Source organism: Lepus europaeus, chromosome 3 (genome assembly GCF_033115175.1).
Source record: "Lepus europaeus isolate LE1 chromosome 3, mLepTim1.pri, whole genome shotgun sequence".
In the NCBI taxonomy this organism is placed as follows: domain Eukaryota; kingdom Metazoa; phylum Chordata; class Mammalia; order Lagomorpha; family Leporidae; genus Lepus; species Lepus europaeus.
This window is the reverse complement of record NC_084829.1, coordinates 126,962,813-127,106,991: the sequence shown is the minus strand read 5'-3', so window position 1 is coordinate 127,106,991 and position 144,179 is coordinate 126,962,813. Positions and strand designations below refer to the sequence as shown.

The following is a 144,179-nucleotide window of genomic DNA, read 5'->3' as shown; positions in this document are numbered from 1 at the left end:
TTTTTTTTACTTCCTAGAAAACTGAGGCCCAGACCAGAGGCAATAATTTCCCTAAAACTACATGCTGGGTCAGAAATGGAACCAGGCCTACAACCTGGTCATTTCAACCCTTTCATCTGGCACTTTGGTTTACAAGAGTGGTGCTCTATGGTTTTAAAAGCCTGTGACAGTGATCAGGAGGGTGAGCAGGAGTTAGTTCTGGCCCTGTGCCAAAAGAAGTGGCTGCAGGGAGCCTCAGAGCCTTTTCTAGCAGCAGTGGGGGCACACTGGGAAGGCAGCCCTCCGGAAGGTGGCCCGCATGCCTTCTTAAGAAAATCAGCCTGGTTTATTAAAGGATGAAATACGGGCTGGCACTACGGCTCAATAGGCTAATCCTCCGCCTTGTGGCGCCGGCACCCGGGGTTCTAGTCCCGGTCGGGGCACCGGATTCTATCCTGGTTGCCCCTCTTCTAGGCCAGCTCTCTGCTGTGGCCCAGGAGTGAAGTGGAGGATGGCCCAAGTGCTTGGTCTCCTGGGAGACCAGGAGCAGCACCTGGCTCCTGCCATCAGATCAGCGCAGTGCACCGGCCACAGCACACCAGCCACGGCGGCCATTGGAGGGTGAACCAATGGCAAAGGAAGACCTTTCTCTCTGTCTCTCTCTCTCTCACTGTCCACTCTGCCTGTCAAAAAATAAATAAAAAATAAATAAATAAAAATAAAAAAGGATGAAATCAAAAATAACAAAGGATGAAATACAAATGGCCAACAGACACATGCAGAGATGCTCAGGATCATTCACAACCAGGAAAATGCAAATGCAAACCATAATGTGGTTTCACCTCACCCCATTTAGAAAAGTTATCATCAAAAAATAACAAATGTTGGCAAGGATGTGGAGGAAAAGATAATCTAATCCATTGTTAGAGAGAATGTGAACTAGTACAACCATTGTGGAAGGCACTCTAGGGATTCCTCAGAAATCTGAAAATAGATCTACCATGTGACCCAGCCATCATACTCTTGGAAATTTACTCAAAAGAAATGAAATCAACATATGAAAGAGTTATCTGTACCCCCTATTTGTGTGGCAGTTCAGTTCACAAGAACTAAGATATGGAATCAGTCCAGATGTCCATCAGCTGATGATTGGATTGAAACAAATGTGGTGTATATATGTGATGGACTACTACTCAGTCATAAAAAAGAATGAAACGCTGCCTTTTGAGACAAAACAGATACAACTGGAGACCATTATGCTTAGTGGAATAAGCTAGACCCAAAAAGACATACATTTTTTCTGATTAATGGTAACTAATATATAGACTACAAAAAAAAAAAAAAAGAACTCTGAATGTGTAAGAGTAAAAATGACACCTTGTGACTTGATTATTATTTAAAGTCCTTGGCTGAGAGAGGCGCCTTTCTCTGAAGGGAGGAAGGAACCTCCACTGTGACACGGCCTTGACTAAACAAGTTCAGAGTCGGTGAACTCAAGGGACTTCCATAGCCTAGACAGCTCATAGCAAGAGTCTCGGGTGATTGCTGACATCATAACTAAGAGTGCCAATTGTTAAATCAACAACGGGAGTCACTGGGTACATGCTCCCCACGTAGGATCTCTGTCCTTAATGTGTTTTACTATGAAATGTAAAAACACTACTAGTCGAACAATACCCTATACCTTGTGCGGTTGTGTGAGTTCAGCCTGTTGAAATCCTTGCTTAGTATATAGTAAGTTGATCTTCAGTATATGAAGGTAATTGAAAATGAAACTCGATAAAGGGCGGGATGGGAGAGGGAGAGGGGAGGGCCACGGGAGGAAGGGAGGCTGGGGGGGGGGGAAGCCACAACAATACAAAAGTTGCACTTTGTAAACTCACATTTATGAAATAAAAAATAAAAAATAAAGTCCTTGGCTAATTTTCTATTTTTTACTTGTTGAGCACTATATTTAGTGTAGTATTGACCTTGTGATTCTAAAGTAAATTGAAAGTATGTTACCGCGGGGCCGGCGCTGTGGCTCACTTGGTTAATCCTCTGCCTGCAGTGCTGACATCCCATATGGGCACCGGGTTCTAGTTCCAGTTGCTCCTCTTCCAGTCCAGCTCTCTGCTGTGGTCCAGGAGGGCAGTGGAGGATGGCCCAAGTGCTGGGGCCCCTGCACCCGCATGGGAGATCAGGAGGAAGCACCTGGCTCCTGGCTTTGGATCGGCACAGCGCCGGCTGCAGTGGCCATTTGGGGAGTGAACCAATGGAAGGAAGACCTTTCTCTCTGTTGCTCTCTCACTGTATGTAACTCTACCTGTCAAATAAAAAAAAAGAAAAGTATGTTACCTCAAAAATTAAAAGAAAAAAAAATAAAGAAAGGAAAGAGGAGAGAGAGAAGAGGAAAGGAGAGAAGTATTCTTATGTTCTTAGAATTGCCTCCCTGAAATGCATGAAATCTGTTCTCTTCATATTAATAAAACATTTTAAAATAAGTAAATAAAATGTTCCCTAGAAAAGCACATTATGAAAAATGTATGCGTGGATTTCAAAAAATTTTGCACCAAAATAAACTTACTTCTAAATTACATCTTTTCTTTTAAATTATCCTCATATATATTAATATTTTGGTTCTGACATGGAAAAATCACTACTACATAAAAGGAGAATTTAACAAAAATAATTTGAGTAGCAAATTATTATTTTTAATCAAACTAAAAATACATTATCCATCCAAAATATTAAGAAAATCAGTGCGAAAAGTTATCAGGTTGATAAATCTTACCATCCACCCAGTCTGTGTCATTGAACAATATATATCTTTTGGAACTTTGCAGAATTCTGAAATGTTAAATTACTTCAAATTGAAAGTTATAGGAGACAAAGATGATATTTGAAACTTTTCAAATTTCAATAGTACTTTAGTTATATTTCAGCTTAAATATGATTGAAAGTGTGAAAGTCAAGGCTAGTGTTGTAACATGGTGAGTTATTGCCGCCTCTGAAACCCACATCCCGTATGAGTGCTGCTTCTAGCCCTCACTGCCCTTCCAATCCAGCTCCCTACTAATGCATTTGGAAAAGCAGTTGAAGATGGCCCATGTGTTTGGGCCCCTGCCACCCATGTAGGAGAGACCAGGATGAAGTTCCTGGCTCCTAGCTTTGGCCCTATCCATTGTTGCTATTTGGGGATTGAACCAGCAGATGGAAAATTTCTTTCTCTCTCTCTCTCTCTCATGTGCTCTCACTCTCTCTTTTCTTCTCTATAACTCTCCCTTTCAAATAAATAAGTAAATCTTTTATAAAAATAAAGAATAGTATCAGAGTCAGTATAACTGTCCATACTATTCATGGCAGAGATATGCCAAACCAAGTATTCAATTCCTGAAAAATAATACAATCCTTTATGCTGTCATATTTCTTTAAAATTTGTTTATTTATTAGAAAGGCAAAATGAGAGAGAGAGAGAGAGAAAGACAGAGAGAGAGAGAGAGAGAGAGAGAATAGTCTACCCACTGGTTTACTCCCAAAATGACTGTACCAACCAAGGCTGGGCAAGGCTGAAGCCAGGAAACTGGAACTCCAACCAGATCTCCTACATGGGCAGCAAAAGACCAAGCACCCAGGCCATCTTCTGCTGCTTTCCCAGGCATGTTAGCAGGGAGCTGGATCAGAAGCAGAGCAGCCAGGACTTGAACAGGCTCTCATACAGAATGTTGGACGCTGATGTCAAAGCCGGTGCCTTAACCCCTGTGCCACAACTTGAACCCTGCTATCGTATCTTTATCACAGAGTCACAGCAATGAATTAATGCACTTGTAGCACAGAGGAGAAAAGAAAGAACATTGATTGATTTAAAGTGAATTTGATAAATCAGCTTTTACCTTGGAAATCAAGTAATTGGATCAGAGAAATGAGAGAACTAGCTAAACAAAGTAAAATAAGAGAGAGCTGAAGACTGAAATGCTGACAGAACAGTTCAGGGTTGGAGATCAAAGGGCTGCCTGTGATCTAGTGAAGGAATAAAATGAATACACAGGTATGTGAAAGGCAGGATGTAAGAACAAAGGTGGGTACAGTGGTATAGATCAGAGGCAGTATTCAAATAGGCTTCAAATTCTGAACTAATTCTACAAGCGTATGACAACTGAGACCTGGGCTTCCCAGCAAGAGCTCCTTTGCTGCCCGTGACTAACCTAGTTTGATCAACCATGGCAGAATTATGTTAATATCAAATCACAGGCAAGTTTCCTACACACCAAAATAAAAACTAATGCATACACATTACAGATGAATTGTCTCCCTCCTCTCTCTGCCTCCCTTGGTTCTGTTGGAATGCAACAGAATATCATTCTGCCAAAGCCGTGATTCAAACAGTGATGGCATTTTTCTGTTAAAAGGCACAAAGGGCTGGTGCCGCGGCTCAATAGGCTAATCCTCCACCTTGTGGTGCCGGCACACCAGGTTCTAGTCTCGGTCTGGGCGCTAGATTCTGTCCCGTTGCCCCTCTTCCAAGCCAGCTCTCTGCTGTGGCCCGGGAAGGCAGTGGAGGATGGCCCAAGTGCTTGGGCCCTGCACCCATAAGGGAAACCAGGATAAGCACCTGGATCCTGCCTTCGGATCAGCACGGTGCCCTGGCCACAGCATGCTGGCCTCGGCGGCCATTGGAGTGTGAACCAACGGCAAAGGAAGACCATTCTCTCTGTCTCTCTCTCTCTCACTGTCCACTCTGCCTGTAAAAAAAAAAAAAAAAAAAAAAAGGCACAAGGAAACTTACTTTTGCAAAATACAGTTTAGCGTAGCAAATGTTTTTGAAGAATAAGCCATTAATATGCACAAACATACAATGGTCCCACTGGAAGAATATTCGTTATTCACAGAGAGAGAGAGAGTAATAAGAGGAGGGCTTTTTTTTTTCCAAATTAGTATTCAGTGTTGAACTACAACACAATATTGTTCCTGAAGATTATTCTTTGTTAACACAAAAAAGAAAAATAATTCATAGACTAATTTGAATAAGAAGCACTCCTTTGATACATGTGTTTAGTTTTCACTTCTTTGGAAAGGAATGATTTATGCATATTCATATTTCACTTTGGAACCACTGCCCTTAATCTAATGTTAATGAAGGTAAGTAGAATAGCATTTCTAAGGGAACTACCAACATTGCTAATCAGTGGCAACTGAGTTTTAATGTAATGTTTCTAGCTCTTGTTATTGCTTCAGGGAAGATTCGTTAAGGTTTTGACACTTGAGAACTGAAAGTGATAAATTTAATTTTTTTAAAGTTTATTTATTTGAGAGAGTTACAGACAGAGAGAGGGAGAGACAGGAAAAAAAAAAAAAAAAGCCTTCTATCCTCTGGCTCACTCCCCAAATGGCCACAACGGCCAGAACTGGACCAATTTGAAGCCAGGAGCCAGGAGTTTCTTCCAGGTCTCCTACATGGATGCAGGATCCTAAGCACTTAGCCATCTTGCACTGCTTTCCCAGGTCTATTAACAGAGAGCTGGATCAGAAGAGGAGTAGCTGGACACAATTCATTGCCTATATGTGATGCTGGTGCCACAGGCGGAGGCTTAGCCTACTATGCCATAGAGTCAGCCCCAACAAATTTTATTTCTAAAAGAACCTCTCACCATTTCAAATTACTTGATTAAGCTTGTACTTTAGCTGATTCCTATGATATTCAAGGAGGTACTTTCAAAATTTATACCGGGTTTGATGATGAGTAAGGGAAGAGGAAATGGAGTTCTCAACTTTATTATACACACACATTATGGAAGTACATGCCCTTGGGCCAGATCCTATAGCAATTTACTGCCTCATTTTCCACTAGCATAACCAAATACCTGAGGCTCGGTACTTTATAAACTAATGAGTTTATTTAGCTCACAGTGTTGGAGGCTAAGTGTCCATCAATTTGACATCTGGTTAGAGCCTAATGATAGTTTCATGGCAAGAGCACGTGGGAGAGATCCTGTGTTGAAAAAGAAAGCCAAAGAATGAGGAGGGACCCTTCTTAGCTTTGTACACCAACTCTCTCAAAAGAACTGACTGAAGTCCCTCAAAAACTTCAGTAATCCCATCTGGAGGAGCACCCTCAGTGATCTAATTATGTTGCATCAAGCCTTGCTCCTCCCAGATTCTACTATCACACGCTATCACATCATGGATCAAGTTTCCAACACATGGCACCTTGGGAGGCACAATCAAACCATAGGCAAGCCACAGCAACCAGTAAGTGAGTCAAACAGCATATATTATACTTGACTGATAAACAAAAGCAAAACCAAAGTTAGGTATTTGAATTACAATCAGGATGAATAGAATATAAATGACTCTACACCATTAATCATAATTGTTCAGCATTGTCCAGCAAATTTTAACCAAAACAAGGAAGAAAGGAAGAAAGGAAGAAAGGAAGAAAGGAAGAAAGGAAGGAAGGAAGGAAGGACAGATGAAAGGAAGGGGGAGGGTAACAAGGGAGGTTGTGGGTTGTGAAGGAAGGAGAAGAAAACAGAATGGGAAGGGAGGAAGAAGGAGAAAAAGAGAAGGATTGGAGAATAAATGAAAAATATAGAGAGATAGTTGTGTAAATATGGAAAAAGAAGTCAAGTTTGTGATTTCTTGAAAGCAATGATCACTTGCCTAAACATTTCAAAAATTATCAAATGAACTAATAATGCCAATGTGAAGGTTTAGAAAGGCAATTTTTCTAGAAAAAAATCAAAGCTTTCCTATGTCAGGAAAATTTTTAAAGTACAAGTGAAAAAGAAAATACAAATTAAATAATATATTTGGTAATGGTAAAAGAACAAGCAGGTAAAAGGAATAGAAAAAGGTGGGCGAGAAATTGGCCTGTTTGAAATGATTGTGATAAAAATGCTGAGACAAGAAGCTACAAGTCGGGAGGAGCCTCCTTTGTAAAATTCTCACTTTTGGGAAGGGGAATAAAGAAAGAGAGAAAGAGAGAGAGACTGGATTTTCAAACTAGTTTGACTTTTGAATAATGTATTGGTCTAGGTACCTAAAAATCTACATAGAATACTACCTCAAAAATGAATGCTTCAAGAAAGAAAGGAAGGAAAGGATGAGGGAGGAAGGGAGAAAGGAAGGCAGGAAAGAAGTGTAGAAAGGAGATTTTAAAGAGTCATGTAATTACAGAAATAAGAATAAAATGTGGTCCAATAAGAACATATTATGCTGTTCTATTGCACAGTAGGGTAAATATAGATGATAATAAGGTATATTTCTTTAAAAAAAACTAGAAGGAACAATTTTAAACATTTTCACCATAAATTAATGCTAAATATTTGAGAAGATAGATATTTTTACCCTGATTGGACCTTATGCAATATATCAAAATATCACTGGTACCATTAATATGTATAATTTTATGTCAGTTAAAATTTCTTAATTAAATATTGGTGAATAATCCCAGGTTGAGAGAATCCTATCAAGTTATGTCACCAAAATCAGAAACTAATAATTAACTGGTAGGATTATTTTTCATAAAAAAGTATTAAACACAGAAGTGAAATTAATAAAATGAGATATGGAAACCAATTGAAACCCAGAACTTATTGGATGTCCTTAATGTCAGAGTCCTTCCCATTCAGAAACAAATGAATACTTTGGTGTTCTATGGGCGACCTGAACAGATAGAACACTTTCAAGCAGTTCCACTATGGGTCTTCAGATACACATTTCTCAGCTTTGAACCAAATATGGTATTGCTGCAATCAGCCCCAAAACACTTAGACCATGGGTCATTCATGGAATATATTATGTAGACAAACAATGTTAAGTAGGTGTTTCACAAGGTACTACAGAATCTAATATGTTAGCTAACAGAAGAAACCATGCCCTAAAAGACAACAGCAGGAGCTTATGTTGCTTGGTAATTTCTAGATATAAATTTCTGTTCATTTCTTTCTCAGATATTTAATATCTACATTCCTGAGATGTCTGGCTTCAGGAAGATCTGGGCTCAAAAACGACTGGTAAAAGTTAGTAGTAGTGTGCTATGGCAATGCATTAAGGCTGAAGGAATCCTGTTAGAAATGTAGTTGTCCCATTTTCTTTATGATATGCACAGGAGAAACCCAAAACAAAATGGATGGCATGTGATTGATACAGTATTGTATAGATGTAGATGCATAACCTAGTACTGTGCTGATGTAGTCTTCTTTTATTGAATGATTTTTCTTCAACACATCTATGAGTAGGCTAGAAGAATGTACAATTTGACTTGGGCTTAAGTTACATCTTCATTTTATATGCATTTCACAAACAGCAGAGTATCAGTAGGTTTTTTTCTGCTATATACAAATAGTACCCAAATCATCAAAGGGCCTGTGGCTTTACATGTAGGATCTTAGGGCTACCCAACATGGCCACTAACCAAGTGATGTGTAGGCAACAAGAGAACATTCTTTTGAAGTCCCTCTCTCATCTCCTCTCAACTCCATGGGCCATTAATCTCTCCAGTTTCCCCTCTAGGTTCATGCCTCTTCTCCTCAATGTACCTCTGTACAGATTTTCAATGTTTTACATAGTTTCATTCCAGATACCTGGAGTGACAAGTAGAGCAATGGGCAGCAAGTGGGGATCAAGGAGAGCTTTTTCCCTGTGTGTCTCCTAGGAGTCGTCCTCTTTTCCCTCAGATTTACATTACATTCCCCAAAGCTGACTTATTACACAAGATTTTGCTTATATTTGGTCCCAGAAAGAAGGATCTATGTAGAAAACATGGACATTAAGGTTTGTAAAAACTCCAATCTCATAACCCAGTAGTGAGAAAAATGGCTTAACAGCAAAGTTGGTCTCTCCATTGGCAACAAACTCCAGGTGAGGAAAAGTCTCCCACCTCTTGGTAAATAACCCACTTAGAAATCAATCCAGATGTCAAAAATGGGGGAAGTAAGCCAGGGAGTAGTAGAGTGGAATAGAAATTTGTGGTACTGCAGGAAGGTTGGGAAGCAGTATGTCAATGTAGATCTGGAAGTTCTTATGGAGGTATTGGTCCAGCAGAAAAATGATGATGAAGGAAAACTTGAGAACTGTATATAGAGAACAAGGAAATTTGGAGTTGATCCTCATTCAAGTCCAGGAGGTGTAGGTAAGAGAATTCATCAGTAATAGAATCCCTTGTTATTCTAAAGACCATCGACTAGGGTACTTCAAACTGAAATTAAAATGGAATTAACAGGAGTTGGTGTTGTGGCAAAGTTGGTTAAGCTGCCAGCTGCAGTGCTGGCATACCATATGACCAGCAGTTTGAGTCCTGGCTACTCCACTTCTGATCCAGCTCCTGGCTAATGCACATGGGAAAGCAGAGGGAGATGGCCCAAGTCCTTGGGCCCCTGCACCTACATCAGATACCCAGATGAAGCTCCTGGCTCCTGGCTTTGGGCTGTCCCAGGCCTGGCTGTTGCAGCCTTTTGTGGAGTGAGCCATCAGATGAAAAGCCTCTCTCTTCCTCTCTTCTCTCTTTATCTATCTCTCCCCCCTTTCTCTCTCTCTCTCTCTCTTGCTAATTCTGCCTCTCAAATAAATAAACCCTTTTAAAAAATGCAATCAACATGAGGTTTTATTTTGGTGCAAATATTTTTCATATGTGTAAGGTGTACATTATGAAAAAAATCTATGCATGGATTTCAAAATCATTTGACTAAGCACTTTCATATCTGTTTCTAGAAAGAGGTCTTTCATATCATTCTGTTGCAAACCATAGCAAACCATGGCATCTGGTTCATTTTGTATTGACTCCAAGAATAAATGGTCATTTAAGAGAATTTATCCCCAATCTTTTCATTTTTAAGTTTATTGCCCACATCACCACTAAAAAGCTGGGTTTACAAAATATAATTTGGAATAATCCTTTGAGTGTTTTTTTACTGGGTCCATAAAATATTACGTGGCATAATAAACATATTGCCAATTTATGATGCATCTTTAAAGGTTACATTAAGACAAAACTTCCTCAGATATGAAGTTCTCTAGGTCCTCACTAGATGGTGCAATAGAGCTTATTAAATATATTCTAATTCCCCTTGTTTTGCTGTTTTATTTCAGACTCTTTGCTATCTAGTTTCTTAATGATTTCAAGTCTAATTAAAATTTTTATTTATTTAATGAGTTCTACAGATACTGATAAAATAACATTGGTCTAGCTGAGTGACATTGGAGAAACCTTTTTTCTTCCTGGTGCCTCATTTCCCTCATTTATGAAGTGAGCAGAAGCACCTGCTTCTAGTACAGAACCCCACAATGCAGCCTTCTGACTTTGGCTGAATGCACCAATAGTGAGCCTATTATGCAGAAAAAAGTGAGTCAACATTCCTTCCTGGGGCTTTTTAGTTGGACTTGGGGCAAACCAGTTAGTTTCTCTCTGGCAATGGGAGCAGCAAAACATGAAATGCAAAATGCAGTGCTGGAGGAAACAGGGCAGGAAGCTGGCCTGGGTAGGAAAACTGAAGCTGAAAGAGAAGAGCAGAGACGAGAGCCAAGATGCGCTACCATGGTAGTCCTGCCCTTCAGACAAGTGATTATTCATCTTCCTTTAATCACATATGGTAACAATGTGTCCCTCCAATAAATTCCCATTTGGACCTAACTAGTTTGATTTCAGTTACAGTTACTGTAACCAACAGAATTCTTACTAATCCAGGTAGCCACTCCTGTCCATCCAGACGACTAGTTGAGCAGTTTAAATCCTTAACCCTGTAGTTTATTCAAGTGTAACTCTCATTGCATTCAAGAGTACCAAAAGAGGAAAAATGCAAAAGAGAGAAGGGAAAAATAAAGAGACTAAGTCCAAAGTTTATGACTCATGAAGACTAATGAAAATCTTGAAAAATATCCTTCCCAGAAATACCAAGTACTTTGCAAACAGATATTACCTCCTAAATTCATCATTTAAAATCTTCTACTACTGGGGATGTCAGTAGTTTTGGAGGGAAAAGAGTTAGGAATTGATACCACTAATTTATAAAGATCTTAATTCAATAACTGCATGCTAATGATATAAATATATATTTTGCAGGTACTTAAATTCTCATAAATCCAAGATATAGTTAATAACAGAAGATACTAGGGGTTCTAGTCCAGCGCAGAACCTCAAAGCAATAGACAAATTTGTACCTCTTCTCTCTCTCTCTCTCCCCCCTCTCCCCTCAATGCCTTGAGGAAAAACATAGTATCTTAAGAACCTATTAAGTTAATGTTCTAAAATACAGACATATCTAGAGAAGTAGAACCAGACATAACTTGGATACTCATTTGTTAGTTTTATGACTTTTTGAACCTGGCTTAGACATACCCTAAGCTAACATGGTGTTGAACAGAAACCCTCTTCTGCTAACACAGAGGTCAATTATAGCTGTCTAATGCATGGAAGAGTGTTAGAAAGCATAAAAAAAGACAAAATTTGAGAAGCACAGTCTCTTATGACTGTAAAAATATTATCTTCCTTCTCAAAGTCACTGCAATAATGAATAATATGTGTTCAAGCTGATTTTTAAGATAACTATCAATAAACCAGAGCTGTCCATCCCACCCTCAGTGGTGTCATCATGCCCCAAACAGGCTTAACTGCAGCTACTCATACCACCCATAGTCAGTGACATCATCATTTCCTCGCTGGGAACAGCCTGACATTTTCCATTTCTCTAACACCATATTTACATGTCTATGAAACACCACTTCCCGCCACCACGATTAATTCAGCTCATTCACATTTTTTACACTTAAAATTCATAACTTTTCTCCATTTCCATGACTGTTTCATTAAACCACCTCCCTCTTGGATTGAACTTAATCAATCCCTTCTTTAATCTCTTTATGATCCCCCTCAGTTAATCCTACCTTTTTGATTGATGATGATTTTTATTTCTTTCTTCATAGCATAACCTGTTGGATTTCATATCAAAGTCGAACTGTTTCAGCAATTGAAACCTCCACCATTACTAATTGATTCATGCATTCATTTTTTTCAGTCATTCATGCACATATTCCAGTAAATAAAAACATTCTCTAGTGCTTACTGAGGTCCTCTGTCCTGCATTCTAAGGATATAGCAGTGAGTAAAACCAATGTCCATCATCATGGATCTCCTACCATAAAGTGAGGAAGCAGTTAGGAAACAATAATACACAATAAAGAATACATCAGAGAAAGACCTGTGTTATGCAGGAAAAACAAAGCATTGTAGGAAGGGTAGAGATTAATGAATGGGTAGAATTTTCATATAAGGAACTCAGATTATTCCCTGGCATTCAAGGAATGTGACATTTTTTTATTTAAAAAACAGAAGGAAGTATTATAATTCAAACAACTGTTTGGGGGGGGGGGGATTCTTCTTAACAAAAGGGAAACAATGCTTTAAGAAATCCTAAATCCTGAGCATGCTTGTAGGGTTTGAGAAACAGCAGGGAGCCCCATTCTGAAAAGACAAAGTGAAACAGGAGCAGGACAAAGAAAACAAGGAGAGAACATGGAGGACTTCAGGAGCCATGTGTGTATCCCGGGGTTTTTCTTGGAGAGATGTCAAGTCATTTTGAGAACTGACCTAGGAGTGACCTGATTAGCCTCATGACTGAAAACATTAATGTGGTCACTACGAGGATATTTCTAACAGAGGATGTAAGTAGTGAGATCCTTATGGCTTTTCCTGTGGTAGCAGTGATAGTAATGAGAAAGGGGCTTTTTCTAAAAATTCATTCTGTACGTAGGGCTCACAAGATTTCTTGCATGTCTTGGATGGTGTGTGATTAGATAAAGAGGCATCAAAGAGTTTAATAACAGCCAGCGCCGTGGTTCACTAGGCTAATCCTCCACCTTGTGGTGCCGGCACACCAGGTTCTAGTCCCAATTGGGGTGCCGGATTCTGTCCCGGTTGCCCCTCTTCCAGGCCAGCTCTGTGCTGTGGCCAGGGAGTGCAGTGGAGGATGGCCCAAGTGCTTGGGCCCTGCACCCCATACCACATGGGAGACCAGGAGAAGCACCTGGCTCCTGCCATCGGATCAGCGCAGTGCACTGGCCGCAGCATGCCAGCCGCGGTGGCCATTGGAGGGTGAACCAACGGCAAAGGAAGACCTTTCTCTCTGTCTCTCTCTCTCACTATCCACTCTGCCTGTCAAAAAAAAAAAAAAGAGTTTAATAACTAGAAAGATGAAATTTCCACTGGTAATTTCCAATGGTTTCACAAAACTTAGAAGATACCCCATAGAAAGATTATTTGTTTCAATTTGGCCTCCCTCATGGACTTATGCTACATTTCTCATTTCCTTTGCTTAAAGTCATCCCACCTACAAAACTTTCATTCAGTTCAAAGCATTTATGAACCATTAATAATTTGCAAAGCCCTGTAATTAGAAACTGAGGGAAAAAAATCAAATTATATAGCATGTTCTGGTAGCTTTGGGAGCTACAAGGAGGGAAGGCCTATACTTCCAGGGAAGAAAGTCCTTGTCAAGGTCCCTGCGGGTGCCTAAAGGTCAACCAATGAGGATCAGACCCGCCTCAACCTTTAACTCCCATGCCCTGAATCTATAAAAGGAGCTCTCCCAATCTCTGACGTGAGACTTCCCCGGCCCCCGCTCTGTTGGACTGGGGAACCTCGTCCGGGAGCGGAACCCCAATAAAAGCCTGTGAATTAATCGATTAGTCTGCCTGGGAAGATCTGTTACGCGCCGGACACCTTACAGGTTCCACAAGTTTCTAGTGATCTATGTGAGAAAAAAATCTGTACATGTATAATACTGAAATTTAAATATGAAAAATTTTCCGGAGTTAACATATTAGGGACAAAAAAAGGGAAGTGCAAAGATACAGTACAGATGTAGCTGTGAACAAGTTATGATTGCTTGTTAATACTTGCTGAATATTCAATGAATGATATCAATATTCCACAGTTGGGGTAAAAAGTTTTTCAAAATACCTTAAGTGAAAAATATGAAACACCATAATTAAACTGGAAAAAAGATCATTACCAGAGAAATGAAATCAGTGGGTCAAACATGCAGATCTTTTAGTGTAACTTAAGATCTAGCATTCCAGGGCCAGTGCTGTGGCCTGGTGGGTTAACGTCCTGACATAAAGTGCAAGCATCCCATATGGCACTGGTTTGAGACCCGGCTGCTCTACTTCCAATCCATCTCTCTGCTATGGCCTTGGAAAGCAGTAGAAGATGGCCCAAGTCCTTGGGTCCCTGCACCGTGTGGAAGACCCAGAAGAAGCTCCTGGCTCCTGGCTTCTGGCTTCTGGCTCCTGGCTTTGGATCAGTGCAGCTCCAGCCGTTGTGGCCATCTGGAGAGTGAACCATTGGATGGAAGACTTTCTCTCTCTCTCTCTCTCTCTCTCTCTCTCTCTCTCCCTCTCCTCTCTCTATGTAACTCTGACTTTCAAATAAATAAATAAATCTTTAAAAAAAAAAAAAAAGATTTACCATTCCATGATGCTTGCCCTTATTGAATGACCTTCCAGTAAGTTTCCTCAACACCTGTCCATAATCAGCGCCAGACTGATTTGCACTTAAGTTTGCTTGCTCAGAAACATATATTAGTTATATGCTATAAAATAAATTTGAAACCAGGACTTTCATCTTATTTAGTTTCTTTTGAACTTTATAAATACTAAATATTGTGGAAAAATTACAAAATATACTTGAATATTATAAAATGTCTTACATTACTTGAAAGTGCTTTTGGGTAAGGGGTAGGTGAGTAGAGAGTCTTTCCAAAAACCTAGAAAGTGTCCTTCTATTGCAATAAATGAATTTTGCAGCCTAAGATAGAAATCCACTAAATATCCAAGAGAATTAAGTCAAATACTTATTCCTTAATTTTAGATGTTAGGCTTTAAAGGTGGAATGATACTGTTTCCACGTATTTTTCAGTTTCAATCAATCATGAGATTGTGAGGGAAAGATTCCTTTTATCAGTATTGCATGTATTTTAATTTCTTCTGAAATATTGCTGATTTGAATCTCAAGTGAAGAGTGATTTTCTACGACCCTTCAGTGGGTGTGGAAACCATGCTGATGTGCACTCAGGAGATATCAATTTTAAGACTCTGTGGTTTACTGATTGGGAGTGCTTTCGTAACTCAGACTTTAGAAGTCTGCCTTTTCGTCTCTTAAAGCCTGCCCATGGCACATGTTACTAGGTTGGAATGATGGTTTAAATCATCAAAAACAAAGCAAAGCAAAGCAGAAGCTGGCATTGTGGTTTAGCAGGTTAAGCTGTTGCCTGCAATACTGGTATCCAATATGGGTGTTGGTTTGAGTCTAACTAATCCACTTCTGATCCAGCTCCCTGCTAAAGCACTTGGAAAAGGAATGTAAAATGGTCCAAGACCTTGGATCCCTGCATCCAAGTGGGAGACCTTAAAGAAATCCCTGGCTCCTCACTTCAACCTGGTCCAGCCCTGGCCATTGTGGCCCTAAGAGAAGTAAACCAGCAGATGGAAGACCTCTCTATCTCTCTCTCTCTCTCTACATCTCTCCCTCTCTATATATAAATCTGCCTTTCAAGTAAATAAAATAAATATTTAAAGTTAAAAATGGTAATGTATGGAAACACTATCAATTTTAGAGCATTCTACAGAGATGGCATATTTTTAAAATTTTTAATTTATCTTCATCTTATTTTGAAAGCAGAAATACAGAGAAAGAGTCTCTGTGTGTGTGTGAGAGAGAGAGAGAGAGAGAGAGAGAGAGAGAGAATCTTCCATTTGCTGGTTTACTTCCCAAATGCTCACAACAGCCAGAATCGGGCCAGGCTGAAGCCAGGAAATTAGGACTCAATCCGAGTCTCCTACATGAGTGACAGGAAACCAAATACTTGAATCGTCATCTGTTGCCTCCCAAGGTGTGCATTAGCAGGAAGTTGGATCAGAAGCAGAGTAGCTGGGAACTCTGATATGCGATATGGGTGTCCCAAGCAATGACTTAACCATTGCACCAAGCACCCATCCCAAAGGCAGTATATCTTTATTTCCCAATAAAAGTTGCTATAATGCTAGTTATGACCTTCTGGCAAGACACTCTTCTTTAAAATGGGATATTTTGGGGCCAGCACTATGGTGTAGCAAGAAAAGCCATCACCTGCAGTGCTGGCATCCCATATGGAAGCCAGTTTGAGTCCTGGTTGCTCCACTTCCAATCCAGCTCTCTGCTATGGCCTGAGAAAGCAGTAGAAGGCCCAAGTCGTTGGTCCCCTGCACCGGCTTAGGAGACCCAGAAGAGGATCCTGGCTCCAGGCTTTGGATCAGCTCAGCTCCAGCCGTTGTGGCTAGTTGGGGAGTGAACCAGCAGACAGAAGACCTCTCTCTCTCTCCCCCCCGCCCCTTTCTCTGTCTGCCTCTCCTTCTCTCTCTGTGTAACTCTGACTTTCAAATAAATAAATAAATCTTTTTTAAAATAAATAAAATAGATATTTCATCCAATATGGATGATACCAGTGTATTGCTTTACTAATTTCATTTTTCACACTTCAAAGGTGTGTGTGTGTGTGTGCGTGTGTGTGTCTGTGTATGCACATGTATATATTTCAAACAAATATTCTTTAGTTACTAGGATGTCTCAGGACATCAATGACATTCCTAGTGTGAAGTCTTTGCCTTTTAAAAATACTAAAGTTGACAAAACACGATGAAAGAAATCATTATATCGTGCTGATGTTTTCACTTCAAGTCAGGCATTCCTTAGTTAAATCAAACAATATTTAAGGTTGTCATAGTAATATAAATTGACATATCACTTTGTTAATACTTTTTAATGCACAATGAAAACAAAAAGACAAAAAAGCAAGGAAAAATGTCATTCAAATAAAGAAAATTGGCACATAAACACATCACCTAGCTCAAAGCACATAAAATAGTTACTTTAATGGGCAGAATCAGTGAACATTGTACTTATTTGTGTACCAATTTCTGTAATAATTTTATATTTTTCATATGTAAGGAAGATATAACAGAATTTTTATATTTATTTTTTTAAAAAAAGATGTATTTATCTGAAAGGCAGAGTTGGGGGTTGGGGAGAGATAGCTTCCATTGGCTGTAAGAGCAATGGTTGGGCCAAGATGAAGTCAGGAGCCAGGAACTCCATCTGGGTTTCCCACATGGGTGGCAGGGGCCTAAGAATGTTATCCATCTTCTGTTGCATTCCCAGGTGCATTAGCAGGTAGCTTGATCAGAAGTGGAGCAGAACTTGAACATTGGCCCAAATATTCTTCATTTCTAAAAGACATTTAAAGTAATAAATGAAAAAAAGTCAGAATTAGAATTCACAAGTACATTCAGTCACATGGCAGAGAAAAAAATCAACTAATTATAGTTTCTTTACATGGCAATAAGTAATTGGAGTTTATGCTTAAAAACTGTTTTCAATTGAAGCAAATACTTTGAAATACATAGCTATAAGGCCAAAAAAGGTGTCACACTATAACAACAAGTACAATAAAACTGATACTTTATTAAATGATACTTTTTAAAAACTCAAAATCAATGAATGTATCATGTTCTTATGAAAAATTTCATGAAGACGTTAAAACTGTAGTTAATAATAGATAACAACACAACCAAAAAAATTAATAGGTGGCATTTCCATTGATTAAATACCTGGATTTTTACATTTAAAGTAAAATTTCATGTTGAAATCTTTTTCCCCTTCTATTCCTGGACCAGAAACTGGAAAAACAAGAAGTGTATGCTTAGATGGTTTCAGCTGTCTTGCTAGAGCTCAGGTTCCACATTCTGGAAGTCTCCACTTAGGAACCTTCTTATTAGCAACATGTTTTACCCAATAGTTGGTTATATGCTCATTAGGTATTCAACTTTTAGTGGCTACATCAACTACAGATCTCTAAATCCGAAATCATATTTCAAATTTATCCCTTGTAATTCAGTTCTGAGAGCATCCAACTATATCTCCTTTCAGACTACAGTAAAAACTTCATAAATAAGGAGAATTATGGGGCTCTTTTGGATCTTTCCTTAGGGCTGAATTTCCCCAGAAATGATGCAAAGCAAACTGTTCCCATAACTTGCTATAACAACTTAGGTTTTTCAAAGAGTTGTGAGGGCACAGTACCATGACATAGAGAGCAGTCTTTCCTCCCACCTGTTATTTCAGGTGAGAATTCATCTAGGTATCTTAGAGACTCTTCCTATCATCAGCCACTATTCACAGGCTGTTTGGAAATTGGCTCAAAGTTACTGTCTTTGAAACTGGGGTGTAAATCCTTTGTTTTGACATCTCAGCATCAATATTTCATTCTTTTAAAGAACATAGTTTATTTTTCCTTTGGAAGACAATGGAACCATCTTCCTGTCCATGTGCACAGGTGAGATTGATCCTACTGTGTAGTTTAAGCAGCTCACAAATCTAATAGTGATAAAAGTACATCTACACCACCACTACAAGGAATATTCAATGTGTAAAAATTAGAGTGATGTCTAGAATTTTGCTGGAACTACCGGATAAAATGTTGTCTTCTTTTTCTTACAGTTGCCAAGCATCAAGCCTGAGCAACTGATATGACTGAAATACAAAGGATCATAAGAAACTTCTATGAAGAACTGTACGTTAATAAATGGAACAACCTCAAAGAAATGGATTAATTCCTGGGGTTATGTAACCTATCAAGATCAACTTGAGACTATATAGACAACTTAAACTGACCCATAACAAACAATGAGATTGATGCAATAATCAAAAGTCTTCCATCAAGGAAAAGTCTGGGACCTGATGGTTTCACTACTGAATTCTACAATACATTCAAAGAGGAAATAACTCCAATACTCTTCAGACTATTCCAAAATATTGAACAGTGTTAAACTCTGCGAAACTCTTTTTATTAATCCAGTATTAATTTGATACTAAAACCAAAGACACAACACAAAAAGAAAACTACTATAAATATTTTAAACAAAATGCTAGCAAATCAAATCCAAAACCATTTTAAAAAGATCATACACTGGGGTAGGCGCTGTGGCATAGCAAATAAGCCGCTTGCAGTGCTGGCATCCCATATGGGTGCCAGTTCAAGTCCCGGCTGCTCCACTTCTGAACCAGCTCTCTGTTATAGCCTGGGAAAGCAGTAGAAAATGGCCCAAGTGCTTGAGCCCTGCACCTGTGTGGGAGACCTTGAAGAAGCTCCTGGCTCCTGGCTTAGGATCAGTCAGCTCTGGCCATTGTAGCTATTTAGGGAATGTACCAGTTGATGGAAGACTGCCCCCCTCTGCCTCTGCCTCTCTATAGTTCTGCCTTTCAAATAGATAAATAAATCTTTAAAAAAGGAAGATCATACGTAATGATCACGTGGGATTTATCCCAGAAATGAAACATTTGCAAATGTCGGTGGTTCAATATTCACAAATCAATAAATGTCATAAATCACATCAATAAAATGAAAAACAAAAATGAAATGATGGTCTCAATTGAGGCAGAGAAATCATTTGATAACATTCAACACCCCTTCATGATTAAAATCCTCTACAAACTAGGTATAGAAGGAACATTCCTCAAAATTATAAAGGCTATAACAAACTAACAGCCAATAGCATACTGAATGTGGAAAAGCTGAAAATATTTTCCCTCAGATCTGGAAGAAGACAAGGATGTCCATTTTCACCACTTTCATTCAATATAGTACATGAAGTTTTAGCAAGAGCAATTAGAGAGGACAACAAAATAAAGGGCATCAAAATTGGAAATGAGGAAGTCAAATCATCCATGTTTGCAGATGACATGATGTTGCATTTGAAAAAACCTAAACATCCCATCAAGAAACTGTTAGAACTAATAAAACAATTCAGTAAAGTTGTAGGCTACAAAATAAACATGCAAAAAACAGTAGCTTTTTGCATGCTAATGACAAACTCATAGAGAAATCAAGAAAGAAATCTCATTCACAATAACCACACATGAAAAAAAGAACAAATATTTAGGAATAAATTTAACCAAAGAAGTGAAAGATCTCTATAATGAAAATTATCAATCACTGATGAAAGAAATCATCAAAGACACACAAAAAAGAAAAATATTCCTTGCTCATGGGTCAGAAGAATCATCATTAAAATGTCTATCCTACCTGAAGCAATTTTCAGATTCAATGCAGTCCCTATCAGAATACCAATTCTTTACCAATACATTCTTTACAGAATTAGAGAAAGCAACCCTAAAATTTATATGGAATCACAAAAGATCCAGAATAGCCAAAGTGTTCCTGAACAAGAAAAATCAAGCTGGAGGCATCACAATACCGAATACAAAGCTATAGTAATTAAAACAGCATGGTACTGGCATAAAAACTGATATATAGACAAATGGAACAGAATGGAGAGTCCAGAAATTAATCTCATACATACTGCAAACTGATTTTTGACAATAGTACTCAAATCATACAGTGGTATGAGGGTAGTCTCTTCAACAAATGATGCTGGCAAAACTGGACTTAAGTATGTGGAAGAATAAAATTAGATACATATCTTTCAACATATACAAAAATCAACTCAAGGTGGATTAAAGATCTAAATTTGAGACCTGAGATTATGAAGTGGGTGGAAGAAAACATAGAGAAAACATTGCAAGACATTGCACAGGGTACAACTTCTTGGACAAGACCCCCAAAACACAGGCAACAAAGGCAAAAGTAAGTAAATGGGACTATGTCAAACTTAGAAGAAACTTTTGCACAGCAAAGAAAATGATCAAGAGAGTGAAGAGACATCCAAAAGAATAAGAAAAAATATTTACAAACCACCTTAATATCCCAAATATATCAGCAACTTAAAAAACTCAACAACAAAAATCAACCAATCCAGCTGAAAAAAAATGAGCACAGGACCTCAATAGACAGTTCTCAAAAAAGAAATACAAATGGCCAACAAATATATGAAAACACGCTCAACATCACTGGCCATGAGGGAAATGCAAATCAAAACTATAATAAGATATCACCTCACCCCATTCAGAATGCCTAAAATCCAAAACACAGAGAGTAACAAATATAGGCAAGAATGTGGACAAAAGGAACACTTATACATTGTTGGCAAGAATGTAAATTAGTGCAGTCATTGTGGAAACCAGTGTGGAGATTTAAAACAACAACAACAACAACAACTAGAAATAGACTTACCATGTGGTCTAGCAATCCCAGTACTGGGTATATATCTAAAATGTTGAATACAATATATCAAAGAGATACCTGTGCCACTATGTTAATAACAGCACTTTTCACAATAGCAAAAATTTGAAATCAACCAAAATGTTCATCATCAGGTGAATGGATAAATAAAATGTGGTATATTGGCCGGTGCCGTGGCTCACTTGGCTAATCCTCCGCCTGTGGCGCTGGTATCCCAGTTTCTAGTTCCAGTTGGGGCACCGGGTACTAGTCCCAGTTGCTCCTCTTCCAGTCCAGCTCTCTGCTGTGGCCCGGGAGGGCAGTGGAGGATGGCCCAAGTGCTTGGGTCCCTGCACCCGCATGGGTGACTGGGAGGAAGTACCCGGCTCCTGGCTTCGGATTGGTGCAGCGCTGGCCGTAGCAGCCATTAGGGGAGTGAACCAACAGAAGGAAGATCTTTCTCTCTGTCTCTCTCTCACTGTTTATAACTCTCTTTCTGTCTCTCTCTCTCTCTCACTGTCTAACTCTGCCTGGCAAAAAAAAAAAAAGAGAAAGAAAGAAATGGTATATATACAATGAAATATTATTCAGCTATAAAAAAGAATGAAATTTTACCATTTGCAGCAAAATGGGCACAACTAAAGGGCATCAGGTTGAGTGAAATAAACCAGTCCCAGAAAGACAAATACCACATGTTCTCCCTTATATGTAGGGGCTGAAATTTTAAAAACAAACAAAAAGAAGCAACAAACAAAAAGAAATGTTTGTGTGCACCAATATCGCTACAAATATAGTTTTGTAAAACTTTTTCATATACCTCAGTGAAATCAATGATTAATGTTATAATACTGTAGTTGTAATGATCTGTGATTACTTTAAAATTTACTGTATATGAGTAATATGGTCATTTTTCCATTCAATTATTGTTTATAGCTGTTGTCCATATTGCCACTAAACCAGGGTCTTTTTGCTTTTTACTGTTTAAGCTTCTTCTTTGATGAAGTATTAAGTCTTTCTACTGTAATAAAAATTTAAAATATATTATCACAGAAACTAAAGAAAAAGAGGAAAAGAAGGAGGGTGGCAGGGAGAGGGAGGGAGGAGGGAAGGGAGGAAGAGACTATCATTGTGTTCGTAGAATTGTATCTATAAAGCACATTGAATCTATTAAAAACTAATTAAAATTAAAATTTAAAAAAAGGAACCTGAGATTGAAGCCATCACAAAGGAAAGCAGAGATTCAGGAGGAAAAAGACAAATCTGGGATACACAGCTGTTCCTGAAGTCAGTTATATTTCTGAACTATATTTGTCTTGAATTCAGAGTTATCCTCCATTATGAATGTGTCAGTTCCTTATCTTTCATTCTAGTTTTACTTCCACGAGTGCATCCCTAATAATCTTTTGCTAAGTTTTGCTTATTTTAAACTTCCCTGTGTGAATTATTTGTGCATTTTGTAATTTGCCTCTTTTGCCTAGCACTATATTCATGAAAAACATCTATATTGTTTGTGTCTGTGGTTTATTCATTTTCACCATTCTAATGTAACCAACACAATGAATATATTATTACCTTATTATTCATGCACATCCTTGGTTTTGATATTATAAATGTCTCTATAAACACATATCCTCTATATACAAGATATTCTATCCCTATGACTGGAAATCATAGATTGTAAAAGCTGTTGTCTTCACCATTTCTGCATGATATTACAGTAATTTATAATCCTATCAGCCTTACAAAGACACACTACTTCTCCATATCCATTTCAACATCTAGTTTTTTTCAAATTTTTAATATTTTCCAAATATTGTGCAAATTACATGGTAATCTATGTACTTCTATTCATATTGCCTGTTTCACTAATAAGGTTAAGTATATTTTCATTTTATTTTGCTATATTTGATCTCTTGCTAGATTGCTTATTTGCATTTTTTGATCATTTTCTCTTAAGCTATTAGTCTTTTTTAATTGATTCATAGGAACACTGAGATATTCTGGATATTGAACCTTAATTGTTATACATTTGAAACTGCTCTTCCCAGCCTGTGAGTTGTTTTTCATTCTTTTTTCCCATATTATCTTTTGATGGACATGAATTCTCACATTTAATAAAATTAAGTTTAGCATTCTTCTCATTTGCGTCATATAATATTTGAACAGTACTTTTCAAAAATCCTTTCTTATCCAGTACTAAAACTTGCATTCTCCTGGGATAGCAAAGGCTTGCTGGGAAGTAATCTAATGAGTACTATCAGGGAGTGTAGACAAAAGGTTGAAAGACGGCAGTTCCTTGAGCAACAGAGAAGTGTTTCAGTACTTCCTTCCATGTACCCAGGTCTTACGGGAAAAGAATGCCTTCTCCTAATCTTTATTTTAATTATTTTAAAGCTTTGTCTTTTACATTAAGGCACAAATCCGCTGCCAAATGACTTTTTTTAAAAAATTTTTGACAGGCAGAGTGGACAGTGAGAGAGAGAGACAGAGAGAAAGGTCTTCCTTTGCCTTTGGTTCACCCTCTAATGGCCGCCGCAGCCAGGGCACTGCGGCCGGCACACCACGTTGATCTGAAGGCAGGAGCCAGGTGCTTATCCTGGTCTCCCATGGGGTATGGGGTGCAGGGTCCAAGCACTTGGGCCATCCTCCACTGCATTCCCGGGCCACAGCAGAGAGCTGGCCTGGAAGAAGGGCAATCGGGACAGAATCCGACGCCCCGACGGGGACTAGAACCCGGTGTGCCAGCGACGCAAGGCAGAGGATTAGCCTATTGAGCCACAGCGCCGGCCCGCCAAATGACTTTTATAATGTAATATGATGGCCCAATTTCATTTGTTTTCCCATCATTTCACTTCCTGGTGATTTTAATGCCACTCCTGTTACTGAACAAAACTTGTTTCTTTAATTTCTCCATCCTTGAGCCAGTAGCATACTACATGTTATCAATATCTGGTAGCACATGTTAACTCACTTTATTTCATGGGTATTCTTGGCCCTCAACTCCTACTTATAAAACTAAGGACCAAATACTGAATTTTAAAAAATAAACCTATTGGATTCTTTAAGCATATAAATCAATTAAGGAAAAGTTGACCTGCTTACAATACTAAGTCTTCCTATCAACATCTACTAACAACAATCTCTGAATTGACTTAGGTCTTATTTAATTTTTATCAGTAAGAATTTGTTATAGTCTTCTTTTTTATTTATTTTAACATAATTAAATTAATTGAAATTTAATTTAAATCAGAGTTACACAGAAAGGAGAGAGAGAGAGAAAGAGAGAGAGAGAGAGAGAGAGAGGTTTTCCATCTGATGGTTCACTCCCAGATGGCAGCTGTACTGATCCAAAGCCAGGAGCCATGGTCTTCTTCTGGGTCTCCCACGTGGGTTCAGGGGCCCAAGGACTTCAGCAATCCTCTACTGATTTCCCAGGCCATAGCAGAGAGCTGGATTGGGAGTGGAGCAGCTGGATCTTGAACTGGTGCCAATATGGGATGCTGGCACTTCAGGCCAGGGCGTTAAGCTGCTGCGCCACAGTGCCAGTCCCTTGTTATATTCTTCAAAATGGTATTATATTTTTCATTAAATTCACTGATAGATAAATTATATATTTGTATTTATGACAACATGTATATTTTTAAATCATGCTTTCAACTTTTTACTGATTTAATGACATGCTTGATAAGTTACAGCAATATTCCCTAACTCTGCCAATAATTTATCTGAAAATTAATTCTGAATTCTTTGATAAACAGTTATATCAGTGTAATTTATCAAATGTTGACCAATTTTGCTTCCATCACAGACCTTAAACATCTTTTCTTTTATTGCTTCCCTGTAGAACTTTCAGTATAATTTTGAATAAATTTGTGGCAGTAGGCCTCCATGTCTTGATTCTAACTCTAAATTTAATATTTCTAGTTGATTGTCAAGTACATTGCTTTCTGTTATAGATAATTTTTGTAGATATCCTATATTAAAATAAGAAAATTTCCCATTTATTCCTAATTTACTAATTGCCAGTTGTCAGAATTTCTGTTCAATATTGTACTAACCAACACCATAGCATAAGAAAAATAAATTTAAAACAGAAGAATTGGAAAGGAATAAATGAATTTCAACATTTTCACATGACAATTATCTACATTAAAAAAATTTATTTGACATAAAATTATTGGAAATGATAGAAGAATAAAGCAAGATGTATAAACATAAGATTACTGCACAAATTTTCATTACAATTCTCTATAATGGTGACAACTCACAGACATGCATTTTAAGATGTCATCCCTTTAAGAATAGCATAAAAATATTGGATATCTAGTAATAAATCTAATAGAGGAAATGCAAGTTCTATGGGAAAATGTATTGGGGTTCAGAAAGAAAATCTAATTAAATAAAAAGATATATCATGTTAATATATAAGTAAGTTTAATACTATGAAAATGATAAATCTTCTAATGGACCAACAGGCAATTCCAATGCAAATGCCCAAGAAAATTCATTTCTAGTATTGGAACAAATAGCTCAAAATGCATGCTTTTTCTCAAAGTAGAAATTCTGAGACCACCATACATGAAAGAGAAAAATTTGTTACAGTTTTAGTAATTATAAAGTTTTTACAACATTGATACTCTTTATTATACTGGATATCCTACATTTCACTTCTTCAGATCTACTCAAACCAGGAGGCTGGTAAGCATGGGCCATATTAAATGACTGCATAGTCTTCTGGATTTCATTGAATCAGCCAGTAGATCAGCTTTAGAGCAGAGGCAGGGAGGAGAATTGGTGTTATGGAAACTGTCACCTTGATTTCCTCACAGTGAGATCGTCGTGGGATGTCTATAATACCCAATAGGATATCACTGTTCTTCTCAAAGTCGTATGCTCTATGCATATCTTTTCTGGATTGTAGTGCCCACTGTCTCATCTCATATTTTTAGTGTTATTGTCAATGGTGTCTTCTTTTCTGGACAAGTATAATGGCAGGGCCTCCTTATGACATAGCTTCAGTTATCAATTCTGGTTTCTCTTATACCCCATCCACATCTTGTATATGGTCCATTTGGAAATAAACTTACTCAAAATGAAGTTGAGTATGCTGTTAATTTCCTTTGATGACATTAAATACACATTTATAATAAATAATATGGTAAATAATAATGAGGTATATAGCAAATAAATAATAATGATGGTGTATAGTAAATAAATAATGATGGTGTATAGTAAATCCCAATGAGTAAAGAATGAATCATCAAAAAAATCTAGCATGGCCGGCGCCGTGGCTCACTAGGCTAATCCTCCGCCTTGCAGCGCCGGCACACCGGGTTCTAGTCCCAGTCGGGGCACTGATCCTGTCCCGGTTGCCCCTCTTCCAGGCCAGCTCTCTGCTGTGGCCATGGAGTGCAGTGGAGGATGGCTCAAGTCCTTGGGCCCTGCACCCCATGGGAGACTAGGAGAAGCACCTGGCTCCTGCCATCGGATCAGCGCAGTGCACCGGCCGCAGCGCGCCTACCGCGGTGGCCATTGGAGGGTGAACCAACGGCAAAGGAAGACCTTTCTCTCTGTCTCTCTCTCTCACTATCCACTCTGCCTGTCAAAAAAAAAAAAAAAAAAATCTAGCATGGGTTCTGCATTGAGGCATAGTGGGTAAAACCACCACCTGCAGCACCAGCATTCTATATGTGTGGCGGTTCTTGTCCCAGCTGCTCCACTTCTGATCCAGCTCTGCTATCAGCCTGAGAAAAACAGCAGATGATGACCCAAGTACTTGGGCCCCTGCTACCCACAAAGAGATCAGGATGAAGCTCCTGGCTCCTGGTTTCGGCTAGTCCCAGCCCCAGCCATTGTAGCCATCTGGGGAGTAAACTGGCAGATGGAAGATCCGTCTCTCTGTCTTTCCCTTTCTCTCTGTAACTGTGAATTTCAAATAAACAAATAATCTTAAAAAAAAAGAAATCTAATATCCTTTTAGATGAGAGTATCCTGATCTTTGCATAATATATATAATAACAAAAGTCTGTTGCCTTCACATTGAATTAAAATCTTGTTGATTTTTAAAACAAGTAAAGAAAGATATTAATATATAAAATACAGATGGATATTTGCTTATTTTTATATAGCTGGATCAATTGAATATTAAAGTATTACCTTTACAATTTACTTGCCAGATATTTGATATGTGATATATATATATATATATATATATATATGTGAGAAAGTCTATCAGATATATTTATTTTTTTTTTTGACAGGCAGAGTGGACAGAGAGAGAGAGACAGAGAGAAAGGTCTTCCTTTGCCGTTGGTTCACTCTCCAATGGCCGCCGCGGTTGGCGCGCTGCGGCCGGCGCACCGCGCTGTTCCGATGGCAGGAGCCAGGTGCCTATCCTGGTCTCCCATGGGGTGCAGGGCCCAAGCATTTGAGCCATCCTCCACTGCACTCCCTGGCCACAGCAGAGAGCTGGCCTGGAAGAGGGGCAGCCAGGACAGAACCGGCGCCCCGACCGGGACTAGAACCCGGTGTGCCGGCGCCGCAAGGCGGAGGATTAGCCTAGTGAGCCGCGGCGCCGGCCTAGATATATTTCTAGTTACTCAAATCTTTGCTAGGTTATATCTATACATGAAAACCTTAGCCACCTTTTGTTCAGATAGCATAGGAGAATATAGGAACTAGAAATCAAAACCTTGTCTTCCAATTCTACACTGGGGAATAGAAAACTTAGGATGCCAAACTTGTTTGTCAGACATAATGAGAAAGGACCTACTGTGCTTATTTTTAAGGTAGAGTAACTGTTGATGAATGTTGAAACCTTCAGCAAGAAAAAGTAGTTAACGAATTATCAAAATGTTAATACAGCTCTTGTCATGACTGTTGATGTACAATGTAATACTTTATCCATTTTAGTATTTTTTTTGTTCTAGTACTATTGGTTGAACTCTGTAATTAACACACAATTATTCTTAGGTTTTTAAATTTTAACTGAAAAGTAATCCCTCCTAGGAATCTGGAAAACATTATGCTGAGTGAAATAAGCCAGTCCCAAAGGGACAAATATCACATGTTCTCCCTGATTGGTGACAACTAGCCGAACACCAAAAACGAAACCTGTTAAAGTAAAAGGAACACTATGAGAAACAGTGACTTGATCAGCCCTTGCCCTGACTGTTGATGAACAACTTAATACATTATCCCTCTTAGTATTTTTTTTGTTTGTTCTACTTAATACTTTTGGTTGAATTCTGTAATCAATACACAGTTATTCTTAAGTGTTGAAACTTAACTGAAAAGTGATTGCTGTTAAATATAAGAGTGTGAATAAGAGAGGGAAGAGATGTACAATTTGGGACTTGCTCAAGCTGACTTACCCCAAACGGTAGAGTTAGAAACATACTAGGGGATTCCACTTCAATCCCATCAAGGTGGCATGTACCAATGCCATCTCACTAGTCCAAGTGATCAATTTCTGTTCACAATTGATCATAATGACAGGACTAAGAGTCAAAGGGATCACATGAACAAGACTAGTGTCTGCAAATACTAACCAATAGAATAAAAAAGGAAGAGAACGATCCAACATGGGAAGTGAGATACACAGCAGACTCAGAATAGCGGATGTCCTAAACAGCACTCTGGCCTCAGGATCAGCCCTTAAGGCAAGCAGATCCAGCTGAAAAGCCCATGAGAGTATTTCAGGCATGGAAAGCCAAGACACTCTGGCAAAAACAAAAACAAAAACAAAAAAATGAGCTAAATGAAAGATCTCTGTGAGTGAGATCTCAGTGGAAAGAACAGGTCATCAAAGGAGGTACCTTTCTCTGAAGGGAGGAGAGAACTTCCACTTTGACTACGACCTTGTCTAAATATGATCAGAGTCGGTGAACTCAAAAGGCTTCCATAGCCTTGGCAACTCATGACAAGTGCCTAGGGAGATTACTGTTGTCATAAACAAGAGTGTCAATTTGTTAAGTCAACAACAGGAGTCACTGTGCACTTACTCCTCATGTAGGATCTCTGTCCTTAATGTGCTGTACATTGTGATTTAATGCTATAACTAGTACTCAAACAGTATTTTTCACTTTGTGTTGCTATGTGGGGACAAACTGTTGAAATCTTTTTTTTTTAACTTTTATTTAATGAATATAAATTTCCAGTGTACAGCTTATGGATTACAATGGCTTCCCCCCCCCCATAACTTCCCTCCCACCCCCAACCCTCCCCTCTCCCGCTCCCTCTCCCCTTCCATTTGCATCAAGATTCATTTTCAATTCTCTTTATATACAGAAGATCAATTTAGTATAAAGATTTCAACAGCTTGCACCCACATAGAAACACAAAGTGAAACATACTGTTTGAGTACTAGTTATAGCATTAAATCACAATGTACAGCACATTAAGGACAGAGATCCCACATGAGGAGCAAGTGCACAGTGGCTCCTGTTGTTGACCCAACAAATTGACACTCTAGTTTATGGCGCCAGTAACCATCCTAGGCTGTCGTCATGAGTTGCCAAGACTATGGAAGCCTTCCAAGTTTGCCGACTCTGATCATATTTAGACAAGGTCATAAAAGACAGAGTGAGGATAGTAACCAATGATCCTAAGAGTGGCATTTACCAGGTTTGAACAATTATACAGCATTAAGTGGGGAAGAGGACCATCAGGGCACACAGGTTGGGAGTAGAGCCATTGGTGGTAGAGTAGAGGTTATGATTACAAAGGAATGAGGCCCAAGTGCACTAGACAGGGCCTAGAACAAAGGACAGAGTCATTATTAGAGGAGCTAAGAAAGGTGCTGTCTAAGCTACAAGTAATTTTTCTGATTGAGAGGCAAATAGAACCTGATAGAAGGGGCTTGATAATAATCTGGTGGGCTTTAGGCCTTGTAAATTCAGAGGCCCAGACCTATCGATCTCTTCACATGGGGTATATCCTAAGGGAGGTGTGAACCTCCTAGGGGAAGGCACTCTGTTGACTTTCATTACTTGGCTGGCCTGGGAGGAGAGCTGGCCAGGTAAAGGCAGGTGGCATCTCTAACAAGAAATTTACAGTTCTGCCTGCAATGTTGCTGACCCTACTTGACCATCCCCTCAGCTGCAGTGGTCACTTTGGAAGTTGGGCTGAGTGAAGGGCTTTTCAGCTTAGAGCCAATAAGATCTGTGGCTCTGACCTGGGCATCCTTCGACTCCAGGGCAGGTCCATTTCCAGTGATCCAACTCTTGGCAGAGCTGCCAGGGCTCTTCACAAGCTGACTTCTGCTGAAGCCCAGGCTTACCACATTGAAAGCCACTGCAGTGGACTGGCCTGTTGGGTCTCCTTGAGGGCAGATCACTGTACAGATCAGCCATTAATAGGCCTGCCACCCATTGCTTCTGATGCCGAGCTTTCTTTTCCTCCTGGTTTGTGTTAAAGCAGACCAGAGGATGCAAGTCAAGGGAGTGCCCGTTTCCCATCTCTAATCTTCGGTGGCCTGAACTACAAGTCTATAGTCACAGGCATGTTCTGTAGTAGTTTTTCTAAGGTAGACAATGCCCATGAGGAAAATTATATTCTCAGTTTAAAATCTTTACTTAATATATGCTAAACTGATCTTCTTTATATAAAGAGAATTGAAAATGAATCTTGATGTGAGTGGAAGGGGAGAGGGAGCGGGAAAGGGGAGGGTTGTGGGTGGGAGGGAAGTTATGGGGGGGAAGCCATTGTAATCCTTAAGCTGTACTTTGGAAATTTATATTCATTAAATAAAAGTTAAAAAAATGTTAATGCAGGATTTTGATGATTCTGAGTTATTAAACTGGTGATATTAGGAGATTTAATAGTGATATCAAATGTAGATAGCATTCGGATAAAAAGCACCAAATCTTCACTTTGAGGTGGGAGTTGTGGCACAGCAGCTTCCTCCACCTGAGAGGCCTATATCCCATACTAAAGTGCCTGAATCAAGTTCCATCTACTTCATGCTTCTGATCCAGCTTCCAGTTAATGTGCTTAGGAGACAGAGGATGACAGTCCAAGTGGGTTCCTGCTATCCATGTGTGAGACCCAGATGGAGCTCCCGGTCCTTGGCTTTGGCCTAACTCCCTAGTTGTTGCAGACATTTGATGAGTAAATCAGCGGATATCAAGATCTCTCTCTCTCTCTCTCTCTTACTCTGTCTTTCAAATAAGTAAAATCTTTACTATTGTTTCTATTTAGATTAAGTTAAGATTGAAAATGGGGGCAAGTTAAAATCAGGCATACAATAGTATTTTAACAATAATGTGTGGCTAGATGGCTAGATACTGATCTTAATTACCAAGAGTGACTATTCATGATTTACAGAAGTAATGCAATAGAATTTTGATTATCCAAGACCCAACTACAAATTTACATAACAGCAATGACATGAGTAACTACAGTACTTATAGTAGAGAAGCAACTTCTGACATTCACAAAGTAGCCTGAATCCAGTCTATGAATTAAACTGTAAGTTTTGGGCCGTAACATTAACTTGTAAAATGTGTAAAAGTACAATGCAACATTGTAGAAGAGTCTTTATTGAGAAGCCTAATATTACACTAGACCCAATGTAAAATATAGCTTGGGTAACCTTCTTAGAGATGAAAAGAAGAATCATGGTGTTTACAACCTAAGAAATCTGTGATTCATTAGTTATTACCTAAAGTATAATTCAGAGAAAAATGTGATGCATGACTGCATATAAATTGCAGTAAAGGTCACAACAATGGCACAGTTCCAAGCTAAATTACTCGCAAAAACCAGAGGATGGACCCCAAAACATCATGTGTTTTTTTCTGTAAGGACACTACAAATCTATTTGTGTATATTAACCAGCGCATATGTTTCCAACTCTCTGCTGGAAATAATGAGGAGAACAGGAATATTATCTTAAGTTATTTACCATCCAGATGGACCATTGTAAAGTAACCCAAAATTAACCATGTTTCTTTTTAAGATATTTTATTTATTTATTCGAAAGGTAGAGTTACAGAGAGAGAGGGAAAGAGAAAGAAAACCTTCTATCTGCTGTTTTACTCCCTAAATGGTCACAACAGCTGGGGTTAGGCAAGGTCAAAGCAGGGAAACAAGAACTCCATCCAGGTCTTTCACATGGGTAGCAAGGGCCCAAGCACTTGGGCCATCTTTCTCTGCTTTCCAGGCACACTAGAAGGAAGCTGGATCACAGCTGGAGCACCAGAGGCTTGAACCTGTGCTCACATGTGATGCTGGTGTCTGCAGTCAGCAGCTTAACCTGCTGGGCTACAACATTAGCCCCAACCAAGTTTTTCTAATGGTGTAACATTAGTTAGTTTTATAGAAGTTCATGAATGACAAAATTTGGAAAAAAGTAGGCCGGCACTGTGGCTCACTTGGTTAATCCTCAGCCTGCGGCACCAGCATCCCATATAGGCTCCAGGTTCTAGTCCTGGTTGTTCCTCTTCCAGTCCAGCTTTCTGCTGTTGCCCCGGGAAGGCAGTGGAGGATGGCCCAAGTGCTTGGGCCCTGCACCCGTGTGGGAGACCAGGAAGAGGCACCTGGCTTCTGGCTTTGCATGGACGTAGTTCTGGCTGTAGTGGCCATTTGGGGGGTGAACCAACGGAAGGAAGACCTTTTTCTCTGTCTCTCTCTCTCACTGTCTATATCTCTACCTGTCAAAAAAAAAATTGGTAAAATGCAATGAAACAATATTGACAAAGTAGTAATAGTAATAATGACAGATAATGAATAAGTAGCTAGTATTGCCAGGCACATAGTAATCATTGCAGTGCCAGTTACATAGTAATCATTACTTATCATTAGTTACAATTATTGTGTTCCTTTCACTGTGATGATTAGCTACACCATTTCTTAAGGATAATCACATAAATCAAATACTTTAATAATATTAATTTAGCAGTATATTTTATGTGTAGGAATAAATAAAAGAATGGATAAGTGAAGAAAAAAGTTCAACTGACTTGTCTAAGTTCATATGACAAAAACTTTGGGATGCTGGCACTGCAGAAGGTGACCTCTCTTGCCATGCCACAGCAATGGGCCTGATAATTGATTGTTAACTTTTGTTGAGCTTTCTAAAGTTGCCAATTGCATTGAAGTAATACTAACTTAGGAATAAATTGAAATATAAATACTTGAGCAGAGTGCGAGTTCTTAAAAAAGCAGAACCAAGTATGTTTTATGTTTTAGACTACATTTATTTATAGTGGCAAAATTTTATTTGTAAATATTTATCTGAAAAAATATTTTAATCATCTTATCCATTTTTGTTTGAATGAAGCCTTTGAATCTTATCATTTCCTAGGGATATTACAGCTCAAGTTTGGATACATTATGAAAAATTGTCTAATAAAAATTCCAAATGATGTGGTTGTATTTTTTCCTTTGCCTTTTTCCCCTTTATTCTTGGTATGCTAATAAAATTTTGAGTCTTCCATCATATATGTCACAGATTATTTCCCATCTCCCCAAAGTGTTTCAAGGTTGTCTCAATTCTCACCAATATGCTTGAAGCTTCCCAGCCCAGGGGACAATGTCTTGATTTATCTTTGAATCCCCAGCACCTTGGACAGTGCCAAGCATAAGCTAGGCTCTTAATATCCATTTTGGAAGATAAATGATTTTGTTGTGATACCATACTTGTCTATATGTCACTGGAGATATTAATCACCAGGGCTTGAACACATTTTTGCATTGGTACAATGACTGCTTATATGCAAACGACTTCTCAATTGTTTTTACTTTACTATCAACACAAGACTTCCATTAGGAAAGCAAAATCTATTACATCAAAACTTACATTAGCATTGTCCATTATTCTAATTTTGTGATATTTACCTCCTTTTACCTACGAAACTTCCATATTAATGTCAGAGAAATTTATTTTTTTTAAATGTCCTTTCAAAACACTGCTTACTGCTGTTTTCAGTTCTAACACCACCAACAATTCTTTGTGGTTTGAGGGAGCTTCCCTATGTTATTCCACTCCAAAATTTGTAAAGAAAATGAGAAATATCCACTCGATTTTTAAAAATATTATTACTGGAGCAATGCAAATTGTAACGCATATATTCTGAATTCTTCGTCCTCTTTTCTTTAAAATTCATTTTCAAATTGATATTTTATCAACGCATTCTTCCTGTTATCCCAGGCACAATAAACATCAGGGATCCCAGGATCGTTCCCTGTTTTCACAGTGGATACTAGCCCTCAGTAAAAGCAGATATGAAAATGTGCCGGGGGCAACTGGTCTGTAAACGACCTCTTTATGCTGATATTTATTCCGCTTAGGTTGAATTAGTGCAGCTTCGCAAGATTCCTTTGTCTTTGGGATGGTGGGTTTGGCAACCATTATCTATTCGTGGAAACGACGTCTGATGACTCCGCCCGGGCTCCAGACGGGGAGGGAGCACCGCGTGGAGAAAGGGCTCTTCTGAGCATTAAAGTGAGCGAACAAAGAGAACTCCCAGCAGCCGCCCGCCAGCGCCTCGCAGCTGCAACGGAGACGCCAGACACGCCCGGAAGGCGCTCGGAATCAGCCTCCTTGGGAAAAGAACTCCAGTTAATAATTGATGGAGATTGACTGGACCCAAGACAAAGCTTTGCAGAAAACCACGCCATCCGATTTTAAGCGGGTCGGGAATCTTCTGCCAAGTACGGGACATGAGTGTGGAGTAAGGACTTTGAGCGCGGCTGCCGGTCTTCCTTCTCGGGCGTGGCTCAGGCCTTTTTGTCTCCTGGTGCTGCACGCCCTCTCCGATACCCGTATCCCCGCGCTCTTTTCCTTTCTCTTGAAAGTAACCTCTCTCTGGTTACTTCTATTCTGTCCTCCCTTGCAATCCCGCCCTTTCCCCTGCCCAGTCCGGTGAGGTCAGCTCATGAATATCTCTGCACTTCCTGGGCAGCGTCTGGCACCGCTTGGCACCTCGGGTGTTCGCCTGCAGCGAGAGCAGCGCCAGCCTGGCCGCGGACCTCCTGGAAGTGACCGGCTCTTGACGTTAGCGCCATTGTTTGGAGAAATCGCGTGGGTGTGGAACTGGAACCAAGGGTCCCACCAAGTCCTGCTCAGCCAGAAAGTCGCATATAATACCGCAAAGCTGAACTTTGCTCTGAAAGACACAAAAGCAAACTCTATGAGATCCCTGGAATATCGGAAGGAAAGTGCTGTTGATTTGCATCGTCTTGGAAACATCGCCTCTGCTGAGAAGTGAGCAGTTCTGGATTTCTAATGCGGTGGGTCAGTAGGCAGATGAAACTAGAGATTTAAAAGTGTAGGTTTCGGCCGTGCTGGGTTGTGTGGGTGGTGATTTCCACAGAGCCTAGGAGAGACACAGCATGTTGTCACTTTTTAAGGACCATGTGACAGCAGCAGGTGCCATTGACCATGGAGCCCAGTTCCTGGAGCCCTGGGCGTTCTCCTGGGTTGAGGTTATGTGGGAGCCAGTTTAAGCATTGATCCATGGCTTATCAATGATCATGTCTAATTAAAAACAAAAGTACGTTCATATTGGCCATATAAACTAAGTAAAGTGGCCCACATTTGTGTGACCACTGGGTATGACCAGGCCAAATATTGTAGTAACATAGTAGCTCTGAGAGATGTAGCATGTAAGTGGACCTACAACTTTGTTCACCTTTATATTGCAGAGTGAATTGCAAAGAGATGTCAAAACAGAAAGGGAGAGAATGAAGGAGCCTCCCATTAATATTTTTTATAATGAGGAATTACTGAATGCTAAGTTATGATACTAAAATAGATAACAGGAATCATAGCAGTAAAGTGAGTGGCAGGCCATCCCTTTTCTTAAAAGCATTTCCTTTTTAAAGCAGAACTTTATGCCTAGTCATATCCTTATCTATTATTTGGAGAGAAATACTGTTTCTAAGAAAAAAAAAAGAAACATTAAATTGGGTAGCTGATGAGATCACCTGGTCACTGAGGAGGTAGAAGAACACCTGAAGCAGTAGCATGCTACTTTATAGATTTCCAGCCCCAGTGAATAGGTTTATCTTGGAAAGACACAATGGAAATTGATCTTACTGCCATGAGGAGAAATGCACCAGCTTTCTGGGTGCAGTATTTTTCTGTTTCAGGATTCGGTTCCATAGCAGGGTACGGGGCTTTAAAAGTACAATGTTATCTGTGATATACCGCCCGGGAAGATGCTTAAGAATGAAAACATATCCTGTCTAGCAATTACATTTGAAATTATTCACAAGAACTATGAAACTAGGTAAGTGTAGAAAAATTTATCACTTGCAACAGGAAACCGTAGAACTGCCCATCAGCTTTTCCAAATGTATTTTAAAAATTATTTCCCAAAGTTTAAAAAAAAAGAACCTTTGTAGTTGCTAAGGATTAAATCATATGATTTTTATTGAGATCAAAGTTTATTTAAAGTCATCCATTATTTATATTTTATTTTAGATCTATTCTAAAGGTACGTGAGCACATTTCTCTAAAGTCAACATCAGGGATTGGAGCTGCTCAGGAAAAATATCACTTATCCATAGCATATTTTCTCCAAGAATCTACATCATGACTCTCCCTCTAATTGATACTTAGTAAAACTAATTAAATAAAGCTTTTCACTAAACTAGGCTTTGCAGATTCGATGAACAAAGCAACGTTGAAGAAGCAGGAGTTTGTCAATTCTAGCTTGTGGACATCTCCTTTTCCTTCAGAGGCTTCTTCTTAACCCTTACCCTCTTTTCTTTCATATCGCCCTTCTTAGCACTTCCTTTCTGTTATCTCACCCTTTTCAAAACGTGCTACTGTGAGGAGGTAAGGTTCAGCCTCCTTCAGCTCCGGCATCTTCATGCTGAGCCGGAGTGTGATGGAGGCAGCGCCACCCTGGGGTGAAATGAGAACTGACAGCTCTGCATCCTATTCCTAAAGTCAGGGCCTCTGACAGGCGCTTCTCAAATCTTCACATTTTGGAGGGCTGCTCTACCACGGCAAAGCTACCCTTTGTAACAACGCAGACATGCTGTGTGCTTGCCTTGTTCTGTTCCTGTCCCAGCTTAGAAAGGAAGGTTGGTGGTGGTGAGGAGGAAGAGGATGATCTAGTGATCACCCATTCCAAATCGCATCCGGTAGGTGCTTCCTACACCGCCATGAGTCAGCCACCGATCGGGGGCGCTGCCCCTGCCGCAGCCGCAGCTTCCGCCGCCGCCGCAGCCACAGAGGCTCGCCTGCACCCGGAGGGCAGCAGCCGAAAGCAGCAAAGAGCTCAATCGCCCGCTAGACCCAGGGACAGCTCTCTCCGACAGGCAGCCGCGGCCACCCGGACCCCGGTGGGCGCCGGCTCGAAGCTCAATTCCGTTCGGCAGCAACAACAGCAGCAGCAGCAGCAGCAGCAGCAGGGTAACAAGTCCGGGAGCCGCGCAGCGCTCGCGGCCGGAGCCCGCGGAGGCGGAGGCGGGGCGGAGAAGGCGGCGCCCCTGGCGCCCAAAGGGGCTGCCCCGGGAGCTGTCCAGTCCGCGCCTGGTGCTGAAGCGGCCCCCGCGGCGACCCTGGCCGCTGTGGGCGGCAGGAGGCCCGGGCCGCCGGACGAGCCGCCCCGGGAGTCAGAGTCAGTGCCCTCGAAAATCGGGGAACCCCCTCCGCTCGGGGAAGGAGGAGGAGGGGGCGGGGAAGGAGGAGGAGCCGGCGGCGGCTCCGGGGAAAGGGAGGGGGGCGCTCCGCAGCCGCCGCCGCCGCCCAGGGGCTGGCGAGGGAAAGGCGTCCGCGCGCAGCAGAGGGGCGGCAGCGGCGGGGAGGGGGCCTCCCCTTCGCCATCATCCTCTTCTGCGGGCAAAACCTCAGGCCCGGGGAGCAGAAACTCCGGGAGTGGCGTTGTGGGGAGCGGCGGGAGCTACTGGAAGGAAGGATGCCTGCAGTCTGAGCTCATCCAGTTTCATCTCAAGAAAGAGCGGGCGGCGGCGGCGGCGGCGGCCGCCGCGGCTCAGATGCACACCAAGAACGGCGGCGGCAGCAGCAGCCGCGGCTCCCCGGTCGCTGGCGGGCCAGCCATTTGCGAAGCCCTCGGCGTCCCTTCCGCCTCCCCAATGGCGGCCGCGGCGGAGGGCCCCCAGCAGAGCGCAGAGGGCAGCGCGAGCGGCGGCGGCGGCGGCATGCAGGCGGCGGCGCCCCCTTCGTCGCAGCCGCACCCGCAGCAGCTCCAGGAGCAGGAGGAAATGCAGGAGGAGATGGAGAAGCTGCGAGAGGAGAACGAGACTCTCAAGGTGAGGCGGGCAGGGAGGAGGGGAGAGGAGGCGAGTGGGGGAGGGGAGGTGTGGGCCCTAGAGGATTAGGGCGTGTCCCGAAGGGGGAGCAGCCGCTAACCTGGGAGACGCAGGGGGACGAGGAAGAGGGGGAGGAGGACAGGGGGTGGCATCACCTAGGCCTAGTTCGGATTGAAGCAGAGTCTGGTGTGAGTAGCGTCAGTTGTTCATTTAAAACAAATCTCGGCCTTCGTTTCTCCCACGGATCGTAGTTTGTTCCACTTTTTCCTTGGAAAGGGCTAGAGCAAGAGCAAGAGAAGGCCGAAAGTGGACCTGTTTTTCTAGTTTCTGCTCCTTCATCCATCCCCTTGTCACTCCTGCCTCGTGGACAGGGGCAGTAAAGCTGAGAATGTGGAGTTGGGAATGGGGTGTACAAGGTGTCTGTCCGAGGGGCTGGAGGCGAGGCTGATTTTGACCTGCGGCCTGTCACCGCCCCAGAACGAGATCCATGAGCTGAGAACAGAGATGGACGAGATGAGGGACACTTTCTTCGAGGAGGATGCCTGTCAACTGCAGGAAATGCGCCATGAGTTGGAGAGAGCCAACAAAAACTGCCGGATCCTGCAGTACCGCCTCCGCAAAGCCGAGCGCAAAAGGCTCCGCTACGCGCAGACAGGGGAAATCGACGGGGAGCTGTTGCGCAGCCTGGAGCAGGACCTCAAGGTCTGCGGTGCTGGGGCTCTGGGGGGCGCGGCAGGGGCGGTGGGTGGGCACTTTGTGCGGGCTTCTTTGCGCACTGCCTTCTTCAGTGGCGATTGGGCAAGGAGCTTTAGCAGTGCTGACCGCGAAGTATCAGGGTTGTGGAAGGGGAGGAACTGCGGAGGGGCCTAAAGAGTGAATGTGAAGGGCTTGGCTGAGGAGGACCCCGGTGGACTCTCCCGGGAGCATCAGTGGCTCTTCCAGAGGTGGTGGGAAGAGGGCGCCTCCCTCCTAGGATGAAGCAGGTGCTTGGCAGAGCATAGGCTCTGGCCTTGTCCTTGATCTTGATCTGGGATCCAGGGTCTGTCTTTCCAGAGAACACTGGGTGGAATCAGACGCTGGAGATCAAGCTCTCCAGAGGAGCTGTGTCTTTGAATTGGAGCAACACTGGGAAGATATCAGTTAAGATTTCTTCCTACAATTCCCTTCCTGCCCGCCTCCTCAGCCTTCTTGTAGGGCTCTTTCCTTCCTGTATGTAGCACATGAAACCACTGGCCAAGTTGTGGTCCATTTGGAGAAGTAAAGGAGGGTGAAGTAAATGTAAGAATTCATTTTTAAAGAAAAGTTGCGCTTTCAGTGCCTGTCCCAGTGGATAAATCTCATCCTGAAAATACATTTTTTAAGAAAAGTGTGGATCGGTTTGTAGGCAGAGTCATTGTCAATGGAAGACAGATGTTAAGTTCATGGCCTTAGGCTATATATATATATATATAATATATATATTTTTTAAAAGTTTTATATTTAGTTGAAAGGAGGAATTACAGGGAGGAGGAGGGAAGATAGATCTCCAATCCATTGATTCACTCCCTAAATGCAGGCAACAACCAGGACATTGGTCAGGCTGAAGCCAGTAGCCAGGAACACCATTTGAGTCTCCCACAATGTTGTAAGGTATCAACTAATTGAGCCATCATCTGCTGCCTTCCAAATACCTTAGCCTGACCCTGGATCAGAAACAGAGGCAGACTCAATCCCGAGCGCTCTAGTATTGGATGAGGGGTTCCCAAGTGGCAATTTAACCCTCTGTACCACAATGCTCATCTCAATTAATATAATTTTAGCTGTATTAACTTGTCAATATAGAAATCAAGTATAATTGTCCTATGTTAATTTTAAAGAGAGCTCTAAGTTAACATTTCGTGAAAGTCATTGTATTACTTTATCACTTTTCCTAATATTTGTTGAGCACACACTATGCAACAGGTGCCGTAGCAAGCATTATCCACCTTTCTTCCAATCTATATTTCCAAGATAATCTCAAAACATAGGTCATTAAAAAAATTAGTTCCCAGAACTAAAATGTTTTCTAAAATTAAACATCTGGAATTCTAGTTACAAATCCATGCCCAAATCCAAGCTCATCCCCACTTGTGGCAATTTTTGTTTCCCAGTTTTTGACCTAAGTGGTAAGAGAAGCATCTACTTCATAGTTTTGTTGTAGAATTAGGAGAAATATGTATGATTTCTCTGCAATGCTAAAATGCAATTGAATATTTGTTACCATATTAGAATGAGTAAGTTATGAGAGCAAAGTCTAGAGTCAGAGTGCCTACCTACTTTTTGTCTATGTGACCTTGAGCATATTGCCTCACTTCTCTGACATCAGTCTCTTCATATACAAAAAGGTAATAATAGTAACTAAATCACAGGGATGTGGTGAGGGTTTGTTGATAAAAGTGAATGGCTTTTATGTATTGTGTTTGGAATTGCTTGGCATATTCTAAGTATTAAATTAAATATTTACAAAAAGTTCATGGAAAATGCATATTATTAAAAACTGAAATGCATTTCTAGGTTCTCTTTGCATCAAAATAAACTTGTAATTCAACTTTCTGAGAAGTCTTTGAAGTACCCTCTCACATGAATTGACTCTTACTACTCTCAATATGAATGAAATTTTAGTTCAATCATTATACCTTCTTTAATTCTATTTTATTGTTACCCACATTTCCATTTAGGTTGCAAAGGACGTATCTGTCCGACTTCACCATGAATTGGAAAATGTAGAAGAAAAGAGAACAACAACAGAAGATGAAAATGAGAAACTGAGGCAACAGCTCATAGAAGTTGAAATTGCAAAGCAAGCTTTACAGAATGAACTGGAAAAAATGAAAGAGGTTAGTAATTTTTTAAAACTTTTATTTAATGAATATAAATTTCCAAAGTACAGCTTATGGGTTATAATGGCTTCCCCCCCATAACTTCCCTCCCACCCACAACCCTCCCCTTTCCCTCTCCCTCTCCCCTTCCATTCACATCAAGATTCATTTTCAATTCTCTTTATATACAGAAGATCAGTTTAGTATATATTAAGTAAAGATTACAACAGTTTGCCCCCATATAGCAACACAAAGTGAAAAAATACTGTTGGAGTACTAGTTATAGCATTAAATAACAGTGTACGGCACATTAAAGACAGAGATCCTACATGATATTTTTTAAAAATTGATTAATTTTGTATGCAATTTCCAATTTAACACCAGGTTTTTTTTTTTTATTTTCAATTATCTTTATATACAGAAGATCGATTCAGTATATGCCAAGTAAAGATTTCATCAGTTTGCACCCAAACAGACACACAAAGTGTAAAAATACTGTTTCAGTACTAGTTATAGCATCACTTCACATTGGACAACACATTAAGGACAGATCCCACATGAGACGAAAGTACACAGTGACTCCTGTTGTTGATTTAACAATTTGACACTCTTGTTTATGGCGTCAGTAATCTCCCTAGGCTCTAGTCATGAGTTGCCAAGGCTATGGAAGCCTTTAGGGTTCGCCAACTTTGCTCTTATTCCGACAGGGTCATAGTCAAAGTGGAAGTTCTCTCCTCCCTTCAGAGAAAAGTAGAAAGAGGTTAGTAATTGATTATCTCATGGTGTACTATGTGTTTTGGCTCTTTAGAAAACAACTCCAAGGACTAATGTGACTGTTAAAATAATTTTAACTTTCACAATTATAGGAAATCCTGTTTTTCTCACCCAATCTACCAGAAAATGTATAGTTTCATATTTTTTTTTTGACAGGCAGAAAGGACAGTGAGAGAGGTGAGAGACAGAGAGAAAGGTCTTCCTTTTGCCGTTGGTTCACCCTCCAATGGCCGCTGTGACCGGCGCGCTGCGGCCGGCGCACTGCGCTGATCCAATGACAGGAGCCAGGTGCTTCTCCTGGTCTCCCATGCGGGTGCAGGGCCCAAGCACTTGGGCCATCCTCCACTGCACTCCCGGGCCACAGCAGAGAGCTGGACAGGAAGAGGGGCAACCGGGACAGAATCCGGAGCCCTGACCGGGACTAGAACCCATTGTGCCAGCGCCGCAAGGCAGAGGATTAGCCTGTTGAGCCACAGCGCCGGCCCCAGAAAATGTATAATTTCATATTAATAAATGAGTAGCAGCAGAATAATTCTGGCCTGACCCTGCTTCTAGCTTGACATATATGAGGTGTGACTGGTGTTTCATCCTTGTGTCATTTAAATGTATGTTAATTAAACCAGTTACACATCATACCCAAAGACTGTTAAGAATATGAAGGAATGAGTCTTAGTTAACTGAGGTGAAGAGCTAGCTTTGTAAGATCACTGCTGAATTCATAGAACCTTAAACTTCTAGAGGGGCAAAGACTATATGGGCTGTTTAATCAATTCCAATTATTGCTTGAATTCTTTTTAAGGAAGTCCCCCACATGGTCAAATGCTTAGCATCTCACTGGTGACTAACCCTGTAGATCTTCCACTGCAGACAATTCCATCACATTATAGTGCTGGTTAAAGGTATCCTTTGTTTTGAGTTGAAATTCAGTTAATTGTCATTTAACCAGTTCATCTTTGTTGTACCCTTTAGGGTAAAGAATCAAAGTTCTCTTTCATGTTGGTGACTTGAAGATTCCCACCGTATTTACCCTGAGTCTCCTCAAAGAACAGTCAGGATCAAAGGAAATAATTGCCAAAGAAAAGAAACAGAAAGAATCTATCCAAAATTAATTAGCAGCATGATAAATAGCAATTAAACTTGAATTCAAAGTAGTATTTTTCTTTGAAAATTCCCTGCATGTGTACACTGCTGCTTGTAGAAGCTAATATTGAGAATCAGCAAATGCTCAAATTCATCTTCTGACTAATTTCACCAGCTTGGATATGCAGAATTCTAAAGAAAATACTAATCTTTCCACAGGAAAACTGAGTTATGAGCCTCCTGTAATTACTGAGTTTATCTCAAAATGCTACAAAAATGTAACTGCCATAATAACAGTGAAATCTATAGTCTGAGAATATGTTAGTGTAAGGACTTTGTAGAGTATACTTTCAGTTGAATAAATTAGTTTTTGTAATATTGGTTCTACTTATTTCATTAACCTGACTTTAAACAGTTTTTAACATGACATACAGGAAAAATCATTTTATTATTTAATTCTCAGCTATTAGCTAAGAGTGGCTTTGCTCTACAGTAGAAACACATAACACTGGGAGCCATATTATTTATCTTCACCAATAGCTAAGTGACCTTAAAAAGCCTCTAACATCTACTTGCCTCCATGTATTTCACAATTTGTATTGTGAAGATTGATTTAGGTGATTCTCAATTTCTCCTGCCATGATGTAAGACTATTATGAAATCTGTGATATTACCATTTAAAGAGCAGCATATATTTTTCCCATATAATTAAGAGATCAAATATGAAATTAATATAGAAATGTGTTTTCAATAATAATGCACAGTTGAAGAGTGCCAAAAGTTGAACAGTTCATTTCCACAGGGAAAAAATTAAGTAGGTGGTTGTATTTGTTACTACTGTAACAAAGTCTCAAAGCCTTGGTGACTTAACAACCATTTCTTTCCTTATAGTACCAGAGACTAAATTTCCAAAATCAAGGGGTTCACAGGTTTGGCTTCTTCTGAGGGCTGTGAGGGAAAGATCTGTTCCAGGCCTCTCTCCTTGGCTTGGATATGACCAAGATGGCTGTCTTCATGATCACATGATGTTCTCCCTGTACTAGCTGTTTTCCTCCTTAAACAAACACCAGTCATATTCAATTAGGGACCATTCTAATGACTTGAATTGGATTACGTCTATAAAGATGCTACGAATAAAATCACATTCTGATGTCTTGGGGGTTAGGACTCCAACATGGGAATTAGGTGGGGACAGTTTGGGAGAACAGAGAAGGACATGATTTAAATCACAGTATTAGCCATTTAATACTTACAGGCATGCAGAAAGTTAACCGTCAGTCTCATTAGGCTCCATTCCCTGTTCATACATTACTCTTATACAATTGGAAACATTCAAATAAAAACAAGTTTCAATTGATTATCAGAGAAAAAAGAAAAATATCTTACAATTTGGTGTCATGTGACTGTTTTCTATGTATATATCTGGAAAGCTGTATTTAAGAGCTTTCTGATTTTCATGCTATTTCCAGGAAAAGTGAAATGCTTATAGACCATCTATAAGCCAGTTAGATGGTACCCTCCCATCTTAAAATAAAAGTCAAAATAATCTGGCTTCCTAGTGGAAAGACTGGGATTTGGAAATGTTCCCAGGAGAATCACTGAAAAGATACATTTCATTGACTCTGGTTCCCATACAGGTCCTTGTGACTATTTCCTCCCGCAGGGCTCTTACTCTGGATTGGAAAGCTGTAGCAGCACCCAACAGTGTAGGTATATGTGTTCTTACCAAACAGGCAAATCTCATTCTCCTCGGAGTTATAAAAGCCAAACTCCAATCCCTGAGAAAGAAATACAACAATAAAATTATGAGGGATTTGGAAGCATTTATGTAGGACATCAGATTTCGAAATAGCCTTTTATTATTAAAAATAGCCATAATAGTTTGAGAAGATGGTGGGGGAAGGGGAGAGAAATAGAAATAGAATAGAAAATAAAGATTTGAGGAATATGAAATGTAATAAAGGAAAAATGAAAAAATATTCTATCAGAAGTCTTCCATAATCATCCATTTGAGGTTGACTTCCATAGTGTTAAATAAAAAAAAAAGGGTCAAAAATAGTTAACAATTTAAAGATATGTTTAGAAGTAGAAAATGTTTATTCAAGTAAGAATTTTTTAATGGCCCGCGCCCTGGCTCACTAGGCTAATCCTCCGCCTTGCGGCGCCGGCATACCGGGTTCTAGTCCCGGTCGGGGCACCGATCCTGTCCCGGTTGCCCCTCTTCCAGGCCAGCTCTCTGCTGTGGCCAGGGAGTGCAGTGGAGGATGGCCCAAGTGCTTGGGCCCTGCACCCCATGGGAGACCAGGAGAAGCACCTGGCTCCTGCCATCGGATCAGCACGGTGCGCCGGTTGCAGCGCGCCAACCACGGTGGCCATTGGAGGGTGAACCAACGGTAAAAGGAAGACCTTTCTCTCTGTCTCTCTCTCACTGTCCACTCTGCCTGTAAAAAAAAAAAGAAAAGAAAAAAAAGAATTTTTTAATGGTAGTTTTGTTACCCTCCAAGAAGATTAATGTTAAAATGTAACTGCAATAATAACTGTCTTACTTTGTGGATAAGGTCTCTGAACTTGCCCTTGGATAACTTGGAATAGCTTCAGTTACCCATCTGCTTCTTTGGTTGTAAAATAAAAACATATTGAAGTCAATGGTGAGTGTTGACCATATGGGCTATCATCCCTTTTTGTCATTCTACAAGTTGAGAAAAATAGAATCAAGCCAAGTTCTCCATAATGAGTAAAACACTCTAGTTATGGAGTAAAGCCATAAACTGCTACATATAATATGCTAGAGAGAAGCAACCCTCCAATTTCAAAATTTGAATTCCTTATTTGGAGTCATATAGATGTTAAATAGTACCATAGAGACCAATGGAGCATCTGCCAGAGTTTGGAACCATTTACTAAGGATTTAACTAGCTTCGCGGGTATTGACCAATGGCTCTCAGGGCTAGTGATTGCACAGTCTTATGCACTTGCTCACATCCATCTGCTTATCTTCTCCCCCTGAGAGGATAGAGTAGGCACCTGGGAGTAAGAAGAATTGAGTCGAGGCAGGATGGAGGTAATTAGATGAGTTTACTGGAACTCATTACTTGTATTGAAATGGCTGATATTCTGCCAGTTGCAAACAACAGGGACTTCTCAGAATGCTGCCTTCGAATTTTAATAGCATTCTCATCCCAATTATAAAACATTGATCGTGGCTAACAGTATGCTTTCTTGCTGTAGAAAAATGTCTTTACCTTTAAGTAACCTGGGGAAAATGGTCTATGATTCTGCATCACAAATGAGACAAGGTTTTTATAAACCTTATATTATGGGAACAACTGGCTCTTTGAAAGCCAGGATAGATTTATGCACAGGTAGTATAAAGTTAGGTTATGAAGAACATTCAATACCACCCATTCTCTGTGAAGGATGAGGTTTTGCTCCAGTTAAATTGAGGGTCACTGCCTTTCATGGAGTTCTGCTACTGGAGAAGAGAACTCTTAATTTCAAAGCTTCAAAGCTCCCTGAGCTCTTCAGGAAGGAGGGAACTTCTCATTAGTTTTTAAGGTCTGGTGCTTGGAGAAGCATTTATGACAGACATTTGAGCAAAGAAATCACCAACAGAGGACCGATGTGAAGCTAGAGTGAGATGATGATGAGAATTGTTTACCAGAAGTTTTTTTCATTTCAGAATCTCCTATATTATTTTTGTTATCTTATCCCTCACTCTTACACAAGAGTCTCAAAAGAAAATACTCCTAATTTTGTTGTACCAATCTTAGTCTTAGAGGGCTCCTGACTGACCTGATGCAATAGTACTGTCTATTCTGGGACTTTTACTTGTTGTGCACTTTGTTGTATGGCCTATCTATGACGATGAACTTCCATTCTAGAATACAAGAGTAATTAGTAGTATAAATTTTGACATTTTGGGATTTTTTTGTTTTCTTTTCTAAAATATGGGTATCCGTATATCCAGATTCTCTTTACAGATAGAACAGTTTAATAGACAAATTCCTGCCCTACATGCATACAATTACCTATTTATTTTCTTATATAAAGGAATGACTTTATTTTGCTAGAAAATGTTTGTCTCAAATATGATGTGTGAAGAAATGCTAAATGATCATCCAGTGAAGTAGCCACTCAAAAAGTTTTATTCAGGATGCAAACATTTTCCCCTGGTTCTGTTAGTGTACTTAAAATTTGAAAATAGGACAGTAGTACTTGATATTTTTAAATGGAATGACCATAAACATTCTTTAATGCATCAATTAAACACTATTAGTTTAGTCATCCTTTTTCAGAGAAAGTAGTCTTTTGAATCACACAGACAGGAATAAAAGTCTAGGATGAGTGTGCTAGATAAGCATGATAAAGCTTGTCTTCCAGGAAGTCACCATGTGCTGTGAAGACATTTTTATAGATCTGTTTATTTAGGAATTATAAGCTCTATTGGACTTTTAAATGAAATCACATATGCATTTGCATGCATTCTGAAGTGATTCCTAAGATCCAGTCTTGGCTTTGGGATTTCTTTATGCAGATGCCAAAACCCTAGCAGAAACAAAGCAAGATACTGGTTGCTTATTTTATGAATTATATTGGAATTTTATGACAAGCTTCAAATTTCTGAATATTTACATAAAATACAGGTCAGTATTGCATACCCCCAACTTAAATGATCAATCTCAGTTTCTTTCTTGGCAAAAATTTTGAAAAAAATTTTAAAGCACTGAACAACTAGAGATTTTACCTGATTGTGCATCTCCTGTTGAGTACATTTCTAGTTCCCACAGAAAATATCTATTGATTTTGATGTTTGCAGGGTTATGGGATTCATAGAAATTTTTGAATACATATGTGTTACATTTTCTAATAAACTATATTCCTGGGAGCTAAGTCTCCAACCCTGGACTCTAGTTAGAAGCCAGTTTAACATGGCCTAAGGACTGGTTCTTGGCTAAATGTCAGTGACCCACTCCTGAGATATCAGCAATTTACCTTTGTTGAATGTAAGTATGTTACTCATAGTTACTGAAGTATTGTTTACTTCCCTGACTTCTGTATACAACCTTAAAAAACAATTTAAAAAGAATCATAGTAAAGAATAATGAATTAGCAAGTTAAAAATTTGGCAAAATAAAAATTTTAGGAAGATGAAGGAAAACTAGATCTGAGGACTATACATTGTTATAAAAAAGCTCTGAGTTTATAGCACTTGAGGCAAGAAGTGAAATAGTGAAAGAAATTCTTTCCTAGCTATGATCAAATATGGAGGCAACACTGAGTTTCTCCTGTGGCCTCTGGAGTAGCCATGAAAAATATCAGTTGTAATACAGAAGATTTTGACAACTATAGCATTTACATGGAAAATAATATGGATGAAAGAGACTTCCAAACAATTGTCAGTTTTCATCTATATACTCAATTAGGAATTGAAATACTTTTAATGCCATATTAGATGCTGAACCAATGGGGAATGTGCAATCTTTTCAATCTTTTTTTAAAAAAACTATTTATTTATTTATTATTTGAAAGGCAGAGTTACAGAGAAGGAGAGGCAGAGAGAGATACAGAAGTCTTCCATCCACTGGTTTACTCCCCAAAAGGCTGCAATGGCCAGAGCTGGGCTGATCCAAAGTCAGGAACCAGGAGCTTCCTCCAGATTTCCCAAGTGGATACAGGGGCCCAAGGACTTAGACCATCTTCACTGCTTTCCCAGGCCATAGCAGAGAGTTGGATTGGAAGTAGAGCAGCCAGGACTTGAACCAGCGCCCATATGGAATGCTGGCACTGCAGGCACACTATACCACAGTGCCAGCCACAAGCACCACTATACCACAGTTGCAGCCCAAGGAATTGAAATTTTAGAGGAAATAAAATAGTCATTTTTGCCATTAACCCTGTATTATAGTGTGACTTATTAGAAAGGGTATATGTCATGAGGTCTGGAAACTGGCTTTGAGGCTTTGCCTGTCATTCCCTGTGACCTTGAGCAAACAACTTGAAATGTTTAGTCCTCACTTTCTTTATTTGTAAATGCACAGATTAAATTGAATGCTCTCAAAGATCTCTATAAAAACTTCTTCTTCTACTTTTTTAGTAGTTCTCTATTAGTTCTCCCTGAAAGTTTCATAGTCAGGTATGATACTCAGTTTCATTAATTACTATAATTATTTTTTTGTATATTCAATTAACAGGTATTTATGGACTATCACTTACTACATGTTACTAATGTGGCCAGATAGGTACTACAGAGAATATAAAGATATAGATGGCAGAGCATTGCAGGAAACTCTAAGTTTGCACTGTATGATAAGCCCTTCTGAAGGAATTTTAACACAGAGAATAACACTTGCGGTAATCTCTCTCATTGTTGCTTCTCAACATTCAGAGTCTGGTTAGGATATGTAAAAATCAGAACTGAAAACCTGATATATAAGGCTGAGGACATGTGGAGCTTTACTAATGATCTAAGCTTTGCTTTTTGATGTAGCCTTAGCTGGCCACAAAGACTGGTAACCAAAGAATTCACCATTTTTCCCAGCAAGGAAACCAGTGTGTTGAGTGGTGGCTCCTGGACATTCTAGTTTGTGCAGAAACCTTCCGAGATTTCTGGGGTGAAATCTGTCATGCTTTCCTGCCCCCTAGAAGGCTCTCACTGCAGAGGGTGTATGTATGTAGCACATGAAGTAAAGAGAGCATTTTTCCTCAGATAAACTTGCAAACATTTGTGGTTTGCTGCTATTGAAATTTATTTTGATTCTCCTATGACTTCTCTGATGTTTTCTAAAGTCCCAAGTCCACATTTCCAAGAGTGTGATAGAAATCCCTTTGTGGTTACTTGGCCTTTGAATGTTTGGCAGACTTTAACCTCATGTAGAAATGCCCTCATTAAACAACCTCACTCCCTTCCTTGAAGGACTTTGAGGGGGTGGCTGTGACTTAGGCAGTCCCTGTGGTACTTTTAGGCTTTGAGGCAGGAATTAATGATACCATTTTCTTCCTCTCCTCTCTGTCATTGGCACTCTAGGCGGTGTGAGAAGATTCTGGTCCCTTAGTAGTAACAGAAAATATCATCTCACCTCTGTCTTAACCTTTTATATAACACTAAAAAACTATAAACTCTGATGTGACTTTAATGTAGCAAATATTTATTAAACATAGATGGAGGATCTTCAAACTGTTCATTTAAATTAGAATTAAAAGTATGTTTATTTTGATATAAGGCTTTTTGAAATCTATATATACCTTTTTTGTAACACAGTTCCATGAACTTTTAAGATTTCCACCTTTATAACGGACAATAGATATGTCATTATGGGGGCCAGTCTCTACGTTCAAGTTAATTGTTTTCTGATGAAAAAAAACAGCCTTATACAGGTGGTACATTTACAGAAGCTACACATATGCATTGTTGTATCATGTACTTGGATGTCCATTATCTCAGGAAGTCCTCACAAGACCAATAGACTGTAATGTCAGTTGAGGCATGACCCATACCTGGTTTGGTCATTGAAACACTCAGTATCCAATGCAGTGCTCAGCGTGTAGGCAATTAGATCATATTCTTCTGGAATATAATAATAACTGCTATTTCTTACATAATTCATATGCGTTTTTTCTGGCACTAGGTTATAAACTCTTTAAGAGTCAAGACTGAGTCTTTTATTTGTCATTGTATACACAAAAACCAGAAGAGAACTGGACACCAATTTGGTCACAATAAGGCATTTTTAATAGAGAATGAATGATAACTAAACTAGGCATTTCAGATCTTATTTTCAAAGAGGAAAAAAAATTGACTGAGAACCAGGTTCTTTCCATGACACTTAGTGTGATACAAACAAAATAAGGGAACACATGGGTAACTCCAGCACTACCACACTTCCAGAAGTGGAGGCCTCTTGAGACTCTTGGTACCTTGTAGAAACTTCCAGGCCTCTATTTTCTTCTCTCAAATCCCAGTGACCCCAAGTATTTACTGAGATAAGGTTCTATAGGATTCTGGGGAAAGTGAAGGAAGACAGAAACTCAGGAACAAGAGGATAAGTCTGAAACCATGGACATCAGCTCTGCACTTGTGCTTTATGTGCATTAGTGAAAAAGTGAGAAATGCAGGAATAGGAAATAAGAGAAGACTTCAGATCCTGCCCTCCCAAATATTATCCAACTGAATTTGCTTTATATTTTCAATTTTGGAGACAACTGACTTAACAGTTAATTTGGCTGGAAAAAGAAAATTACTCCAGAGTTGCAGGTGCTTTAATAGCCCACAGCGATGAGTTCTGATTATTATGTGTGTCACTGTACTAGATCCTTTATGTATAATTAAATTGTTAATAGCTTCATCCTGGAGATAAAGAGTCCAAGACTCAAAGAATAATCAGACCTAGTCCACAGACTAGTCTATTTATCTCCAAATACATGGCTTCCACTAGCCAAATCTGCAGGGAACAGTAGCTCAGGCTATCCCTCTGTGGCCACTTCTATGTTCTTCTGACCCACAGAAGACCTGCCGTTCTTAGGGACTAAAATTCCTAGAATCTCCAGGTGCTGTTTCCTCTGAGATCTGCTAGGGAATTTGCTCTAAGCATCACTGAGAGAAGACTTACAAGTTGTCCAAAGGGAAGAATCTATTTTATTTCACTGAAAGGGAAATCTTTGGAGAAAAAAATTAGAAACATAGACTCAGGAAAAAAAATTTCAGATCTGTTGATTCTTCCTTTTTTTTTTTTTTTTTTCACAAACATAAGAGCTGTGCTATTTCTGAAGTCACTTAACAACTGACTTTGAATTTAATCACTTCTTAAAGGAAAATAAATATTTTCCTTATCTATTCTACTCACAAGGAGCACATGAGATAATATATGAGAAAAGGCGGTGTGAACTGCAAAGTACTTTATCTGATGTTGTTAATATGAATATTATCACATAGCTCTAGGTTAGCTGATTGAGACTTAACTGTTAGAAGGAATTTTTAAGTACATGAGACTGAAATTTTAGATTTGTCTAGGACACCTGTTATGCTTTTGCTTTCTCTTGTCTCATGAATGCTACTTCTAAAGCTCCCCTTTATATCTTACTTCAATATAAAGGCATTCTAATGTCTGGCACTATCCTAGACTCTCTTTGAGTGGGCTTTTCCTTAGTCTTTATTGCTTTCCCACTTATTAGAGCACATTTGCAGATGTACTGTTGGATGTGCAGTCTGGCTACGCTGTCTACCACTGCATTTATCTACAGAGCTGACTATGCAGATTTGTCTGATTAAATATCTCTTTCCCACCTTGCAGCTCTATTAGTATTCTTCCTAAGGAGATGCACTTTAGCAGAGAGCGGAACTCTGTTCTTTGCTTTGTTACTTATGTTGACTCCACAGCTAACTTCAATGCTCTCTGAATTTAAGAGCATATTTCTACATGATTCAAACAACACACGCACATACACACACACACCCACATACTGTTTTATATATATGAGACTTTATAGATACATAAAGACTATCATTAAATGCTTGAGCAAGAGCTTTTAACAGCTGTATATGCTGTCATCTTTCTTAAATTAGAATTAACTGAGTTCCTTTGTTTTCCAGTATTTGTATTACTTTTGAATAAACATAAGAAGTGACTTCTGCTGTATAGAAAGTATTTTCCAAATTGAAAATTCAGTTATATCTTGAAGACGCTAGACTTGATAGCATTTTAATGGAAATACAATTATTTATTTGATACTTCCATTATAATTCTATTTTTACTTTTCAGGGTCAGTTAAGCTGATCCTTATCCAGATGGTAAATGACATTTGAAGATGTCATTTAGCTTCTCTCCTGACATTTTACACTTTTATACTTATGTATTTCACTTAATGGGGCCATTTATATTCAGCATGATTGAACTCAAAAGTGCTTAAAATTAAAAGCTAGGCCAGCATCACAGCTCAATAGGCTAATCCTCTGCCTTGCAGCGCCGACACACCGGGTTCTAGTCCCGGTTGGGGCGCCAGATTCTGTCCCGGTTGCCCCTCTTCCAGACCAGCTCTCTGCTATGGCCAGGGAGTGCAGTGGAGGATGGCCCAAGTGCTTGGGCCCTGCACCCCATGGGAGACCAGGAGAAGCACCTGGCTCCTGTCATCGGATCAGCGCGGTGCACCGCCAAAGCACGCCGGCCACGGTGGCCATTGGAGGGTGAACCAACGGCAAAGGAAGACCTTTCTCTCTGTCTCTCTCTCTCTCACTATCCACTCTGCCTGTCAAAAAAAAAAAAAAAAAAAAAAAAGAAAGAAAAAAATTAAAAGTTAAAAGTATTCTATAGTCATCTCCTGGCTAGCTTACTTATTTCCAATTTGTCTAGCCAATTAATCATAGAGGCAATAAAATTTACAATATTTTTTTTCTTTACAAATTTATAATTTCTTATTACATTGACCAAGAATCTTAGATAATAGTTGAAACAGTTATGTAACACAATTGCTTATTGTAGTTAGGAATATAATAAGCAGCTAATATATTGGTGTGTAGTGGTATCCACTGCTTCTTTGCATTTAAGGAAAGAAAAATTTTCATAGACTTTATCAAGCGACTCCATCTGGGTGTATTTAGGACTATCTGTATATGGAAAGTATAAAAGATCACATATAATTGGTGGATTCATTTATGTAGAGATAAGGCTAGATTTAAATTAGAATAATTATGTCTGAAATGGTTCTGAAAGTAGGAACCCTGTTAACTAGTATTAGCCTTAAATTTGTGTTTTTGTAATGCATGTGTGATTGTCACATTTTCCAATTAGCAATATCAAAAGTGAAACAAGAGATTAAATTTTTTTTAGTTAGGTCAAATCCTCAGGTAACAATATGGCCTTTCTTCATTTAATATAATAATTTGTACTAATACACTAAGATTGCTACTATTAAAGCATTTGATGTTATATAGTTTCAATTTTAAAGCTCTTTTATTTTCACATGCAATTGTACAGTCATTTAAAGAATTATATATATAATATATAGTATAAGTATGTTATATATAATATGTATAATATAAATATGGAAACAATTTCAATACTTGCTGTTAAATATTTTAAGCCACAATTTCTGGATTTTTAGACTTTGATTTTAAATAATTTTAAGCTGACTAGATAAAGCTCTTCACTTTATTTTTCAAGATAAGCTTGTAGATGTTATATTTTATGAGCCTTTACATTTTTGAAAATAGTCTTTGTTGATTTCACACAAGAATGGCCCAGTGAAATCAATGAGTCAGAATTTTTGCTCTCACATTATATATTCTGTTCCATTAGCTCTGGCACATGTTTTGTACTAGAGAAGTGTGAGATCAGTCTGACTTTGATTCTTTTGTAGGTCAAATAATTTTCTCTTATACATATTTATGGATATTTTTCTTTTCCCTTTTTATCAAATAGGAGTATTCCAGTGGGAAACAGAATTCAGCCACGATAGTTCAAGTGAAGAGGGTTTCCTCCCAATAGTGTGGGCAGGATGATGTGAACAAACTAGGGCTGGTATGGCAATCAAAGAAGACTAGTAAAATTTGGAAACCTCATCACCACTAGTCATGAAGAAATAGCTGAAGAAATAGTGCTACGGAGGCCAGTGAGGACTGTAACTGTGGAAAAGGACCCATCCAGTGTCATCTATTGCCTGGAAGGGAATTAGCTATTGTCTAAGATGTGGTGTTGAAAAAAACATTCTTGCCAGTGCCTTCTCTTGGTCAAACCCAGTGAGGAATTGGCTGGTGAGGAGGGACCTCTCTAAAGTAGTATGCAAGAGGTCAGCTTCCCGCAGCACAAAGCAAGGCAGAGAAAGGTTAAGAATGGAGCAGGGTGGCTAAAGGAGAATGACCAGTTCAGCAATAACTCCTGGACATATTCAGGTGATGATTGGTGTTTATAGTATGTTCAGAACAAGTAAATCATTTAAACTGAAAATTAACATTTATTTATTATCACAGGAAAGGTTTCTTACATTACAGACTTGATAATCACACATGCTTTATTTTTCTTCTTAGCATTTTGTACACTTGTATTCCTTACCACTACAGGCTCAGTATCCCTCACCCAAAATGCTTCTTACCAATGTGTTTCCGATTTTGTATTTTGGAATATTTGCATGTACATAAAGAGATAGCATGGAGATGGGACTCAGTTCTAAACACAAAATTCTTTTATGCTTGATGGATACCTTATACACATAGCCTGAAGGTAATACTTTTAAGACGTCTGTGTTTTGATTGTCATCTGTCACATGAAGTCAAATGTGAAATTTTCCACTTGTGGCATCATGTAGGTGGATTTTGGAACTTGTCAGATTTCAGGTTTTCTAATTAGGGATGTTCAGCCTGTATCTTCTTATCTTTTTATTTTTTTGTCCTTCTGTATCCTTGGACAATTTCTAAGTTTATTCTCAATATCACTGAATCAAGTTTCTGTTAGTTGTTTCATGTTAATTGTGCTTCTTAAAGACAAAAATGCAAGGTGTAACTATTGCACTAATTCTTAGAGTTCCTTGAGCGTTTTCTCATTCCCAACAGTTCCTTACTCTTCAAAGCTTGTTATGATCTTCTTGTTCAAAGAGGCCATCTTTATTATCAGATTTTTTTAAGATTTATTTATTTATGTGAAAGGCAGAGAGAGGTAGAGGTAGAGAAAGAGATCTTCTGTCTACTAGGTCACTCCCCACATTGGCGCAACAGACAGGACTGGACCAGGCAGAAGCCAGGAACTGCATCTGGGTCTACTGTGGGTGGCAGGGGACCAAACACTTGGGCCATCCTCTAAGCTTTCCCAAGCACATTAGCAAGGGGTTGGATCAAAAGTGGAACAGCCAGGATTTGAACAAGCATCCATAAAGGATGCTGACATCACAGGCAATGACTCAGCTCATTGTGCCACAACACCAGCCCCCATATTATCTTATTAAGAACATAGTATTTTTTAACGTTACATGCTGTTTTTCATAATAAATAGTTTTCTAGGATTTTTTTTTTTGCTTTATTCTTGTTCTTTATTAGGTTTGTTTGATTAGCCTAATGAATTTATTTTAGCAGCTTTATTTTGGTATAATTCACATATTACTAACTCACTTAAGTGTAGAATTTAGCAGTTTTTAAGCAAACATACAGGATTGTGCAACCATTACCATTAACCCAATTTTAGAACATTGCTATAACTCCATGCAGATCCTTTATGTAACCCCAGTCAGCCATTAATCTATTTTCTGACTCTATAGCTTTGTATTTTCTGAATGTTTAAATATTTTCAGTCATAAGGTATCTATCTTATCTTTTGTATCTAGCTTACTTCATCTAAACCAGTATTTATGAGGTTCCCTGTAGCATATATCAGTTCCTCATTTCTTTTTATTTATAAATCATATCCATTTGCATTTATGTACCACATTAATCCTTTAATCAGTTGATAAGTGCTGGGCATTTTCTAATTTGACATGTAATGTTGCTATGAACAACTAAACACACGTTTTTTTGTGAGTATATGTCTTCATTTTTCTTGGGCAAATGCCTAAAAGTAGAATTTCAGCGTCAGATGGTAAGTTTCTCTTTAACTTTTTAAAGACATTGCCATGGTTGGTGCCGTGGCTCAACAGGCTAATCCTCCGCCTTGCGGCGCCAGCACACCGGGTTCTAGTCCCGGTCGGGGTGCCGGATTCTGTCCCGGTTGCCCCTCTTCCAGGCCAGCTCTCTGCTATGGCCCGGGAGTGCAGTGGAGGATGGCCCAAGTGCTTGGGCCCTGCACCTCATGGGAGACCAGGAGAAGCACCTGGCTCCTGGCTTCAGATCAGGTGTGCCAGCCGCAGTGGCCATTGGAGGGTGAACCAACGGCAAAGGAAGACCTTTCTCTCTATCTCTCTCTCTCTCACTATCCACTCAGCCTGTCAAAAAAAAAAAAAAAAAAAAAAGACATTGCCATGTATTTTCTAGGGTGATCACCTACAATTTTATATTCCCACCAGCAGTGAATTACGGTCTCAATTTATCACCATCCTCATTGATATCCTTTGCCTTTTTTTATTATAGCTGATCTACTAGGCATTGAGTGATAGACCACTAATGATGTTGGGTCTTTTCCTGTGCTTGTTGTCTATCCATATACCTTGTTTTGGGTGTTGTCTATTCCGATTTGTTTTGCCCAATTTTAATTGGGTTGCCTGTTTTTACATTTGGTTTCTAATGTTGACTCTATGTACTCTGGACACAAATCATTTATCAAGCACATGATTTGAAAATGTTTTTTCATATGATTTGTCTTTTTATTTTCTTTCTCTTTTGGGGGCAGGAGTTTAAAATATATTTATTTGTTAGGCGAAGAGAACGAAGTGGGAGAGAGAGAGAGAGAGAGAGAGGTTGCTTCCATCTGCTGGCTCACTCCCTAAAAGCCCTCAACAGCTGGGACTGGGCTGGGAGGAATGCAATCTAGAGTCTCCATTTGGGTGTCAGGAACCTAATTCCTTGAGCCATCACCTCTGTCTCCCAGGGTCTGCATTAGCAGGAAGTTGAAGTCAGGAGCCAGAGTGGGAATTAAATCCAGGTACTCTGATAGAGGATGCATTTATCCTAACTACTAAACTAAACACTCACTCCTGCTTTTGTTTTCTTTTGAAGTATAATACTTTTGCATTTTTTGATTCATTTGCACACTTTTTTCACGTTTGCTTTTGGTGTCATATCTAAGAAATCTTTGCCTAACCTACAGGAAGATTCACCTTGCTGCCTTAGAGTTTTGTGGGTTTTGCTCTTGCATTCAGATTTGCAGTCCATTTTGAGTCACTATTTGTAAATACTCAACTTAGAAATGTAAATTTCTCTTTTTGCCTGTGGCTTTCCGATTGCCCCAGCACTATTTGTTTCACATACTATCCTTTCCCTGTAGAACTGCCTTGACCTAAGACACTTTTAACCTGGTTTTTCCTTAAGAAGATTTCTTCATTGAATGTCAAATGTTCTTTATAGATTTAGTGTTGGCTCAAAACATGCATTGTAGCTTTCTTCTTAGTCCTCTTCACTGTCTGATAGTAGTTGCCATCCCTTCAGATCCAAAAGTGTACAGCAGTTTGATATTGCTGATTTCAACCCAATTTCCTCTTTTAAGAAAAGATTTATTTATTTGAAAGAGTTACAGAGAAAGAGGGAGAGACAGAGAGAGTGATTATTCATCTGCTGGTTCTCTACCCTGATGACTGCAACAACCAAGGGTGGGCCAAATCAAAGCCAAGAGCCAGGTCTCCCACATTCCAATCCAATCCCTAATGACTGACGAAACATTCATCTAGTTCTGGTTTATTTATCTGAAGTAGGAAAGTTCACTAATGTCACCCTCATGGACACTGACTTTGAGAAATACTTGTATTTTAGAAATATTTGAATCAGCTTGTGTTTGCTCTTTGTATATTGGTAGTTTATGAAAAACAATAAAACCTATCATGGGTAATCCCAAGGTTTTTCTAGCTGTGCTTCTACCATGAAGCTCTAGACAGATAAAGAATATGTCTCTTGATTCACTGCATAATTAATAATTTAGCACCTTCTGCATAGTTCCTACTTGTATTGGAATTTTAATAACCAGAGGGCCGCTGATTACAGCTACACTACTCTTCCAGATACAAAAAAAGACAGTGTCTGTGCACTATTTATGTATTTATTGGGGAAAAATAGGGCTGAGGTGAAGAAGTGTTGGCTGTCTAGTTGTTAGGTTTTTTTGTTTTGTTTTTTTTGACAGGCAGAGTGGATAGTGAGAGAGAGAGACAGAGAGAAAGGTCTTCCTTTGCCGTTGGTTCACCCTCCAATGGCCGCTGTGGCCGGCGCATCACGCTGATCCGAAGCCAGGAGCCAGGTGCTTCTCCTGGCTTCCATGGGGTGCAGGGCCCAAGCACTTGGGCCATCCTCCACTGCCTCCCCGGGCCATAGCAGAGAGCTGGCCTGGAAGAGGGGCAACCGGGATAGAATCCGGCGCCCCAACCAGGACTAGAACCTGGTGTGCCGGCGCCGCAAGGTGGAGGATTAGCCTGTTAAGCCACGGCACCGGCCTGGTTTGTTTTTAATAACTTTAGAGTCATGTTTTACATATCATATAATTAACCCATTCCAATTCTACAATTCAGTGATTTGTGGTAAATTTATTTCCAAGTTGTACAACTATGACCATAAATAGTTTTAACAGTTTCATCACCCCAGTAACATTTCTCATCCTCACTTACTAATATCCATCCCTACCTTCCCTCTCATTAACCCAGGCAACCACTGATCTACTTCCTTATCTGTAGATTTGCCTTTTCTAAATTTTTCACATAACTACAATCATAAAATATGTGATCTCTTAGCTCTGACTTCATTAACTTAGCTTCTTTAACTTATATAATGTACACGCACCATTTATCCCTAGTTTATTCCCTTTTTATTGACAAATAAAATCCCGTTGTGTGAATACTGTTTTACCTGTTCATTGATAAGAAGATGGACATTGGAATTGTTTCCAATTTTTGGCTATTATACATAATGCTGCTAAGAATATACTTGTGCATGTCCTTTGCGGATATGTTTTGATTTATTTTGGGTATACACCTAAGAGTGAAATGAGTCATATGGAAAATTTAGGTTTAACCATTTAAAACACAGGAATGTCTATTTCAATTGGCTGCGGTCCAATCCTTCTGTTTCAGATAATAAATACTAAATATTAGATAATGTTTCTTGTTTGAATTTCACTGACTCTATTGTTAAAGGAAAATTTTTTCAGATTTTGAGAAGTACCTCACTACTAAATGCTAGTTTCCAATGTTACTTTGTTTATACTTTTATCTTATCTTTGCCTTGAGGTATATGTGTGTGTGTGTGTGTGTAAATTAAGAAGTTTAGTTGACCATGGCTAGGTTTGAAACCATGTCATGAAGAATGCTTGAAAAAACATCAGCGTGTACATAAACCACAGACAAAAATACTTAAGATATAGTTATTCTCTTCTGGCATTTGAAGAGATGTACTTCAATAGAAATCAAAGGAGATTTATTACTTGAGTCACTATAAGTGATTTTTAACTTTAAGTGGATTTGAAATCAAAATAAAGATGTTTTTATTCATTAGAGTCATCTGTAAAGGGATTGCGTTGCCCTCTTCATATAGAAATGAACTCCTGGTCACCAGAGAAACACAGGCAGGCTCTAGGTGCTGTGCGTGGGATTCTGGTAAGGCAGTGAATAGAGGGTTGAGTTTCTTGGACCCCTTCCACATACATGACCTTAGCAGTCCGTGGCAGAGTTTAGTCATTTCAATGTTACTGAGGACCAAGAAAAATCATATGAGTGAATGAAGTAATAGGGCAAACCGGAGAGCAGATTTCTCAATATTCAGTTCCAAATCAGGGTTGCCACACCATAATCTGGACCCAACCACAAGTCTTTCAGTTTTTCAAGTGAAAGTGGGTCTGGATTATTTTAATGTAAATTACTTATATTTTTAAATTTCACAATTAGTTTCAAAATTTTAAAAGCATGATTTTGAACTTAAATTAGGGATTTCCTAAAGAAACTTACTCTTGCTTCTTTTTCAGTGCATTTTTGGAATTATTGAACACTCTAATACTAAATTTTTGTTATTCAATATCTTAATGTATAAATGTATAAAGAATACTTTTTTAAGGGCTGGCACTGTGGCATAGTGGATAAAGCTGCCACCTACAGTACCAGCACCCCATATGGGCACTGGTTCGAGTCCAGCTGCTCCACTTCTGATCCAGCTCTCTGCTATGCATGGGAAAACAGATGTCCAAGCCCTTGAGCCCCTGCACCTGTGTGGGAGACCCGGAAGAAGCTCCTGGCTCCAGGCTCCTGGCTTCAGGATTGGCCCAGCTCCAGCCGTTGCAGCTATTTGGAGAGTGAATCAGTGGGTGGGAGACTCCTCTTTCTTTCTCTTTCTTTCTCTCTGTCTGCCTCTGTCTCTCTGTAACTTTGCCTTTCAAATAAATAAATAAATCTTTTTTTAAAAGAGTACTTTTTTAAAGATTTAATTTGTTTGAAAGGTAGAGTTACAGAGAGAAAGAGAGAGAGAGAGAGATCTTCCCACACGCTAGTTCACTCCCCAGATGGCCACAACCAGGGCTGGGCTAGGCCAAAGCCAAGAACCAGCAGCTTTATGTGGGTCTTTCACATGGATGCAGGGACCCAAAGACTTGGGCCATCTTCCGTTGCTTTCCCAAGTGCATTATCAGGGAGTTGGTTAGAAGTGAAGCAGGTGGGACTGGAACAGGTGCCCATATGAGATGCTGGCATTGGAGGCCGTAGTTTAACCCATTACACCACAATGCCAGTCCCAAGAATACTTTTTAAGCATTCATGTACTACACATTTCTTAGCCTCCCACCATCTCGTAATGACACTTTCAAGCATGTTTCTTACAAGACACTGAATGTGATACAACGGTGATGTTATTATCACTGCATTAATGAGTTAGAAACTGGTTGAGACACAGGTAGATAAGACTAGATGGCTCATCTTTTCAGAATGCTGCTACTATTTTTTTCTTAGTTTCATTGTATACATAAAGGCCATAAGGAACTGCTATTATTGCCCAAATACAATTTTCTAAATGTGTTTTAATTACTAAATGGAATGAGGCTTAGAACTTAATCCATCTGTCAGGAGCAACTTAGAATATAAATCTTTGCATTTGCTTATGTCACTCATTGCCTAAGTATATATTTACTGTGTATAAAACATCTGGCATTAAAATAACTTAGCTGTTATTATTTCAGAGTTCACTATTCAGGTTCACAAATTAAAAAAAAAAAACTCAGGTAAGCAATCTTCCACTTTTAAGTCCATTTGTTTAGTAGAGCCTTCTGAGGCCTTTGCATGATGTTCATTCAAGCGTAATATTTTATATGACTATCAAAGAAGCATTTATGTTCTCTTTCCTTTTTAAAAACAAAATGATTTCACTTTAGGATGAATTTATTGTTGATAATTTGGCATACCTTGTAACAACCCATACTCTGCTTTGAAAGAAGGATTCTCCAGTGCTAAAGAGTTTCTTGTATCAGAAACCATGTCACCAGTAGCCTTGAGGCCACTGGGTCCCAGAGAAACTAAGAGAATGCAGAGACTTTACTCCCTAAGGATTCAGGAAATGTTCTGATCATTTAAAGGAACCATACGATAGCAGACAATTAGTGGTTCTAAACCTGAATTTTAAAGGGAATATTTTCACAAAGATTTTATAATCCCCAACTATCACAATCTCTCTCCCAATTCTGCATCTTGTAATTCTATAGCAACCATATGCCATTAACAAGAGAAGCCTTTGTTTCATTCGTTCTGTCTGATACCCATGATCCTTAAGATCTGTGAGGGTCTCTAGAGTTAAATACATTTTACTTTTCAAGTTTCTGGCTTATCACATTTCATTATGCTAGTCATGGAGAGTGAGTTCCAATATAAAGCATTTGAATACTATTAGCAAGCTATCTACTAGGAGCAGGGCAGAGGTGTTCCTAGACGTTTGGGAAGAGTAGGGCCATTTTTGCCATGAGGAGGTAACATTGATTCTCACACAGAAAAAGATGAAAAAGTGTTCCCTATCATTGGTAGCCTGGCTGGTTGCATGAACTTCCAAGTGCACTCACGAGTATTCCTTAACAGTGAAGACTCATATAACTCTGCAGTCACTCTGACCTCTTCTGTGGGGACTTACTTTAGCACAATGGGAAATGATGAAGAGACCGAGAAAAGAAAATTTCTTTGGATTTTTCACTAGAAAGAAAAGCGTAAAGCAATACAGAATATGATCCCAGCTATTTCAAGTAGTCTTTACATCAGAAAAAAATGCGTTTTTTTTTCAACTTTTAAAACTTGGTTTTACTTAGTACTCCCTGGAGATAAGAAAAAAATAAGTTTGACAGCCTCATAACTCAGAAGATAGGACTGGCACCTAGGCTTATGAAGTGCCGGAAGGGCACAACTCTGGCAGAAGAAGGTTGACTTGTTGGTATGTACCTGGGGCTCTACCTCCCTGAAACACACATTGGTGTCCCAGATACAGCTCTCCATCCAGAGGCAACCATGTGACCTTCTCCAGAAGGACACAGGCATCTTCTTTAAGAATAAGAAAGTCCACGGTTTTAAATTTTCTTCTGGTTAAAAAAAAATCCATTTTAAATTGCCAGTTTCCTTTCCTATTTCTTCCAAAATTGCTTCTTGGGCTGCCTGAATTAATAACAGCATTCTTTTGTCCCTCTTCCATTCTATTCTTTTCTAAATTCTGGCCATTTTAACTACCAGTAGAAATTTGGAAAATCTGATCCTTAAATGACAAGTGGCAATTTTATGGTGCACTCCCTGTGTGTTCATCTTTATGCTTCAACTCTGTAAATTAACCTGATTTTCTCAAGAGGATTATTTTCATTTACCTAATAAAAGGAGAAACAAAATATGCTAATACTAAGAGTGGAATTGATAAATATAAATTAGAAACTTAGGTCTGGGGGGGTACTTCAAAGATGTATACATCATTTCTTCCTCAAAATGGAGACTAACACCTAAGTTCAAAATGAAGAAATACTTCAAAAATAAGCTGGCCTAGCCCCAGTAACAAGATTGAATATTGGGATGTACTTATTAGCTTTTAACTAATATATCACCTTATGTGCTAATAGAACACTTGCTTTTATTAAAAGAAGCATCTGCAATTTAGAACTGAAAGGTGAGCTTTTAAAATAACTCACTTAAGGCTCTGTTTCATTAACTATCTTTTTGTAATTCAAAATATTGGCAAAAGCAGAATGAAAGTAAAAACAATGAAAAATACTGAGCCTTATTTTGCCTATATTTGATATCTCTCTTCAATTCTTTCCCTGTCCTTTTATATATCTTTTTTTTCCACACTTTTCTGGTATTTGAATAAGGAGTATTTGAAATAAACACAGGAAGAATTCATTAACCTCATATCCTTTCAATCTCTGAAATGAAAAATATTTTGTAAATGTATTCTTTATGTTTTTCTGTGTAACAAACCACCCTGAAATTTAGTAACTTAACAATTATGCATTTAGCTTGCAATTCTGTGTCCTTTTATTTGTGTTATTTTGACTTCAATTGGTCTTTGCACATACTTGTAGTCAGTTACCAGTCAGATAGGAGACTTTGCTTCTGTGGGTTGAGTGCCTATTGGCTGGGGCAGTTGGAGCAACTGAGCTAAGTGACTCTCTTCCTTGAGCAGTTTGTACCAAACTTAAAACAGGGGTAGCAGGTTTAAAAGAGCAAGCGAGCAGAAGTGTGCCAGATCTCTCAAGGGTTGACTCAGAACTAGCATGCCATGCCTCCCACCACATTTTATTGGTCAAGGCAAGTCCTAAGGTTAGCTTGGTTTAAAGAGGTGCAAAAGTTGATTCTGCCTCTTTTTTTAAAAAAAAATTATTTATTTGTTTGAAAGGCAGGGTTAGAGAGAGGCAGAGGCACGGTCTTCTATTCACTGGTTCACTCTTCAGAAATGGCCGGAACTGCACTAATCTGAAGCCAGGAGCCAGGAGCTTCTTCTGGGTCTCCCACGTGGGTGCAGGAGTCCAAGGACTTGGGCCATCTTCTACTGCTTTCCCAGACCATAGCAGAGAGCTGGATCAGAAGTGGAGCAGCCAGGACTTGAACTGGCACCCATATGGAATGCCAGCACTACAGGCGGTGGCTTTACCCACCACGCCACAGCACCAGCCTCGATTCTGCCTCTTGATGAGGCACATTATAAATAAAACTGCTTCTGGCAGGAGGAAAATAGAGTTTTGTAAAGAGTTTACTATAGAAAACTTTACTCACTAAGAAAAGTCTTAAGTCTAATATATAATGAGATTGATTAGGGCCCAAAGGTTAGATGTCCTAATGCCTATAATTTCCAGATTATTTTTTGTAAACTGATGATGGATTATATTACATGGAATGTAACTTAGTTCACATCATAATCATCACATTTCTCCAAGGGGAGGGAAAGCAGGAGAATCAGGTGAGTCATAGGCTTGGTTCCACTCAAAAACCCTTTTCATTTTGAGGCCAAAGAAGCAGCTTGCAGAAAAGTCCTTGTCGTGTGGACTTTAGGGCAGATAGATAGACATAGAGTCCTGGGAGTGCTTGGAGAGCCAGGGACAGAGGGGGAATCATGAGAGAAGCTGAGGAACAGAAACCTCCAAGGCAGATAGACTGTCAAAGAATGTCGACAGCAGATGGACTTTATAAAACAGTTTTGAGCTCCAGAATCTTAATTGATGACACCGGTAAAAATGTAGTGACAAACATCAAGCCAAGTATTCCAACAATGTGAGGGTTTAAAGTATGCCTTGTGTTTAATACTTCTTAGGTCCTGTATTTTCTTTTTACTCCTCAGTCTTTTCATTGAAAAGATTGATTTTTTCCAGCTTTAAGTTGTACTTGTAACATTGACCTTTTAAAATAGGCTTTTATTTATTTCTTTTTGATCATTTATCAACTTCTTGTAATACTTCCAAAACAAACCTATGTAAGAAGCAAGACTGACGCAGCCATTTCCTCATTTGACTGACACTGATTGAGGAGTCCCTTTAAGCTAGGTTTTTTTTTTTGTTTTTTTTTTTTTTGTTTTTTTTTTTTTTGAGCAGAAGCTACAATAGACATCCATGCCAATAGCCTGCTCTTATGGAGCTCACATGCCAGAACAAGGAGGCAGACATGAAACAAACCAGTTTGGTGAAAGAAGCTATGGAGAAAAAGTAGAACAGAGATAGGAAGACAGAGTGTCTACCAAGGAAGAAAATGAGGGCAGTGGTTGCCTGTATACATGATGTGTTCTGGGAAGGTCTCTCTGAAGACCAACCTTGAAGAAGCTGTGCAAGGATATCACGAGAGTATCTAAAGGAACTGTAGCAGGCAAAGGAAAGTGTAGCTCAAAGCTTGGGGTATTTGAGGGACAAAGATGTGACACTAAACAAAAGACAGCTGGGAGGAGTGGTGGGGGTGGGAACATGAGGTTAGGGCACTTGATTGGGGTGAGTGGGGCTGACAATGGTTCACAGTGCCAGCAGCACACTGTACTCACCCTGAGAGCTACAGAAAGATGTTTGGGCCCAACCACAGAACCTGTCTTAACTGATCTAGATTTAAGCCTCATCAAGTCTTTATAAAATACTACTGGAATAAACCCAGTGTGTAGTGAAGACCTGGTGCCTCAGGAAAGCATGAATCAGAGGGTGAGTGACAGGGAAGACCACTCCAAGATTTGCCACAGAATGGCACCTCTTGGTCACCCTGATTTCTGCCTCTTCTTCCATGTTCCCCTTGACTCCCAAGATCAGATGCAAACGTGGGATCTTGCTCCATCCTTTTAGAGGAGAGAGTGAAGAATGCTGTCCTGAGCAGGACCCCTGGGCACCATCTCCTGTAGGTATCAAGGTATCAAGGATGTGTTTAATAGAGAAGGAGGAGGATTCCGAGGGCCAAGAGCCCCTCTTGCTCCATTCTAAGATCAATTGGAGCCAAAGAATCGTGCCTCTTTCAGTCTCCCTCTCAACTTCATTCAACAATTTCTGGGTCTCCATCCCAATTTTTCCCTGAAGCCACAAGTTCTTGCACAATGGCTGTGAAACCTAGCAAGTATGTGTGCCACTTCTGATGAAAACAAACTGCACACATAGAATATATGCAAACCAGTGCCCCAAGCTCAGATAGCCATGCTCTGATGGCATGGAGAAGGGTATGCTCAGACTTAAGAGAACTCTGCTTCCTAAATTGCACTGTTCTTCCTTTAGACTCACAGTATAGTGTAGTTGTTCAAACAAGAACTCTGAACTGGATAGCTTGCATCATAGTTCTAACATTTACTAACTGAGTGGTTGATCCATTGTGTGTTTTTTATAATGGTACCAAACTGTCATCAGATTTAATGAAAGTAAACATATAAAGTACTTGGCAAAGTGCATGGCACATATTCTGTGGCAAGTAAATCCTAGATGTCAAAGCAGCTATTGGTTCCTTCTTGATTTAATCACTGTGATTGTGGATCTCTTTAATTTTAACAACCTAGGAGACTTTATGTACATAAAATATGTACGTATGTACATAAATAATTTTAGGCAGATTCTTGTATAATCACTGAAAATATAAATGTGCTGTATATTAACAAGTGAAGCGGATGTTTGATGTAACAGTTAACATGACAGTTAAGGGGCTGGCACTGTGGTGTAGAGGGTAAAGCCCCCACCTGCAGTGCTAGCATCCCATATGGGCTCTTGTTCAAGTCCCAGCTGCTCCACTTCCTACCCAGCTCTCTGCTATAGCCTGTGAAAGCAGTAGAAGATGACCCAAATTCTTGGGCTCCTGCTCCTGCACCTGCTTGGGAAACCTAGAAGAAGCTCCTGGCTCTTGGCTCTTCCCCATGTGGCCATTTGGGGAGTGAACCACCGGAAAGAAGACCTTTATTTCTCTCTCTCTCTCTCTGCCTCTGCCTCTATAACTCTGCCTTTCAAATAAATAAATAAATCCTTTAAAAAAAATAAAAAGCTGAGAGTTAAGACCTCTGCATCCTGTATTGGACGGGTTTAATACCCAGCTCCAGGTCTTGACTCCACTTTCCTGCTGTAGCAGACCCTGGGAGGCAGCATTGCTGATTCAAGTAATTGGGTCCCTGCCATCCATGTGGATACATGGATTCAGTTCCTGGCTCCCAGCTTTGTCCTGGCCCAGCCTCACCTTTTGTAGAAATTTGGGGAGTGAACTAGCCCTTAGGAGATCTCTCTGTCTCTCCTGGTCTATTTCCCTCTCAAAAGAAGTGAATCAAATATCAATTGAGAAAGAAAGGCAATTTCAAAGTAGTTCTACAAAAAGCAATCCATTTTATATAATTGCTGTGCAGATGTAATTACTTGCAAAACCCTCTAATTCCTGGCCTTCACATGCATCAAAAGAACAGTGACCTGTTTTTGGACAAGCTGAGGCTGGGAATGAAAAAAATCAAGAAGTGGACAAGAGGTATTTTCAACATATTTATCTAGAGAGCCATCTGAAGTGCCTGCTTTGGCAACAGAGATGCAAATCTGAAATTTCATTGTAGGCTTCCACACCACTGTGCTTCCAGAGGTTACCACATTTGGTGGATAAAAGTAGGGCAGCACAATAGGAGGGGAAGTAACACAGTCTTATCCTCACTGGAAAGGGATTGTTTGGAATTACATTATTTCCCTAGGCTTCTCTACTCATATGCATCTCTCATCTTTATTTTATGAGAGTCAGAAAGTTAATAAAAGCAGTGGAATATGAAAATATGATTAAAACTTTATTGAAAATTTAAATGTGATATTAAATGTACTATTAGTCCTAGAGGAGCTTTAAGGGCAACGTACCTTTATTCAAGGGGAAACTTCTGTTTCAGAGCTTGATTTGAATTTAACAGCCTACCTGAGTGATATTTAAATAAAAGTAAAATGGAAAACGTCTCTTAGGAAAGAATGACCAAGTTTAAGCATTTGTTCTTTAATAATTTAGAGACCTCATTTTAACATTGCCCACAGGATAAAGTATAATTTCTCAGCTCCAGAGGCTGGTGTTGGTCATTTTTTAGCATCTTCAGAAGAAACCCCATCTCCACAGTGGCCCAACCTTTGTGACTTCTTTTCAGAGTGTGGATATATGCCACTGCTTGTGACACAAACATCCCATATCAAAGTGCTGGTTTGAGTCCCGGCCTCTCCACTTTTGATCCAGCTTCCTGCTATGCACCTGGGAAGACAGTGGTACTTGGGCCCCCGCGAGCAATGTGGAAGACCAGGATGGATTTCTTGGTTCCTGGCTTTGACCTGGTACATATTTGGCTATTGCGGGCCTTTGGAGAGTGAATCAGCCAGTGGAAGATCTTTCTCTCTCCCCCTGTCTCTCTTTCTCTTGCTACACTTCTCAAATAAATAAATCTTTGTTAAAAAAACTTTTTAAGAAGAACTCATGACATCTTTAAGGCACATGAATTCTTCTGTGTCTTGTGCTGGTCACTTGGTTTGGTTTCTGTTGGAATTCTTTACATCCTGCAAAGGTCAGCCCTCTAAGATGATTTTCTCTGATTCCCCAGATCTGGAATCATAGCTTCTTCCTTTGCTCTCAGTCCTTTGTTGATGTATAATATAGCCTGCTGTTTTAGCTATTTGCCTTTTTTTTTTTTTTTGGACAGGCAGAGTGGACAGTGAGAGAGAGAGAGACAGAGAGAAAGGTCTTCCTTTGCTGTTGATTCACCCTCCAATGGCTGCCTCGGCTGGCATGCTGCGTTCGGCGCACCGCTCTGATCCGAAGCCAGGAGCCAGGTGCTTCTCCTGGTCTCCCATGGGGTGCAGGACCCAAGCACTTGAGCCATCCTCCACTGCCTTCCCTGGCCACAGCAGAGAGCTGGCCTGGAAGAGGGGCAACCAGGACAGAATCCGGTGCCCTGACCGGTACTAGAATCTGGTGTGCCGGCGTTGCAGCAAGGTGGAGGATTAGCCTATTGAGCCGAGGCACCCGGCTGCCTTCTTTTTGTCATTATAAGCAGCTCTATAGGGAGAGAGCAAAATATTGTTTAGTCATATTTGTTTACCATACAATACCAAAAATATGCCAGGGATTTGACAAGTATCTGTGAGTGAATGGAACAAATTACCAAACAAACCAACAACAACAACAAAAGCAAAAGGTTTTTTTTGTTTTGTTTTGTTTTTTGTTTGTTTGTTTGTTTGTTTGTTTGTTTTTACAGGCAGAGTGGATAGTGAGAGAGAGAGACAGAGAGAAAGGTCTTCCTTTTTGCCGTTGATTCACCCTCCAATGGCCGCTGCGGCCGGCGCATCATGCCCATCCGAAGCCAGGAGCCAGGTGCTTCTCCTGGTCTCCCATGCGGGTGCAGGGCCCAGTGACTTGGGCCATCCTCCACTGCCTTCCCGGGCCATAGCAGAGAGCTGGCCTGGAAGAGGGGCAACCGGGATAGAATCCGGCGCCCCGACCGGGACTAGAACGCGGTGTGCCGGCGCCGCAAGGCGGAGGATTAGCCTGTTAAGCCACGGCGCCGGCCAAAAGCAAAGGTTTTTAAAACTGGAACATAGCTTCCAAAATAACCCTTGTGTGACATCCTTTTATCTCATGGCCATTTGCACTGCCTCCTTTGTGTCTTTGGATGTCTTTTTTTTTTTTTTTTTTTTTTTTCTTTTTTTTTACTTTTTTTTTTTTTTTTTTTTTGACAGGCAGAGTGGACAGTGAGAGAGAGAGACAGAGAGAAAGGTCTTCCTTTGCCGTTGGTTCACCCTCCAATGGCCGCCGCGGTAGCGCGCTGCGGCCGGCGCACCGCGCTGTTCCGATGGCAGGAGCCAGGTGCTTATCCTGGTCTCCCATGGGGTGCAGAGCCCAAACACTTGGGCCATCCTCCACTGCACTCCCTAGCCACAGCAGAGAGCTGGCCTGGAAGAGGGGCAACCGGGACAGGATCGGTGCCCCGACCGGGACTAGAACCCGGTGTGCCGGCGCCGCAAGGCGGAGGATTAGCCTGTTGAGCCACGGCGCCGGCCTGGATGTCTTTTTTGACAGTCTAATTTTGACACTGCTTGTTTAAATTCCTTCAGTGCTCCAAATTGTTCTTAGAACAATAATTTGATCTGTGAGATTAAATCCAAACTTTGTTCCATGTCCTTCAAGTTCTGATTTTTGCCATCAATAAATGTCATGTCACTCTTCTCCTCACTCTGCTACACCCATACTGAATTTCCTTGTGTCCCAGACATGGATTTTCCGCATAGAATGCTTTGCTCTTCCCTTGCCTTTCTCTCCATCTTCCACTGGCTAACTACTTAGCCATCAAATTTGAGATAAACTCTTATTTCTTTCTGGAAATCATCTACCTGCACCGTCTCCAGCCTCAGGCTGGATTAAGCCATTCTCTATGATTGATTATAAGAGACCTTCAGAACATTTGTGGAAAAATAAGATTGAAAGAAAAGGTTGTTTTGGTGCAAGAACATTTTGAAATTCATAAGTAATTTTTTGGTATGTCTTTCCCATGAGTTTTTTTGAAGACCCCTTATAGATTACAATAAGAAATCAGAAAGACTTGTGTCAAGATCTGATTCTTCCTCTTATCTCATAGTAACTTGAGACCAACACAAGCTTTAATGTACATCAGAATCACCCAGCAAGTTCAGTAAATCGTAGATGGCTGAGTCCCTTACCCTGAGTATCTGATTCAGTGGACCTAGGATGGGTCTCAAGAATTTCCTTTGCTACTAGCATATTATTCAACCATAAAAAAGAATGAACTCCTGTCATTTGCCTCAAAATGGATGGAATTAAACCAGAAAGAAAAATAAATACTGCATATTCTCTGAAATGCACAAGTTTTGTTTTGTTTCATTTGTAAGAAAGTAGATCTCATCTTAGAATAATGATCTCTATAGACTGAGAAAGTTGTAAGACAGAGAATAGAGGGAGGTTGCGTAACAGAAGTAATAACAATTAAAATAATAAATTCTAACGTTCTTCAGCAGAAGAGCTCATAGTCTTCAAACATAAAAAGAAAAGATAAGGAAATGGAAATGGTAACTATGTTAATTACCTGATGTGATCCATTTATTCTGTATACATGTGTTGAAATATTACTCTGTAGCCCATAAAAATGTGTATTACATCTTGAGCAAAGACATTTCAATTCAGTAAATTTATTAAAATGGAATTTAGGGCTTCTTGTAGCTATCTCCTGCTTACAATGTTCCATATTCTTCAGTTCCACTCACTAAGAATGTATTCTTTGTGTTCGTGGTACTATTTTTCACTGATTGGTTCCTAAATCACCTTTGATTATGGTTACTCAGTCTCCACAGCCTTCATTTCTAAGACAGTTATCCAAACAACGTAGAGAACTGTTCTATGAAAAAAAAAATCAACTAGAAATGACTAATCCTGTGGGCTATTCATTTGTCTCATTTCATTTTTTTCAGTTTATTTTTATTTTCAGTTTATTTAATGATCATAAAGTTAAACCTGCACTAAGTGAAAGAGTTTAACTTATAGTATTAGGAAAAAAATACTGTTCCTCAATGGAAAACACAAGTGCTATAAAAAAAATCATTGAATCTCAAAATGTCCATTTCACTCCAGTACATTACATTTTAGATACTCTATTAGTTTCCACAGATCAGGGAAAACATATGATGTCTATCTTTTTGGGACTGGCTTATTTCACTAAGTATAATGGCTTCCAGTTGTGTCCATCCTGTTACAAAAGTCAGGATATCATTTTTTTTTTACAGCTTCGTAGTACTCCATAGTGAATATATATCATAATTTCTTTATCCAGTCTACAGTTGATGGACATCTGGGTTGATTCCATATCTTAGTTACTGTGAATTATGCTGTAATGAACACAGGAGTACAGATAACTCTTCAAATGCTAATTTATTTTGGTTTGGATACATTCCTTGGAGTGAGATGGCTAGATCATATGGTAGGTCTAAATGGTAGGTGTCTCCATAGTGTCTTCCATAGTGGCTGCACCAGTTTACATTCCCAACAACAGTGGATTAGGGTACCTTTTTCTGCACATCATTGCTAGCATTTGTTGTTCATTGATTTCTGTATGAGAACCATTCTACCTGGAGTGAAGTGAAACCTTGTTGTGGCTTTGATTTGCATTTCCCTGATGCCTAGTGACCCTGAGCATTTTTTCATATCAGAATGATCATTCACCCTGACCAAGTGGAATTTATCCCTGGTATGCAGGGATGGTTCAACATTCACAAATCAATAAATGTGATACATGACATTAGTAAAATGAAGGACAAAAGCCATATGGTTATCTCAACAGATGCAAAGACAGCATTTGATAAAATACAATATCCTTCCATGATGAAAATCTTAAACAAATTGGGTTTAGAAGGAACATTCCTCAACACAATTAAGACAATTTATGACATACTCATGGCCAGCATCTTATTGAATGAGGAAAAGCTGGAAGCATTACCCCTAAGATCTAGAATTGGGCAAGGATGCCCACTCTCACCACTGATATTTAATATAGTCCTGGAAGTTTTAGCCAGAGCCATTAGGCAAGAAATAGAAGTCAAAGGGATACAAATATGAAAGGAGGAAGTCACACTATTCCTATTTGCAGATGACATGACTCTATCTATAGGGGGTCCAAAAGACTCCACTGAGAGACCATTGGAACTTGTAATAAAGTTTGGTGAAGTGGCAGTTTCTTTTTTTTCCTTTTTTTATTTAATAAATGTGAATTTACAAAGTGCAACTTTTGTATTGTTGTGGCTCCCCACCCCCCAACCTCCCTCCCTCCCATGGCCCTCCCCTCTCCCACTCCCTCTCCCATCCTGAGTGAAGTGGCAGTTTCAATTTCATTAAATAAAAGCAGTTGTCCCAATGTATTCCACTGCCTCTATGCCTTCTTTTAACACTGGATCCAATTACAAGTTAGTATATGGAAGGACAGGGCCTTTAGTCCATTTCCCACATCAATTTCTTGGGTTCAGTTCCCAGTTCTAGCCCCTGACTCCAGGTTCCTGGTAATGGGGACCTGGGAATGCAGCAGTGATGTCTCAAGTAGTAGAATTCCTACCACTCAAGTACACCTGGATCACATCCCCAAACCTGACCTTCAGTGCAGTCCAGACATTATGTATGTTTGGGAGTGGGCTACAAGATGGGAGCCTCTCTCTCTCTGCTTCTCACATAAAGAAAAGTTAAAATAAATTAGCATATGAAGAATTTAATGCTATTCTTTTTTAAAAAGATTTATTTATTTATTTGAAAGGCATAGTTGACAGAGAGAGAGAGTGAGAGAGAGCTATCTTAGTTGACTCCCCATGGCTGCAATGGCCAGATCTGGGCAGATCCAAAGCTAGGAGCCAGGAGTTCCTTCTGAGTCTTCCACGTGGGTGCAAGGGCCTAAATACTTGGCCAACCTCAGCTGCTTTCACAGACACACAAGCAGAGAGCTGGATTGGAAGTGGAGCAGCCAGGACTCGAACCGGTGCCAGGGATACCAGCCTCCCAGGCTGCTGCTGCTGCTTGCTGTGCTATAGTGGAGACCCCTCTTTGCAAGTTCTTGAAGCCTCCTCTTTTGAGAAATCTTTCCTGCTTGTATAAATGTCAATCTATATCTCCATCCTTCTCTTTGACTTCAGAATCTCATATTTTATGTTAACTCACTAAGTTAGCAAATTCTTTTCACTGTCTTACATGTGGCCAGCATTATCCTCATGGTGGAGGTGTCACACTAAGACAATGTCCCTACCAAAAAGAACTTAGAGCATGGCATTGCCAGCTTTTATCACAATTGTTTACTTCCCCATCTCCCATGCTGAATTTGAGCCTCCTGTTGGTCAGTGCACTATCTAATCGAACTTTGGATATCCAGTTCACTATCCAGTATAAGGTAGATACTTGTGCATATGGATAATTATTAGTGTCAGAAAGAGAACTTTCTTATTATCTTTGAGTAAGAAGTGGTACTGAGGACCACTGAAGCAGTTTGGTACTATGTATGTATTCTTTGACTTGCAAGTGTTGTTTGCTTGAATTCTAATTAGGACCAGCCAGTAAAATGTGAGCGATTTTACATACCAGTCCAGATTTCTGTCTTCTCTTGCAAAAGCCCACATTCCCGTGTTGCACTGATGAGCTGAAGCCACTCACAGTCCACCTGCTGCTTGAGTTGGGGCATGCCCTCTCCATTTGACAACAACTTCCACTATGTCTTTTGTATTGTGTGTGTGTGCATGTGTGCATGTGTGTGTGTCTGTGTGTGTGTTGGGTGGGCATGTGTTTGCATGGATGTGTGGTGAGAGAAGAATGATATTCTTCAAAATCTACATGAAACCATTGAGAGTTTGTCGTTACAAGCTTCTGGCAATCTAACTCCAACACATGAAATTACTTACTCTCTTGTGTTTTTCCTTAATAATGTGGAATACTAGCAATGATTTTCTTTCATTACAATAACATAGCATATTGCATCATCAGTCTAAATTCTGTCTGAATTGTTTTTCTGGATTTTGCATTAGATTTCCCGTATTTCCAAAATTGATTAGATAGTCATCAGTTACGTTCTACTGTGAGGTTTATTCCAGTCCAAAGTTAAAAACATATCTAAAGCTGTCTGGCTTGGTTTTGTTATATGGATTAGAACTACTAAAAACACAAAGTTGAATTAAATTAAATTAAAATTATAGTTTACCAAACTAAATATATTCCTGCTTTCTTTCAGCTATCCTTAAAAAGAAGAGGAAGCAAAGATTTACCAAAATCTGAAAAAAGGACTCAGCAGACTCCCCCAGAGGTATGTGGAAATAAAATTACAGTAAGTACATTGAGCACCTCTAAGTGTATGTACAGTTATATTTATAAATTTATAAATAGATGTAATGGCTAGCTAGACTTCTGCAAAAGTTAAATTATGCATATCAATATGCATTGAGACAGGTGGTATAAAATATTCAGTATATTTGATTATAAAACCAGCACTAATAACCCTATTAGAATTGGCTTTTATATTGTCAAAGCTGCAGAATGTCATTAGTACTTTATTCACTAGAGATCTGTACCCCTGTTGCTAATCTAGTTCCTTCCTAACTAATAGGTCAATAGAATGATTGTTCCTATAGCATCCATGGAGGAGTAAAGAAAGGAATGTTTTAGGAAGGGATGGTAGAAGGGAGAAGAGGCTGATGATGTCTTAAGGGAACCCTATAATGAAGTACTTCTCTGAATCAGTGACTGGAGAAGCACAATGAAACAAAGAAATAAAAGTAAAACTCAATATTCAATATAGGCTTGTTAAGAATCCTAGAGGCTGGCGCCGTGGTTTAACAGGCTAATCCTCCACCTTGCGGCGCCGGCACCTGGGGTTCTAGTCCCGGTTGGGGTGCCGGATTCTATCCTGGTTGCCCCTCTTCCAGGCCAGCTCTCTGCTATGGCCCGGGGAGGCAGTGGAGGATGGCCCAAGTGCTTGGGCCCTGCACCCGCATGGGAGACCAGGAGAAGCACCTGGCTCCTGCCATCGGATCAGCGAGATGCACCGACCACAGCGGCCAGTGGAGGGTGAACCAATGGCAAAAAGGAAGACCTTTCTCTCTGTCTCTCTCTCTCTCACTATCCACTCTGCCTGTCAAAAAAAAAAAAAAAAAAAAAAAAAGAATCCTAGAAATACAGCCATAGGAGCTAGCTATTGTGTGTATTATTTCCCCCCTTCCTTTCTCTCCTTGCCCTTTTCTTGGTTAATTTCTCTCCTGGTTCTTGCACAACAGTTATAGGGGCTCCACATTTCTGGAATGCCAGTGAATTTCATATGTAGGTCATGACACATCTTTTTCACACTTTTCTTCTCATTTCCTTAAAAAGCCTAAATATTCTCTGCCACCACTGCTTCTCCACCTGATCTTTTCCATAACTTTAGCTACCTCATTCTGCTGTGGGTCATTTCATGTGCTCTCATGAAAATTCACCCTACTTTGTTTGAGGAGTACCTGGTGTATGCTCCTGTTTTCAAATCTTAAATCAGCTTTACTTAGTCATTTATTTTTATGAAATACATATTTGTCATCCTCTTACACTTCTTATTTTAAAGTTTATATATTCTTCCCATTAATAATCCCTAAACCAGGAATTGTTAACTGGCTGTTTCTGTTGCTGAACTCCTGCTATCCCCATATCATGTGGGCATCTTTCTGTCAAAGACATCCACAGCTCTCATCAGTTTCTTTGTGGGAACCTGGGACTTGACAAAAGTCAGGGTGCCTCACAATTCACCAGTTTTTCTTTCACTGGCATAAAGTTCCTGGGAAATTTATAAGTACAGTGTTGTGGCATTGAAGTCTTTCTGTCATTTCCAACATATTCATTTTCAGACACTTTTATTGCCAACTTGCTATTCATTTTGATTGACAGAAGTGGCAATTTTATAGAATGCAACTTACTATTATTCAAATAGCTTTGTACTTCATTTTGTCAACTTCTTTGCCCTATTTCTTTACATGTTCCTCCAGCAGCAGAGTGACTTTGCTTGCTGAGAAATGGCATTGTACAACAATTAAAAACAGTAAAGTTAGGGTCGGATTGCTTAGGCTGAAATTTCAGCTGTATTAACCTAAGACAAGTCACTTGTTCTTTGTCTGTTTTCTCCTATATAAAATAGAGACTGTAATAGAGAATTGTGTTGCACATTTATTAAATGAGTTAATATATGTAATTAGAATCTAATTTAGCTTCCCATAATGCCTCTTCAAGTCAAAGCCTGGCTCAGCTCCCTTCTTCCTGGCTTTCCGTCAGTTTTATAATCCTCATACGTCATGTGTATCTTCTCTTGAGCAAGTCCCAAAGATACACAAAACCACTAAACAAGTTGCTTCACCTCCCGGAATAATTTATTCATTCTTTCCTATTTATCATGGAAAACAGGAACAAACATTTACTCTTTGGTTACAATGGACCAGGAACTTCCTATAAATCTTACTTTTTTGACAATTACGTATCAACCCACAGATGTGGACACAAGGCATACAGCATATATGTTTCTTTTTTAAAAAGATTCAGTTATTTGAAAGAGAGAGAGAGAGAAAGAAAGAGAATCTTCCATTGTTGGTTCATTCCGCAAATGCCCACAACAGCTAGGGCTGGGCCAGGCTGAAGCCAGGGACCAGGAGTTCCATCCAGATGTCCCATGTGGTGGTAGGGACTCAGGTACTTTAGCCATCACCCACTGCTTCTGAGGCACATTAGCAGGGAGCTGGATAGGAAATCAACTACCCAGGACTTGAACTAGTACTCAGATAAGGGATCCAAATGTTCCAAGCACCATATCACCTTGCCCCTTCATGTAGGGTTCTTGAATTCCTGGCATTGTGAAAACTAGCAAAGTTTGTACCTTAAAAGGATTCATTTTTCAATAAGTCCAATTATCACCATGTCCATCTTCCTCTTGCTAAATCTCCTGCCCTCATGATGACTTTATTGCATGCAGTAAATGTCCAAGTCTGAAAGCAATGTTTATGCTTTCATTCCTTTGGGCAGGAGTGCTTATATACATACAAATCAGTTATTTTTCTATCTTCTGTGTGCTTAATATAGCCCAGTGAAGTGTTACTCTGTTCCAATCTGTGGTTTGTATCATAGCCACTGCAGTTTTGCTTAGATTCAAACTTCAGCATATGCTGACATTTTTTTTTTTTTTGTACTAGGAAATAAAAGCTTTCTCTTGCAATAAACAACTTCTATCAAGCATATAGCCCTATGCTTTCCCAAACTTTGACCTTCCCTCCCCTCCCCTCCCCTCCCCTCCCCTCCCCTCCCCTCTCCTCCTTTCCACTCCCCTCCCCTCCCCTCCCTTCCCCTCCTTGGCTCCTGTGTAACCATTGCAGTAGCTTCAACTATCACCTATGTGCATTGCTTTCTCCTGGACTCACCTTTAGGCCTGAATTCTCCCCAATTCCCAAACTGTAATATTTCTGATCTTGGAATTGAGGTTCCACATACCTGATGTGAGATTTTTCCTCTCAGTAGCTCCCACTGTGACACCTGAAAGAACTCTTATTGGCAGTATAATCCAGAAGACTCCTAAATTCAAAACTTCAGAGTTATCATTAATCCCTCTGCAGATGTGATCTTAAACTTTGTACTGTGTCCTTTGTCCTAATGGAATATGCATTAGTGTGAGGGCCCCACACAAGTCTCAGGGCAACTTCCTTCCTCCCTTGTGTAGTAGATTCCCACATCCAAGCTTTCAGTACATTCCTTCACTTCTCCTTGGAGGTTGCTGAGGTTCTTTTGTCTCTTCTCACTGTGCCTCCATCCTTTCTCCTAAACAACTTATACAGGAACATTTGTAAGCCATATCATCTGATTTCCTTCATCTTCCCCTTTTGCCCTGTTTTTCTTCTTTTGAGCTTTTTCTCCAGAGACTACATGTGTAATGGAAGGAAGAAATAGAAATTGTGCTTTGTGTTTTAGCATATCAGGATATCTTTCTGAAATGTGATTGCCTTATCTGTAAAAGGGCTGGAGTGAGGACTTGGTGGTAACAGGAATGTGATGTTCTTCACATTCCTATTAGGAGATCTGTGCCATTTTCATCATTTCTTCAAACTCAGGTCCTCTGGGCCATATTGGCTGAGCATCTCTGGAAAAGCTCATTCTTCTCCTCACCCTCCCCACCAGAGATTGCTGCTATTTACCAGAGTGCCTCTCAAACACAGGTGACTCTCAGTGTTGGGTAAGAAAGTATTTTCGTTCCCATTTGTAACCTGAAGAAACCAGTGTCTACAGAAGTTACATCACTAGCCCAAAGTACATACTTAATTGAGAATTTTGGGAGCTTGACCTTGGCAAAAATGCTCAGGAATAGTAGTGCTTCTATTACAGCTCTCAGTGAAAGAATGGATTTCCATTTCTGCTTTAATTTAGTTCAGTTTAGTTTGGTTCATGATTAGCGACTTGAAGGTTGTCATAGACTATGTGAAAGGAACTTCCACAAAGTCTACTCCATTATCTTTTCACCATGCAAACTAGCTCTATCCATATCAGACTGATGGGAATACATTTTACAATAAATGCCTCTCAGTGGAATACCTATTGATTTGTCATTGAATGGGCCATTCCAGCGTCAAACTTTCCTTACTTTCTGGATTTTTAAACAAATATCCTTTCAATGAAGGTGGAAGACAGATTATTTTATAGAAGACACAGTGGTCATGAGTGTTAGTTTCATACAAAACAATTCAAATTTCACTTATATTTCGCCATTTATTAACTGGGTAACCTTGAACAAGTCACTAAACATCTTTAAACCCAGAATTTCAATATCTACTGGTAAGTTTACTCTGAACATTAAGTTAGGACACATGTGTAAAAACCTTTATAGAGGATGGAATTGTGCTCAATTAAGTTAAGCCACTGCCATTCCATATTGGAGTGTTAGTTCAAGTTCTGGCTGCTCTGCTTCCAATTCAGCTTCCTGCTAATGTACCAGGGAAAACAACAGAAGATAACCCATGTGCTTGGACCCCTACTCTCCATGTGTGATACCAGGGTGAAGTCCCTGGCTCCTGGCTTTGACCTAGACCACTTCTGGCCATTGTAGCCATTTGGGGAGTGAACCAGCAGATGGAAGATTCTCTCTTTTCTCTCTCTCTCTCTCTCTCTCTTTCTCACAGCCTTTCAAATAAAATGAAAATAAATAAATCAAAATCCTTAAAAATCAAAGATGCTTATTTTTGGTGAAAAAAAATTTTGAACTCAATGTCTACAAAGCATCTTCAACAAGTTCACAGAAAATGCCCACAAGGAAAAACAAACTTTTTGCAGTACCCTCGCAGAACAGTTTCTGAATAGTGATGACTACAGATTTTCTCTTTCTGTATCTCATTCCCTTTTTTGCTTCCCAGATGTAATACTGTCCTGTTCTTTAATTTGCCAAATAATTTCAGTGATTTGGAGAAAAAGACACTGCAGCTAAGTCTCTCTGTGTCATTAAATCTTAATTACAAGAAACAGAAATTTTTGCAGGTGTCCTTTTTTGATCATTGTTTTGTTTTGTTTTTGATTTACATAAAAATGATCCTTTTCCCTCTTTTCCCCCCAACGAGGAGGACAATGAAGATCTGAAATGCCAGCTGCAGTTCGTTAAGGAAGAAGCTGCTTTGATGAGGAAGAAAATGGCCAAGATTGACAAAGAAAAGGACAGATTCGAACACGAGCTTCAGAAGTACAGATCCTTTTATGGGGATCTGGACAGTCCTCTGCCCAAAGGAGAAGCCGGGGGTCCTCCCAGCACCCGGGAGGCCGAGCTCAAGCTGCGGCTGAGGCTGGTGGAGGAAGAAGCCAACATCCTGGGCCGGAAAATCGTGGAACTGGAAGTGGAGAACAGGGGCCTAAAGGCGGAGCTGGACGACCTGAGAGGCGACGACTTCAATGGCTCAGCCAATCCGCTCATGAGAGAGCAGAGCGAGTCCTTGTCGGAGCTGCGGCAGCACCTGCAGCTGGTGGAAGACGAGACGGAGCTGCTGCGCAGGAACGTGGCCGACCTGGAGGAGCAGAACAAGCGCATCACCGCGGAGCTCAACAAGTACAAGTACAAGTCCGGCGGCCACGACAGCGCGCGGCACCACGACAGCGCCAAGACCGAGGCCCTGCAGGAGGAACTGAAGGCGGCGCGCCTGCAGATCAACGAGCTCAGCGGCAAGGTCATGCAGCTGCAGTACGAGAACCGCGTGCTCATGTCCAACATGCAGCGCTACGACCTGGCCTCGCACCTGGGCATCCGCGGCAGCCCCCGCGACAGCGACGCCGAGAGCGACGCTGGCAAAAAGGAGAGCGACGACGACTCGCGCCCGCCGCACCGCAAGCGCGAAGGGCCGATCGGCGGCGAGAGCGACTCGGAGGAGGTGCGCAACATCCGCTGCCTCACGCCCACCCGCTCCTTCTACCCCGCGCCCGGGCCCTGGCCCAAGAGCTTCTCCGACCGGCAGCAGATGAAGGACATCCGCTCGGAGGCCGAGCGCCTGGGCAAGACCATCGACCGGCTCATCGCCGACACGAGCACCATCATCACCGAGGCGCGCATCTACGTGGCCAACGGGGACCTGTTCGGACTGATGGACGAGGAGGACGATGGCAGCCGCATCCGCGAGCACGAGCTGCTCTACCGCATCAACGCGCAGATGAAGGCCTTCCGCAAGGAGCTGCAGACCTTCATCGACCGCCTCGAGGTGCCCAAGTCTGCGGACGACCGTGGCTCCGAGGAGCCCATATCCGTGAGTCAGGTACAGTTCTGCCTATTGCGAGCCACGGCGCTGGCGAGGCTGGCACGCGGAGCTGCAGTCCCTCGTGGGGCATCTCCGCGCTCCAACTTCCACGCCCCGCTTTAGGGAAGCCCCCGCCCCAGGGAGCACCTGTTCCTTCACCCTGCCCTTCCGGCCTGAGGTTTGGGGAACTCACTCTCTCAGTCAAGTAGCTCTTTACCTGCCTGTTTTCTTTTAAAAGGGAAATTTATCAAAGCCATCTTCAGATTTTGTATAAAGATGAAGTGATTTATAAGATATGTTAGTATTTTAGAAAGCCAACATTTTCATACTATTCTGTGAAAAGATCGAGCTGCAAGAAGGCCTGAATAGGAATCTCTAAGTGTTGATCTGAGATTTTAAAGCTAAGATCCAAATTGAGTTTAAGGTGTGTGTGTGTGTGTGTGTAAGTACAAAATAGGATAGATGAATGTCGACTGGTAAATGTAGAAATCAGTGGTGAAGAGACATGACCCTGAGTCTCCTATCCTACCGAAAGGAACGCCTGGAGACCACTCCTTTCCCGTAGGCGGAAGTGGCATGACTGTATTTTTTAGAGAAAATCATCATCAGTTAGGTGGTGGAGAACCTGAGGACTGGGGAAGTAGTGTTACAATTTAAAGCAATACTAACCCGGAGGGGAAAGTAACAACTATTCCAGCACAGGCAAAGCCAGCCTTTTCCTCCTCGGTGATTTGTAGAGGCACAACCGATGAATGGGACTCAGCTGCATTGGTCAGGTATGTGGCCCCTTGAGGACCAATGCATTCTGTCAGAGTAAGCCACGTCAGAGGTCACGTAGGAAACAACACAGGCAGTGCTATCCCCTCTGGCAAGCCTGCTGCCCTGTATCCTTTAGAGAACACGCAGAAGTATGATAGCATGCATGGCTTTTAAGACACGCAAGACGTTTCTGTACAGATATCAACTTGTGCACAGAAGCATGGCCTTGAGCTAACTGCCTGTTAATCATGACCAGAAAAACCACAACCCTCTCGCTTCTTTAGCGTGCATGTTGCTCTGCTTTGCTATAAAAAAAAAAAAAAAAAAGTTTTTGTGATCAAAGTTGTTGTATTTTGAAATGTTAAGGTTTATTTTTCTCTATTTATTATACATAAAATAATTGGTTTTTAGTTTCCTTGTTGCAGATTTTGAATACTGTTTTGAGCTTGTGGTTTTTCAATTATGCCCTCATGGAAAAAAATTAGAAATCAGAGTGAAAGAAAGCACTGTATATAATTATAGGCTTTCATATTTTGTAAGTATAGGCATAATGGGGGTGTGTTTACTTTAAATTGATTGACTACTTAGTTAACATGAATTTAAGTTTTAAAAATTATTATTAATTAACTCTTCTCTTTGTCTTTGCATTTACCTTCCCAGATGTTCCAGCCTATCATTTTACTTATTCTCATTCTTGTATTATTTTCATCACTTTCTTACACAACGATATTTAAGCTTGTCTTCCTTTTTACACTATTTTTTGTACTGTAAATCTTTCATCATTTGTCATTCATTGTAGTATTTTCAGTTTGTTTATTTTGTTCACCCTTCAAGACAAGAAGTAAAAGAAGTATAATTTCTGTAGTAACCAATGCTATAAAAACACTGAAGACTGCTTATTTCTTTAAAAAGATACAACTCATCTTCCCACTACAAATTCAATAAGAAACCCAGGGACTAAAATATTTCAGGTAAGGAAGTAAGTGTGACTTTTCATTTTCAGTCTAAATCAATTTAATGTTTGCCTCTTTCTTCTACATCGTGATGTGTGCCCTTTCTTGATAATAATTGCCAGATTGCCTGTAAGAACTGACCAAATCTCTTACAATTACAGCTGAGTAGTTGACTATTTTAATCATTCAAATACCAAGTATTCACAAGTTCATCATACCTCCAAGCATTGTGTGGATTATGAAGTACATTTGTTGGGCTTCATCAGACTAACAAGATAATTTTGACATCCAGTGAATGTCTGTGAAGAATAAGGTGAATAAATGAGATGTGGCCCTCATGGAGCCAAGTAATGTGTTGTCATGTTGGCTTGCTCTGTCTACAGATATGTATATGGAAGCATGAGAGTGGATTGGGCCTTTGTTCACTGAGAAAATAATTGTCCCCCCTACAGTATTTGAGCAGCTTATACCACACCAGCCATTTCCTTAGTTACTTACGGTTGTTGCCTGGAGTGCTGTCCTCAATAATGCATTGCTGCATAGACCACCTCCAGAGCTGGACATATTCTGTAATACAGTATGTGAATTATTTCAAGTGGAGGGAAACATGCAGTAATTCTCTAGCACTTCCTTACATCATAACCCAAAAGCATAAGCTTAGTTCCAGTGAGAGTGCTGTCTGGATATGAACCTACTTAGGTGGTCCTGAGCATCCTTCTTAGTCCTCATACCTAAAGTGGCCTGGATAAACTCCATGTACCCAAAGGCCCTACTCTTTGATGGTTTACTCAGTGGAAACTGGGATGTACCAGTGCCATCCAAGACTCAGCAATCCCATCACTGGCTGAAGTCACATACAGTGATTGTATAAATACTCTCAGGCTGGTTGGTGGGTGTGAAAATCTGTGGTAAAGTGATGTATGTTATACCTCAGCAGAAAAGGATAATATGTGGGAAAGCTTGGCTCTGTGACAAAATTCGATGCTAGTAATGACCTTTTGAATCTCAGAAAGAGAATTGCAGAGGACTATGATTTATTTATAGCCATATACCACCATAGAACCATTTCTCTTTGAGTATTAGGTAACAAAACCAAAAATCTTCACAGTAGTTGAAAAATTCAATATAAAATATCTGCACTTACTCTCCATGGAGCATGTTTGGGTTTTGGTTTGGTGTTTTGTTTTTTGGGTTTTCTACAGGAAAAGAGAAGCATAGAGTGAGGAGTGGTTAACCCACAGCATACCGTCTGTCATCTTCTGGATTTCCATCTTAGAGATTCAGAGGGCTAGGTGGAACTTCATGACAAAAAGGAATAAAATAATAGAAATACTATGTTTAAGCAATTATTATTCAAGTGTTAGTTTTTTAAAAATCATCTTAGAGATAGTAGCCACTTTCAAAATTAAAATCTATTAGAGCCCTGGTAAGTCTTCAGATCACCATCTCAAAGGGACTGAAGTAAATGTTTTGAGGGCTGGAATTTATCTGAAATGTTTATGCCTTTGGAGCCAGGTATATTCAGTGAAATAAGAGTTCTCAGATGCCGAAGGAGCACTTGGAAAGGTATGGAAGTGTCTCAGGTTCTCATAATGATTGGGAGGCTCTGTGGCATTTAGAGGGGAGGCATGAGATCTTCAATAATCCCACATCAGAAATCATTGTCCTGCCTCAATTGTTGATTGTCTTTGTAGAGACACAAGGTATGCAGTGCTCTTGCATATTCACTACCCTGTGTGGCTTTGAGAAACTGATTTAGTAATCTAGGCTTCCTTTATCTTAAGAGCAATTGAGAACTAAATATCTAGATAAGCAGTTTTCAACCCTTGCTGTGCAAATCAGAACACCTGGGATATTTTTAGAATTGAAACTGAGTGTGTATTTTTCCAAACTCTCCCAAACCACTACTTTAGGTTGAAACATGTAAAAAGTATCAACACATTCTATAGAACACCAGCAAAGGTTGTAGCAAACTATGTAGTGCTAGGATACAGGATCATCAGTTGCCTATGTTTAGTTGCCAGTTGCTCAGATGGCTGAATCTTCTTTAGAGTGTGTTCACTCAGTACTTAACATAGCCTTTGCCACAAGACTGCTAGTGATTTACAGTTCTCTTTCCACACTGGTAGTATTGTTAAAAAACTCTACTTCAATTAATACAGGTTCTCAAAACTAACAAAATCCTGGAAGACAAGTAGAAAAAAATACATAATATAAAGGAGAACCAAGATGAACAGTGTATGCTTCCAGAGTCATGCACATACCTAGAAATTAGGCACACAGGTATTTCATCCAGAAATGAAAGCCTCAGGACAATCCCATGATGATCTAACTTCCTAGTACTGTAAAATCCCTAGGGATCCCTAGAAAAACTGATATAAACAAAGACATGGGGTAAGGGTAGTGGGTTGAGAATACCTCAGTGATAACTTATGGCCTGAATAAGGGAAGAGAGATATCTGGGTTAACCAAAATACAGGTATCTTTTTATCTGTCTTTAGGACTCATGGTTATGCTAACAACAGCAATATTAACTTCACTTGAGAACTCCCAAAGCATTGGTTTTTTTTAACTTTTATTTAATAAATATGAATTTCCAAAGTGCAGCTTTTGGATTACAGTGGCTTTCCCCCCACATAACCTCCCTCCCACCCGCAACCATGCCATCATCTCCCACTCCCTCTCCCATCCCATTCACATTGATTCATTTTCAATTATCTTTATATACAGAAGATCAATTTAGTATATACTGAGTAAAGATTTCAACAATTTGCACCCACACAGAAACACAAAGTGTAAAGTACTGTTTGAGTACTAGTTATATCGTTAATTCACATAGTACAACACATTAAGGACAGAGATCCTACACGGGGAGTAAGTACACAGTGACTCCTGTTGTTGATTTAACAATTTGACACTCTTGTTTATGGTGCCAGTAATCATCCGAGGCTCTTGTCATGAGTTGCCAAGGCTATGGAAGCCTTTTGAGTTTGCCAACTCCGCGATCTTATTTAGACAAGGTCATAGTCAAAGTGGAAGTTCTCTCTTCCCTTCAGAGAAAGGTACCTCCTTCTTTGATGGCCCATTCTTTCTGCTGGGATCTCACTCACAGAAATCTTATTTATTTATTTATTTATTTGCCAGAGTGTCTTGGCTTTCCATGCCTAAAATACTCTCATGGGCTTTTTAGCTGGATCCGAATGCCTTGAAGGCTGATTCTGAGGCCAGATTGCTATTTAGGACATCTGTCATTCTATGAGTCTGCTGTGTATCCCACTTCTCATGTTGGATCATTCTCTCCTTTTTCATTCTATCAGTTAGTATTTGCAGACACTAGTCTTGTTTATGTGATCCCGTTGACTCTTAATCCTATCATTATGATCAATTATGAACTAAAAATGATCACTTGGACTAGTGAGATGGCATTAGTACATGCCACCTTGATGGGATTGAATTGGAATCGCCTGGGAACAACTTAATAGTTTATCCCTTTTAGTATTTTTTTTGTTCTACGTAATACTATTGGCTGAACTCTTTAATTAACACACAATTATTTTTAGGTGTTTAAATTTAGCTGAAAAGTGATCCCTGTTAAATATAAGAGTGGGAATAAGAGAAGGAGGAAGGAGATGCACAGTTCGGCACATGTTCAATTGGACTTGCCTCAAACAGTAGAGTTTAAATGTGCCAAAGCATTGATTTTATAGAAGAGATCCTATGAATTTGAACCCTATCCAGGCCCTCCATGTATGAAACTCTCATTTGATACTGGGGAAGACAGAGTACACTGAAACACTACTGACCAGACTGCTGCTCACAGATTGTAGGGAGGGAGGGAGTTGGGATCACTCAAATGGCTCCTCTGAAGCTAGGCAGCCAGTTGAATCTCAGATACACTATTTCCATCTGACTTGCCCAATGCAGAACTGGCTTCCCAGTTGCACTTGAGTGTGTCTTCCCCCTCCCCCAACACACACACACACAAACACATACCTGCATCACACTGAGGTGCATTATGAGAAATACATGCAGGCTCAGAGCATTCAGTCTTGCCAAGATCTCAGAGGACATGCTTGGGGCCATGAGTTGGAAGTGGTCTCAGCTAACTGCTGGCAAGAGCAAGGTGACCTTTTCCCTTTCCATCTTCTCCCTGTAACCTCAAATGATTCTGTGGACACTCAGTGTCTAAGGTGCATCTCTCTCTTTTACCAGAGAATAAAGACTTAGGAAGAGAAATATTTTTTAAAGATTTATTTTATTTATTTGAAAGACAGAATTACAGAGAGAGGTAGAGACAGAGAGAGAGGTCTTCCATCCACTGGTTCACTCCCCGATTGGTTGCAACAGCTGGAGCTGCACTGATCCGAAGCCAGGAGCCAGGAGCTTCTTCCCAGTCTCCCATGTAGATGCAGGGGCCCCAGGACCTTCCACTGCTTTCCCATGCCATAGCAGAGAGCTGGATTGGAAGAGGAGCAGCTGAGACTAGAACCGGCGCCCATATAGGATTCCAGCACTTCAGGCCAGCACATTAACTCACTGCGCCACAGTGCCGGCCCCAGGAAGAGATATTAACTAAAGATGGTGCCCAAGACCTCAGAAAAAGAGCCATCAGCATCTCCTTCCCTTCCCCTTTATGCTGTTTCCATTGTTTATGTTGTATTAAGCTAGTTTTGAAAGAGCACCATGCTTCTTAGTTCACCAAAAAATCATGAGAGAAAAGTCCCCCAATTATTGAGTAAAGGATCTTCCTGTTTGCACCTTAGTAGCTGTGCTGTCTGAATACCACATGAAAAGAAACTCAAAAATTCAAATGTTATTGTAGAAAACCCCCTGGCACACATGTATTTGAATTTAGGAAGGAATGGCTTTGTTAATTTCATCTAGATTTAAGAAAAAGTGAATTCAGTTGGCCATTTTTAAGTATAAATGGCTCAAACTCATAAAACAAAGCAAAATTCAGTGCTGAGCCTGAATGTACATTGGCCTGCCTTTCCCATTTCTGTGGTAGAGTGGGATATGGTTTTTTTCATCAGCTGCCAGCAAAGTTTGCATGGTCAGTTGGGTGGCCCAACCTTCACTTCAGATATTCCTGCACAGATTTTCCTGTAGTATTTGTAGCTGCATACCATAGCTCAGCTTCAATCTGGCAGAACCACACTTGTGGACACATGCTCACATTGAGTTTAGATTTTGAAGAGAAAATGGTGGCGAATAGTATCAGAAAATGAGAAAAGTTACCTCTATTAAACCAGGATTTGGTTCAAAATGATCTACATAAAAACATAATAGCTTAAGCCCTAGTCCTAAAGCAATGAGTTCTAATGAAAAACAGTTTTAGTTCTGTTTGTAATTTGATCTGATTTTTTGGTAGGTGAAATGATTGCATTTGCATTTTGATGAAACTAACATTTCGGTCAGCGTCGCAGCTCACTAGGCTAATCCTCTGCCTGCGACACCGGTACTCTAGGTTCTAGTATGCTGCTCGTCAAGGGGCAGCAGGTCCGATAGAGCTCCTCAGGGCCAGCCTGGGGAGCTCGGGGGCCAAGCAAGATGGTGAGTGTTGGCAGCAAAGGAACCACACCAGAGCCGGGAGATCAGTCAATGCCCAGGGCGCAGCCGGGTTCTCGACTTTATTGGGAGGGGAAGAGCTTTTATAGACACAGAAAGGGGGCTGTCCAGGGCACAGGGGAACTGAGCCAACCAACTGTAAGGTAAGGCAGAACACGAGCCGGGCACGCCCTCAAGGGCCAATCAGAGCCGATGACACATACTGTTCACCAATATGGAAGTCTCCTGCCAGGCTAGGTACCTCCCCTGGGGGCCATCTTGGATTGTTGGAAACACTGAGTCACTGGGATACGGAAGTGTGGCAAACTCGAGCAAAGGCTTAGCGGCCTTGTCGAGTGAAGGCTTAGCAACTTTGTTTCCTTTTTGGTTGGAGCCCCCTGCACTAGTACAGGTTGGGGTGCTGGTTCTGTCCCGGTTGCCCCTCCTCCAGTCCAGCTCTCTGCTGTGGCCCAGGAAGGCAGTGGAGGATGATCCAGGTTCTTGGGCCCTGCACCCACATGGGAGACCAGGAGGAAGCACCTGGCTCCTGGCTTTGGATCAGCACAGTGTGCCGGCCGTAGCAGCCATTTGGGGGGTGAACCAACGGAAGGAAGACCTTTCTCTCTGTCTCTCTCTCACTGTCTAACTCTGCCTGTCAAAAAGAAAAAAAGAAAAGAAAAAAGAAACTAACATTTCATTAATAGGTTTTGATGGTCTCAGTAACCTGAGACTATGGGATTTCCTAGGGAAACATATACAAAATAGGAATATTTATAGCCTGAGCATGGTAGGAAAATCTTTGTAGTTACAGTAATAAGTGTAGGAACGTCTTTAATGCTTCAGCAGTTTTTAGCTTTTTCAAGTGTTTATGACTTTCTTGACTACATACAGGACATGTGTCAATTTGTTAAATGAGTGCTCTAACATTTTCCAAAAGGTTATAGTTTTAAAATTAGTGTTTATTAATATTTATTTTATATTTATTTTGTGTTTATTTAATATCTATTTTGGTTCGAAAGTCATTTAAAGGTACCTAATATATCTAAAATATGATAATTGAAAAGAAAAAATAATCAAAAGTAAAACTTTATGTTCTGAGTTTAAATATCCTAAATAGGAATTTAGGTCTAAATAACATTTAAATAAGTATCTAATATGAAAGTCAATAAAAGCACACAATTTTCTGGACTAAAACTTCTGGAAAAACTTTAATATCTCACACACTATGGAGATGCAAGTGTGGAAATTATTGATTCGGAAAAAGCATACTTGAAACGTTTACTTTTTAGTCTCTTCTGAATGTTTTTAGTTGAGCTGCTTATATGAAGAATCTTCAAACAGTTCATGGAAATGCATACTATGAAAACACCGTGCAAGGCAGACATTGTGGCAGGCAGATGCTGTGGCACAGTGGGCTAAGTCACTGCTTGTGATGCCCATGTCCCAGCTCAGAGTGACTGGGATTGAGTCTCGCCCCCACCTCCAATCCAATTTCCTGCTAATGTACAGTGGATGATATCTCAAGTGCTTGGGCCCCTGCCATCCACATGGAAGAACTAGATTGAGCTTCTGTATCCTAGCTTCAGCCTGGCCCAGCCCTCGCCGTTGAGGCCATTTGGGGAGTGAACCATTGGATGGAATATCTCTCTGTCTTTCTCTCTCTCTTTCTTCTCTGTCTCTCCACATTTAAATACATTTTTAAAAATAATTATCAAGCTCTAAAAACATAAAAAAACTATGCATGGATTTTGAAAACTTTTTGCACCACAATAAACTTATCCTTTAATTACATTTTCTGTGAACTTTTTGAAGTACTTCATATAATCTATGTTAAGAAGTAAGTGACTAGTGAAGACTGGTTGACAATATTATTCCTTTCTGAGATTGTCTAGCATGCTGCACCTTTCAAGTCAGTCCTCTCACTTCATATCAAAAGTATATGCTTTCAATTATGAATGCAGACATGAAGAGTATGTGCGGGTAGAGAGGAACTTAGTTTACTGACTTGCCTCAATAACAGCCAATGGTAGGAAGGTACGACTGCTTTTTGGAATAGACAGAGTAGTTACTGCTTCATTCCCACACTTGAATGTCTATCTTGAATGTCTATCGCTGTATGCAGTGCCATCATCTTGCAACTCTGTTCCTATCCTCTTTTCCTTTATGGATTATTGGGATGTTCATTGGCAAATCACCCATCACAACCTTGTGTTTACACACTCACATGGACTTACTGAGGGACTTTAGCTATGTGGAATGGGTCTGCAGAAGTCCTCTGATTGGAGTAGGCTTGGAGGCTGTACTGTAGTGTGACTGCAGGCTTCCCTTTCTGTACTCTCATCCCCACATCCTTCACTGAACCCTTCACACACTCATGGTGCCATATTTCTTTTCACCTAGCACCAAGTGCTCGAAATCTATCACCCACTCATGTGGTTTGCCATTCATATCTTCCCCCATTCCATGCACCATAAATGAAACAAATAACTTCATTGAGCTGAAATCAAAACTTGCCCATATGAAGTTGTTTGTTCTGATCCTTTCTTTGTGCTAGATGTTATTTTCTGTGCCAAGGTATGAATAGCCGGTAATTCTTCCTTCTTCTTCAGTGTGGCACTTTAATAGACAACTGCTGGAAACATAACGCTTTCACCCAGTAGTAACCTAGCATTTCTAGCAAAGGATATAAGTGGGCTAGTAGCCCCAGGTGTTTGTGTGTTAATTCCTGTGTCTTCCCGTCATACTCCCTAAATAGCCTCTTGGCCACGCTTTCCCGCTGGAAGTCGGCAGCACTGAGAGGTGCCTCACGATGGCCCTCTTGTGGTCGGTCCCCATCCGCAGAGCTCTTTCCAGGCCACTAAATAAAAGAAAGCCTTAGAACAGTCCCTTTCTTATTTCTATTGCATTGTCGTTATGATCAATACCTCTCAAGTCAGGAATCTGTAAATAATAAAGTGGGAGGCTAAAAACAAATTTTAAAATTATAAGCAAGGTCTGTCTCTAGTTTTAAATAGCCCACGCTTCCAAATATGTTATTGTTTTGTTCAGGATTTGGACTATGACTTAAAAAGAACAGATAGTTCAAAACTGTCTCTTTTGAATGTTTCTGTCATCTGGAAATGGCCTGCACACAAGCCCCATGACGGATCTGCTTGGCTGAAAAGTCTGTTACCACGTCACCAGCCTCAGAATAGAAGAGAGAGAGCCAGCGTCCTGAGATTCTAGGGAAAAACATCCAGCACTGAGGAAAATACTACATTAGCTGGAATACAGTCATGTAACTGTGCATCTTCCATGGGTAATGAACACTCTGAGCTTGATTCTTATCATTATGAACCCCAGAACAGAGGCTTAGAAGTATCAAAATGATACTTATTTTATTAACACACAGTTGAAACTCCGCCATCTAGGACTGAAATGACATAGAACTCACTGTGACGGCATCAGCTGTGAGACTTTCTGAGAATTCAGAAGCCTGGACCTCACCACTGGATGGTCTGATTTGAAAAGTCTGGGGGAAAAGTTTCAGCTTTAGCATTTTTGAAGAATTACAATCCTTTGAGTGATTCCATGTGCTGAGAGTAACAGTAACCACTAAACTATACTTCCCTGGGTGGAATGTGAGGATATGTCAGGAGAGGGTCTCCAAATTTGCTTGCAGATTTATTTCAAGGTTGCAGGCTTCTCAGGATGGGAACAGTCCCTGTGGGACACATTTCACGGAATCTTCAGTGTGGACTGAACTTGCTGAGAACAAGGATTTGTCTTATTCTTTGAATTCTTGTGGTCTAACTGGCACAGAATCTGTGGTGCTCACAAATACTTCTTATATGGAATGCTAAAATGCCCAAGACTTTTTCTTTGGAACTGAAGATGATTTAAGACTCATGAATTCTGCTAAAAAACTGAGATCAAGTATCTTAAAGTACTTTGACAGTTGCCTAGGGCAGACACTATTCTAAAAGGAAGAATAACTTAAAATATGTCACCTGTGATAGCCTCCATACTCTAACATGCCCTAGAATGGTTTCAGTTTTTCAGTTTTCAATACTTATTCTCTTTCTCAGTCTTTTCCATCTCAATGAAAATAGAAGCATGATGCCCTTTGGACTGTTAAATGTGTTTAAAGGATAAAGAAGTGATTGACAAAATATATAAACAAGGAGTCGGAAGCCCACACAATCTCTGAAAAAACAAGAGTCTCATTGCCTAAAGAGATTAAATAAGCAAATATTCTGTGATGCTTTGGGATAATCCTCCAGAGATAAAACTATAGATCTGGCATATATAGGCACACTTAAGGCTATGTTGCTGAGTTTATCCCAATACTTTTTCAACTATCAAGTTAAAATTCCTCTATATCAGTATTGAAAGATAGAGTATCAGCTCATCATTTGGACCCAGAAGAACAGTGAATTAAAATTCGACAAAGCCAGAAGTCAGTCTCTCACTCTCCTGTCACAGCCGACACTTTTATCCCTGAGTCTGATTGCCTTCCCTTGAACTCCGTGGAATGTTAAACTTCTAGGCGCTCCACTACGAAGGAGAAGACCTGGATTCTATTCTTGGCATAACCAGTAAGTGGCTCTGTGACCTTGGGAAGATGACTTAACATCTGGGCCTCTTCTCTCTGCTGTAAAGTGAGAAGGTTGGGAAGGTTAAGTAGATGACTTCAGAACCTCTTTATGGTCCTAAAATTCTGTAAGTCTGGAAACACCTGCTCATGACATTTATGCACTCAATAGCCATCCCTCCTTCCCTATTTCTGAATTGCTTTAGGTTGTGGCTCATTATTAGTAGTATAGTTCTTTTACCATCCTTTGTAGAATTTTCTTTTTTGTTAATTGACAGCAGCTAGTGTTTCTACATTTATTTTCTATTAAATGTTATGGCATTCACTTCTTTATGTATCAATACAGTAAAGTAGGATTTTTATGTCATCAGATATGCATGCTATAATTGTTTCCAAAACATAGAGCAGTGATATTGGTGGATTTCGAAGTTGAAGTCTTAAATGTTCATGTGGCTTAAAAGTAAACTTAGATTACATTACAAATTACAATTTTTCCATAAAGTTGTCAGCCATTCTGACACCTGTTTGAAAATTTAAGGCAGTCACATTATCTGAAAATCACTGTAGGGCTACATGCACCAGCATTAATCTTTTTAGCCAACTTATTGTATGCATATAACTACAAGAACTTTTATCAAAACAAAAATTTTCTTAGAATTTTGTAAAGAGTCAGAATTATAATGAATATTTGTTACCCTTGTATCTAATTTAATTAATATCTTTTGGATATGGAATATGGTGTGGAAAATATAGGTAATGCATAAATTATTCAATTTATTGTATATAATATATAAATTATTGATAAATATGAGAATACATGGTTTAACATAGTAAAATTCTTCTCAAGGCCTTTCACTAGTTTTTTTTTTTGTTTGTTTTGTTTTTTGTGTTTTTTTGACAGGCAGAGTGGACAGTGAGAGAGAGAGAGAGAGACAGAGAGAAAGGTCTTGCTTTACTGTTGGTTCACCCTCCAATGGCCGCTGAGGCTGGCACGCTGCAGCCAGCGCATCACGCTGATCCAAAGCCAGGAGCCAGGTGCTTCTTCTGGTCTCCCATGCAGGTGCAGGGCCCAAGCACTTGGGCCATCCTCCACTGCACTCCCGGGCCACAGCAGAGAGCTGGCCTGGAAGAGGGGCAACTGGGACAGAATCCGGCGCCCTGATGGGGACTAGAACCCAGTGTGCTGGTGCCGTAGGTGGAGGATTAGCCTATTGAGCCACGGCGCCGGCCAAGGCCTTTCACTATTATTCCATGTGAGATTTATGGCCAACTATACCATGACAAAAATTAGATGCAACATCTGCAATAAGCAATTACTAGGATATACATGGAAAAGAACACTGAAATAGATACTATTGGATGTGACCTAATTAACATAATTTAGCCATATATTACCTGATGAGATTTAGAAAAGTCTTAACTTGATTTACAAAGGATACATAGAAATTAAGATGTTTAGAGTGAAGGAAAGGGCAGAGGAAACAGTGTTATCAGGTAAGCCTATACTGATGCTTTGGGCAACTCCCTCCTTTACCCTCCCTCTCAGCACCTTTTTTTTTTGTCCTAGAAGGGTGGCTATAGAGGTTAGACATCAGCTAACAGTTATTCTGTGCCACATACACCTCTCTCTCACATTCATGAAGTAAATAAAATTATCCATTAATGAAGAAACAAAGGATTCAAAATCACACAGATAAGTGGTGGCAGTAGAATTGAAAGCTAGATCTCTTTGGCAAAATTCCAGAGTCTCCAGTTAGGGAAACTATTGCAAGCCCTACATATCCACATGGGTGTATTTCTATGAACTTTGGCAAGATCCTTTCCATCTCTGAGCCATAGTTTTATCAGGAAGATCGGGTTAATAAAATTTACAGTCACAATTGTTGTGAGTTCAGATAAAGATTTATTTGAAGTACTTACCTTGCCAGGAGTTATGAAAAATTCTGTTGTTACTATAGTATTGTTGTTGTTAATGCTGTTGAGATTATGATGTCAGGCTTACCAAACACAGAGTCAGGATTTCATTCAATTGTCCTGTGTGTATTCAAGTCCAAATATTAGCGGGTTGCTATTACTCAACTTTTCAGCTCCCTATGAGCTATTTATCTGGAAGCCAATGAAAATAAAGAGAAAGTGAATATGTAATGCTTTAAAGATCACACTAGGGAAACACTTTGAACCTTACTATTTAAATATCAGTCTAGCTGGTTTGCTGAAATAAACGTGAAATTGATGTAGAGACTTTTTGACTAAATTAAGCCAAATATGAGATTCATGTGTGTACCTGGCCACAAAAAGCCTGGAAATATCGCTGGTGAATCAAAGACTCTTAATATTTTCAGGATAGGCCAATATGATTGTGATTTAAGGAACTTTTCCTTATACTTGAGCTGCTGCACACCTCAGTCAAAAACAAGCTTGTAGGGCTGTCATTATTGTCTTTCCGTCCCATAATAGGTGGTATCATCCTTTCCCTTGGGCTCTGATTTCCCCCACTGTAAAAACATCACTAGCATGATGAAATGGGCAACATGCTATCAGAGAATCACAAAATGCTGTGAGGTTGGTGTTCTTATAAGACCCATTTCTCTTTTATTTCAATACAGAAGTTCAGTCAGTTTTCGCAAGATGGTGGAGATCATATATATTTATATATTTACTTCGTATGTTGTTCTGCCAAATCCAGACACAAACTTTTAGAGGCACTGAAAAGTGCATCCTGACAGCAGCTGAGAAGGGTGAAAGAGAGGTATGATGCAAGGAGGGGGTTAATTCTTACCTATAAAAATGAGTTTACTTTCCTTAATAAAAGAAATCTAAAATTGGCCATTGTCTTCATGTGATGTTAACAACCAGCTCTTCTGGATAGTTTGAAAATACTGGGCTCCATTATAAAAGCTAAAAATGTCCTGGACCAGGAGTTGTTTACCCAGTGTAGGAGCTGCTCTAAAGTTACAGAGCTCTGGTTGGAAGAGGTGGCCTGAAAGCCGCCTCCAAGGAACTGACGTCACGGTCGTCTCCTCTGCTGCTGTGACACTGAGCTGAGTAGCGTTTTGACTTGAGAAAGTGCTGAAGGTTTCAAAGGAACTTGTCGTTGCCGCTCTGTGGAATGGCTGGACTGATTCTGGGATCCGTTTTCTCATAAAGATTCAAGATTCTCCAAACTGAAACTCTTCTCTTTAAGACGGCTAGCTCTCCGCTCTGTCTTCTTCCTTTGTGAGATTGACCAGTGGTCAAGCATCCGTAGGAATTCCCCCCGGTGCAGAAAGGTATGTTTCTGTTTGACAAGTCTGAAAGCAAATGACTGATTTTGGCAAGATGCAGAGGGTTGCTTTCAAACTGCTTTAGACTGTGGTTATGTTTTCAGTGCACTGACATTCAGCATCTGCCTGTGCTGATGTGTGTGTCTGGGCTGAAGAACAGTGGGTGGGGTGGATAACGGATTGTCCTGACACAGGAGGAAGCCGTTCAGCTGCTTAGGGTGGATTTTCTGACCCTGGAATGACAGTAACATCCACTCTTTGAGACTTTGTTTTTCAAACACTGCTTCTCAGTTATTTAAAAAGCACTTTATTCCCCATGGGATTTCACTAAATGTAATTAGTATTAGAATGCGATAATTATGTAGATGAAGATTTTTAAAGTTAACATTTTGAGTTTGCTGGTATTTGAAAATTGCACTGAAACATAAATAAATGAAGTTTTATCCAAGATAAGGTTGTGCCTACCATAAGATCAGTGTTTCGGTAATTTGAACTGAAATCTGAGTCATTCATAATGGGTTAACGTACAATCAAGAGGAAAGTTTACCACTGTATCTTCAGTTCAAGACATATAAAAGCTTGTATTTTGCAAGTTAAGTAACATGAGTGTGTCTACAGCTTGAATGATTTCTGATTTGAGAAAAAGAAATGGAAAGAAAATAAGAAATTAATGAGAAGGCAATACTTATTCCTTCAGAATAAAGCATGTGTACTGTATCTCTTGACCTTGGTGGAACATGAGGAATGTGCTTAAATAGCACTAAACAACAATAAAAAAATTTTCCCTGTACTCTGCAGTGAAATCAAATCAGATAGGTTTTTGGAAAGATGCATTGGCAGCTGAACAAAGGGAAATAGTGAGATAATTGAGATCTTTTAATTCATTCAAATGAGGCAGGTGATGTATATTAGCATGGAGAAAGTGGCAAATTGTGGAGGTCAATGATGCTGCACTCAGATAGGTACGGGCATAGGAATTCCCAGTCCCTCAGAATCAGAGACAAAATCTCTTTGGGCCAAATGTGAGATAGGAAATCCCTCCTGTGTGTGGCATTCCTGTTGGCATATGTAACCTTTTCTACATGAAAAATCTTCAATTATATAAAAAAAAGTTACATTTAGGAAAAGGAACTATGAGAGCAGAAAACAATTACTCTGCAGCAAAAAATCTCAGAGAAGTAGCAATTGAGTAACCTCCCCAAGCACTGTTTATTTTGGTTGCCTAAAATCAGATGTCAGTGGGCGAGATGAAGATTGCAGTGGTAACGACCAAGGTGTGGTAAGAATGAAGCACCTCTCAGATAAAGAAGTGTTGCCGTGATCAAACTGAGACTAATTCGGGAGATGAAAATTATTTATTGCAAGACCCCTGTGTTCCTCTTAAATACTTCTCACTGGAAGGGTTGGAAGGTTATCAGAAGTATTTGCCTCCCGTCACCACACTTATGCAACCCACTCACAACTTTTTACAATTCTGGCTTGCAGCCTGGGGAAAGGAAGTGGGTTAAAAGGGATTATGTAATGCTGGCTTCGCTGTTAGAGAAGAAAGTTGTGTGTGACTCAGTAATGCAGCACACTCTGTCCTTTCCCATTTGCCCTAATAAACTTTTATTCTGAATGAAATTCCAGCAGGAGTGAGATGAAATTGAGAGCTCAAGAGATATGAGGAGGGGGATCCAGATAGCAGGAATCCTCCCTTCTCTCCCACATAGATGCCAGTATCCGTGGGAGGAAAAGGGTGTCAACCAGGAACAAAGAGAACTTTTATATTTGCTTCAGTCCAGAGCACTAAAATTGAGTCTTTGAATCTGCTGACCCTCTATGTCCCATAGTTTTGCATTGCAGAACATTCTGTCCCTACAAAGTTACCCCTTCAGTTTGATTTCTTTAAATATTTATGTTATAACCAAAGCAGTCTCATGTAAGACTTAATTCAAATTTTTACACAGAATAAGAGTTGTTTTCCTGAACAATTAACTTGGCATGTATCTTTGAAACAGTTGACAAGTACAACAGCAAGAGAGAATCATGGACAGCATGAGAGTTCACGTGGACAGACGTGCTGCTGTTAATTTCCTGCTTAAGTGAAATCAAAATGATCAGTTTTATTACAGACAAGGGGAGTGGGATAGATGATGGAAATGAAGGAGAAAAGAAAGGAAGACAAGAAAGGAAAAGGAAAAAAAGACAGGAAACTGAGAGAAAGGCGTCTCTGAAGTATTCACTATGATCTTAACCAGTGTTTGGGCACTTTGCTTAAGCCTTGTCTCCCTTGTTCACTTAATCACTGAAACAATTCCATTCCCCCCTTTTAGAGGAAAGAAGTGGTATATTCAGCCACATTATGTTTGATATTTAAATTTATGACAAGACAGAGATGCCAGACAGGCTAACTTGAAGTCCTCCTATAAAAATTGGCATGGATATTACTCTACAGAAACTTTCTTGGCAAAAGCTTGCTTTTCTGATCCATAACCATGACATTTACTGGCACTTGGAATCTCTCTGGTGCTGGGAAGGGGATGCTCTGTAGATAGATTGTCTCCATAATAAGCTATGAGTTTTGTTCTTTGCAAATTGATATTCAGAGATACCTGTTACTGAGAGCAGGCTGTTTAGAGTATTCCTAGATGATCTTCTGGTATGTAAAAACAAAAAGCATTTGGCACCTTCTAAACTCTAGTGTAGATGGAAATGGTACAAGAAGAGTTAGGAATAGAAAAACTGGAACCACTTACAACAAAATTGTAGGAAAAAAACCTTATGATAGTGATTTCTGAATATTTCTGGTGTTTAATGATAGTTGGGATAAAACATGGAATAGCATAGCCCCTCTTTTTCAGGTAGCTTGAAATTAGTCTGCTCTCTTTTTATAACTTCTTTGATTGCTTAAGTTCACAACTATTGCTGAAATCTCAAATCACTCCATTCTTCCTAAGAAGTTCCAGTGGTAAACACTAGTCTCAAGACAATTTCAGCTCACAGCTAATTACATAGAGTTTTAAAGCACTCGACCGGTCTGAAAATAAGCACTGTCTGCATTTTCTGTGGGTTAGCTGTTAGATGAACCTAAAAGATTACTAGGCAATCAAGATCAATGAACAATTAACTAAAATAAACAAAAGCAAACTCTACATTCTTTACAGATGTATCTACTGACATTTATTTGGGGGCAAGTGGGCATTTGCTATGGCAAGTATTTTTAGTTCTGGGCTTGTAGGTAGGAGGGTAGCAGAAGAAGGGAGGGAGATTAGAGGGGATGGAAAATGAAGTTAGAAATAGAGCATGGCTAAGTGGGTAAAATGACATAAGATGGCATCTTTAATTGCTAAAGCTGACTTATTTGTCTTGACTGAATTAATCATAAAACCATTAGTGCCAGATAAGTAGGTTATAAATATCAAAATGTATTTATCAAATAGTTTAAGGGAACAGTAACATTGAAAATCCCAGTATTCCTAGGGTACTTTTGAAGGTGAAGCCCTGAGTAAGGAGTTGACTTTTTTATTCTTGTTAGTTTATTACAATTCATTGATAGATTGCAGCTCAAAAAATATGCTCAAAATTGTTTACCTTTCTGATGTGTCTGTTCAGAACAGTCTTAGACAAAAATAAAATTACTCTTCAATATTTATCTTATATTTGGGATACAAAATATGCCACCATTTTCTGTGAATACAAAATTGGCACTTGCTTCCTGGTTATGCATGTATAATTTTACAATGCCAGCATCCACAATGCTACTGACTACTGGGAACATGGCCATAATTAGCATAGGCTGTTGCTGGAAAGTTATAGGCATTTTGGTAATGGTTTAATAAACTTAAGAGATTCTTAGTGGCATAATTGCCTTAAATAAAGATTCAAAAATTTAAACATGCTCTTCTACCCACTAAAAAAGGCAGATGACTTTATTATTAACAGTTATTTATTTTCAACTTAAATCAAAGCAAGATATTTAAAAGAAAATTAGGAAAATTTCTCATGTTGTTTTACATTCAATATGTCATTTTATCTTTACAAAAATTTGTGAATATTATCATTTTAAAATAAATTAAATCTCAGAAATGTAAGATGCCTAACATATCTAGTATTTTAAGTTGCATGTCCAGCCTCTAAATATACTTACTATGAATGCTAGAAATCTAAATATTTCATTCACTACTTAGTGTAATAGAGGATTCTCTACAAATTGAATAAAATGTTTTCTTCAATTCTCTGTATTTAGTCTCCTAACCAGGAACAGGAAGCGTGGGTAAATTTCAATGTGTGTCTCACAGGATAGTTTTCATGCATTTAGATTGTTTTAAACTATATATACATATGTAAGTATATAAATATATAGATATACATAAACACACATAAATGTGTATACATATATATACTTTCAGTTACTTTCTTGTTGATACATCTGTCCCAAATTGACTATCAACTTCAGGATCTTAGTTGATATAGTAATCACCTAAGCTATGGACTTGATCTCTGAATGTAGAATTGAGACTGTAGTCCAGCACTGACTTAAGACTCTAAATCACAGAAATATGTTATCAGATTACATCGGAGCACAACCAGTAAATCTCTTGCATCAGAATTTTCTGTAGTATGTACATGTGACCATACAGTTTAATTTCATATTTCTGTTTTTAGGTACTCATGAAAAAAATTCGTTTTTAGATTAGGTGGTTAAATAAAGGAATATTTGTATCACGCAGGTGCATTTAACCATCTTGTGCACTATAATTTTGCTATCTGGTCTCAAACGGGGAAAAGAAGACTTTGGACATCCTTGCTACTTTATTGACTGTGTTAATTTCTTTACCTTTACAGTAATGTTGTCATGCTATAATTAAGCATCTCTTCTTTGGAGTCTAATTTTCTATGGTTTGTTTATGTGAATGGCTCTTGACAAAATGATAAAATATGTTTCCAGAAAGCACATGGGATCTGGAACTCTGTCTCGTTGTGTTTATATTAGGCTTTATTTTAAAGGCAACTGAGACTGCTTCAGATAAAAACAACTCTAAGCTTCCAAGAAACAGTTAAGAGAAGGCAGAGAGGAGCAGAAACACTTCTTCACTGACACTCACACTGTTGCCATGGACCTACATAAGCAGTGGGAGAACACAGAGATTGACTGGCACAAGGAGAAAATGGAATTGCTGGACCAGTTTGACAATGAAAGAAAAGAATGGGAAAGTCAATGGAAGATCATGCAGAAGAAGATAGAAGAGGTACAAGCTCCTTTGTTTTGACTATTGTGAACTTTAATCTCAGAATGCAAATTCTGTTGAAGTTTTATTTTTTATTAAGCTCTTTTTATTTTTCTTATTCCACCTACCACATGCATGTCTCAGTGACATTTACTAAGCCAAAAATAGCATTGTCTTACCCAATGGTGTCTTGGGGATTATTCTTTTTTTACTGCATTGCGTGAAAATTAAGACCTTAAAATGTCACTCTAAAATGTATTCATTTATTATTTTCCAGCTTGAGAGACATGGCATCAAAAATGAGTACATAATTTAAATAAATTTTCAAACACCAGGGCTCAGGAGGAAAATGCAATAAAGAAATAATTAGTGGGACATACATTAGCAAAATTACAATTAAGAATTAAAACACAGATCTTTCCTGAGATAATCTATGATAAATGTTTATTAAAGAAAATTACACATTAGACAGCTCAGTGTAATCAACAGGGTTATCAAATATCAAATGCAAATGGCTATGGGCATGAGATTTATTTTGGCAAGGTGTGGTACATTTATAGTACATATTAGGAGAAAGGTTATGAAAATGACATGTCATGACTCTAAGACAAATAAGCTTTTTATTCTTGTTGTCCATGCCTGAACCTGTTAGGCATGGAATATTTCCTTTAAGCGTTAGCATTGGTGAGTATTAAAGCTGGCTCAAAATAGAATTTTTTTTTTATTTAGTAAATATATATTTCCAAAGTACAGTTTATGGATTACAATGCCCCCCCCATAATTTCCCTCCTACTCACACCCCTCCCATCTCCCACTCCCTCTTCCATTCCATTCGCATCAAGATCCATTTTCAATTCTCTTTACATACAGAAGATCAATTTTGTATATATTAAGTAAAGATTTCATCCGTTTGCACCCACACAGAAACACAAAGTGTAAAATACTGTTTCAGTACTAGTTATAGCATTACTTCACATGGGACAACACATTAAGGACAGATCCCACATGACAAGTAAGTACACAGTAACTCTTGTGGTTGACTTAACAATTTGACACTCTTGTTTATGGTGTCAGTAATCTCCCTAGGCTCTAGTCATGAGTTGCCAAGGCTATGGAAGCCTTTTGAGTTCGCCGACTTCGATCTTATTCCGACAGGGTCATAGTCAAAGTGGAAGTTCTCTCCTCCCTTCAGAGAAAGGTACCTCCTTCTTTGATGGCCCCGTTCTTTTCACTGGAATCTCACTCACAGAGATCTTTCATTTAGGTCATTTTTTTTTCCAGAGTGTCTGGGCTTTCCATGCCTAAAATACTCTCATGGCATCTTCAGCCATATCCGAATGCCTTAAGGGCTGATTCTGAGGCCAGAGTGCTGTTTAGGACATCTGCCATTCTATGAGTCTGCTGTGTCTCCCACTTCCCGTGATGGATTGTTCTCTCCCTTTTTGATTCTATCAGTTAGTATTAGCAGACACTAGTCTTGTTTGTGTGATCCCTTTGACTCTTAGACCTATCAGTGTGATCAATTGTGAACTGAAATTGATCACTTGGACTAGTGAGATGGCATTGGTACATGCCACCTTGATGAGATTGTATTGGAATCCCCTGGCACGTTTCTAACTCCACCATTTGGGACAAGTCCGATTGAGCATGTCCCAAATTGTATATGTCCTCCTTCTCTTATTCCCACTCTTATATTTAACAGGGATCACTTTTCAGTTAAAATTTAAACACCTAAGAATAATTGTGTGTTAATTACAGTGTTCAACCAATAGTACTAGAACAAAACAAAATGTATAAAGTATTAAGTTGTTCATCAACAGTCAGGGCAAGGGCTGATCAAGTCACAGTTTCTCATAGTGTCCATTTCACTTCAACAGGTTTCCCCTTTGGTGCTCAGTTAGTTGTCGCCGATCAGGGAGAACATATGATATATTTCCCTCTTGGACTGGCTTAATTCACTCAGCATAATGTTTTAAAGGTTACTCCATCTTGTTGCAAATGACCGGATTTCATTGTTTTTGACTGCTGTATAGTATTCTATAGAGTACATGTCCCATAATTTCCTTATCCAGTCCACTGATGATGGGCATTTGGGTTGATTCCAGGTCTTAGCTATTGTGAATTGAGCTGCACTAAACATTAAGGTGCAGACGGCTTTTTTGTTTGCCAATTTAATTTCCTTTGGGTAAATTCCAAGGAGTGGGATGGCTGGGTTGTATGGTAGGGTTATATTCAGGTTTCTGAGGAATCTCCAGACTGACTTCCAGAGTGACTTAACCAGTTTGCATTCCCACCAACAGTGCGGTAGTGTCCCCTTTTCCCCACATCCTCTCCTGCATCTGTTGTTGGTAGATTTCTGAATGTGAGCCATTCTCACTGGGGTGAGGTGAAACCTCATTGTGGTTTTGATTTGCATTTCCCTGATTGCTAGTGATCCTGACCATTTTTTCATGTGTCTGTTGGCCATTTGGATTTCCTCTTTTGAAAAATGTCTATTGAGGTCCCTGGCCCATCTCTTAAGTGGATTGTTTGTTTTGATGTTGTGGAGCTTCTTGATCTCTTTGTATATTCTGGTTTTCGACCCTTTATCTGTTGAATAGTTTGCAAATATTTTTTTCCCATTCTGTCGGTTGCCTCTTCACTTTCCTGACTGTTTCTTTCGAAGTACAGAAACTTCTCAATTTGATGCAATCCCAAATGTTAATTTTTACTTTGACTGCCTGTGCTTCCTGTGCTTTGCCGGTACCTATACCTTGCAGGGTTTCTCCAATGTTCTCTAATAATTTAATGGTGTCGGGTTGTAGATTTAAGTCCTTAATCCATGTTGAGTGAATTTTTGTGTAAGGTGAAAGGTAGGGGTCTTGCTTCATGCTTCTGCACGTGGAAAACTAGTTTTCCCAGCACCATTTATTGAATAGACTGTCCTTACTCCAGGGATTGGTTTTGGATCCTTGATCAAATATAAGTTGGCTGTAGATATTTGGGTTGATTTCTGGTGTTTCTATTCTGTTCCATTGGTCTATCTGTCAGCTTCTGTATCAGTACTATGCTGTTTTGATTACAACTGCCCTATAGTATGTCCTGAAATCTGGTATTGTGATGCCTCCGGCTTTGTTTTTGTTGTACAAGATTGCTTTAGCTATTCGAGGTCTCCTGTGTCTCCACATGAATTTTAGCATCATCATTTTTCCAGATCTGAGAAGAATGTCTTTGATATTTTGATTGGTATCACATTGAATCTATAAATTGCTTTTGGGAGAATGTACATTTTGATGATATTGATACTTCCAATCCATGAGCATGGAAGATTTTTCCATTTTTTGGTATCTTCTTCTATTTCTTTCTTTAAGGTTTTGTAATTCTCATTGTAGAGATCTTTAACGTCCTTGGTTAAGTTTATTCCAAGGTATTTGATTGTTTTTGTAGCTATTGTGAATGGGATTGATCTTAGAAGTTCTTCCTCAGCCGTGGCATTGCCTGTGTATACAAAGGCTGTTGATTTTTGTGCATTGATTTTATATCCTGCTACTTTTCCAAACTCTTCTATGAGTTCCAATAGTCTCTTAGTAGAGTTCTTTGAATCCCCTAAATAAGGAAGCATATCATCTGCAAAGAGGGATAGTTTGAGTTCTTCCTTCCCGATTTGTATCCCTTTAATTTCTTTTTCTTGCCTAATAGCTCTGGCTAAAACTTCCAGAACTATTTTGAATAGCTGTGGTGTGAATGGGCATCCCTGTCTGGTACCAGATCTCAGGGGAAATGCTTCCAACTTTTTCCCATTCAATAGTATGTTGGCCATGGGTTTTTCATAAATTGCTTTGATTGTATTGAGGAATGTTCCTTCCATACCCAGTTTGCTTAGAGTTTTCATCATGAAAGGGTGTTGTATTTTATCAAATGCTTTCTCTGCGTCTATTGAGATAATCATATGGTTTTTCTTCTGTAGTCTGTTAATGTGGTGTATCACTTTGATTGTTTTGTGAACATTGAACCATCCCTGCATACCAGGGATAAATCCCACTTGGTCTGGGTGGATGATCTTTCTGATGTGTTGTTGCATTCTATTGGCCAGAATTTTATTAAGGATTTTTGCATCTATGTTCATCAGGGATATTGGTCTGTAATTCTCTTTCAATGCTGCATCTTTTTCCAGCTTAGGAATTAAGGTGATGCTGGCTTCATAGAAAGAATTTGGGAGGATTCCCTCTTTTTTGATTGTTCTGAATAGTTTGAGAAGAATTGGAGTTAGTTCTTCTTTAAATGTCTGGTAGAATTCAGCAGTGAATCCATCTGGCCCTGGGCTTTTCTTTGTTGGGAGGGCCTTTATTACTGTTTCAATTTCTGTGTCAGTTATGGGTCTGTTTGGGTTTTCTATGTCTTCCTGGTTCAATTTAGGTAGGTTGTATGTATCCAGGAATCTGTCCATTTCTGATAGATTTCCCTGTTTGCTGGCATACAAGTCCTTGTAGTAATTTCTGATGATTCTTTTTATTTCTGTGGTGTCTGTTGTTACGTTTCCTTTTTCATCTCTGATTGTATTGATTTGGGTCTTTTCTCTTCTTTGTTTAGTTAGTTGGGCCAATGGGGTGTCAATTTTCTTTATTTAAAAAGAAACCAGCTCCTTGTTTGGCTGATTTTTTTGTAATATTTTTTGGATTCAATCCTGTTGATTTCTTCTCTGATTTTAATTATTTCTCTTCTACTGGATTTGGGTCTGGTTTGCTGCAGATTTTCTAGATCCTTGAGATGAATTGAAAGCTCATCTATTTGGTGCCTTTCCAATTTCTTGATGTAGGCACCTATTGATATAAACTTTCCTCTTAACACTGCTTTTGCTGTATCCCATAAGTTTTGGTATGTTGTGCTGTTATCCTCATTTACTTCCAGAAAACTTTTGATTTATCTTTTAATTTCTTCTATGACCCATTGTTCATTCAGGAGCATGTTGTTCAGTCTCCATGTGTTTTTATATGCTCTAGGGATTCCTGAGTTGCTCATTTCCAACTTCATTCCTTTATGGTCTGAGAAGCTGCATGGTATGATTCTAATTCTTTTGAATTTGCTCTGACTTGCTTTATGGCCTAGTATGTGGTCAATCCTAGATAAGGTTTCATGTACTGCTGAGAAGAATGTAAATTCTTTAGATTTAGGATGAAATGTTCTGTAGATATCTGTTAGATCCATTTGGGCTATAGTGTCGTTTAAATCTACTGTCTCCTTTTTGATCTTCTGTCCTGTTGATCTGTCTATCTCTGAGAGTGGAGTATTGTAGTCCCACAGTACTATTGTATTGGGGTCTAAGTCTCCCTTTAATCCCTTAACAAGTCTTTTAAATAAACTGGTGCCCTGTAATTAGGGGCATATACATTGATAATCATTTTATCTTCCTGTTGAATGGATCTCTTAATCATTATATAGTGCCCCTCTTTGTCTCTCTTAACAGTTTTTGTGTTAAAGTTTATGTTGTCCAATATTAAGATGGCTACACCCGTTCTTTTTTTCATTTCTGTTGGCGTGGTATATCTTTTTCCAGCCTTTCACTCTCAGCCTGTATGGATCATTGTTGGATAGATGGGTTTCTTGTAAGCAGCAAATAGATGGGTTTTGTTCCTTAACCCAATCAGCCAATTGGTGTCTTTTAACTGGACAGTTCAAGCCATTAACATTCAATGTGACTATTGAGAAGGAGTAACTTTGCCCTGCCATTTGCCAAAGATATTTTCTAATATATGCTTTGAGTTTCCTGTGATCTTTTGCTGTGAGGTTTCCTTCCTTTACCTTCTTTCATATTGGTGACCGTGTTTCTGTGTTTCTGTGTGTAACACATCTTTAAGCATCTTTTGCAGGGCTGGACGAGTGGCGACAAATTCTTTCAATTTCTGTTTGCTGTGAAAGGTCTTTATTTCACCTTCATTCATAAATGAGAGCTTTGCAGGATATAATATTCTGGGCTGGCAGTTTTTCTCTCTTAGTACCTGGGCTATGTCTCGCCATTCCCTCCTAGCTTGTAGTGTTTCTGGTGAGAAGTCAGCTGTGAGTCTAATTGGAGATCCTCTGAGAGTAATCTGGCGTTTCTGTGTTGCACATTTTAGAATCTTTTCTTTATGTTTCACTGTGTTGCGTTTGATTACAACGTGTTGTGGTAAGGATCTCTTTCAGTCACATTTACTAGGAGTTTTATGAGCTTCCTGTACTAAGATGTCTCTGTCCTTCTCCAAACCCGGGAAGTTCTCTGCAAGTATCTCACTAAAAAGGCCTTCTAATCCTTTCTCCCTCTCCATGCCTTCAGGAACTCCTAGATCCCGAATGTTGGTTTTTTTAATTAGTATCCTGTAGATTCCCAACAATATTTTTTAGATTTCTAATTTCCTCTTCTTTTCTTTCGTTTGACTGTATACTTTCCTGTGCTCTGTCTTCTAAGTCCGATATTCTCTCTTCTGTTTTACTGACTCTGTTTTTAAGGCTCTCTAGTGTTTGTCATTTGGTCTATTGGGTTCTTCATTTCATTTTGATTTCCCTTCATTGTCACACTTTCGTGTTCTACTAGTTTCTGCGTTTCTTTTTGGTTCCTCCTTAAGATTTCATTTTCACAAAGGAGATTTTCTATCCTGTCCAGTAAGGAATTCCGTAGTTCAAGTATTTGTTTTTGAAAATTTCTAATTGTTCTTATCATAAATATTTTGAAATCCGTATCTTGCATTTCTTCCATCTCATCATCTTCATAATCTTGGCTTGGGTGTCTTGTTCATTTTGGGGGTGTCATAATGTTTTCCTTGTTCTTGTTTCCTCGATTTTTGCTTTTGTTGCTTGGCATCGTGGAGATATTCTTTGGATTCTTCTTCCCTCCCTGTGGTGTTTTTTCTTGTTATACTATGACTGTATTAAGTGGACTGTCTGCTTTTGATGGAGCCTTAGAGGCTTGAGATGGTTGTGGCCTGAGAGCTCTGTTTGGTTCCTCAGGGTTAAGGGTGTGCCAAAGGTGACACTCCCAGTTTAGACGTGGTAAATCTCTCTCTCTTTGTTCCTTTTTTTTTTTATTCAAAAGGGAAGTAATTCCACACAGCTGAGCAGAATTGGAGGTAGTTAGCAGGCGAATGATATACCCACAGTAGCCAGAGATCGGAAGCTCTTTCCCAAGGACCACACAGGGAATTGTGCTGCCCTCAATGTGGGCTCAAATTCTCCTGTAATCTCCCACTGGGTTGCCAAGGTTACCAAATTGTAGCATCTCTGGAGAGTACTCACATGAATTTTGTGAGTTCTCTCCCCCACCGTCTCTTTTTTCACAGTCTCAGTTCATTAGCACCACACATTCACTAGGTCCTAACCTCCTGTTATTTTGCCGCCCCCCCAGAGTCAGGTTTTTCTGCTCGGCTGAGGGCGGGTGCTGACCTGAGGTCGCCCCGCTTATGATGCATGTCGAAAATGGCGTCTGCTCTTTGTCTTGCTCGTCTTTGAGATGTGAGCGTATAGAGAGAAACTCATGCCTGTATTGGTCACTTTTTTTTCCCTCTCTCTTCTAGATAGCCTGGTGAACTTTTCCCCACAGGGTTTGAAGCCACATTCCCTCTAGTCTCCTCTTTCCATTTGCCTGCCAGTGTCAATAGCCCACCTTTGCTATTGAGGTTCAGCTCACCTCTTATTCTAGTGCTGGTGTGTTGATTGTGCCGCTGGTGTCCTGAACCATGGTCTCTCACGCTCTCCACGCACGTCCACTGTGAATCACTAGTTCCGGAAGAGTTTCCTCTGCTGTTTCTTCCCCTACTCTTCCTTGAACCTGCAGTATCTCCATTTTTATTAAACTATCTCTTCCCGGACTATCAGTGTGCTCTCTTCCTATTCCGCCATCTTGCCGCTCTTTTCAAAATAGAAATTATTTGTGCTTATCTTGTATTATTCTGGTAACAGTCATAGTATTGACTTGCATGGTTTTATGCATATTATCAAAGTAGTTATTTTAACAGATTCCTTGGCCTGTATTTGCAAACAACCAAAGCAAGTGTTTTATATATTCTAATTTAATATTTTTCTTATTAATTAGTTGTGAGTAAAGTACAAATTGGAATGCTAAAAGGAATAATAAAGAAGACTAGCTATTTTTGTTTTTCATTTTCCAAAGACTTCTTTTGTAAAGGAACCATATTTGGCAATTAGATTGAAAATCTTCTAGAATTCTGTACAAATGTTATTATTACAAATATACACAAAGCTTTTTAAGAAAAGGCATCATGACAACAAACAACATAGGTGGATCTGTATCACCTACCACCTAGGGCATCTCAAACCTCCAGGAAAATAATGGGGTGATGGATCACAATATAAGATACACATGTAAAATACAACACATTACATTGTGTACACTGAAGTTTAAGAATCCACTGTCGCCTTTGGACTGGTGGCTGGCCCTCTGGCAGGAAGGAAGACCATTCACCACAAAATGCACATAAGGAGAACTCCTTTAAATTGAGAGGGAAAGTCCTGTGTCACCCTAAAATCTGTTAACAGCACAAAGCATGTCCTTAAAGACAGGTGGTCAAAGTGAAGTTCAGAGATGGACCTCTCCTTGTGCTCTTGGAATTCCTTCTCATCTCTCCCTGTCCCATTCCATCTCTGTGAACCCAGCAAACGCCTTTCTGGACAGCATCCTTATATGAATCAGCACTTGACAACCAATATGCCTGGCCTTTGGCTCCAAGTAAAAGCAGTGGCCTACCACCATTATGGGAGACCCAGGTGGAGTTCCAGGCTCCTAGCTTCCACTTGGACCAGCCACAGCCATTATGGCCATTTGGGAAGTAAACCAATTGATGGAAGTCAATCTCTCTCTCTCAACCCCCACCTCTCTCTGTGTCTCTCCCCCTTTCCTCCCTCCTGGCTTTTTTATATCCGTCTGCCAGCAAAAATGTCACCACTTTGCCTGTCAAATAAATAAATAAATCTTAAAAAAAGAACAATAAGCAAAAGAAAAAAAAAACAATAGAGCAAAGAAGGCAGTCAAGTAGTATACTTAGAAATTGAAAGGTGAATTCACATTTTATCTCTCTCTTTAAAAAAAAAAAGACTCATTTATTCATTTGAAAGGCAGAGTTACACAGAGAGAGAAGGAGAGGCAGAGAGAGAAAGAGAGTTCATCATCTGCTGGTTCACTTCCCAAATGGCCACAACAGCCTGAGCTGCGCTAATCCGAAGCCAGGAATTTCCTCTGGGTCTCCCACACAGGTGCAAAGGCCCAAGGACTTGAGCCATCTTATACTGCTTTCCCAGGCCATAGCAGAGAGCTGGATTGGAAGTGGAACATCCAGGGCTCGATCTGGCACCCATATGGGAGGCCAGCACTCCAGACCCCCAACACATTTTATCTCTTTATAGTCTGGAAAATGTGTTCTGCTTACTCCCTTAATTTCTTTACCCAGAGACTCAGATCAGATCAACAAAGAGACACCTAGGTCAATTCAGAATCTTAATCTACAATTCAATAAGAAATTAATTTATAGTCATAGGTTATTGGCTCCCAAGGATTTGGTAAAGATCTCAGGCAATTCTAGCATCCCAGCAAAATAATTAAAGATTGTAAAATTCAGTCAAGCTAATAGTTTAAGCCATGTAACTAAAACAATCTGCTGTTTGGTTTAATTTGTTAATGGTCATTAATTGTTCTGACAACTCTATTGTTTCATATGTGATCACTACTAGCCTTATTAATAAGCAGACATTAGAATTTTAAACAAGGAATTATAGCTCATAAAGATACTTCCCTTTATGCATCAGGGAGACAGAAGGCTGTAGTATTTGTTCTTCATCCTGGAAAGTAGTGATGTTATTTATGTCTTGCTGCATGTGGTATACAATTACATAGAAACCATATCTCATACATGATGCTTTCCAATACCTTAATAGCACCATGCTTACCTTATCATACGTCATATATGTATATGTCACATATATGTATATTCAGAAATATATACTTAGAAAAATTATATCATGCCATCTGTCTTACAGACATCAACCATGAATATTGTTCCTCTCAACTGAGTTTTGGGTAAATATTGAGCATCAATAACTCTGTTATATTTCTTAAATAATACATGTAGTGCAGATACTGATTATTGCTATAAAACTATTATTACTTGGTTAAATAGTTGTTTGGGGGCCTCTTTTGAAATTTGGCAAACTCTTCAAAGACTGAAGTCAAAAGAGAGGGCATTTTCCTTCCTCTGTTCATGAGTGAGCTGAATGAAGGCCTGTCAAAGTCTCATCAAGAAATAATTTGGGATCCACATAAAAACTAATAGGTGATCACACCCTTAGAACTCTATTATATAACATAAGACATTGTTACATTTGTTTTAATCTGGATGAAAAGCTTCCTTTCTATATGTATTTCTATTGTATATGTATCACTTTGGAATGAAAAAAAAATCTCAGTAATATCTAGTTCTCATGAAGGTAATTGACCAAACAAAGAAATCACCCATTGACAAACAAAATGAATTGACTCACTGTATAAGATTGTTGACTATTTAGACAGTTAAATATTGAAATACTAGGAAATCACATATATACATGACTTTTATATCAGTAACTTTTGCTCCACTCTGCAAGCAGTTCGAGCATGGCCAGTAATAGACTGAGGTAATGCCAATCTTGCAACAATGCTCCTCTGTCTAGACATACAGGTTTATTTTGTTTTTGAGCAAGACATTGGTTACTAGCCAGAATAATAGAACTTAGCATGGCTGAGCTGCCCCAATAAAAAGTAGACTTTACACTTCATTGCAGTTGCCCAAGCTTATCCTTGTTTTAGAGTCAGTATTTAGAGCTCTAAGTATAAACATACCCAGGGTAGTATATAGTTCTATGGCAAAGAAAACACAAAATGGTTTGCTTAGTATCAAAATACTGACAAAAATGAACTTACAAAAAAAAGTTTTAATTTGAGAATTTGATTTTCACACAGCTTTGTCAGGAAGTAAAGCTTCGGAGGAAAATCAACATGAATGAACGTGCTAAGATGGTTGTTCTTGATCATGAAAAGGCCACTCAGGATAAAATGGTAGATCCTTCTTCAGATTATCCGAAGTCAGGACAACATGAACTTACAAAGATGAATCACAGGCATGGTCTGGAAAAAGAAAAGAAAACAGAGCAGAGTTCACTCGGTGAAGGAAATCAAATGTGTAAGGAACAAAAAGCAGCAAAAACCTCAAAAGTAGGGTTTATGAATCCTTTGGGCACAGAAAACCAAAAGGAATGTGAGGTGTGGCCTGGTCTGGGGACTTCTGAGAGAGAGAGCAGGAGCTGTTCTGGCGCCCTCAGCATAGTAAGTATGGAAGTGATTCACCTACAGAGGTTTCTAAGGAAATGTTTACATTTCAAAGTGCTAATGTGCTCTTGCTTATATGCATAAAGGCTCTTGAAGAACTTGCCAAAGTTAGTGAAGAATTATGCAGCTTTCAAGAGGAAATTCGAAAGCAGTCTAATCACAGAAGGTAAGCTGCTGTAGCTGTAATTGTTTTATGTTGGAAAATAAAAAGAAAATTATTTTTAGTTAATTCAAAGCAACTCCTCTTTATAATTTTTAGTAGTAATCCATTAGTTATTAAAATTTATCATCTTTGATAGAAGATAGAGTCTATTCATTAATTCTTAAAGCAAATTTTCAGTCCTCTTTGAAATTTGACTATTAGGAAAGAATGCTTTACTCTTTTGTTGTTTAGTTAAGGTAGACCTTACATATGAAATTAGCAAATATCCTCTTATGTGTTTTTTTTTTTTTCATGTTGAGGATTAAGCCAGGGGAAGAGTATAAAACTGGATTAATCCAGTTAAGTACATCTTTGTACTATGTCACATTTAACTCTCTAGTGTTTTAATTATATAATGATATTCTATTGAGATATTTTGTGTCTGATTTATTTCTCTATATAATGGAGACATACAGAATTTTCAGAGTAACATACTGTAAATATATACAAGATACACATGCCACAAAAAGTGCTATGTCATTTTAGAAACAATATGTAATTATAAGAGTAAGTTTTAGCCAAATTAACAAATCTGTTTTGGATTCTTTACAAGTAAGGAAGGATTACTCTAAGGTCAGCATTTATCTCTTGTGGGGCTGTAAACAACGACATGTTGCTTTTTCTTTTAACTCTGAGAAAGCTCAGAGGGAGCTTTGGTTCCAACTTGCCATAAATTTTCTTTGCCAATTGTGTTTTATTCATGATTTTTTCATGGATAGGGCTCTTCAGTTTTTGTCTACTATTGTTCATTAGTGGAGATGTATCTACACTTTATAGGAAGCTGTCTCATAATCTTTTATAAGTTGACTAGCTATAATCATGATTTATGCTTATCAGTATGATTAAATTTGATTTGTGAATCCACATTTTTGCTATAGTTAGGTTTTTATTTAAATCCACATTTTTTGCTATAGTTTGGTTTTTATTTAAGTAGTTCAGAAAAGACATGCGAGTTTTCTTTTACAAATCACATGTGGTATAAAGCTAAGAGCTTTACCACAATAAGATTGTCACCCATGGGCCATTAGAAAAAGTTCAAAATCTTTATACATAATTCAAAGACTTTGCCACATGACATGACTTAATCTTTCTCTCTCTCTTCATTATCCTTTCTAATCTGCTTTCTAACCCATCCATTCCAAAATATTCATTGTTCCTTTAATAACTGTACTATTTTTGTTACACCCCACTTTATGTATATTCCCTTTATTCAACTCATTCTCCTAAATCTTACTTTTCTTTGAAGCCAAAATCATACCTTCCTTTTGGAATTATTCATGTCTCATTGCAGTTTTACTCAGATTTCTTACTATTTACAATGTCATTTCAAATTCAAGAGGAGTAACTTGAGCTCATCTTGTAAAATGAATATGAACTCAGTAGACAGGAAGTAAGGACAGGGCAAGAGAAAAGCTGTAGAATTTGGAATGCCAATAGCAGGAATCCAAGAGACTACATAATCTAGTTGGAGTGTAGGGGAAGTTTCAGGTAATAGAGATTATGAATGATAAGATTGAAAAGATAGTTTATGTATGCATATAAACAGCCTTGAATGTAAGACTCAAGGGTGGACTTTATCCTAAAACAAAAGAGACTTGAGGGGTGGGCATATGGTGCAATGTTTAACACACTACTTGGGACACCTGTAATCTGTATCCAAATGCTTGAGTTCAAGTCCTTGTTCTGCTTTCCAACTTCCTACCAGTGTGCATCCTGGTAGGCAGCAAGTGATGTCTCAAGTAATTAGGTTTCTGCCACCCACACGAGAGACCTGGATTGAGTTCTGAGCTCCAAGTTTCAGCAGGGCCAGCTCTGGCTGTTGTGGGAATTTGGGGAGTGAACAAACATTCGGAATATTTCTTTTGATTTCTCTCTCTCTTTCAAATAAATAAAAATAAATCTTAAATAAAATAAAAAGAGACTTGAAGCTTTTGACTAGATGTTTATATAAAAATTATGTTTGAGGAATTTTTGGCTCCTTTCATCAGAAATTCATTGCTTATGCCATACTTTCTTTAAGAGTTTATGCTACATGAGGATATCACTGATCTGCCATGTTTTAAAATTATTCAGGATGAAGTCAGACTCTTTTCTCCAGAAAATGCCAACTGTGATTAATATGCCTCCTGGGGACCACATGATCAACAATGGCCAGTGCATCCTTCCAGTCAATTTAGTAAAAGGAAAAGAGAGAAATAGGAAGAATCTGAACTGTATCAATATGCTCCAAAGCAAATCAGTGCAAAGAAGTGGAATCGATCTGCAAAGAAATGAAACCCCACCAGTTCCTCCTCCAAGGAGCACCTCTCGAAATTTTCCCATGCCATATTCTGAAAAAGCCTATGAAAATTTAAAGCACATTTTAGACCACCACAGCTGGGTGACTCATGAGGGTCCAGGTGAATGGAACTGCAATCGTCATTCCCTTTTAAGGCAACGTGAGATGCCTACATTATGTCCAGATGAAGGGAAGACTCTGAAAGATGGCATATTTTCCTCTTTGGAATCAGAAGTGAAAATAGATAGCAAGCCTCCATGTAATGAAAATGTTGGTCTTAGCACGGGGTCATATGACACTGGGAAAGATGCCAAAAACAGCCCTCCTACTCTGCGGTTTCAGAAAACCTGCTCCACCCCCAATAAGTCAAAATATGAAAGCATGATCCCAGATCCTCCTGCTCAATCTCATGCTGATCTTCATGTAAGTAATGACTGTAGCTCCGTGGTGATTCAGGGAAGTAGCCCACTTAGAAGTTTCAATGGTGGTTTTGAAAGGACAACAAGGAATGAAACACTGGCAGCCAAGACTGATGAATTTAACAGAACTGTATTTAGAACAGATAGAAATTGTCGTGCAGTACAGCAAAGTCAAAACTACTCAGAATCATCTGAGGATGTTAAGTACTGTGATAACTTAACCACAAATCCAGGTAATATATCCAAAAGTGACAGTGCATCTAGTAGTCTGAAAACCAGTGCCCACATGCCTGTGCCTATGGAAAATGTGCCTGATAATTCAGCCAAGAAACTCACAACTGGTCTTGTCAGACAAATGCCGGAACTCACAGGTCCTAGCAGTTATCGGAATATGCTGCATGAGCATAACTGGAAACCAAGTAATTTGTCAGGCCGACCAAGGTCAGCTGATCCCAGGTCAAATTATGGTGTTGTGGAAAAGCTGCTGAAAACCTATGAGACATCAACAGGGTCTGCATTGCAAAACTCTAAATGCTTCCAAGATCAATGGACCAAATGTAATTCTGATGTCGGTAATGGTGCCACATTAAGTCGGCATTTAGAAATGATCCAAATGGAACAAGAGTTTCAGCGAAACCCAGCTATGTGCAGGGTACAGCAAGTGAAGCAAGTAATAGATCGGAAAAAGATAACAGAGGTGAGAAAGCAAACAGCCTATGTTAATGGAACTGCATTGGTAGTTAGTGATGGCTCTGAGTTGACTTCAGCTGCCCAATCACATAAATAGAACATAGGCACAAGTTTTGGCATCTTCTGGGCTTCTTGAATATTTGTTGTTTCTTTCCTGAAAAATACTCAGGCTGCATATTTATTGATTCATAGAATTTTAACTTTTTAAAGCTTTCTTTATTCAAAAATAATTTTCAGTTATTAAGTATGATTAGCCCATATTGAGTAAGTCACATGATTTTTAATACGGGTAAATGTTTAAAAATAGTGCCCTGTAGAATCCTATCTCTGGAACTAAAAGAGAGTATATGAAATAAGATCTTTTAAAATATATATTCTTAGCATGAAAGTTGCTAAAGAAGCATTAGGTTTTAAATAAACTGTTATCCTCATTATCTGTTTACAAGAGTATAACTTTTGTTAACTATAGGAAAAAAGAGATCAAAGAAATTTGTATTTACAAGAATCCCTCTCTATGAATTACAATTTTTAAGAACAACTTAACATACAGTTACAATAACAGCTTACATATAGCTAACAGTAACAAATATTGTTATTGTTAGCCAATCCTTCTAAAACTCTTGTTTTACATAATGCAGTGTGTATACAACATGGTTTTAAGCCATGATGGTTGCCTCCTTCTGTTGTCAAAAACATTTTTATGTCCTTTTGAGCCCAGCAAAATCATATTTGCTACCACTTTATCAGAAACTTTGCCTGTTTTTATGAGGTACAAATAATTATACTGCTTTTATATTTCTCTCTTCTCTAGTTGAGCTCATAAATAGCTAGAGATGAAAGATACAAACATATACAGTAACCAACCAAAATTCTTGTTAACTAACAAGGAATAACCCTAAATGTCTCCCTGTTTTGCATTGATTGAGGATTTGGAAGTCCTCTATTAGAGATCACTAGAAGTACTTTTGTTGGTTTTCCTCTGTGAGTACCCAACTCCAAGGAGAGAAAAAAAGGAAATGCAGGTGACTATAAGGCTTTGACTAAAAAGTAGTAGACATCAAGCCCATCCTCACTGCCCATCTCAGATGCAAGGACATGGATTTGCTAAGAAAGACACTTAGAACCAAGAGTATAAAATGTATCATGGAAGCCTTTTAAATTTTTTTAATTGATAAGGAATGCTTTTCTTCCACTGAAATAAAAGGAAAGAAAAGAAAGAGAAGGAAAACATTTTCATTTGTCAGAAGATACCTGATATAAACAGCAACTCTTTATTTGCAGTTAGAACGAAGGTACATGAAAAATATTTGGGGGTGGGTGTTGTGGTGCAACAGACTAAGCTGTAGCTTGCAATACTTACATTCCATTTTCAGAGTGCTGGTTTCAAGCCCCTGCTCCACATGCTTCCAACCCAGCTTCCTGCTTCTGTACCTGAGAGACAGCAGATTATGGCCCAAGTATTAGGGTCATCCATGCTGGAGACCTGGATGGAGTTTTTGTCTCCTGGCTTTGGCCTTGCCCAACCCTGGCTGTTGCAGCTATTTGGGGAGTGAACCAGCAGACACAACATCACTATCTTCTCTGTCTCTCCCTTTCTTTCTGTCACTCTGACTTTCACATAAATAAATCCACCACTTTGACTTGCAAATAAATAAATAATATTTTAATAGAAGCATCCAATGTGGTGCAGTGGTTAAGTTGCCACTTAGGAAACCCATATCAGAAGCCCTGGGATTGAGTCCCCTCTCCACATCTGATCCAGCGTCCTGCTGATATGCACTCTGGGAAGCTGCAGATGATGGCTCAAGGACTTGAGTCCGTGTCACCCATGCGCAGGACTTGGATGGAGTTCTGGGTTCTTGGTTTTGGCTTGGCACTACCCCAGTTATTGCAGTTATCTGGAGAGTAAACCAATGGATGATAGATGGATCTCTTTCTCTAAAATTTTGAAATTTAAGAAAATGTATACTAATGATCATTTTAACTTGAGAAATAGTGATGGTGGTCCTTAATTTAAAAAAAGAGATAAATTATGAGATTTTTATGTCTTTTGCTTATGATCTCTAAGAAGTGTGAACTAGACATAAATGAGCAGCATTTTTTTCTATAAGGCATTTTCATTTTTAAATAATACTAAATATCCTAATAATCCAGTAAGAAACATCTGTAATTCCATCCTATGAGTCATTTAACTTGAACTTTTGAATCCTGAGCTCATAACTATTTCTACAAGACATCAACTGTATTGAAATTTGTCAGTGTGAATGAGATCTACAAGATTATCACATGTAGTGTTTTATATTAAAATTGAATTGCTTTGATTAAAAATTCCAAGCCACAAATATTAGACAGATATCATCTTTAGTTTTCAGTGCCTTTTCTTGATTATAAGTAGGCCACATTGATCCCTTAGTTGGGATCTACAGTATATATAGTCTGCCATTAGTGCCTGTATAGTGAGATGAATGTCTTTCCTTGTGTCCCAGGAATCCCTGGCAGTGAAAGCCTTCCCTGGAAAAGGGTTTTCTCGACCTGCTAGACCAGCAAATCGCCGCCTCCCATCCAGATGGGCATCCAGATCACCATCAGCACCCCCAGCCTTACGGAGAACTGCCAACAGTTGCACCATTTCTCTTCAATCTGAAGCAAAGATGGTCTAAGTCTCTGGCCTGGATTGTTAGATTACAAAAGCTCTAGTCCCAGTGGCCAAACAGCATTCTGAGTGTTTACAGACAGTCCTGTTCTCTACTGTATCTTTCAAGATCATTGGGAGGAGTAATTTAAATCTTAACCTTCCATCAGTCTTCAGTGTTTTTAATCTGTGGAACAGTTATCTTCCTGTTTTGATTTCTTAGACCAGAATTTTTAATGTCACCCTCATCAATTTCCCAATATTTCAGTTGAAACAATGTGTACAAATAGTGTATATTCTTTCTTGCAAGTGGCAGAAAGCAAGGTTATGTGCATGACCATTTGTTTGTAGGTGCATGTGTTGTCACAGGAAGTATCCTAGTGTGTGTTTAGCTAACAAAACTGTATGTGCTAGTGTTCACTTTGAAATTATAACATGTATGCCTATGTATTCTTTGTGTTTATTTAAAAGTTTTGAAAATATACAGTACTGTTTATATTTTGTAGACCTTTTAATAGGTATCCACTTAAGTTATTTGAGGTATACATCTATTAATTAACCACTTACATGGCTGTCAACTTTATTGAAAAATAATCATTATACACACGTCTAACACTAGTAGTTTTCTAAATACAAGTCATAGTTGCTTAATCCATGTGAGGATGAACTAACAATATTGATCTCCTTTTTTAATCTTTCAAGTAAATATGTCACAAACCTAACAGATCGACCTTATGAAATAGCATAAATGTTCATAAAAGCTTTTATGTATCATTTGGTAGTCTAGTTTGGCTCTGACAATGTATTGATCCTCAGAGCTGGTTTCATGAGACTGCCTTATAAATGACATGACGAAATAATTTATTTTGTCAATCTCAGTGACAAATATTCCTTAAAGGGGATGCAAACAGAAATTAAACTATGTTGAAGTTCTGCTTTTTGTTAAAATTGTGGTAAGCTTTTAGTTTTGTTGCTTTATCTAGAGTTATACATGACTAGAGGTAAGTTGTTCATTTTTTCCTTTTTCTAAACTTTTCCCTAAAATTAAGAGATAAAAGACTAATTCACTGTTTTTACTAACAAGGAAAGCAAGAATAATATTTCACTGAGAGCTGAACTGTAATATACTTCTTATAGTGTGCTACAAAAAAAAAGCCTTAAACTAAACTTTGGCATCCATTGTAGCATAAGAATCAGAAATGTATATTTTGGCATTTTCTACAATTTGAATACAGTGAACACCTAAGATCCATGTTCTCACTGATATAAATAAGAATGATGAGGTGCTTGGAATTCTACACAGAAGATTTTAGAGGCAACTTTGCTCTTCACTGTCTATGTAATACAAAAATAATTATGTTTTATTATTATCAGTAATTCTATGTAAGTTATTATTTTACTGCCAGAAAAGGTTAAGAATTTCTTATCCCAAATATATTCAAAGAGCCTTCTCTTTATTCTGACCATTTAGAGAATCTCACTTCATTCTATACCATGCCCAAAGGTAAAGTAAATAATTATAAAATAGCAAACTGCCTTAAAAGGCTAAAGACTGCAGCATGGTGATGGGCAGATTCATACTTTACCATAAGGGGACCTTCTATTGTGAAGCTAAAATAATCTTCTAGGATAGGATTTTGGATTGGATGGTAAGTAAAGGCTATCAATCCACAAGTAATTTAGAAATCAATTGATATCACTGTCATAATATGCTTTTAAAGTAGAGGGGTAAAAACACTGGGAAGGTGGTATTCTGACTAATAAAAAAGATGGACCTGTTAGGAAAATGTTGCTGCAGTGGTGCCAAGACACTATCCATCACTGTATTCCAGGCAGTTTTGTATGATCTGTGGCTCCTACCTTTTCCTACAAATCAGAATATTGAGGATTTCTTTTAAAAATGAAATTATTGCTCTTGTTGTATAATTACTAATGCAAAATTTCAAAGGGTAGGAACTAGGACTCTCTTAAAACAAAGCAAAATACTTGATGACCAGGAAGATTTGCAAGAGATAACACTTATATCTGAATGAAAAGATAACCTTGGGTAATCTCTTTCCTTCGCTGAGACTTGCCATTCCTACCTGTAAATTAAAAGAGTTATATTGTCAGGCTTCCTAGTTTTAAGCCACTAACCACTTGAATGAGCCAATGGGACACATTTTAATATCATATGTTGACAAATCAGAATATTAGCCCTAAAACATTTAGTATCTAGTCCAACCCCTTGGTTATACAACTGAAGAAATTACATCAGCTTACTTGAATGTTCTGCTTTTTATTTAACATATTTTATAAATTTTTATGGAAAAATCTATCAGGTAAATGGAAGTTATCCTTGAAAAATATTTTTTGATGTATTGTGATTTTTAACTGGTCGTTTTTCTACTTTGGATGGACATTTTCTTCTCTACAACACACCCTTCATTGTGACACCATTTTTGGATTTAAATATTGGAGTAGAAACTCTTATATTGATAGATGTGTTCCCTAGAAGGCATTTGGGGATTGGGAGTCTTACATTATTTCAACAGGAGATTATTGGCTAATCTCAGAAAGGAATAACAATGAGGCAGAGAAGAGTCCTATGTGAGTGGATGCATGTGCCTGTCTGTGCCATCCTAACTTAAGCTCTTTCTGTTGCCTTTATATCCCTAACACAAAAAAATATAAATTATGCTTTGTATAGTTCACTTTATCAAAACTTACCATGAGTTTTATTGACTTTTATTTAGACAATGAGAATGATCATTTTTTATTTTACAGATTTTTTCCATAAAACATGATTCACTTCTACACAGATTGATTTTTACAAGGCTCCTTGTCATCCTGAGGAAACATCTCAACCTTCAAGATTATCTGCTTCCTTAAAAAGATCTTTAGAATTATTTTAGGCACATTTGCTGATAAAAATTACTTGATATTGAAATCTCCTTCACCCATTGGAAGCTATTAAATAAAATAAGTGTGGAAATACCTTCTGTGGCATTTTTATGCATTCAGAACATTCTGATTTTTCTCTTTTTTCCTCAAAGTTGAGAGTCTTATGTGTAAACTCAAATATGTACACAGTTTAATCTAGCCTTCCCAAAAATGTCTCTAAACAGTAGAATCTGAGCTAATTCTGCCTCACTTTCTGCTCCTGGCCACATCCAACCCCATATGAATATAGTTTCTCACACACTGACATCCTGTCTCCCATCTGTGCCCAGGTAGCATCTGTTGAGTTGATAAATATGGTTTTTTGAAAAGTGCATTCACTTCTGAAAATTTGCATTTGCATGATTGTTTACAACCATGATTACTCATATCCAGAATATGTGTTCCTTCAAAAAATGGGCTTTATAAAGCAAAAAAACAAAAATATTTTAAGGAGAGAAAGGGATGTCCCCCATATAAGAACAAAAGATGACTTCAAACCAATGATTTTTACTGTACGTGAGTAAATTTTTCAAATATGAAATGATTTTTGTTTCAATGCAAATCAAATTCTGAAGATATAAACTCTGACATATATTTCAATACCTTGCAAATCCAATAGTTTATATAGATAAATTCTGGAAAAATATGCTTATATGAAGCTAAACAGGACTCTAGAAATTAGGGAAGTCTAGATTTGGAAGGAATTTAGCAATCACTCTTCTCATTTAGAAATGAGAAACCTGAGATTTGGTGTGGCCTTCTTAGCTGGCAAAGTAACAAGAAGGGGATCTGGGACTGGGCTCAAATACGTGTCCTGCTTCCCCATGTAAATGTGTGATGTGTATTTATGACTTTATTGTTTTCAAAGAACATTGATCTTCCATGACTTGTTTGTTTCTTGTTAAAAACTTCAAAACAAGCAATTGGATTTCTTATCAGAGGGAAAATTAACTACTCAGGTTAAGAATTAGAAATATTTCCCAAGATAATAGTTAGAAGTAAATGGATTCAGACTTCTGGCTCAGACTCTTTGCCAACCTTTATTTTCCCCAAAGAGGAATGGGAAAAAATAGTAAAGAGTTATTTTTTCATGTTTGTTTGGTTATGTTATGGGTGACACAGAAATTGTTTACTTGCAGTCATTGCTAGTTTTTCAAATTGCTTATTTTGCTCTCACTGAGAAATTCTCTTGATTCTGTTCTTCAATGGTCTCAATCATTAAGCATCAATCTTGATTGCTTTGTTTTTAACAAATTCAAGAAGTTGTGAAGAAGGCTCATTTTAGCAAAACTACTTTTCACATGTAATGTCTATGCTCTGATTTTATATAAGTTTGTGTATTGGACATGATGTTGAAGATAAAACCAATAAGCAGCCAAGCAAACATCATCTATAAAATCAATTGAGTCATGACCTTCTCAGTGTTCAAAACAATCATAGAAAAGCTTTACAACTGTAACTTAACCACTCAGAATAAATGAGACTGAGATTTCTAGAATAGTATTATTATGCTTCAATTCTTGCACTTTTTTTTAAACTAGCAAGTACATTTTTCAGAATTTATAGCTATGACTTATTCAACTTACCTAGAAAATACACTTCAAAATATGGGCTTGAGCCGGCGCTGTGGCTTAACAGGCTAATCCTCCGCCTGTGGCACCGGCACCCCAGGTTCTAGTCCCAGTTGGGGCGCTGGATTCTATCCCGGTTGCCCCTCTTCCAGGCCAGCTCTCTGCTATGACCCGGGAGTGCAGTGGAGGATGTCCCAGGTTCTTGGGCCCTGCACCCGCATGGGAGACCAGGAGAAACACCTGGCTCCTGGCTTCGGATCAGTGCAGTGAGCCGGCTGCAGTGGCCATTGGAAGGTGAACCAACGGCAAAAAGGAAGACCTTTCTCTCTGTCTCTCTCTCTCACTATCCACTCTGCCTGTCAAAAAAAAAAAAAAAAAAAAGGCTTGATAAAGGACAAAAAATTGTTTAAGTGAAAACATGATGTGCTTGAAGAATTACCTTAATCCTTTCATGCTTCTGTAACAAGATGTCTGGGACTGGGTAATTGTAAAATCCAGAGATTTGTTCCTTACAGTTCTAGAGGATGCAAAACACAAGATCAACGTACTGTCATTGGTATCTCTCTGTTTCCAAGATGGTGCCTTCTTACTGTATCTTCATATAACAGAAGAACAAAAGAGCAAAAAGGGATCAGGTGTTGTATAAAGCTTTTTTTTTTTACAAAAGCTTTAAAGCCCATGTACGAGAGAGGAGCCCTCTTGACTTAAACACCCCTTCTCCTAATATTGCATTAGAGATGCATTAGAGATTTAACTTGCAATGTGAAGTTAGAGATACACATGCACACCATTGCAAGCATGCAGTTATTTCCTATTTTAATGTCTCACTCAAGATTGTGCTGTGCCATTAGTTTCTTTTTCAAGCTTTATTTCCTAAATAAATTGTTTAATCATGTGACAGTTTTATTATAATGAGATAAATTTGCCTATTCAGGATCTATCATTTTTTTTTTGCTATAAAGTGCCAATCAGTCTCAAAATAATGGCCAATATTCTAATTGAATCTCATATTTCTTCATTTCAATCTTTGCTTGGAATTCTGTGTTTAAAATTTTGTCATTAGGGTTTGGCATTGTGGCATAATAGGTAAAGCCACTGCCTATAGTGCTGGCATCCCATATGGGCACCACTTCAAGTCCCTGCTGCTCCACTTCTGATCCAGCTCTCTTCTCTGCTGTGACCTGGGAAAGTAGTGGAAGATGATAAAGTCCTTGGACTCCTGCAAGGACACCTGGAAGAAGCTCCTGGCTCCTGGCTCCTGGCTCCTGGCTCCTGGCTTTGGATCAGGCCCAGCTCTGGCCATTGCAGCCATTTGGGGAGTGGAATGGAAGACTTTCTCTCTCTCTCTCTCTCTCTCTCTCTCTCTCTCTCTCTGCCTTTGCCTCTCTGTAACTCTACCTTTCAAATAAATAAATAAAACTTTAACAAATTAATTTTAAAATTTAAAATTTAATTTTACACACAAACTCAGTGAAAGGTTTTCTGAGTATCTGAAGTGAAACTTCCAATGAGAGCCAGAGAAACATCTACAATGTTTTTGAAAGGAAGTCACATGGAGGAGTAATAAGAGGAAAAAGTTTCTATCTGTCAGAATTCAAGAGGTAAATCACTGGGGCTAAAGCTTCCTAAGAAAAGTGGAGGCCAGGAGAAAGGAGTGTGGACCTGGTATGTCATGTTGTTAAAGTTGATAGCCGTCTAGAAGAGGAGCTAAATGAATTCATAAGGCTTCCTTGGCAGAACAAGGGCCTAGGAAAGCTGTTCATCAAGGAGAGGACCAGACTCAGGAATCAGACAGGTGGGCTACCTCAAGATTTTTCATAAAGCAGTAGATCTGACACTGATTCCAGGACCAAGGTAGAAATGAAATATCTGGAGAAGGAAAGTGGCAAAAATCAAGATCTGAGTGAAGAAATCTAGTCCTGGGGAACAACATGTAAAAAAGTTAAGAGATGGAGCCTGAGGTAGGGAGGCAGATGCCATTGGAAATAGCAATGGAGAAGTCTTCACCAGCACAGAAAATTTACACTGAAGTCAGAATCCAAGGAGATTTGGGAAGGAAGGGAGGACCCACTTGGCAGGAACCACCATAAACTTGAATTAAATTATGGCTCAGTTAAGCTTGAGCCTTCATTTGAGGTGTTTTCAGGAACTATAATTGATAGGATGCCTTCATAGGATCCCACAGTGTAGGACTGAACAGGATTGCAAAATTGATGACGTTAGGATAGATCTTCTTTTCTCACTACTTTCCCTTTCTTATCACTTTCTTGTGGCTCCATCCCTGAACCTAAAACATTATCTGATGACAAGTCATATATATTTTATATACTAGATATTAAGAGCAAAATTAGATACCCTAGGAATTAAGTTATGGTTTTCTCTAATTACAATTCAAAATAGGCACAAAAATATTCATGTCATAGAACTTGGAAAATGACACCAAATTGTGTGTCTAATGAACTAGAAGAGCACAGGGATCACCCAGACTGCATTGATGAAGCAAACTGTGACCACAAGGAAAAAGAAACACAGTGTGATTATAACAAAACTTGAAACGTGTCAACTCTGAGCTCTGAATGGACAGCAGATGGGCTGCGTGGGGCCCCGGAAAAGAGATTCACAGATGAAGCTTATCTGGTGTTGATCTATTGCTGTCCAGTGGAAAAGCCCAGGTCTGACAGCAGAAACTTTCTAGCCGCAGGACTATTCCATTCTCCTGTGGCAACGTGAGGGTATCTGAAATGAATCTGTGCCACACACATAGGCCAGAAGGTGGCCATTCCATCAATTCACCTCCACTCTCACGCCTACTGCCTTTCTCATTCTTTAACCAGCCATCTGGTACTATGGGCCAGAGAGCATCCAGACATATGTTTCTCGAATGTTTCCACAAAGTTTTTTTCTAATAGCACATTAAAGAAATAGTCATCCAAAGGTCTCTGATCATGTCTAAAATTGCCCATTGTAAGAGAAAATGTTTTAAATAATTTAATTTTCAGTGGGTTTTAACTTGAAAATTTTGAATTCACAAATGCAGATTTTGCTAAGTAATTAAAAAGTGTCGGCACTTTGTTTGAATTATTTGCTAATAAAAACACAAGAATAGTTTTCTTCTCTGATTCCTTACTTACAAATTTACTTACCTTATAGATTTGAGCTGGCTTGAATTAATTTGCATAGAAATTTCTCTTCTTGTGTCACTACATTTTGAGAAGCTGAATCCACAAGAAAATGTGTAAAAATTAAAATTGGGTTTTTTTTCACTGTTTTGAAAATTTTATAAAAATAAGCACTACAGTAAGTTGGCCAGAACATTAACAAAGAAATAGTGTACCTGAAGATTTCAAACTATTGCTGGTATAAAATGTCTTTTACCTGAAGTTCAGGACTTAATATCATAAGAAATATAATCAGATTGTCTCTTTTACCTTAGGGAAAGACAATTGAAGGAAAAATAACAACAGGTTACATGTACTTGTATCATCTATAGATGAATTAAGTTTTCAGAATTTTGCTTTCACAAAGTAGTTACCCTTAAGATGTTGCCACTGAATAAACCAACTTTGTGAACCACTGTTTGTCATTAGACAAAGCAATGATGATTCATTGTTTTCACCCATGCTTTACCCCATTGTCATAAGATTTTAATTCTCTTCTTAAAGAGCAGTTCCAATAATTAAAATCTAATCAGAGGCCGGTGCCGTGGCTAAATAGGCTAATCCTCTGCCTTGCGGCGCCAGCACACTGGGTTCTAGTCCCGGTCGGGGCATCGATTCTGTCCCAGTTGCCCCTCTTCCAGGCCAGCTCTCTGCTGTGGCCAGGGAGTGCAGTGGAGGATGGCCCAAGTGCCTGGGCTCTGCATCCCATGGAAGACCAGGATAAGCACCTGGCTCCTGCCATCAGATCAGCACGGTGCACTGCCGCGGCGGCCATTAGAGGGTGAACCAATGGCAAAAAGGAAGACCTTTCTCTCTGTTTCTCTCTCTCACTGTCCACTCTGCCTGTCAAAAAAAAAAATTCTAATCAGAGATGAGAATTGAGCCTAGTGGATAAAGGTCGGTGTTCTATAGCAGTGCACCTGGGCTCAATTCCTGACTCTGGCCCCTTACTCCAGCTCCCTGCTTAAGCAGACCCCAGGATGGCTCAAGTAGTTGGGTCCCTGCCTCCCACATGGAAAACACATATTAAATCACCAGTTTCTAGCTTTGGCCTGGCACAGCTCTGGACATTTCAGGCATTTGGAGAGTACACCAGCAGATGAGAGCTCTCTGAAAGATCTCAAGTACCTGGGCCATTATTTGTTTCCTCTCAAGTACATTATTAAGAAATTGGATAGGAAGCAGGGGGAGGATTTGATCCCAGGCATTCCGAAATGAGGTGTGAGCACCCCAAGCAGCAGCTTCACTCGCTCCACAACAACACCCATCCTCTCATGATAAATCATTTATATAATGAGTGAAGAAAGATCAATAATGAATCAAAACACTAAATTATTCATGTCTATGCTTTCTGACTTAAAGAGCAGTCATTCTAGGATATCATTCTTGCATGTTAGAACTACTTGGTTAAGTACGATTCAATCAATATACCTTTATAAAAAGGTACATTTCACATTACCAGTTTCTTTTTAAGCTCCACACAGGTTGACCATAACTATAGCAAGTCTGTGCTAAGATTTGCTAAGAAACTTTGGCTTTTTAATTGCTTTTCATGCATAGACAATTTTTTTTCCTTCATTGGTGCAACATTTTCTGGTTGTATAAAAGTCACTTTTAATGCTTCTTACAAAAACAGTGATGGTTTATGCAATTATTTCCAGGGCCTTATCCACCAAAATTTTTAAAAGAATAGATTTCTGGCAGTTGTGCAAATACTAATCTGTTTTAAATATGCCTTTTAGCCTATCTATTATTTTTCTATGGCAACCACTTACCAATTCATGAGAAAAGAGGATGGTCTATGATAATTTTCACCATCAGATTCACTGTTAAAACTTCAGCTGAGGGGACGGCAAAGTAGGGTCAGCAACATTGCAGGCAGAACTGTAAATTTCTTGTTAGAGATGCCCCCTGCCTTTACCTGGCCAGCTCTCCTCCCAGGCCAGCCAAGTAATGAAAGTCAACAGAGTGCCTTCCCCTAGGAGGTTCACACCTCCCTTAGGATATACCCCACGTGAAGAGATAGATAGGTCTGGGCCTCTTAACTTACAAGGCCTAAAGCCCACCAGATTATTATCAAGCCCCTTCTATCAGGTTCTATTTGCCTCTAAATCAGAAAACTTAATTGTAGCTTAGACAGCACCTTTCTTAGCTCCTCTAATAATGACTCTGTCCTTTGTTCTAGACCCTGTCTAGCATACTTGGGCCTCATTCCTTTGTAATCATAACCTCTACTCTACCACCAATGGCTCTACTCCCAACCTGTGTGTACTGATGGTCCTCTTCCCCACTTAATGCTGTATAATTGTTCAAACCTGGTAAATGCCACTCTTAGGATCATTGGTTACTATTCTCACTCTGTCTTTTATGACCTTGTCTAAATATGATCAGAGTCGGCAAACTTGGAAGGCTTCCATAGCCTTGGCAACTCATGACGACAGCCTAGGGTGGTTACTGGCGCCATAAACTAGAGTGTCAATTTGTTGGGTCAACAACAGGAGCCACTGTGCACTTGCTTCTCATGTGGGATCTCTGTCCTTAATGTGCTGTACATTGTGATTTAATGCTATAACTAGTACTCAAACAGTATGTTTCACTTTGTGTTTCTATGTGGGTGCAAACTGTTGAAATCTTTATACTAAATTGATCTTCTGTATATAAAGAGAATTGAAAATGAATCTTGATGCAAATGGAAGGGGAGAGGGAGCGGGAGAGGGGAGGGTTGCGGGTGGGAGGGAAGTTAAGGGAGGGGGAAGCCATTGTAATCCATAAGCTGTACACTGGAAATTTATATTCATTAAATAAAAGTTAAAAAAAAAAGAGAAAAAAAAACTTCATCTATTCCATCTTTTCAAATTTCTGGCTGGACTAAAAATTTTTAATCATATTTTATATAATATCAAGTTTATGATTGAAATTTATTCTGTTAATCCAGACTATATATTTCCTGTTAGACATATCATCTAAAGATTATCATACTTTAAATGTATAAGTAAGAAATAATGATGACCACCATTGGGAGGTACTTATTTGCTGTTGGCAGGAAGTAGAGCTAAAGGAAATCAAATGCTTGAAAGCAAAATACACAGTGAGCGTAACTGTTATAAATTTTTAGTTCCATTTTGGAATCAATGACTTTAGATGTGGTGAAGGTTAATGTTTAAAAATGAAAATAAAAAAGACTGGCTGTGTAGGTATCTAAGCACCCATGAAAATACCACAGTTTTCAGCACTTGCACTCTGGCAGCCAATACCATAAGCAACCTCAACACATTCTCTTCCCCTAGTAGCATGCCCAGATCAGTTGGTTGCCAATGCGACCTTAAAACACTCTATTTCTCAAGCCCAGCAGCATCAAATTTTTCAATGATTGCACATAAAATATGTTTTCTGTTCTTACATGAAAGCAACAAAATATTTCCCAACAACAAAAAAAATCAAATGGTATTATTTGGTTTAAGTTGGCATGCACCAAACACATTTTTTCCCCTTTTGAAATAATGTTAGTCATCCACCTTCCTTTCATGATGACTTCTTAGATCACTGTAATAAAAAATCAAAACCAAGAAAGTAACATTTTTCTATTACTGTTTTAAAACCTGCATTTAGGGATTGGCATCTGGCTTACTAGTTAAAATGCCCACATTCCATATCAGAATACCTGGGTTCAATACCCAGCTCCAGCTGCTGATTTCAGGTTCTTACTAATGCAGACCATGGGAGGCATGGTGACAGCTCAGGTGATTTGGTTCCTGCCAACGACATGGGAGACATGTATTGAGTTCCCAGCTCCCAGCTTTGGCCAGCCCAGCCCTGACCGTTATGGACATTTTGGGAATGAACCAGCAGATGGTGGCTCACTCTCTCTCTTCCTATCTAATTAATTAGATAAAGAATAAAACATGCACCCATTTGTGTGCGTGTTTACATGCACTTTTTTCATAGACAAAATTGTGTGATTACTAGCACAATCAAAATACAGATCTGATCCATCACCACAAAGGAACATCCTAATCCAACTTGTATGTGTGCCTCCATTTCCCCCACTACACATGTCCCTGTGTCCTGGCAGCCACTAATCTGTACTAACCCATCTCTGTAATCATCCTGTACACGACATTTTGAAATTAACTTTTTTCTCACCTTTTTCATTCTATCAGTTAGTATTAGCAGACACTAGTCTTGTTTATGCGATCCCTTTGACTCTTAATCCTATCATCATGATCAATTATGAACTGAAACTGATCACTTGGACTAGTGAGATGGCATTGGTACATGCCACCTTGATGGGATTGAATTGGAATCCCCTGGCACGTTTCTAACTCTACCATTAGGAGTAAGTCCGATTGAGCATGTGCCAAACTGTACATCTCCTCCCTCTATTATTCCCACTCTTATTCCCACTTTTCAGTTAAATTTAAACACCTATGAATAATTGTGCATTAATTAAAGAGTTCAACCAATGGTATTAAGTAGAACAAAAAAATACCACAAGGAATAAAGTAGTAAGTTGTTCCTCGACAGTCAGGACAAGGGCTGATCAAGTCATTGTTTCTCATGGTGTCCATTTCACTTCAACAGGTTTCCTTTTAGGTGCTCAGTTAGTTGTCATCAATCAGGGAGAACATATGGGAAGTGGGATACACAGCAGACTAATAGAATGGCAGATGTCCTAAACAGCGCTCTGGCCTCAGAATCAGCCCTTAAGGCATTCAGATCTGACTGAAAAGCCCATGAGAGTATTTCAGGCATGGAAAGCCAAGACACTCTGGCAAAAAAAAAAAAAATGACCTAAATGAAAGATCTTTGTGAGTGAGAACCCAGTGGAAAGAATAGGTCATCAGAGAGGGAGGTACCTTTCTCTGAAGGGAGGAGAGAACTTCTACTTTGACTATGACTTTATCTAAATAAGATGGGAGTTGGCAAACTCAAGAGACTTCCATAGCTTTGGCAGCTCATGACAAGAGCCTCAGGTATTTGCTGACCCATAAATAAGAGTTTCAATTGTTAAATCAACAACAGGAGTCACTGTGCACTTACTCCCCTGTAGGATCTCTGTCCTTAATGTGTTGAACTATGTGAATTATTAGTATAACTAGTACTCAAACAGTACTTTATACTTTGTGTTTCTGTGTGGGTGCAAAGTGTTGAAATCCTTACTTAGTATACACTAAATTGATCTTCTGTATATAAAGGTAATTGAAAATGAATCTTGATGTGAATGGGATGGGAGAGGGAGTGGGGGATGGCATGGTTGTGGGTGGGAGGGAGGTTTTAGGGGAAAAAGCCACTATAATCCAAAAGTTGTACTTTGGTAATTTATATTTATTAAATAAAAGTTAAAAAAAGAAGTATTTGATAGTATTTGATGGTAAAAGCAAAATAGTCTATCAAAACCTGTAAATGCTAGAGACATGTTTATGAGACTTGTTTATTAACTTCTTTCATTAATTTTTTGGCTATGACAAATCCATGAGCTTTATTTTCATTCTGGTAGTTAGGGAATAAAAATGGCATGAACGTGAAAAAAAAAGAAATTAAATTTTTTAGTAGATGTGATACACTTGAAGTTTTCCAGTTTGTTGTTTGTATCAGTTCATTATTTCTCATTGCCATTTAGTATTGCATTGAACAGAGATCATTTTGTTCACCCACGCACCCGTTTAAAGACATTTGATTCTTTCCAGTATTTTAGGAATAAACGGTTCTAAACATTTAAATACATGATTTTTTATGAACATGAGTTTAACTTCTCTGGGATAAATGCCAAAAATATAATTGCTGGTCATTTACATGGTTAGTACATATTTGGTTTTATAGAATCTGGCCTACTGTAATTGAATGTAGCTGACCCATTTTTAATTCCCAACAGCAATGTATTAGAAATCCAGTTGCTCCACATCCTCTCCAATGTTTTTTATTTTAAACATTATAAGTATAAAGTAATAATTGTGGTTTCATATTTGCATTTCCTTAATTGCTAATGATGTTGAAGATCTTTTAATATATTTATTAGCAATTCAGGTCTTCTCTTTGGCAAAATGTTTTTAGATTTCCTGTGCTCATTTTTCTTATTAGATTCTTTTTTAAATGTTGACTTTTTTGATTCTTCATGTTTTCTTTATATAAAGCCTTTATCAGACATGTAGTTTACAATTATTTTATTTCTGTCAGTGCTGGTCTTTTTTTTTTTTTTTTTTGGACAGGCACTGCGGCAGGCGCTGCACTGATCTGATCCAAAGCCAGGAACCAGGTGCTTCCTCCTGGTCTCCCATGCGGGTGCAGGGCCCAAGCACTTGGGCCATCCTCCACTGCCTTCCCGGGCCACAGCAGAGAGCTGGACTGGAAGAGGAGAACCGGTGCCCCAACTGGGACTAGAACCCAGGGTGCCAGCACAGCAGGCAGAGGAGGATTAGCCAAGTGAGCCATGGCACCAGCCTGGTATTTATAACTTCTTAACAAGGTCTTTTACAGAACAAAGTTTTTAATTTTCATTTTTTATTAAATTTGTTTCATTTGTGGATCATGTTCTGGTATTAAGTCTAAGACTTTTTGCATTGCTCTGTCTCCTGAAAGTCTTTATCTTCTGAAAGTTTTGTAGTTAATATTTTACATTTAATTCTATGATCAATTTTGCATTAATTTTTTTAAAATTGTGAGGTTTATATTGAATATCAGTTTTTGCCAATTTTCATATCTTTTCCCCATTTCTTATCTCTTGTGGATTACTTATATATATTTTAGAATTCCACTTTCATTTATCTAGAGTGTTTTTAAATATATTTTCTCTGGTTAATTTCTATGGTTGCTCTAGTTATTACTGTGTTCATATGTGAAACATCACAGTGTCCTAGTATAAACATCTTACTGAACTGAGTGAGGTATAGAAAACTGACATTTATTTAAGTCCTTTCACTCATCTCACTTTTAGACAACAATGTCAAGTATTTCTTCCAAATATTTTAAGCAACCCATGAGGTGAGTTTATAATTTTAGTTTCAACTTCAAACACAGTTTAAAAATTCATGAGACAAAAAATAGTCTATAATTTTTATTTCTATTTTCATCCATTCCTTTTTTAAATTCCTTCCTGAAGTTAAACCTCCTCCTTTTAGTGTTTCCTCTCTGTACTGGAGAACATGCTATTAGATGTTGTCTAAAGGTAGCTTTCTTGGCAAGACATTCTCCTAGTATATCTGTCACTGAGGATGTCTCCACTTCTTCTTTCCTAAGGTTATTTTCATTAAGGTTTACAGTTGAACGTTATGGCCTTCATTTTGGTTTCTATGTTTCAGACAAAAAAAAATCAATTTTACTTTAGTTATTTTCCCCATAGGTAATGTAATGTTTCTCTGTAGCATCATCCAAGATTTTTTACTGGGTTCTCAGAAGTTTGATTGTGATATGACTGGCGTGAGTTTTAGGAGTTTATCTTGTTTGACTACCACTCAATAAGTTTATGCATTTCATTGAAAATATTGTGCATTCTGCTTTTGTTGTGTGGAGAATTCTATAAATTTCTTATTCTGTTGGTTGGTTGTGTGGTACAGTTTTTTTATATACTGTATGACTTGCTGTCTAATCATTTTATTAATTGTTAAGAGAATGGTATTGAAGTCGACAACTATCATTTTATATTTGATTACTTCTCTTTTCAGTTCTTTTAATTGTGGCTTCACATACTCTAAAGCTCAGTTTCTATGCCTTCCTGGAGTATTAACCCCCTTTATCATTCTGCAGCCTCCCTTGTACTTGGTAATGTTCTTTCCTTTGATTGCTGGTTTATCTAATATCAATATGCCCACTCCTCTTTTCAAGTCAATGTTTCCCATCTTTTTCATTCTGTTTACTTTCCATTTACCTACATTGTTATATTTGGAGTGATTTTGTCATAAGTAGAATAAAGTTGGGTCAATTTTTTAAAATTAATTAATTAATTAAATTTTTTGACAGGCAGAGTTAGACAGTGAGAGAGAGAGAGACAGAGAGAAAAGTCTTCCTTTTTCCGTTGGTTCACCTCCCAAGTGGCCTCTACGGCCAGCGCACTGCAGCCGGCGCTGCACTGATCCGAAGCCAGGAGCCAGGTGCTGCCTCCTGGTCTTCCATGTGGGTGCAGGGCCCAAGGACCTGGGCCATCCTCCACTGCACTCCTGGGCCACAGCAGAGAATGGACTGGGAGAGGAGCAACCGGGACAGAACCGGTGCCCCAACTGGGACTAGAACCTGGAGTGCCCACGCCACAGGTGGAGGATTAGCCAAGTGAGCCGTGGCGCTGGCCAAGGGTCAATTTTGCCCTCTACCAATATCTACCTTTCAAGTGATGAAATCATGTCATTTACATTTAAAGTAGTTACTGATATGTCAGTGCCCAACTCTGCCTTTTTATTATTATTAGGTACAAGTCCCTTAACAGATGTATAATTCCCAAATATATTTTCTCATTCTATATGTTATCTTTTCATTTTATTTATGGTGTTCTTTGAAGCACAAAATTTCTTAATTACAATGAAGTGCAATTTATATTTTTTTCTTTTGTCACATGTTCTTTTGGTGTCATAACTTGAAAAAAGCATTGTCTAATGCAAGGTCATAAATATTTACCTCTATGTTTTCTTATATATATTTTTTCTAGTTTATCTCTTACATAGATTTATAATCCATTTTTAGTTAATTTTTCTATATGCTATGAGGTACATGCTATTTTACATGAGGACACACAACTTCCCCCAGAACCACTGATAAAAAGTAGTTATCTAAACAAGAATACATGAAACAGTTCATGGTAAAGTAATTAAAAGGTAAGTTTTCCGTGGTATAATTTTTTTAAGTCCATGAATATAAGTGGTCTTCAAAAAGTTCATGAAAATGCATATCATGAAAAAAAATGCATGAATATAAAAACTTTTTGGACCAGAATAAGCTTATGTTTTAATTCCATTTTCAATAAACTGTTTGAAATACCCTCATATACCCAGTGATTTTTGTTTCTGGACTCTAAATTCTATTCTACTGATCTGTGTATGTCAGTCCCACAAATTCTTGTGGTACTGCTTTGTAGTAAGTTTCTAGGTACCTGAAATTTCTAAGTGAATTTTAGGATATGCTTATTGATACCTATAAAAGAAGAATGAAGTTGGGACTTTAGTAGCAATTGCATTAAATCTCTATATAAATTTGGACATTATTGTAATCTTAACAATATTATGTCTTCTGATCTATGAAAATGGGATGTCTTTCCATTTACTTAGAAATTCTTTAACTTCCTTCAACAATGTATTATTGTTTTCATTTTACAAGTCTCATGTTTCTTTTGTTAAAATTTATCCCAAGTATTGCTTTGTTAATTTCATATTATGATTTATATTGCATTTTGATTTTGTATCCTGTAATTTTTTCTATTTGTCTGTGCTGAAATTTGCATTTCAGGGATGGGGACACAGGGAATCCTTAGGACATTCTATGTATAAGATAATGACATCTGCAAATTGAGATTGTCTTACTTCTTCCTTTCTAAGATAGGAGACTTTAAGAACTAAATGACCTTGTTAGAATATACAGTGCAGTTCTGAATAGAAGTATCATGAGTGGCTATCCATGTCTGATTGCTAATTTTAGAAGAAAGAATTCTATCTTTCTTCACAAAATTTGACGTTAGCTGAAGGTTTTCCATGGATCTCTTTTACCAGTTTAAAAATATTGCCCTTTATTGCTAGTAGAGAGGTTGCTCTATTTTTCCTTTCATCATTAATAGGGAGTAGATATGACAAATACTTTTTCTGTATCTATGCAGACAGTCATGAGCTTTTTGTCTTTTATATAAATGATATGCATTTATATAATTGATGTTGTATATAACTGACAGATGTTAAAACAACTATGCAGTTCTCTGATACATGCCAGTTGGTCATGATATATTATCCTTTTTTTTTTCATTTTCAATTCTCTTTATATACAGAAGATCAGCTTAGTATATATTAGGTAACGATTTCAACAGTTTGCCCCATATAGCAACACATAGTGAAAAAAAATACTGTTGGAGTACTAGTTATAGCATCAAACAAGAGTGTACAGCACATTAAAGACAGAGATCCTACATAATATTTTTTTAAAAAATTAATTAATTTTCTATGCCATTTCCAATTTAACACCAGGGTTTTTTTTTTTTTCATTTCCAATTATCTTTATATACAGAAGATCGATTCAGTATATAATTAGTAAAGATCACATCAGTTTGTACCCACGCAGAAACACAAAGTGTAAAAATACTGTTTCAGTACTAGTTATAGCATCACTGCTCATTAGGTAACACATTAGGGACAGATCCCACATGGGATGTAAGTACACAGTGACTCCTGATGCTGACTTAACAATTTGACACTCCTGTTCATGGCGTCAGTAATCTCCCTAGGCTCTAGTCATGAGTTGCCAGGGCTGTGGAAGCCTTTAGAGTTCTCTGACTTTGATTTTATTCCGATAGGGTCATAGTCAAAGTGGAAGTTCTCTCTTCCCTTCAGAGAAAGGTACCTCCTTCTCTGATGGCCCCGTTCTTTCCACTGGGATCTCACTCACAGAGATCTTTCATTTAGGTCTTCTTTTTTTTCTTTTCCATGGTGTCTTGGCTTTCCATGCCTACAATACTCTCATGGGCTCTTCAGCCAGATCTGAATGCCTTAAGGGCTGATTCTGAGGCCAGAGTGTTGTTTAGGACATCTGCCATTCTATGAGTCTGCTGTGTATCCCACTTCCCATGTTGGATCTTTCTCTTCCTTTTTGATTCTATCAGTTAGTATTAGCAGACACTTGTCTTGTTTGTGTGATCCCTTTGATTCTTAGACCTATCAGAGCCATCGGTTGTGAACTGAAATTAATCACTTGGACTAGTGCGATGGCATTGGTACATGCCACCTTGATGGGATTGTATTGGAATCCCCTGGTACATTTCTAACTCCATCATTTGGGGCAAGACTGATTGTGCATGTCCCAAATTGTACATCTCCTCCCTCTCTTTTTCCACTCTTAAATTTAACAAGGATTACTTTTCAGTTAAAATTTAAACACCTAAGAATAATTGTGTGTTAATTACTGAGTTCAACCACTAGTACTAGAACAACAACAACAACAACAACAAATACTAAAAAGGATAAAGTATTACATTGTACATCTAGAGCCAGGACAAGAGCTGATCAGGTCATAGTTTCTTATAGTGTCCATTTCACTTCAACAGGTTTCCCCTTTGGTGCTCAGTTGTCGCCGATCAGGGAAAACAAATGAAATTTGTCTCTTTGGGACTGGCTTAATTCACTCAGCATGATGTTTTCCAGATTGCTCCATCTTGTTGCAAATGACCGGGTTTCGTTGTTTCTTACTGCTGTATAGTATTCTATGGAGTACATGTCCCATAATTTCTTTATCCAGTCTACTGTTGATGGGCATTTGGGTTGGTTCCAGGTCTTAGCTATTGTAAACTGAGCTGCAATAAACATTAATGTGCAGACGGCTTTTTTATTTGCCAAATTAATTTCCTTTGGGTAAATTCCAAGGAGTGGGATGGCTGGGTTGTATGGTAGGGTTATGTTCAGGTTTCTGAGGAATCTCCAGACTGACTTCCACAGTGGCTTAACCAGTTTGCATTCCCACCAACAGTGGGTTAGTGTCCCTTTTTCCCCACATCCTCGCCAGCATCTGTTGTTGGTAGATTTCTGAATGTGAGCCATTCTCACTGGGGTGAGGTGAAACCTCATTGTGGTTTTGATTTGCATTTCTCTGATGGCTAGTGATCCTGACCATTTTTTCATGTGTCTGTTGGCCATTTGGATTTCCTCTTTGGAAAAATGTGTATTGAGGTTCTTGGCCCATCTCTTAAGTGGGTTGTTTGTCTTACCTCCCTCCCGTTCCCGCACTGGCGAGTTTCTGCGGCCGCTCTCCCGCGGTTGAGTTTCCACGCGGTGGGCTCTCTGTAGGTCCTCTGTGTCACATCCACTAGATCCGGAAGTGTTTCCTCTGCAGTTTTTTCCTTGAGTCTTTTCCTGAGGCTACAGTAATTCCACTTTTATGAAACTTTATTTTCCCAAACTAAGGCACAAGTCCTCACTATCCGCCATCTTGGCTCCGCCCCTTATTATCCTTTTTATATGTTGCTGACTTCAGTTCACCAGTACTCTGTGGAGAAATTTTGCACCTATATACACAGTGGATATATGTGTCTAGATTTCTTTTTCTTTTTATATCTTTGGTTTTGGTATGAGAGTAAGACTGGCTTATAAAATGGGATGTTAATGTTCTCCTATTTTTTGAAGAATTTATGAAAGATTGGTATCAGCCTTTTAGGTCTTTGGTAGAATTCACTAATATAATAATATGGTAAATGTTTGAGTGAAAAGTTTTTTTAAACACAAATCTTCAAGTAAAATTTACATTCCTGAAAACTGTATTGAACTTATTATATGGCATACCACTATCACTTCCATTTCATAAATGTTGCTAACCATTCTTTTGTGAAATAATATACCTTGTCATACATGGAAAAATTTTTCAGGTACCTCTTTATTCTGGTGTCAAAGATTGTAGTGGAGGATTTCTGCTGTCTTCTCATCAATACTTTATCAATCAAGGTCTAGTCAGAAGAACAAAAAGAACACCAGGAATTTCAAAATAAATCAGGGCCGGTGCCGCGGCTCAATAGGCTAATCCTCCGCCTGTGGAGCCGGCACACTTGGGTTCTAGTCCCAGTCAGAGCACCGGATTCTGTCCTGGTTGCTCCTCTTCCAGTCCAGCTCTCTGCTGTTTCCCGGGAGTGTCGTGGAGGATGGCCCAAGTGCTTGGGCCCTGCACCCACATGGGAGACCAGGAGAAGCACCTGGCTCCTGCCTTCAGATCAGCATGGTGTGCCGGCTGCAGTGGCCATTGGAGGGTGAACCAATGGTAAAGGAAGACCTTCCTCTCTCTGTCTCTCTCTCACTTTCCACTCTGCCTGTCAAAAAAAAATAAATTAAAAAAAAAAGAAAAGAAAAAGAAAAAAATCAGGAAGTTATTGACAAATGTGATGGAATATCTAGGATGAAAATAACAACAACAACAAAGGTACCAGCAGGCAGGAGAGCAAGAAAGAACGTGATGATACTGCTAGTGTTCCTGGCCTGGAGCACATATCTGATTCCATTCTGTGGGCTGATTCTGAAACACATAGTAAAGGCTATTCAGCTATTCCAGTTGGAAATGTTCTGCTTTCACTCAAATGTAGAGTCTAAAATCATCTGACCTCCAATCCCATAACTACCAACAACTACCACTCTGTAGGACCTAGGAGCCAAAAGCTTTTCTTTCCTTTGTCTTTCTGTACTTTGGCAGTAACAGCAGAGCCTAGCAAATATAATTAACCATGTTCCAGCCCTCACTCTACACAGCAGACCAAACAAAGGCAAGTAGGGAAAATTCAAAATGTTCCTTTAGAACTTATTCTAAGATTAAACATTTGAATTAAAATGCTTTCAACAATAGGAAAAAATAATAGTAGATGCTGTCTATTGCATGATTTTCTGTTCATCCTAATATTTTTAGAGCAAAATAAAATTATTTCAAAAATGTGCTTACTTATGGTTCATAGTAAAATCAACAAAGTGGATTTATAGTTTAATTTGGCAGAGGGTACTACAAAGAAATGTCAAACTCCCAAAGAATAATAAGGGCAGGAACTTTTTTCTTTCATTCTTTCTCTTTTTCCTTTTTAAAGTTGAACATATTTCATGTGTTTCATATAGACAGATTAAGTAGTACAGTGATACTCCCCACCCTACTATCTCACCCACCCTCTGCTTTCCTTACTGATTCTTTCTTTTAATTTTTGCAATTATCTACTTCCAGTTTATTTTATACTCATAGGATTAGCCCTACGTTAGTAGAGAATTCAGCAAATAGTAAGAAAAAAATACTGTTCCTCAACAGCAGAGACAAAGGCTGTAAACAAACATCAAATCTCAAAATGTCAATTTCACTCCTATATATTACACTTTTTGTACTCTAATAGTTAACACAGATCAGGGAAAACATATATTTGTCTTTTGGTGACTGGCTTATTTCACAAAGTATAATGGCTTTGAGTTGCATCCATTCTATTGTGAAAGAAAGGATTTTATTCTTCTTTACAGATGAGCAGTATTCCATAATGTATACACACCATATTTTCTTTATCCATTCAACGGTCAATGGCTATTTGGGTTGATTTCATACCGTACCTATTATGAATTCTGCTGCAATAAACATAGGGGTACTGATAATTGTATGCTGATTTCATTTCCTTTGGGTAAATTTCCAAGTGTGGAATGGCTGGTTCATATGGTAATTCCATTTTCAGATTTGTGAGGAATCTCCATAATCTCTTCCACAATGGCTGTACTGGTTTGCATTCCTACAAGCAGTAGATTAGGGTACCTTTTATCCCAAATCCTAGCCAGCATTTTTGTTGATTTCTGTATCATAGCCATTCTTACTGGGGTGAGGTGAAACCTCATTGTGGTTTTGATCTGCATTTCACTGATTGCTAGTGATCCTGAGCATTTTTTTATGTCTGTTGGCTACTTGCACTTGCTGGTTCTATTGCTGAGTTTCTTAAGTTATTTAAAGATTCTGAATATCAGCTCCATAGGTTGCAAATATTTTCTCCCATTCTATTGGTTATCTTTTAACTGTATTGAGTATTTCCTTTACTGTGCAGAAGCTTCTTAGCTTCGTGTAATCCAATTTGTCTATTTTTACTTTTATTGCCTTGTTTATAGGGACCTTTCTAAGAAGTCTTTGCCTCTGACGATGTCTTGCACTGTTTCCCCAACGTTGTCCTCTAATGATTGTTGGTATCAGGTCATACATTTAGATCCTTTATTTTGAATTGAGTTTTGTACAAAGTGTAAAATAAGGGTCTTGTCTCATACTTTGCATGTGGAAATTCAATTTTCTCAGCACAATTTGTCCTTTATCCAGAGAATGATTTCAACATGTTTGTCAAAGATTATCTGGTTGTAGATGCATGGGTTAATTTCTGAAGTTTTGAGGTCTATGTGTCTATTTTTATGCCAGCACCAGCTATTTTGATTTTAACTGCCCTGTAATTTGTCTTGAAATCTGGTTTTGTGATGTTTCCAACTTTGTTTCTGTTATTTTTTTAACTTTTATTTAATAAATATAAATTACCAAAGTACAACTTTTGGATTATATCAGCTTTTCCCACCCATAACCACCCTCCCACCCACAACCATCCCATCTCCTGCTCCCGCTCCCATTCCATTCTTCATCAAGATTCATTTTCAATTATCTTTATATACAGAAGATCAATTTAGTATATACTAAGTAAAGATTTCAACACTTTGCACCCACACAGAAACACAAAGTATAAAGTACTGTTTGAGTACTAGTTATACTAATAATTCACATAGTACAACACATTAAGGACAGAGATCCAACAGGGGAGTAAGTGCACAGTGACTCCTGTTGTTGATTTAACAATTGAAACTCTTATTTATGGGTCAGCATATACCTGAGGCTCTTGTCATGAGCTGCCAAAGCTATGGAAATCTCTTGAGTTTGCCAACTCCCATCTTATTTAGACAAGGTCATAGTCAAAGTAGAAGTTCTCTCCTCCCTTCAGAGAAAGGTACCTCCTTCTTTGATGGTCCGTTCTTTCCACTGGGTTCTCACTCACAAAGATCTTTCATTTAGGTCATTTTTTTGCCAGAGTGTCTTGGCTTTCCATGTCTGAAATACTCTCATGGGCTTTTTAGTCAGATCTGAATGCCTTAAGGGCTGATTCTGAGGCCAGAGTGCAGTTTAGGACATCTTCCATTCTATGAGTCTGCTGTGTATTCCACTTCCCATGTTGGATCATTCTCTCCATTATCATTCTCTCAGTTAGTACTAGCAGACACTAGTCTTGTTTATGTGATCCCCTTGACCCTTAATCCTATCATTATGATCATTTATGAACTGAAACTGATCACTTTGAACAGTGAGGTGGAATTGGTACATGCCACCTTGATGGGATTGAATGGGATCCCCTGGCATGTTTCTAACTCTACCATTAGGGGAAAGTCAGATTGAGCATGTGCCAAACTGTACATCTCCTCCCTCTCTTATTCCCACTCTTATATTGAATAGGGATCACTTTTCAGTTAAATTGAAACACCTAAGAATAATTGTGTATTAATTACTGAGTTCAGCCAATAGTATTAAGTAGAACAAAAAAAGTAATAATAGGGGTAAAGTACTAAGTTGTTCCTTGACAGGACAAGGGCTGATCAAGTCATTGTTTGTCATAGTGTTCATTTCACTTCAACAGGTTTCCTTTTAGGTGCTTGGTTAGTTGTCACTAATCAAAGAAAAGATATGATATTTGTCCCTTTGAGACTGGCATAAGATTCCTCCATTTTGTTGCATATGACTGGATTTCGTTGTTTTGACTGCTGTATAGTATTCTATAGGGTACATATCCCATAATTTCTTTATCCAGTCTACTGTTGATGGGCATTTAGGTTGATTCCATATCTTAGCGATTGGGAATTGAGCTGCAATAAACATTGAGGTGCAGACAGCTCTTTTATTTTCCAATTTAATTTCCTTTGGGTAAATTCCAAGGAGTGGGATGGCTGGGTTGTATGGAAGGGTTATATTCATATTTCTGAGGAATCTCCATACTGAATTCCATAGTGGCTTTACCAGTTTGCATTCCCACCAACTGTGGGTTAGTGTCCCTTTTTTTCCACATCCTCGCCAGCATCTGTTGTTTGTTGATTTCTGTATAAAAGACATTGTCACTGGGGTGAGGTGAAACCTTATTGTGGTTTTGATTTGCATTTCCCTGAACATTTTTTTCATGTGTCTGTTGGCCATTGGGAT

General features: G+C 39.0%; 2 protein-coding genes across 3 annotated transcripts; both read left to right on the top strand.

Annotated features, from left to right (window-relative positions):
• The first annotated feature begins 37,223 nt into the window (after positions 1-37,223).
• On the top strand, positions 37,224-83,328 carry MTCL3 (MTCL family member 3). The gene is made up of 6 exons (XM_062186738.1): positions 37,224-38,333; positions 38,811-39,035; positions 41,030-41,188; positions 75,270-75,341; positions 80,641-81,816; positions 83,218-83,328. The coding sequence occupies exons 1-6, from the start codon at positions 37,224-37,226 to the stop codon at positions 83,326-83,328; spliced, it is 2,853 nt and encodes a 950-aa protein (XP_062042722.1).
• Positions 83,329-83,383: 55 nt separating this feature from the next.
• Positions 83,384-120,081, top strand: KIAA0408 (KIAA0408 ortholog). 2 transcript variants are annotated; one of them, XM_062186739.1, is made up of 6 exons: positions 83,384-83,528; positions 101,883-102,124; positions 113,061-113,423; positions 113,513-113,592; positions 115,702-117,022; positions 119,502-120,081. In XM_062186739.1, the coding sequence occupies exons 2-6, from the start codon at positions 101,990-101,992 to the stop codon at positions 119,673-119,675; spliced, it is 2,073 nt and encodes a 690-aa protein (XP_062042723.1). In that variant the 5' UTR covers positions 83,384-83,528; positions 101,883-101,989; the 3' UTR covers positions 119,676-120,081. The 2 variants fall into 2 exon arrangements, with proteins under 2 accessions (XP_062042723.1, XP_062042724.1); XM_062186740.1 differs by lacking the exon at positions 83,384-83,528 and adding an exon at positions 96,684-96,899.
• The last annotated feature ends 24,098 nt before the right edge of the window (positions 120,082-144,179 follow it).

Bases quoted from the DNA above. Each gene is read 5' to 3' on its own strand.
- KIAA0408 (XM_062186739.1), top strand. From the start codon at position 101,990: ATGGACCTACATAAGCAGTGGGAGAACACAGAGATTGACTGGCACAAG. The intron at 113,424-113,512 runs GTAAGTATGGAA...ATATGCATAAAG, and splicing joins GTTCTGGCGCCCTCAGCATA to GCTCTTGAAGAACTTGCCAA. The intron at 113,593-115,701 runs GTAAGCTGCTGT...AAAATTATTCAG, and splicing joins AAGCAGTCTAATCACAGAAG to GATGAAGTCAGACTCTTTTC.
- MTCL3 (XM_062186738.1), top strand. From the start codon at position 37,224: ATGAGTCAGCCACCGATCGGGGGCGCTGCCCCTGCCGCAGCCGCAGCT. The intron at 39,036-41,029 runs GTCTGCGGTGCT...ATTTCCATTTAG, and splicing joins GCCTGGAGCAGGACCTCAAG to GTTGCAAAGGACGTATCTGT. The intron at 75,342-80,640 runs GTATGTGGAAAT...CCCCCCAACGAG, and splicing joins CTCAGCAGACTCCCCCAGAG to GAGGACAATGAAGATCTGAA.